Raw genomic sequence first — 144,179 nt, 5'->3', positions numbered from 1 at the left:
ATTATTTTTTGTTTGCAAATGTTTTTATTAACATTTTTAACATATTATACAAAATTACAAAGCATACAAACAAATGCCTTTAGCCAAACACCAACCCCATACAATCCCCACAACGTTCCATCCCATAAAACAACAAAATCCAACAAAAAACAGAAACAAAACCCCCGTAATCACTTATAATAAATAATTGTCTCTGCCTCCACCATTCCCTGTGGCAAAGCACTCCGGCCGGGATTCTCCGAACCTCCGAGCCGCAATCGCGCTCGGCGCGGGGGCGGAGAATGGGGCGTCAGACCCGCGATCAGGTCCGACACCTTCCCGCGCTTCTCCGGGTATTGCGCGGTCGACACGGCGCCGGTCAGGGGCCATTGAAAGAGGCCCCCGCGGTGATTCTCCGCCAACAACTGGCCGGGTTTCCGCCGACCTGGTTGACTCGTGGTTCCACCCGGCGGGAGCATGGAGTGGTGGCTGTGGTCTCAGTCCACAGCTGCCCTAGTGGGGGGCGGGGGGATCTGTTACCGGGGGGGGGGGGGGTCTCCAGGTCGGCCAGGCTCACAATCGGGGCCCACCGATCTGCGCATGCGCGGACCCGTGGACGGAAGTGTAGGGCCCCGTATCGGCAGCCGGAGCTGCAAGGACTACTCTGGAGCCCTGCCAGCCCCCTTCAAAATGGAGAATCACCCTGGACTTTCTCCAGCTATGTCCAGAGTGATTTGTGCCCGTTTTCCCACGCACGTGGGGATATGGCCCCATTATCAGAGAATTCCGCCCCTCATTCTCCAACTACCTTCTGCATATGGAAATTTCTCCTCACAGTCGGAATGATAGATTTGAATGATGGGATAACCTTTGCCATTCATACCCCAGCCTCATTTCAATAAACGTTTAAAACTTCCATTCTTTTTTAACTTAAAATTGCTTTCAAAAGGCACATGTTGTTGAAGCTTTTCATCTTGCACTCATCAGGATAATTAACCAGAACACCAAATTGTAAGGGGAACACCATTGTCAACTTTACAAATAGCATTCTTTTTTCCCTCCGCAGGCTGGAATTTAATTTGCAATTTAAATTTGCACGCAATTGCCACTGCTGCTTTTCCCCAATCTCAGAAAACAAAAAAAGAATCCATTTACATCCCCCAACAACCTGAAAGCAGTATTATTGGTATTACAGAGTGCGAACACTGGAATATCCATAGTAGTTCCCCCCCCCCCCTGCTGTCAAGATGATGTCAAAATGGATTTTGTAAAAGAATTTATAGTTTTCTGTAAATTCTAGAAATCTTTGTAGGTTTGCTGTATAGAGTACGGCTTACATCCAGCATCACCTTAGTTTCCATTGCAAAATTGCGTACTCCCTGATCCATACCTGATACCTCTAGACTTGACCATTCCAATGTGCTTCCTGTCTGGCCTCTGAGTACCCAGCTAATTCTGGAAAACTAGGTAATTTAAGCTTGAAACTTGGGTTTCTTGCCCAGGACTTAACACAGTATATGTGGGGCCTCTGCACAAGCTCAAATTTTAATGTGTGTCCTGGGTATTAAAACCGTGAATAATTCAAGAAATCTTACGCCTGGTGAGGAATTATATTGAGGAATAATTCAGTGCATATTTAGAGGAATATAAAGCATTTGTTGTGCTGATAGTAAGTTTTGGCAGTCGTTTCATAACCACGCAAGAGATACAGCTTATGAACATTAAGGCATACATTGGATGATGGTTCAATTGAAGGCGAAACATTCTTTGTGGCTCTTTATGAAACTTTAGTGGGTATGTGTGACCTGATACAGAAAGTGGCGTTGGCGACGTTGCACGCTGATGCCCCATATTGACATTGTTTTAGCAAGGTCATGACACAGCATTCTCCCTCGTCCCTATATGCTATGCAGGTGACATCAATTTCAAGCTTCTTGAACTTCTATGGTGCAATTTAAATCAGTGCTCGCCCTGAACCCGCGCAGGGCAAGTTCATTCAAATAGACCAGGTGTGGACACACAAGTGCTCTGTCCATGTGCTCACATTTGCCCACACTGATGCTTATGAGCTTTCCCCTTTCTCAACCGCGTACGGCAGGATTCCATCATATCCCATCCACATCCCCTCTTGTATGATTCCTATATTTTCAGCTTCAAAGACTCTCAACCCGACTTTAATATCCAGGATTATGGGAATCTCAAGCACCATCCCCAGTGCTGTCCCCAGAGTTCCTCTACAGCGAACAGACCTTGGTTAGTCTTTGCAATTGGCAATTAGTGATATTGTGGCGTCTATCCCGCAGGACAGATGCTCTATTTGTCCGTTGTTGATCCAGGTTGGAACCTCCCCCTTCTGACCTGGTTGAGGCTTTCCCTCAGTTTCTCGACAATCCACTCTCCGTACATACTACACAGGGTTCATGTCTGTCACCTCGAATCATCCTTCACCTTCCCTTGGATGATTTGGTTAAGGGTTTGGGCGTGCCCTTCTAAGACAGCAACCATAAGGCCGCTGGCCTTATTCCCAACCAAATCTCCCTTGGCGTCCTGCCGAGTGTCCTCATTTAAACTTTCCAAGGTCTATTTAACTTGTCGGGTTAAAACTCTGAGCTTGTTGTCCAGATCAGCCAAATCGAGTGTGTTAATTGTGGATACGCCCGCTCCGTACGTAGTTGGTAAGTCAGTCAGGGTTTCCCTCCTCTTGGGCTCCTTTAGTTTGGGTCTATCCTTGCCCTTGTCTCCTCCTCTTTCTGCCCAGTAGCCTATGGGTCAAGTGAAGATATCATTTCCTGAGTGGAGAGGGATACCAGTCTGGTAGCTGCGTCCCGGCTAGATCCACCACTACTGGCACCAATTCCCAGTGGGAATTGTTAAATACCACCTTCCCTGTCTGTTTTAATACCAACCCATTTTGGGGCCCTGGGGTGGTTACAGGACAAATGGGGAGGGGTGCACCGACAGTGGGCCCCAGCCTACTCCTGAATTTGTAAAATATATGTTCCTTTTGTATGATCTTCCCAGTAACCTCAGCCCCTTCTCCAGGCCAGAAGCTAAACATGCTAGCTCTATACACCCATGGTTTGTGAACCCCAACAATCACTTGTGAGGGTCACTCTCAGGGAGCAGTAATCAGAATTCCCATTCACCTTTCTGTATACCACCCGTTAGTATGTGCTGGTTTTATTGGGTTGCACATAGAGGTTGCCATCCTCGCAATCGTCAGTGTCCGGTGGGGTGAACCACATGATTCCAGGATATGTTAATTCAATCTTCCTGTTGCTGGTGCTTCCTTCTGTGGGTCTGTATCCTTGTGTCTGTCCAAGGCGGAGGGTCCGAGGTATCATACCACAAGTGCGTAATACATATCAATTGATTCCCATTTTAGGTTATGCCATGGATTTGTTACTTTATCCCAGATTCTGGGGTGGCCAGACATCTGTGTTTAATTTGGTTACTTTCTTTGAATGATGAGTTGTGGCTTTTTCCACAAGGCAGAACCACACAATGGAAGAGGGAAGAGTAGGTTTAGACTAAACCCAAACACAGGGGGCGCGATCCTCCACTCCCACGCCGAAGTGGCCGCGCCGTCGTGAACGCCGTCGAGGTTCACGACGGCGCGAAACGGCCCCGATCCCGACCGATTCAGGGCCCGAAAATGGGCTAGGATCAGGGCCGCGAGAGCCTCGGGGGGGGGGGGGGGTGCCGCGAAGGCCGCGTCGTCACCGCGCGACGCACGAATGACGCAGCGCTGCGTCATAAATTGCGCGATCCGCGCACAGAGGACCCGGAGGAGAACTGAAGAGATGGCTGAGCCCCGAAGAGCCGCACCGAGGTTTCGGGACAGGGCCCTGGACACCCTGGTGGATGAGGTGGAGCGGAGAAGGGTCACCCTCTGCCCAAGACGTGGGCATCGCCAGCCATCCAGCGCGGTGAGGCGTGGCTGGCGGGAGGTGGGCACCGCAGTCAGTGCTGTGGGGCAGACCCCCCACGGACGGGGAGCAGTGCCACAAGAAGCTGCATGAGGGTGCCATGAGGGTGCCCCCAGGCTCCCCCCCCCCCCCCCAGCACGGGGGGGGGGGGGGAAGTGGGGTGGGGGGGGGGGGTTGGGAGTGTTGGGGGGACTGGGGCATCAGGGGCGATGTTGGGGGGGTCAGGGAGGTTTTGGGGGGGGGTCACGGTGCCCAACTATCTACTCGACCCACATGAGCCCTGGGACCCCCCTGGAGCGAAGCCATGGCGTGCTGTCTCCTGGACCAGCAACAATATTGTCTATATCTGCATGCCCTGATGATACCCGCCTAATGGTGATGCTTTATCCAACCCCCCCCCCCCCCCCCAGGACAAGACAGCGCACAACCAGCGGGAGCGCATGAGAACCGGAGGGGGTTCTCCGGTCCTGCACCCCCTAACTGTTCACGAGCAGAGGGCCCTGGACCTCGCTGGGGGATCCGCCACCCGGGAGGTCTCGCCATGCCAGGTCGGAGGCGCAGAAGCAAGTGAGAGAACCCTGCATGTCCTCTCCACCCCCAACCCGTCATCGCCCCCCTCACACTCTGGCCACTGCACCCCCGATCCCATCCCCCCTCACACTCTGGCCACTGCACCCCCGATCCCCTCCCCCCTCACACTGTGCACCCACCACCACCATACACCCGGGCCACCGTGTCTAACGAACCCCGAATCTTTTATGTTCCCCAGGGCCATCCGCCGAACCTTCAGGGACGTCTCGCCCAGGAAGCAGCGCAACGCCGCCCACCGCAACTGCACCCAGGGACACACGCCAGTGGTTGGCAGTTGGTCGGACTGGAGGGCAGACCTCACAGTCTGGGACACAGGACCGGGATGCTGAGACCACCGGGACAGACATTAGTCAGGGGCACAGGGTGGACAGTAATGCCAAAACCCACATCACGGCCACACACCCGCTGGATCAAACTCAAGACGACATGGCCCGCATGGAGCTTGCGCCGGGCCATGAGGGGGACCAGTACACACCAGACCTCTGGACGGATGATGACCTCGAGCTTGCGGCACTGCTGTCTCCCACACCGTTCACCATCGCAGAGACACTCACCTCAGTTGGGCAGATAAGTGATGAGGCTCCCAGGTCACTGTCTGGTGCGCACTCCACAGCCGAGCCGGTACAGCAGGTGGAGTTTGGAGCAGCTGAGGGGCTGGACGGTCGGAGGGCAGCCCAGGCCGAGCAACCAGCTGCCACCCAGACGGTTCCCGGGTTCCTGGATGTAATTGACCCACCCGGACAACCAATGCATGTGGACACCCAGGGACTGAGTAACGGGATGAGGGCCGTCTTCCAGGACCTGCACACGCAGCTGGAGGAGTCTATCCGCGTCCAGGAGCAGGGAGTGGTGCCGCTCATCGCAGCCACCCAGGCCGACACCGCACGGGTGGCGTCCGCGGTGGAGGCAATGGGTGAAGGGGTTTCGGCCATGGGTCAGGTTCTGCAAGGCGTTGGGCTTAACGTGCACGCGTCATCCATGGCCCAGGAGCGGGCTGCCCTCTCACAGGTAGCCATGCGCCTGAGCCAACACGACATTGCCGCCGCTCTCCGGGCCCTGGCTGAGTCTCACCATGCCATGGCCCGGTCCCAGCAAGCGATGGCACTGTCCCAGCAGTCGGTCGCGGAGAGCATTGACCGCCTGGCGCACGTGGTGGATGGCGTCGCGCCCTCACAGGTCGAGATCGCACAGACCTTGGCAGGAATGTGGCACTCCCTGGGCCCCATCTCGGCGAACATTCGGACCGTGGTCGATACCGCTGCAGGCCTCCAGGACTGGCAGCGCCAGATGTCGGGGGTGCGACGGGGCATGACTCCGAGCGCATCTCCGTCCCACAGTGAGGCCCGGGGGCCACCGGGCTCCCCGAGGGAGGAGGAGGTTCTGGGGCCCGTCCCGGTAGCTCCACCAAGGGACATCCCGGTTCACTCGGCCTCCCCCCTTTCCGTCCCTGTAGAATTATGGCTGCAAGTGTGCTGTCCATGGCCACCACCTCGAGCGCAAAAGGGAGGTCTGGGTTAGGTACTTGCAGGGCTGGGTCCTGTGCTCGGACCTTTTCTAACGCTGAGACAGCCTGTGTTTGGCGCTCGATCCACTCCCACGGCGCATTTTTCTTTAAGAGGTCTGATCGGGGACAGCTTTGGTGACAAAACCATCAATGTGGTTTTGGCAGTACCCCACCAAGCCTAGAAAGAAGAATAATGAGCTCACGTTCTTTGGCAGGGGAAGGTGTATTACTGACTCGATTCTGTTCATTTCTCTTTTGTGCTTCCCCTCAATCACTACTGTCCACAAGTATGAGACCTGCAATCTCATAATGTGGGCTTTCTTGGGGTTGATTTGTATGCCAAGCGCAGTGAGGAGGTTCAGCAATTCCTGCAACAGTTTAAGATGTACCCCCTGGTTTCAGTCTAGAGGAGGAAATCATCCACATACTGCTCCAAATATTCGGGGGTATTAAAACCCTTCCAGGCTCTTTGCGACTCTCTGGTGAAGTATGGACGGTGAGTTGTGGAAGTCCTGTGGCAGGCATGTCCAAATATATTGCTGCCGCTGAAAGGTGAAGGCAAACTTAGACTGGCATTGCCGGCCTAGGGCAATTGACTAGAAACCATTGCTGATATCCAGCACCATGAAATACTTGGCGTGTGGGGCCTGCCACATCATGGCTTTGGGGCTCGTCATTGCCATGGGGGAATTCGGCATGTCCACATTAACCCTTACCAACTTTTACAGATGCACCATAGAAAGCATCCTATCGGGCTGCATCACAGCCTGGTATGGCAACTGCTCGGCCCAGGACCGCAAGAAGCTTCAGAGAGTCGTGATCACCTGCCTCCCATCCATTGACTCCATCTACACCTCCCGCTGCCTGGGGAAAGCGGGCAGTATAATCAAAGATTCCTCCCACCCGGCTTACTCACTCTTCCAACTTCTTCCATCGTGCAGGAGATACAGAAGTCTGAGAACACGCACGAACAGACTCAAAAACAGCTTCTTCCCCACTGTCACCAGACTCCTAAATGACCCTCTTATGGACTGACCTCATTAACACTGCACCCCTGTATGCTTCATCCAATGCCAGTGCTTATGTTGTTACATTGTATATGTTGTGTTGCCCTATTATGTATTTTCTTTTATTCCCTTTTCTTCCCATGTACTTAATGATCTGTTGAGCTGCTCGCAGAAAAATACTTTTCACTGTACCTCGGTACACGTGACAATAAACAAATCCAATCCAATCCAATCCAATCAGGGGAGTTCTGTTTAGTTTCTGGTAATCGATTGTCAGCCTCCAGGACTCATCCGGCTTTCTTACTGGCCAAATTGGGGAATTATTGGTGGAGGCAATAGGTCTCCCCACTGTAACAAACTGGTGCTTACTTTGGCCACTTCCCCCTCAGCTTGCTTGGGGAAGCCGTACTGTCTTCAGGGTTTTGAACCGGGGCCTTCTCTAATTACTCCCCCTGTCGTCCGGCTACAGTCATGTTTATGGTTTGCTTGTGGGTGCTTTGCCATGATTCCCTGTGCCCCCGGGTCATCCGTCATGTCCATGGGTTTTATTCATAATTCCCCGATGGTGGAACTCCTACCTAAATAGCTCCCCGTGGCTACTTCTGTTGGTGCCTCACTTGACTGGGCCATCAGCCATATACAACAATTCACCGTGTCAAAGGAGAGGTTACATTTTTGCATGAAATCGGAACCCAGGATACGTTCCGCTTTGGGGTGGAGGTCGACTCATGTGGCTGGGTGATAGCACACCACGTCTGAAATCTAATGGGTCTGTCTTGGACCCTTCCTGTAAAGCCACTTAATGTGATCTTCCTACGGATGCACCACGTGTTATCCAAGTCCTGTGATGTATTAAGGGTAATGTGGGATCCTCCTGTGTTCCTTAGGAACTCTATGGTGCGGCCTCCTACCTCGCCTTCTGCCAGGGGCCTCCCTATACTATCCCACTTGGCGCCACACACCCAAGTCAGTGAAAACTGGCACCACCATGCCCTCAGTTCTATGTCTAGCTGTGGGTACAGGCTGTATGGATTGTAGGTTTCTTCCACTGGGTTTACTGTGGCCTGTCGGGCAGGCCCCTCCCGTGGTTTGGGTTGGGGTATTTGGTTGGGGAATCATTGGTGTGTCTGTGGCTGTTGGCGGGGGTGCCCTACATCCTCTAACGTAGAGGCATATCTGGCCGCAATTGTAACATCGTCAGTGTGGAGGTGAATACCTGGGGTCCCCTTTGGACTGATCTCTGCTTTTAGGGGTAGGAGGAGCATATGGGGGCGGTATCCCTCTGCAGTTACCTCTCCTATTCCTGTCTCCCCCCTCGTTGTGCCACACCAGGCTGGCGTTCAGGTTCGTCTTTCCCGCTTGGTTTTGGGCTTATCCAAATCCTTTACCTCCTTCTCCCAGGCTCGGGTCATTCTCCGGATTGCTCATGCCTTGGTGTGTGCTATCGGCTGGGTCAAAATTCCCACATGCCTACTGACTCCGTTTGGTGACATGTGAGATTAGCGTTTGGATCCAATTGGATTGGTTTTGCTCGTGTAACTGAGCTCAGTGTTACCGTGCAAAAACCCCTGTAAATTGAATCCACAGATGACTGGCGTTTGCCGTTGAGTGTTCCCCTTTTGTCTGCACTTATTCAGACCGTCCACTAGGTCCCCTCTATCATATCTTATGGCATCGAAAATTACTGCCCTCATTTCCTCTGCTGTCCCCTTGCCTATATTTTTGGGGATTGGGCAAGGTGGAGTGTAACACTGGGCTCAAGCACATTAGTATTTTACTTCTTCTATATCACCTAACCCTCTGCTGGTTTGTATTCTTGAAGAATGCGTTTTGTTCTGTCTTGGGCGACGTTGGTCCATTCGGAGCGACGTATGTAATGATAGCATTCTGGCCGTCTCATTGGCTAGTGTTGAGCGGATTCGTAGGGGCGGGGGAGTTTTCTGGGGATGCCGACGGTTCTACCGTCTGGAATGGAGTCGGGGGACCGCACCCATTGTCAGAGTCGGCATATCCGCGGGCTTCCTCCTCTTTCTTTTCCCACTCTGCCTCGAGGTCACCATCCCCAGGTTCTGCTGTGATGGCTCACGCTACCCCTTTTGTATTAACAACTGGGCCTTTAATTTCTCAATCTCGCACAGGCACTTTGAATAGTCTGCCACATGGGCTCTATTCTCTTTCACTGCCTGGTGCAGGACCTTTACCGCTGCCTGCAGATTGCTGCATTTCTCTTTTAATTCCTCAGCACCAATTCTGGCCCCGGCGGGAATGAGAATTGTTCTAGATCTACTTGGGCAAAAAGATGGTCCATTCGCATGTCTTGAATTGCTCCCCAAATAGCACTCCCAATGGGAATCCAAACCACACGCAATTCAGTCCCGGCTTGGCTGCCAAATGGAGAATTCTGCCTTATGGCCATTAAGATTCTCTGTTTCCGCTGTTAGCACACCCCGTCCCCGGGTTTCCTGTCAGCGTGGAGTGGTTCCAATGGGAAATCCCATTGACAAGTGGAGGGAGTATAGATTCCCGCTGCCAGCGAACGGCACGATGCAAGGAAACAAGCAGCTGGGGGACCGGAGAAACCATCCCCATGTTCTCCCACTCGAGTAGAATCACTCCTGGACTGAGCTGGTGCTAGGAGCAGTGCCCAAGAGTAACTCACTCTCCCTTGCCATGCTAATTTATGCGTGGTAAGGTGCTCCCAGGATTCCGTTGCGAACCCCGCTGGCACTTTGAGCAGGCGGCCCGATACTAAGGTCCCCAGCTGGCCTCCCCCAGATGCCCCACAAATCCTGTCCCAATGCCCCCCCTGACAAGTAGGGCACCCTTCCACCCCCCCCCCCCCACCCCACCTACATACAAGTAAGCTGTGTAAACCTCCCCCACACAGCACGCCACAGACCCCCCAATCAAAGCCTGATTGGGGGTCTGATGGGGGTGTCTGTTGGGTGGTCTGATGGGGGATTTTGATGGGGATACTAGGGGTGAGGTGGGCAGAATTGTGTTGTGGGGGGTGTTGTGTTATGCTGCTTCGGATAACACAGGCTGCTACTTGATGCAGTCTTAACTAAAGGATGCTCCAGACTCTGAAATGAGTTCAACGTGTTTATTGAACTATTAACACAGTTCTCAAATGAGTTCGACTCTCTGCTAATCTAACTGTAGTAACTCAGTCTAACTGTACCAGCTTGCTCTAAGCCACGTGCTGGGGTGTGATGCTGCTGCTCAACCCTGTCTAACTCTCTAGAAGTCTGTCTGTGGAAAGAGGCAGGGTGTGAGGGCCTCATCCCTTTTATAGTGTTTATGTCATGCCCCCTTGTGGTGATGCCACCTCTGAGTGTCCTGACTGCCCATTGATTGTGTCCTATTCTGAGTGTTCATTGGTTGTATGTTTGCATATCATGACAGGGGGAGGGGACCCTCTGATGGACTTTGGGGGCACCTACATTAAATACTTACCCCCCCTTATATATGGTTTGGGACAGAGGGAAATGTTTAGGTATATGCAGGTCCAAGATTTCGCTAAGAAGGAGGTACAGAGCTTTTGGGTGGCGCCAGCCTCCACACTGTTGGAGGAGGTGCTGGCGACAGGAAGAATGGAGAAGAGGTTGGTGTCGGCGATTTATGGGGCGATTCTGGGAGAAGAGATGGCACCGCTGGATGGGATTAAGGCAAAGTGGGAGGAAGAGTTGGGAGAGAGCATGGAGGAGGGGTTGTGGTGTGAGGTGCGCCAGAGGGTAAATGCCTCAACTTCGTGCGCGAGGTTGGGGCTGATACAGCTGGAGGTGGTGCATAGGACACACCTCACAAAGGCGAGGATGAGCCAACTCTTTGAGGGGTAGAGGATGTTTGTGAACATTGCAGGGGGGGGCCCCGCAAAATGTTTATATGTTTTGGTCCTGTGCAAAGCTGGAGGGGTATTAGACGGAGGTTTTCAGGGTAATTTCAAAGGTAGTTCATATGATGCTTCTGCCGGGTCCTCTGGAGGCCATGTTCAGGGTATCCGATCGGCCAGGGTTGGAAGCAGGTGCGGAAGCAGATGTTTTAGCCATCGCCTCGCTGATCGCCCGAAGGCAGTTCCTGTTGGGGTGGAGGTCAGCTTCTCCACCCTGTACCTCGACGTGGAGGGGGGATCTGTTGGAGAAGGTGAAGTTTGAGTTGAGGGGAAGGATGGAAGTGTCCTACAATTCATGTGCCTTGTTTATTATGCACTTTCAAGAATTGGATGACATTGAACATTCGGGGAGTTATGGTGGTGGTGGGGGGATGGTTGGGGTGGGTGGGGGGGGTGGGGGGGGGGGGTTGGACTGTGTATGTTGTTGGTGATGTATGGGTGGATGGTGGATTCCTGAATCCTTTTCCTTGATGTTTGTATTAAAATGTTGAGGGTTGTTTGGTGGTTGGTGGGAGGGAGGAATTATTGGCCAAGTGATTGACATTGCATTTGTTACCGTTGATTGTTTGTTGGTGGGTGTAAATTTGGATGAAAATATGAAAAAGGAGGAGAATAAAAATACTTACCCCCTTGGCCCACCATGAGGTTCACCACATCAGGGCCATGCTGGAAGATACTCACACCAATCCACAGCCACTGTCGAGAGGGCTGAATCATCATGGAGGTATGGAGAATCTGGTGTCCAGCCTGTTAACTGGATGCAAGTGGGTTTAAACAATCCATTTGCATCCTACTGCCGGCTCAGGGTGTGTAGCTCGGTGCCGCTGTTGACGGGGGATCATCGGAACGGCGCCGATTCCATTCTTTGGTCGATGCGGGATTCTCCACCTCTTCAGAAACTCCACGACTGGCGACGAGGCGGCGGAGAATCCAACCCAATAGTCCACAAATAAGTTTCAACACCTGGGTAATATTGCATTCAGCATTATTATACAAAGAAAGAAGCACGTGAAATGTTTGGAATCTTATTCAAGTGATATATTTGAAGAATGGTCTGACAATGTTAATGTAGATAACTCAATATCATAAAGAGCAATGAAATCCCCCAAGGCAAAGGGCTGTGAAGCATCCGCTTATTATATGAGAAAAGGAGGAGAGAAGGAAAACAAATCAGCTGGAACATCAAGAATCCGATACATTGTTGGAACATTGTCAAAAGTGAGCTAATTCCAATATAGTCAATTCGTGAAAACAAATCTTAACTTGGAAACCAACTTTAATTTCTTACTTAAAAGAGGATGTGCTTTGACAATTCTGCAATTGTCCCACTATTTATGTCTCACGGTCATAGGGAGGTTTCTCAGTTGAACAAGGAATTGCACACTCAGGCAGGTTTCTCGGTTGAACAAGGAATAAGTTAAGTTTATTGAAACTATTCCTGAGTTTCAAAGAAATAAGAAAAATGCGACGCCATTTATACGGTCACACATTTGTCTGGGCCCACCCACACACAAGTACAGATGACAAAGTAAGAGGATAGGCTGATGAGGATTTTACTGTTCATGAAAGAATATATGGAGCACTCAGTTAGCTATTCCGTGATTGGTCTCAATGCAGTTGTTCAATATTGTGACTGTGTTGGTTAGTTGTGCTGCTGTTCACACAGAGCAGATTTCCACATTTTAAAAGATGTTGGTTAGCAATTGTTCTCTTTCCAAGGTGTTTACTTAAAAACCAGGCACAGTACTTCCAGATAAAGGGAGAGAAAGAGCGAGAGGGGGAGAGATGGCACATGGGATATATATATAGCGTTGTCTTTTTCACTACTTCCTCTCTCGTGCCTGAGAGGAGTTCTCTGGAAATACCTTGCTGGTTGTATATTCTGGAGGGGATTGATTGTTCATATCTGCTGCAGTTATTGTTTCAGGACAGGTAATTGAATTTTGATGTCTCATCTCAGAAATATCTTCAAGGTCTCAGTGAGCTGTGAATAATAATAACACTAATCCTTATTGTCCCAAGTAGGCTTGCATTAACATGGCAATTAAGTTTCTGTGAAAAGCCCCTAGTCGCCACATTCCGGCGCCTGTCCGGGTACAGGGAGGGAGAATTCAGAATGTCCACATTACCTAATGGCACGTCTTTCGGGACTTGTGGGAGGAAACCAGAGCACCCAGTGGAAACCCACGCAGACACAAAGAGAACATGCCGACTCCACACAGACAGTGATCCAAGCCGGAATCAAACCTGGGACCAGTGCTACTAACCTTGTGCAACTGTGCCGTGAATAATCAGGAGATGGGGCCTTTCAGGCTTCTGGTTCGGGTGGGAGGTTAATTATCTGTCTTCATTCCAACTTTGTGGAATGCAACTTGGATTTTGTGACAGCTCAGCTTTTCTTTTTAAACACAATTGTCTCTTTCGGGTTCTAGCTGCCTACTAACCTGGTAAAACTAAATGAGATTTGTGATCTAAGACACAGGGAAGAACTGCGTGGACTCATCAAACCTGACTCAGCTTGGACCAAAATTCAAAATGGAAAACTTTGCATTTAGAAAAGAGAAGAAAATGCGTGAAATTTGTCAAAGTCAAACTGCTTTGGACTCGCGCAAACAGAGTGATGGGCTTTTCTGTTTGAGTCACCACACAGTTCCTCAAAAACGTCTTGAATTTTAAACCAGAATAAAATATATTTTCCCATTTTGTCTGAAGATTTTATTAGCAAAGAGATATTCAATGCGTTCTACGATCGGTCCCGTGTTTAGCCTTTAGACTGAGCTGGGAAAGCAGGTAGCTACAATGGGGACTAGTACTGGCAGTGCAAAGTTACTCCCTATTTATGGGTACAACAACGTCACTTTTTTTTAACTTTAATCACTGACGGACTCTGTTTATAATCCAGGGAATTGGAAATTTCGCCTGAAATGGAGGTGAAGCCAAAAGGTTTCAATCATGCAGAAATAACGTAACATTTTATAATTTCTGAATTATCACAGCACATACATTGAATTAATTTTTCAAATACATGAGCCCTTGGTGGAAGACAGACATAGCAACCAATTTGCAGAGAGTGAGATGTCAGAAAGAGGGCTGAGATGAAAAATCCTTTAATCTGGTTTTGGGATATTGGTCGAGGGATGGGGTTTGGTGGAATAACACAAGAATTTTTTGATTGTGTCAAATTAAAACAGATGGAAATGTGAAAAAAGAATGATTTATTCATTCATGGGATATGCTGTCACCAGCAAGGCCAGCATTTATAATCTAGCCCGAAGAGCCCTTTAGCAAGTGGTGGTGAGCCACTTTCTTGGACCGCTGCTGTCCATGTGGTGTAGCTACACCCACAGCGCGGTTAGGGAGGGAGCCCAAAATTTTGACTCAATAACAGTGAAGAAATGTTAATCAAATTCCAACGGTGATGTGTGGGACAGAGGGAAATTTTCAGGCAGTGGTGCGTGTGTGCTGTCCTTGTCCTAGGCAATACAGCGGGCAGTTTTTGAATAAAAGCAAATTACTGCGGTTGCTGGAAACTGAAACAAAAACAGAAAATGCTTTCTTCCACCGATCCGTTTCCCCCTACCATTGTCTCCCCTCCCCCTGCCCCACCCCACTTGGGCCAATTGTTCCCTGTTCCATGTTGTCCTTTGACATACTGCTTATCCTTGTTCTGCCATTAACACATTCCCATCTCTTAACATGCCACTGTAATCACCCTTCTTAGTCGTTATTGCCACCATTTCCTTTGTCTTTTTGTCCACGACATCTTTCTCCATCTCCACCTATCACTGGCCCTCCAACCAGCCCCGCCACTCCACCCCCCCCCCCCCACCCCCCCCCCCCCCCCCACCCCCCCCCAAAGAACAGTATAAATCTCATCCTATTCCCAGTTCTCTCTATCTTTGACAAAAAGTCATCCAGACTCGAAACGTTAGCTCCGTTCTCTCTCCACAGATGCTGTCAGGCGTGCTGAGATTGTCCAGCATTTTCTGTTTTTGTATCAGTTTTTGAATGTGCTTGTGAAGAAGCCTTGGTGTGTTACTATATCTTTTCGATGGTACTCGTTGCAACACTGGTGGAGGGAGTGAATGTTTAAATTGGTGGGTGGGGTGCCAGTCAAGCGGGTTGCTTTTTCCTGGGTAGAATTGAGCTCGTGAAATGTTGTTGCAGCTGCACTTTTCCAGTCAAGTGGAGAGTATTCCATCACACTCCTGATTTGTGCCTTGTAGATGGTGGGAAGGCTTTGGTGAGTCAGGAGATGAATTACACATTGCAGGATTCCCAGCCTCTAACCTGCTCTTCTAGACACTGCGTTTATATGAATGGTCCAGTTAAGGTTCTGATCAATGGTGATGACCTGAGGATGTTGATGGTTGGAAATTCAGCAATGATAATGCTGTTGAATCACTAGGGAAGCTAGGGGTGAGATTCACTCTTGTTGAAGATGGTCATTACCTGGTGCTTGTGTAGCACAAATGTTACTTATCAGTCCAAGCCTGCATGTTGAGTAGGTTTTATTGCGTATGGACATTGACCCCTTCAGTATCTGAAGAGTTGCGAATGGTGCTGAACATTGTGCAATCACATGAAAACATCTCCACTTTTGACCTTATAGTGGAGAGAAAGATTTTGATGAAGTAGCTGAGGCTGATTGGGCCTAGGAGGAACCCTAAGTGGGAGTGTAATGGGATTATAATGGGTAGCCAGTTCCATTTTGCCCATTTTGCGGTACTGACCAGCGTGTATTTCTACACTGATGTGTGGTGCACCCACAATGTGCTGAGCTATGGGTCATTAAGATGCATGCTCATGTTTCTCTTTTGAGTTGGTGACCTGGTTAACATATTCACTTCAAATTCCTTCAGCAATGACATTATCAACTCATTAAAAATGATCAAGGTTGACTGCCTCAAAGACTAGCATTCAGAAATTGAACACAAGCACTCTGGTCAATGTGTCACCAGAGGACAGTGAATCCTATGGTAACTGCCCAGGTAAAACAACTTGTGTCACCACAAGCCACCTTCACAGATGTCCTGGTGACCGGTTACACCTCGGCATTGCCTAAGTTTTTGGTGCAAGTCATCTTGTGCTCCTCTGAAAAAAGGTTATTTTAGTGGGGGGGTTTTGAGTACCTACCTAGAAAAGAAAAAAATAAAGAGGCATGCATTTCCCTCACTTGTGAGTGCCTGGGACTGTGTAGCATTTAGTACAACAGCGCTACAGCAGATTAGTTGCAGCAGCCGTTATGGATGCTTTCTACAAAATCTGTAGTGTTCCTTTTCCTCTGGTGAAATAGATTGATCTCCTAGCAAAGGTTCCCATTGAAAATAAGCAATCCCATTAACAGAGTGAGTGGCATGGATTGTAGAGGAAACAATGAGGCCACTGGAAGCTGTCTGCAGCCACAGTTGAGGATTGTGTGATGGATTATTTGGCCTGATCTAAATGAGAGAGAGGATCAAACACAGGTGGTCCTGTGGGACACATCACACTGACAGTTAAAGCGGCAAGTCACGACCATAACTTCCACATGCTCAACCCCATTGTCGATTTTCATGTACGTTAGATCACTGACACAATCTCTTGACATTCACGATAGGGTTTTATTCTGCCAATATAGTTTCTTTAACAGATAGATAATTGGTTTATTGAAAAATAATCAAGGTGACAGAATTGTGATGACGATACAAATACAGCAAGGAATTATAATTCGGAGCATAGCTCTAAACAATCATAAAAATAACATATAAAATAATAAAAAGATTGCACCATTATAATCATTGCAACATAATTACAATACATTGCAGATCTCCTTAACTTACAGAATACAAATGAAAGGTCATTCTGCGTGTTGTATTAAAGTCCATTCATATGTCGAATTCCTTAAATTTTCAATCATAATATAAATAACTGAGCATTATTTTAGACTCTTTGAGCATGAAATTTGACTCAGTGGTGCCCCTTGTTTGGGTAATGTGGGTGCTGTTCAGTGACCAAAATGACACCTCACCAAGAACACTTCTACCATGAATTGCTCCAGATGCCATACTGATAAAAACATTAGCACTTACATAGCTAACAGCTTCCAGACTTATGCAGAGATGGTAGCAATCACACTAATCAGCGTGAAATACTAAATTGATGCCAACACTGCCATTTTGAAGCTGCATTCTCCAGTCAGCACCTGCTCTTAATCTCAAAGTTTAACAGAATTTAAACAACATGAAGGACCATGCCACCAGCACTACTTAAAGATATTAGCAACTAGTTACAGATAGGTTGCTGGTTGATGTTTTCTTTGTAGCTGTTGGCATAATTTTACAAGAGTTTGGTGCTTTCCAAAGTACTTACAAGTAGCAAAGATTTACAGGGAAATACCAACGGGCATTTTGTAGGTCTTCTGAACAATGTAGTTGCTTTCAGACATGATGGCCTGGTGGGGCTTGCTCTTGGCATTGAACATGACAAAGAGAAGGAACAGAGCAGGACAAGCTTCCAGAAGAGTGAAAAGGAATAAGAGGAGAAGGGCTCTCAGTAGGAGGCCTTATCTGCAGAGGGCCTTTAAGAAGTAGATCCATCAGGAACAGATTTTAGGAGTGCTGTGTTGCTCAGGGAAACCTTCGTAGCAGAACACATGTGTAATCTTGTCCTCCAGTGAACTGATCCAACCTCTACCTTTGCTTGCCCCCACACCCCCATTCTGGCATCAGTACACTTGTAGCTGATGTTTTATTACGTGCTGACCCCTCCTCTATGCAACTTCCTAAGGTACATGAAATGGCAGTATCAGAACTGGCGTCGTGAAGTGTGAAATTAAATGATGGTGTGTCTTTGTCACCGTCTTCTGGCCAGACTGAGGTCCTTGGGTTATCTAAAAGGTAAAAGACACAAGAGTAAAGTTGTGCTAAGGGGAGAGAGAAAGTAATAGGTGCAAACTTACACCATTTGCAGCTTGGAAATCAGAAGAGATTGTGCAATGAGGAGGAAGTGGGGTGTGAGAAAGAGGTTAGATCTGAGGATACTTGTCATCTTCAATGATTACGCCTCATCACTGGCAAGTCCTTGAAACTGGCTATTCTAATAATAACCAGCACCATCTCCTCCAGGGGTTTAGGACATTCAGTCATGTGCACCCTTCCCAGTTAGTTCATGCTGTCTTCAGTTGTGAGGCACCTTTCACTGCGAGGGAGTGGGAAATATGTTAGTGAGTGTCATGGAATCTGAGTAATGCGGTTGTTATATTTGAATAGTTTGCAGTGTTTGTAATCTGTGAGATGAGGTGGAACAATATGAATGTTACGCATGAGTCCTGATTGTTAGAGATTATTGGGGAATGATTAAAAAGGGTGCGGCGAATTAAGGAGTGGCTGAGGTTAGTGAGGAAATTGGTGAAATAGGGCATTTGAAGATGTATCCACTGTCCTTGATTACTCGAGTTATATCCTTGAACTTCTTGCGCCACCGTATCCAGGTTTTGTGGGGCCTGCGTTCCTGGCATTGACCTCCACGGCTATCTGCTCCCACTGCTCTTCTAGCATTTCTCTGGAGGGCCTCCTGGCCAGCAGTAGATACAGAACCTCTCCCCTCCTTTTCACATCCTCCACCAACACTATGCAGCGTCAGGAAATTTTGGAGCCCTCTCTCTTCTTGGTTGTGGCATTCCTCCACACTATTGCCCAGATCAGATTCACTTCCTACACAGCTCTGAGCACCTGCCAGGATTCAGCTCCCTTTTAGAGCGCAGGTTAGCTTTAAAAAGTGTTAGGATGTTATGATTTTGGAGCCCCTGCTGATGTGTGCAGCCAGTGAATAGCACAATTGCACATAGAGATCGTACAAATGAGCAGGCAGCATTAAGAGGGTGTGTTGCCTGCATTTCTTTAAAGCCACAGTTAATTGTGGTTCGCAATCCCAACGCCCATTGTTGTATCGCACGGAGGTGATAATTAAAAATTGAAATTTCATGTATGCAATGTCACATAATGATCAGTAAAACAAGGTGTTCTGCAATCCTTCCCAATTCTTGGTGTGACTCTATTTTAATGCCCCAGACTTTGTATGATCCCAGAGAGATAATTTAAGGGGTACAAGGGTTTTTGAGCTGGGGTTGGTGGGGAGGAACACCTTCAGCTGCTGAGCAGGGGTTTGGCACGTGGGGGGGAGACTGGCAACCTTCACTTGTAACAATGTATTATTTTTATTCTAACAGAGCAAGAATATGCTTCATATACCTGCTTTTTATGTTCTTAAAACAATAACAATGTTTACTTTTGGAATTAATGGGTATAACTATTCTTTTTCAGCTTGCAGTACACTTTCCTTTTATTTTTCCAATCAAGCGGCAATTTAGAGTGGCCAATCCACCTATCCTCCTGCACATCTTTGGGTTGTGGGAGTGAAACCCACTCAGACACGGGGAGAATGTGCAAACTCCACACGGACAGTGACCCGGGGCCGGGATCGAACCCGGGTCCTCGGCTCCGTGAGGCAGCAGTGCTAACCACTGTGCCACCGTGCCGCCCCTGTAGTGCACGTTTAGCTGCAGGTAAGCATGCAGGTGCAGCAGGCGGTAAAGAAGGCAAATTGTACGTTGGCCTTCATAGGGAGAGGATTCGCGTACAGGAGCAGGAGCTGTAATTATACAGGGCCTTGGTGAGACCACACCTGGAATATTGTGCACAGTTTTCGTCTCCTATTCTGAGGAAGGTTGTTCTTGCTGTAGTTAGTGGGGTGAAAGTTTACCAGACTGCGCTCCGGGTCTCCATTACACCTGACGGGGTGGAGGAGGGTAATTCCATATTAACTTTCTCTGGGGAATAGGATATACACTGGAAAAGGAAACATGGACGTGGCTGTGGGGAAGAGTAAGACTAACTGCGTAGCTCTATCAAAGAGTCACAACAGGCCAAATGACCTCCTTTGGTGCTGTAAGTTTCACAAATGTTTTTACAGAAGTATGTTTTTCTCAGTGGAAGATGACAAACCACCACTGACAATAAAACTGACAAGAAAACAGCTCGAGATGAAGCGTCAGTAAACAACGAACCAAGTAGCTGCCTTAGGGAGCACATTAGAGAGTTTTCATATACAGCCATTAGGGCAATATTTTGAACAAAAAAACATACTCCTTCCTTTTTCTTTAAACATACATCTATCTCATCATTGATTTATAGGAATTAAATTTATCCAAGCCCATTTTCCGACATTACCCATCAAGTGTGGTTATCTTCACTGGCTCATTTCACATAATTTATCATGTGAAATGAACACAACAGGAAATAGCTAGAATTGCACAAAATTAAGTCTAAAATTGCAGTGTCAAAGATCTGTGCACTGTGTGGAATGTAGTAAGCCCATTGATCTGGTGAGCTGTAGAAAATGAATGATAATTGTACAAAATGGCTAGAATTTCTAAAACAAAGATTCAGCCACCGTGTTGCACCCGGGGCAGTCAGGCGCAATGAGTGAATCCTGTGAGCACCCCAAATCAGTCTCCGTGCCGGGCGCCAGGCCAATCGCGAGTCACCCGACACGCTCTCCCTGGTGCAATCTGGATCTCGCCTTCGCTAGCTGACAAACAGATTAGCACATTTTAATGAGCCATTAAAATAAACTGGCCGCCGTTTAGCACTGGTTTCCACAAACATGGACCAGACATGATGGCACACCGGCGGGGGGGGAGGGGGGGTCTCGCAGGACCATTAGAGACATCCTGGTGGCTGAGAACAGGGAAGCGTGGTACCCTGGCACTCCCCTTGGCACCTGGGCACATTGGCACTTGTGGTACCCTGGCAGTGCCATAGAACTGCCATGGTGCCGGGGTGGCATTTCCAGGGTGCCATGGGGACTGCATGAGTTCCAGACTGGCAGTGCCAAGGTCCCCCTGATTGTCACTCATGGCCAGGTGTCAGGCCTGGAAGGGGGAGGCTGGCTAATTAGAGGTGAGGTTTCAGGGGCCATATGAAGGTTGCGGGGTGAAGTGGGTGTCCAAAAGATTGGGGGGGGGGGGGGGCATGAAAGGGGTGTTGTAGAGATCGGTGCTGCCATTCAAAATGGCACCCTGATATGCGAGGAGTTGGTCCTGCTGAATAAAATCACTAAAGTGTGACCTCAGCAGCAAAAACGGCCCAAGGCCCAAAAAACCAGGAAGGTGCCGGTGAATATTGGGGTGAATCACTGCACTACAGCCACCAAGAAACACCCTGCATAGATGCACGGAAACAGACTCCTTGTTATGTCCGTTGAATTGCGCTTCAAATCTACAAATTCAAGCTCGCAAGGAGCCGTGTGGCAGAAAATATAACTAATGAATAAGTTAATGATTTCTCTCTGAGTGAATAATTTACATTTTGATTATCCTTTTGTGGTAAACCACTGTGTTCCTATATTAAGGGTTGTACGGTAGAACCTGCACCACAGGTTCACCTGGGCCCCTGCATGCTAGCTCCGCCCAGGAGCCGGGTTATAAATATGCGTGGCCTTCAGCTCGCAGCCATTTCATCAGCTGCTGTAGGAGGCCACACTTCAGATACTAATAAAGCCTCAGTTTGAATTCACCTTCGTCTCCAGCCAAATTGATCATGCCTCACCTTTTTTCTTCTCCACCTTGTGTGTATCACTGAAGGGGTTTTCCACTGCACAACCTCATTTGCAGATAAGGGTGGGACAAATCATGTTTTTTGCAATGGAAACACTAAACAAATCACATGTGAACCTACAGACAGCACAATGACAAAAATGAACATAGATAATATTTTAAAGAAGCTCCCTGAATGCAGAGAAAATGGCAGGAATATTCCCATCACTTCTTTTGCCCTCTTATCCAGGTGCTTCCAATGATAATAGCTGGGGTGCTACATGGTCAGATAAGGGGAATAAATGAGCAGGAGTTCCTGCTCCTGTTCCATTACATGACCCGACTCAAAATCTTGAATTGAGATGAAGGCAGGTTGGGCTCAGTTATGATGTTATCAAAGGCTGAACAGCTCACAGTTCATAAGATCATTAGCAGCAGAAGTAGGCCATTCAGCCCTAAATCCAATAAGTCCTACTGGCCTGATTGTGGCCTCACCGTCACAATCTTGCCTGTCCGCCATAACTCTTGACTTGTCAATCAAAAATCTGTCTAACCCAGCCTTGAATATATTCATTGACACAGCACTCACTGCTACCTGTGGACGGGAATTCCAAAGGCCCCCTGACAGAAGAAATTCCTCCTCATTTCCGTCTTCACTGGGAGACCCCGTATCTTGAAACTGCGCCATCTAGTTCTAGATTTACCTCACGAGACGGTGACATCATCTCTCAGCGTCGCAGGGTCTTATTACCTACATCAATAAGAGGAGCCAACAGTTGAGCTTCACGCTCAGAAGAGCGAGTGGAGATGTGGCAAGTTCTGTTGCTGCATGTCATCACAAGAGGAAAAGCTATAGGCAGGTGAAATTGGAAGGAAAGCAACCAGGCTCCTGCCTGTAGAACACATTGAGTCACAGTTTATCCTCACAAATAATCGGTTGCCTTAGTGATGATTGTGGCAACTCCGTTTAAGAAAGCACAGGCAGCTGCCTTGTGCAGTTAGTCTAAGTGTGGTTAATAATAAGGTTGCATTAAATCAGTATTCTTGTGTAATTTTCTTGGTATAAATGATGGGGTTGTTACAGTAATCGCAACTATTAAAGTAATAACTCAAAAAAAAACACCAGCAGCTGTGTCAGCTGAACGTTTGATGGGAGAGACAGTGTGAACGCCTTGTACTGGGATGTTCAAGACCAGCTGCACTGGGTTTGATTGGAAAGTCAGAATCATAGCCAGCTATGCCAACTTGTCGCATTTAACTGAGCAAAACCTAGCAACCCAAATTGGTTCACTGTTTCTTTGAATTAACAATATTCTCACTTATGAGATTGAACAATATTCATGACCGCAAGCTATCCAAAAATGCTTCACAACCAACTGGAACACTTTTGAAATGTAGTCCTTGTAAGGGAGAGAAACACAGCAGTCAATTTGTTCCCAGCAAGTTCCCACAGCAATGGGATAAACAAGCTCAGCTAGGAGGGGATGGTGTGTAATGGCGCTATCACTGGACAAGTAGCCTAGAGGCCCAGGCTAACGCTCTGAGATCGGAGGTTCAAACTCCACTGCGGCTGGCGGAATTTAAATTAATTTAATAAAATCTGGAATTAAAAGCTTGTCTCAGTAATAGTGACCATGGGCGTCATTCTCCGACCCCCCGCCGGGTCGGAGAATCGCCGGGGGCTGCCGTGAATCCCGCCCCCGGCGGTTGCTGAAGTCTCCGGCACCGGAGATTCGGCGGGGGCGGGAAATGCGCCGCGCCGGTTGGCGGGCCCCCCCGCTCGATTCTCCGGCCCGGATGGGCCGAAGTCCCGCCAATAAATTGCCTGTCCCGCCGGCGTAAATTAAAGCACCTATTTACCGGCGGGACAAGGCGGCGCGGGCGGGCTCCAGGGTCCTGGGGGGGGGGGCGCGGGGCGATCTGGCCCCGGGGGGTGCCCCCACGGTGGCCTGACCCGCGATCGGGGCCCACCGATCCGCGGGTGGGCCTGTGCCGTGGGGGCACTCTTTCCCTTCCGCCTCCGCCACGGTCTCCACCATGGCAGAGGCGGAAGAGACTCCCTCCACTGCGCACGCGCGGGAAACTGTCAGCGGCCGCTGACGCTCCCGCGCATGCGCCGCCCCGACATGTCATTTCCGCGCCAGCTGGCGGGGCAACAAAGGCCGTTTCCGCCAGCTGGCGGGGTGGAAATTCCTCCGGCGTCGGCCTAGCCCCTCAATGTTGGGGCTCGGCCCCCAAAGATGCAGAGCATTCCACACCTTTGGGGCGGCACGATGCCCGTCTGATTGGCGCCGTTTTGGGTGCCAGTCGGCGGACATCGCGCCATTTCGGGAGAATTTCGCCCCATGAAACTATTGCCAATTGAAGTAAAAATTCATCTGGTTCGTTAATGTCCTCCAGGGAAGGAAATCCGCTATCCTTACCTGGTCTGGCCTACATGTGACTCCAGATCGACTGTAATGCGGTTGACTCTTAACTGTCCTCTGAAGTGGCCTAGCAAGCCACTCAGTTCAAGGGCAATTAGGAATGGGCAACAAATGCTTTCCTTTCCAACGACATCCATGCTCCTTGAATATTTAAAAAAAATTATATATCTTAATGATGTTGGTTCAAGGATAAATGTTAGTCAGAGTATTGGAGGAACTGTCCCACTCTTTTAAAATGTATGTTTTATGTCTACCTGAAAGGGTAGTCAGGGCCTTGGTTTAATGGGCGAAATTCTCTGGTTGTTGCGATTCACTTTTTCCTCTGGCAGCGCATCTCCGCCCATGGGTTTCTCGGTGGCGTGGGGCGGGTACAATGGTAAAATCCCATTGACAAGCGGTGAGGGATAGAATTCCGCTGCCTGCGAACTGCGCGCCACCGAGAAACATGCAGCCGAGGGACCGGAGAATCCAGCCATGTTTCATCGGAAAAATAGCATATTCAACAATGCAGTTATGGTAGCTGTCATAATATACACCAGTATACCATGGTGCAGACACACACTGATGGACACACAGTGGGATCAATCAACACACACATCGCAGCCAATCACCAGTGAGAGCACACGCAGTATAAAGAGAGGGGGCATCAGAGTTCCCGCTCATTCGAGTTGCAGCTAGCTAGGAGGACAGAGCTCACAGCCTGCAACACAGACATTCACCATGTGCTGAGTGCATTGACTGGTTAGGACAAGGCAAAGGTCTTTAGTTAAAGCTAGTATCGTATTCACCCACAGTCTGAGTATGTTTAAACAGTTAATGATTCAATTAAATAGTGTTGCACTATTTCAAGTGTTGGTGACCTGTATGTGATCCAGAACACTCAACACATCAGTAGCCTGGCCCCTTTAAGGTGGCGGGCCTGCGGCTCATGTGACTGGCTTGGGGTCAATCGCATGGGAGTGTACAAACCCCGGCCAATAGCGAGTAATTCGGGGCCCTGGGAGAAGGGGCTCAGGCAGTGTGGACCCTGGGGTCAGAGAGCTGAAGAAGGGGCTCGGGCAGTGTGGACCCCGGGGTCAGAGAGCTGAAGATTAGGGCTCGGGCAGTGTGGACCCCGGGTTCAGAGAGCTGAAGAAGGGGCTCGGGCAGTGTGGACCCCGGGGTCAGAGAGCTGAAGAAGGGGCTCGGGCAGTGTGGACCCCGGGGTCAGAGAGCTGAGACCCATTCCTTGGTGTTCTGTGCCTGTTTATTTGCCAGCCTTTGACTTTGGTTAATAAACCCCTTTTTTACTCTTGAAGTCTCGGTAATGTTGTCTTGGGCCACCACAGCAATGTTCCCTCAATACTACACTCAACTGGTATTCTAGATTAATGTGCTCGGAATTATAGTTCAGGATTTGAATCCTTAACCTTCAGATTCAGAAGCAAGACTGTTACCATTGTTCAGGGTTGTCACATATACCTAACAATACAGTGCTGCAATCTCATGACATTATCGTCCCAAACTGTACACATCTCCAAATCAGCGATCAGGCCTGGTGTACTGTGACAGTAAGATTTTCTCCTTTTAGTAGACTTGTGTGTATCCACATAAGCTTTCAAAACAGCTGTTTCAAAATGGATGACCAGCCTGTTATTGTTGAGTTGTCTCAGAAGATTTTGGGGGTCTCACTCTAGTAAGAGATTTGGCTAGAGGCAAAGAATGTTCCTTGAAAGTACTTTCATTTACATGATCAACTATATATAAGATCACAGAACATCAAGAGGGAGCGTACAGCCCCGCTCTTAGGTTCTTCCCACTCTTCTCTCTCTGAGCGAGATTAGTATGACAGAGGTCGTGATTTAATCAAATCGGAACAAAGTCCCATAGCGAGCACGTTTAGCGTCATGTTTCCCGGCGCTCACAGCACATAGACCCGTTTTCTGAACTGAGGAGCTCCACTCACTGGAACTCATCAGTGCAGGGAGAGATCGGGACGCAATTTAAAAATGGTGTCCTGATCTTTGGAGCCCTCAACGCAACCCCTGGCCCGCACCCCCCCATGCCCCAACTCACTATGAGGGGTCCCCAGGACCCCCTAGGCCCCTCAAACGCCCGCGCAGGGCACTCCCGGCCCAATCGCCGCCGTGCAAAAAATGCTAGCTTGGCACTGCCGACCTGCCACTCTGGCAGTGCCCCTGCCAGCTGGCAGTGCCACCTACGCACCTTGGGAGTGCCAGACTGACACTGCCAGACTGGCAGTGGCAGGGTGCTAGTCTGGCAGTGCCAAGGTGCCAACCTCCTCAGAGGGCAAGCATCTGGGGCCTTCCAAACCCCTGGGATACCCCCACGAATGCCGTTCCATCTGGGCCCCGTTTGTGGAGAACAGTACTAAATGGCACTCGCCCGAGGTCTCTGAGGCGAAGGAGATAGATCCCAATGCCTCGGGTACCTCGGGAAACTGTACATTAGAATAAGGCTAGAATAAGCCTAGTTGTCTTGTTTTAATATGGGCAGGATTTACATTGCAACAGCTCGCGATATCACGTTAGATCTCGTGAGGCATTGCGAGTGGGGTAGTTCCAGGAGCGGGGCCTCCTGGCTTGCTTCTGTCAGGCGCCATGTGGCCGTTCAATCATGACGATAGTTCCTTATGCACATGCTCAGTAGCTATCATTAGAGTTGCGTTAGAATTAACCCTTTACCATCAGCAATGCTCAGGTGTGAGAAAATGGCTTGTTGACTTCAATGTAAAATAAGTATGATTTGTGCCAAATATAAATTGGATTGATATATGTTCAGACTTACTGCAGTTGCTTGGATCCCAGATAATCTAAGATCAAAAATTCACTTCAATTGTGTCCTGTTGGTGATTTGCAATTTGTATGTTAGCAGGTGGATACCTGTGACAAAACTGATTTGGGTGCCCGCTCGGTGAGGTGGTGGAGGTGGTAAGCCTGGTAGTACGGAAGGAAAAAATGTTGGCGTTGATTTCTTTGATGTAAAGGTTAATTTAATAGTGGCTGTTATTGGCCACCATGCTGCACTATGGTTACAGAGACTGAACAAACGGCTTCACTATTAAATTCAGTAGGTCCAGTAGCCAAAAACATAATTGCCGGACAAGGAATAAGTGAATCTTCCGATAACTTCGAAGAGGTCATAAATTTAATGAAATGTTTCCGATCTGGAATGCCTCTGTGGGACCTACCTCTGTCAGTCCAGTGTACTAAATGCCAGTATCTTCCTGGTATAACTATGCTTGGAGCACAGGAGCAAGGAACATTGTGATTTCTGGTACATGACACAGCCCAGCAGCTGTGCCACCATTTGTTACATCTGATCGGGCTGAAAATGGTTAGACGCAAATCCATCCACTCCTGTCCTCAGGGAAAATCTCCACAGATGTCTCCCCAGGTTGGAGATGCAACATTACCATGATATGCCCAAATTCCTGCCAAGTTATTTCATTGGGTAACAAACGTAATTTTGACATTACTGGGTGATAGAAACCAGCTTTTCTGGTTAGCTGTAGATGAGATAGATAAAAGGTTTAATTGAGAAATCATTAAGAGTAATTGACGAAATCATATTCACCATGAGAGTGAGGAAAGCAGACTAGCTGGGAACTAATCAGATAAGACTCTAAATTTTCACATTTTGCAAGTTGTTCGAGACTTGCCAGAGACCAAGGCCAGTGACAAAAGACTTCATTGTATGCAGCTACCTTCCCAAGCCTGGACAGTTCTGTTTCCATGGTAATAGTCAGTCAGGGTCATAATGACTTTTCGAAAACTGTGTTAACCTAATTAATGAGACATAATTGGCAAGCCACGGTATGAAAAATTACACCAAGACATTTATCTCTTAAATTGACAGACAGTTTGGGCGAATTGAGTGAATTATAAATTAGTTGAAGCCAATCACAGCTGTAAAGAAGGCGAAACTTTAAGATAATGATCTGTTTAAAAATCACTTGTCGGGAGGGGAAAATCCATTCCGGAATCAATCTATCACTTTCTGAAACCTATGTCTTTGCTGCCGCCTTTGCTATCGCCATTTTTCTTTTGTTTAAATCAATCAGTAATTTTGTACTGTGTATTATGATTTGAAGAATTACCACGAGTTGTATTTTAAACTCAACAACTGGATTTGCTAAAGACAATCAATCTGACCTAAGTTTGTATTATAACCAGGAGTTTAGCAGTAGACACTAAAGCTGACAATAAAGTTCAACAAAACTTTGCCTAAAAACACAGCCTGAATTTCTGTTATTTGGGAACTAAGAAGGGGTAACGCATATCCAGGGTTCCGAATAAACACAGAGATCCAGCACTGGGTGATATCCAAGTTCCAATTGAGTTTATCAGCACAGGTGGACATCTTGGGAGTCTTCAGTACAGTGCAGTTGACTACAGTGATTATTTTGACATCTTCAGCTGTTTTGAGGAGGTTGGGGGAAATAAAGGCATCTTTGCTCAGGAAGAGAAAGGGGTTGATTACGGATGACATACAGAATTTTGATTGTTTGGTTGTTGCCATATCGGAGCAGCTCCTAAATCATGCCCAGAAACCAGTAGTTGGATTCCTCTGGGACCATACAGTGGTGTCTATTGCCTGTAGGCAGAGGGTCTTTTAGCCCCAGTTCCTGATCGGACAGGACTGTCACACTAGCTCCTGTGTCTAACTTGAAATTCGTCAGGTGACCATTTACAGATATGTCAGCATTCCGACTAGTGAATCAGGGATTCTTAATTTCTCCCAAGAAGCATTGTAGGACTTCTTCTTGTTATGGCTCATCGATATCATGGACTCGTTTAGGATCGTTTTCACATTTGAGGTTTCGGACTTACACATTTTTCCAAAGTGTCCCAGGCACTGGGAAAGCACTGCTTGTGCCTGTGAGGTACTTTAGCGCCATAGCGTGAACCTGGTCTGCCACCATTTGTACTTTGCCTGGGTATTGCTTTCCTTGCCCTGGAGTCTCCTTGCCCTTTTACTGTGTTCTGAGCTGGACTATTGAGGCTGCTCTGTACCATGGTTTAACTTTGCAACACAAAATGGATCAGTTTTGCCTACAGACCTCCAATTATCTGATGATCTGGATGGCTTTTTCTAATGTGAGATCTTCTTTGGATTGGAGTATATCTGAAAGAGCATCATCAGCCACTCCTTCTACTATTCCATCTCTTACGAGCTCTGAGATAAGATCAGCATATTGCAATCGTCATCCAATCTGCGTAACTCATTTATGAAAGAGCATTCAGGTACCCCAGGCTTTTAGACTCCATTGTTAAAATTTGGTTGCACCACAATTTTATTACTTCTTAGGTTAAAGTAGGTGTCAAAGAAATTTATGCCCTCTTCGAAGTTATTGGAAGATTCACTTATTCCTTGTCCGGCAATTATATGTTTGGCTACTGGACCTACTGAATATAATAGTGCAGCCGTTTGTTCAGCCTCTGTAATCATAGAGCAGCACGGTGGCACAGTGTTGTCCTTCTCAGCGCCAGGGACCCGGGTTCAATTCTGGCCTTGGGTGACTGTAGAATTTGTACCTTCTCCCCATGTCTGCGTGGGTTTCCTCCGGGTGCTCCGATTTCCTCCCATAGTCCAAAGATGTGCAGGTTAGGTGGATTGGTCATGCTAAATTGCCCCTCAGTGCCCAATGATGTGTAGGTTAGGTGTGATTATGGGGATAGGGTGGGGAGTGGGTCTACGTAGCGTATTCTTTCAGAGGGTTAGTGCAGACTTAATGGACTGAATGACTTCCTACTGCACTGTAGGGAATTTATGGGACATACCTTAAAAACCTTCTTTTCCATAACATCAGATTTTGCACCTCGTCTGGCCCTTCCATCTGTCTTTATGGGTCGGCAGTCTTGATTTACAATCCACAGCTGTTTTCAGCAGAGGAGGGTGAAACTCTGAATTGCTTCTCTTTCTTCCCATTGCTGTCTGCATTTGGCAGGCCCGCATTGATGTTATGAAACCATTGTAAACTTCAGCGACATTGCGGAAAACCTATTAAACAATTCATTTTGGCCAGCTAATTGCTTTCCTGAATTTGGAGAATTGAATGAAGCTTATTTTTTGCCCTGACTTTTAATTTTGTTTGTTATTGTTCTGGTGTCAACCCTGGATCCAGGAGGCAGCATTCTTCAAGCTGTGTTCATTAAACAATCGATATACCAGAGCTGGCTGACTATTGCAATGCGCGGCAGCGCGGTAGCATAGTGGTTAGCACTATGGCTTCACAGCGCTAGGGTCCCAGGTTCGATTCCCGGCTTGGGTCACTGTCTGTGCGGAGTCTGTATGTTCTCCCCGTGTCCGCGTGGGTTTCCTCCGGGTGCTCCGGTTTCCTCCCACAGTCCAAAGATGTGCAGGTTAGATGGATTGGCTGTGCTAAATTGCCCCATAGTGTCCAAAAGGTTAGGTGGGGTTATTGGGATAGCTTGGAAGTGTGAGTTTAAATGGGGTGCTCTTTCGAAGGGCCGGTCAGACTCAATGGGCTGAATGGCCTCCTTCTGCACTGTAAATTCTATGATGATTTAAAAGCTTGTTTCAACCTTTTTCCACACTTTGGCAATCTGGCTGGGTTCTTTGACTCTGCTTTCAATCGGGTCTCACAACAGACTTCGACATGCTCTGTTTGAATCCTTTTGCACTGGACAGTGGATCTTTTTTCTGCCCTTCAGCTTCTTAGGTGATCTCCAGCCGTGTACTCGAGATCTTCAAGTCAGGTACACTTTTCTCAGGTAAGGTTGCAGTTCCTTTCGGGATTTTTGGGGTCCTCCACCTGCTGCTACCATGTTGTAATAATAATAGTCTTTATTATCACAAGTAGGCTTACATTAACACTGCAACAAGGTTACTGTGAAAAGCCCCTATTCGCCACATTTCGGCACCTGTTCGGTTATAGAGGGAGAATTCAGAATGTTCAAATGACCTAACAGCACGTCTTTCGGGACTTGTGGGAGGAAACCGGAGCACCCGGAGGAAACCCACACAGACACGGGGAGAAGGTGTAGACTCCGCACAGATAGTGACCCAAGCCAGGAATTGAACCTGGGACCCTGACGCTGTGAAGCCATAGTGCTAACCACCATGCTACCAATAATCATCCACGATGTACACTATGATTGTATGTTGTCTTAAGAAGAGGAGCAGATGTATAATTGAACACAAACTGTTTGTTAATAACACTTAACAATGTCCATATGCACTGGATACAGTCCTGGCTAGGTGCCATCTTCATGCTGACCTCTACCAGACTCACCACAACATTCTACTACTCCCATGTAATTCTATATCATACTGTGAGTGGTATTGTTTTCCCAGTCCCACATTAACCCTTACAGTCCCAAACACCCTAATACTACATTACGGTGCAGTTTGTCTGACATATTTGGGATTTTTGTTTATTGTTGGCCTTGATCTTTCCTCATTTGGGTTCCTGAAGAAAACGTTGGACAAACTTTGCAGATTCCTGGTCACGAGCGTATATAATACCGACAGAAATCAAGTTGTGGAAGTTGATGCTGGCATTTGCCCAAATAATAACACAAAACAGACAGACTCTGAAATTAAATTGGATTACTCCAATCACTATTTTGGGCCTTCCATGGAGCTCCAAGTATTTCATTTCCTGTGCATTTTTCAGCATGGTCTGCTATTGTCTGATACTTTGTAGGGTGGGAGGGAGGTTGCAGGGTGAGGGGAGGGGGAGGGGTGGGGGGGGGCAGTTACCTGTCAGTGAAAACAAATCAGGAGTTAGCCAAATGTTTTGTTTTGTATTGGAACAAAGTTTATAGGATCATTTTTCCATGTAGCACCTCGGGCAGGTGTAATATTAGAATCCACCATGAATGAGATTGAATAATATTAACATGCAAAGCATTCTGTTTTCTTATTGTGCCCCAGAGAATTATGGAATGGCATTTTGCTGTACAGCCAGTATGTGGAGGAAGGGGCTATCTCCCATTACATAACCTGGGGGCGAGGGTTAGTAATATTGGAGGATTACGGGTAAATTCACAGATCGAGCACTCCACGACAGCATGTCTCGGAGAATTTCTGTTAAAGAGTTGTCACATCCCCACAACGCACTAGACAACCTGAGGGTTGAAATGCTTTTCATTTATTTACATCTCCATTTCCCTCCACACTGAAGTTGGTAAGGTTTCACCGATAGAGTCACTTGATGTATTTCAGGTGCCATCATACGAACCCTTTTCACCTCAAAACAATCTCACAACTTTGGACTGCTCACCCTGCCTGATGAGCTGTTTTATCCAGAAGAGTGAGAGGCTTCATGTCTGTTCGTGCTCTATTTCTCCACAGAATGTGCCCTGCTGGGTATCCAGCACTGTCACTTCCTCATCAATCTCAATTAACAGTTACTGAAAGTTGAAAACATTACTTAAGGTCAAATCTATTATGTACCAGAGTGAAATAAAACATTGAGAGATGTTCTTGTGACTTGATTATTTCTGCATGCTCGCTCATTTGTCCAATATAAACATAAGCAATTTTCAGGAAGTTCAATTAGATTTGGTCCGAAAACAGGAAGGTTAACAGGGCAGCATGCAAAACATCCATTAAGCTTCGATTATGCAACAAAATGAAATTTGTTTTGGAACATATTGGCGCACAGAAGCGAAGAATACTTTCGAGCTCACGAACATGATTAGCGAGTGTCCAACACCTTAAAATAACACGAAGAATGATCTCTGCAGCGTGAGCACATTAATATGGCTCTTGTATTAGCACACACTGGAATGTGGACAGACATTTGCTCAAAGAATAACACGGTGGATGAATACTTGAATTAACCTGAGCTCCCACAGCTCACAATAGATCTAGTTTTCAGATGTTGTTCATTCAGTCTGTTCACACATTAACACCAAGCTTTATGGGGGTGGGGGAGGGGGGGGTGACAGGAAAGGAATGATCAGGGTGGTGTCAACAGAATGAGACATCTGACAATGTTTCTGACACTTTTAACATTCCTTCAATTTTGACCTTTGCAGGCCCTTCCTGCTATGGTAAGTCGAATATAACAAACATTTCTTCATAGTCCGGCAGAACGCAGGGTAGGGTTGCTAATTGTGATGACGGTTACTGTCATAATATACACCAGTATATCATGGTGCAGACACACACTGATGGACACACAGTGGGTCCAATCAACACACACAACACCGCAGCCAATTACCAGTTAGAGCACACTCACTATAAAGACAGGGGGCATCAGAGTTCCCGCTCATTCGGGATGCAGCCTCCTACAAGGACAGAGCTTACAGCACAGATCCTCACCATGTGGTGAGTGCATAGACTGGTTCGGACAGGCATAGGTCTTTAGTTTAATCTAACATCGTGTTAACCCACAGTGAAAGTATGTTCAACAGTTTCTAACTTAATAAAATTGTGTTGCACTGTTTTAAGTGTTGGTGGCCTGTATGTGTTCCACGGATCCAGAGCACCCAACACATCATGATACCAGGAGTTGAGAGATATTAGAACTTCTTAGACCTACCTGCAAGTGATCTGCCTTCCACCAGCATACAGCCATCCTGCAAAATGGACAGCGTCCGCCCGCCGCCGCCGCTCCGCATTACCGGTAACCTAGGGGCCAACTGGAAGATATTCAAACAACGCTTCCAGCTCTACCTTGAAGCCACAGACCGGGAAGATGCCTCGGACACCAGGAAGATCGCTCTCTTCCTAGCCACGGCCGGGGAACATGCCATCCACATTTTCAATTCTCTCACCTTTGCTGATGATGAAGATAAATCAAAATTCAAGACGGTCCTCCTCAAGTTTGACACTCACTGCAACATAGAGGTGAATGAAAGTTTCGAGCGCTATGTATTCCAACAGCGTTTGCAGGGTAAGGATGAACCTTTCCAGTCCTTTCTCACCCACCTCCGCATCTTTGCGCAGTCCTGTAATTACGGGCCCACCTCCGACTCCATGATACGCGACCAGATCGTTTTCGGTGTTCAGTCAGACCACCTACGCCAGCAGCTCCTCAAGGTAAAGCAGCTCACCCTAGCAACCGCCATCGAGACCTGCGTGCTACACGAACACGCCACTAGTCGCTTTTCCCACATCCAAGCGGCTGAAACGGCGCGGCAAGGTCCCCACGAGGCAGAAAGCGTCCAATCAACCGAGCAACTCCAGGGCCTCAGCCTGGATGAGGGTGGCCATTTTGGCGCTTGTCACGGACTCCCGCGCTTGTGCGCACCGAACGAGGGGACGGCGACTGTACTGCGCAGGCGCGCACCACGTACGGCCGCACCGCGCATGCGCGGTGGCGCAGCGAACGTACTGACGCTACAACATGCGGCAACTGTGGCTCCGCCCATTTAAAGCATCAATGCCCTGTCAAATCCCGACAATGCCTGAGATGTGGCAAACCTGGCCACTATGCTGCTTTATGCAGTTCAGCTCGGCCTGCCAATTCGTATCGCTACGGCCAGCCTCACAGGAATGTCTGGGCCATTGAACCCACGGTCACCGAGTCCGATGCGGGCCCACTACCAGATATTGACACCGAGGACCTGAAGGCACCTTTTCGAATCGGTATCGTTACAGAAAACAGAGTATCCCCGAAGCAAAGAATCCAGCCTCTATCGGTAGACACATCGATCCAGATCATGAGTGGTGTCCCACCCTGACGGTCAACTGGTCCCAAATACAATTCCGCCTGGACACCGGTGCCTCCGCCAATCTCATTGTGCGGTCTGACCTCCAAAGCCTTCGTGTGAAACCAGCCATCCTCCCATCAGCCTGCCAGCTATTAGATTATAATGGCAATGCCATTGCTGCCAGCGGCTCGTGTCAGCTTGAAGTGACGCACAAGTCACGCAAATCCATCCTTCCCATTGAAATCATGGGCTCTTCAAAAGCCTCCCTGCTTAGCGCGCAGGCATGCAAGCTGTTGAACCTAGTTCAGAGAGTTCACTCTCTCTCTCCTGCTGACGCGTCTGCCTTTCAGGACACCGAATTCAGGGTGCAGCTCAACGCCATTATCAACCAGTACCACAAAGTCTTTGAGGGCATGGGCATGCTCCCGTACACCTACAAGATTTTATTAAAACCGAATGCCACGCCCGTGGTGCACGCACCTCGCATAGTCCCAGCACCGCTTAAGGACCGCCTCATGCAGCAGCTGCAGGACCTCCAGAACCAAGGAACGATTTCCAAATTCATGGAACCGACCGACTGGATCAGTTCCATGGTATGTGTAAAAAAGCCTTCCGGCAAATTGAGAATTTGCATTGATCCCAAGGATCTAAATCGAAATATTATGAGAGAGCATTATCCAATTCCCAAGCGCGAAGAGCTCACATGTGAGATGGCTCGCGCCAAGCTCTTAACCAAACTCAACGCCTCAAAAGGATTCTGGCAAATCCAGTTCGATAAATCCAGCAGGAAACTTTGCACATTTAACACCCCCTTTGGCAGATATTGTTACAACAAGATGCCATTCGGGTTCATATCTGCATCAGAAGTGTTCCATAGGATTATGGAACAAATGATGGAAGGCATTGAAGGTGTTCGCGTCTATGTCGATGACATAATCATTTGTCCACCATCCCACAGGAGCATGTTAGTCGCCTCCAGCGCGTATTCAGACGTATACATGAGCATGGCCTCCGCCTCAACAGGTCCAAATGCTCTTTTGGTCAGACGGAACTCAAGTTCCTCGGGGACAACATCTCCCAATTGGGTGTGCAGCCGGATGCGGACAAGGTAGCTGCCATCACAGCTATGAAAACACCAGAGGACAAGAAGGCGGTCCTCCAGATTTCTGGACATGGCCAATTTTTTAGGGAAATTTATCCCTACCTCGCCTCTCATACCACGGCTCTCAGGAACCTGGTCAGGAAGGTGACAGACTTCCAATGGCTCCCTGGCCACGAACGCGAATGGAGAGAACTCAAAGCAAAACTGACCACGGCCCCGGTCTTAGCTTTCTTTGATCCAGCAAAGGAGACCAAAATTTGGGGCAGTGCTCCTTGAACGTGATGAGGCCTCATCATGGGCCCCAGTTGCACATGCGTCACGTGCGATGACCCCCACGGAACAGCGTTACGCGCAGGTAGAAAAGGAGTGTCTGGGCCTTCTGACCGGTGTGGTCAAGTTTCCCGATTATGTCTACGGACTTCCTCAATTCACCGTCGAAACTGACCATCACCCGTTGGTCAATATAATACAGAAAGACTTGAATGATATGACGCCTCGCCTCCAGCGTATTCTTCTCAAGCTCCGGCGATATGACTTCCAGCTGGTATACACCCCAGGCAAGGACCTCATCATTGCTGATGCTCTCTCCAGGGCAGTCAACACTCCATGTGACCCAGCGGGATTTGTCTGCCAGGTTGACGCCCATGTGGCATTCGCGGCCTCCAGTCTACCTGCCTTGTCCAAATTCGCCGCGAGACGGCGGCTGACCCCTTGCTACAGCGTGTCATGCGCCACCTAATGGACGGGTGTCTCAAGGGCCAATGCCCTCAGTTCTATAATATCAGAGATGATCTGGCGGTAGTAGACGGGGTTCTTCTAAAACTGGACCGCATTGTCATCCCGCATAGCATGCGCCAACTTGTCCTGGAACAACTACACGAGGGCCACCGTGGCGTGGAAAAGTGCTGCCGATGGGCCCGAGAGGCAGTGCACTGGCCTGGCATTAATGAGGACATAGCCAACACAGTGCTCAACTGCCCCACTTGTCAGCGCTTCCAGCCGGCCCAACCACGTGAGACCCTGCAGCCCCATGAGTTGGTCACGTTACCATGGACCAAGGTGGGCATCGACCTGTTCCACGCGCTGGGTAGAGACTATGTCCTGATCGTGGAATACTTTTCGAATTACCTGGAGGTGATACGGTTGCACGACATCACCTCGTCTGCCGTCATTCGTGCATGTAAAGAAACATTTGCTCGACACGGCATCCCGCTCACGGTTATGTCGGACAATGGCCCCTGCTTCGCCAGCCAGGAATGGTCCAACTTTGCCAGTGGTACAATTTTGCCCATGTGACATCCAGTCCCCGTACCCCCAATCCAGCAGCAAAGCGGAGAAGGGAGTACATATAGTCAAACGGCTCCTCTGCAAGGCTGCCGATGCTTGCCCAATTTCCACCTTGCCTCGTTGGCCTATCGCTCCGCCCCGCTGTCCACTGGCCTGTCGCCAGCCCAGTTACTCATGGGTCGTACCCTAAGGACGACGGTGCCGTCCATCCATGTCCCAGACCTCAACCACGTTCCGGTCCTTCGACGGATGCAGCTGTCTCGTGCACAGCACAAGGCGGCTCATGACTCCCGTGCAGCTGATCTCCCTGCTCTGGTTCCAGATGACAACGTCTGTGTCCGTCTTCTGGAGGGGGGCTGGTCTGTAACCGCTGTTGTCCTTCGGCAGGTGGCCCCCCACTCGTTCCTGGTTCGTCTACCAGATGGCTCTATTCTGCGCCGCAATCGACGCGCCCTTCGTCTCGTTCCACGCTCGCCACATGACCCTCCAGTGTCTCCTCGCCCTCCTGCTGACCCTGCCACGGACAATGCAGAGCTCCCAGTCACTCTGCCTCCCCTTGACTCTGACACAGTCCAGCCCGCTCCTGAACCGGCGGCTCTCGACCCACCCTTGAGGCGGTCAACCAGAATTCGGCGCCCACCTCAGAGACTTAATTTATGAACTTTGTGGACTTACAGACTCTCTGAATTGTTTTGTTGCTTTGTTTGATCGTTTCCCTGGTTTGTATACAGTGTTAATTTCGTTATTCTTGTTGCATACTGCTTCTCTGCACCAGGCACCTTCCCATGTAAATAGCTTAGTTCTCATGTACATAGTCCTGTAAATATGTCTCTCGCACCCCACACGTAGTTAGGAACATTCTCACCATACACTATTTATTGCCACACACATACATTCTTTTATAAAAGGGGGGATGTCATAATATACACCAGTATATCATGGTGCAGATACACAAACACTAATGGACACACAGCGGGACCAATCAACACACACAACACCGCAGCCAATCACCAGTTACAGCACACGCACTATATAGGCAGGGGGCATCAGAGTTCCCGCTCATTCGAGCTGCAGCCTCCTAGTACGACAGAGCTTACAGCTTACAGCACAGATCTTCACCATGTGCTGAGTGTATAGACTGGTTAGGACAAGGCATTGGTCTTTAGTTCAATCTAACATTGTGTTAACCCACAGTGAAAGTATGTTCAACAGTTGCTAACTTATTAAAATAGTGTTGCACTATTTTAAGTGTTGGTGGCCTGTATGTGTTCCACGGATCCAGAACACCCAACACATCACCGATGATCTTCTCCAGGGGTTGTACACAGTAGAGTCCTGGGGATGGATCTCAATTCCTGGAAAATCCAGGCTAATCCTGGAGGTTTGACACCCTAAAGGTCTGTTTGCTCTTTGAATCCATTTCCGGAATGTGCTGGTCACTGTTCAAAATAGAGAATGCTGACATTAAAACTTCAAATTTTGGGCCATTGCACTTTTTTTCAAACGGGGCTCCCCAAAATCCAAGGAGTCCCCGAACATCCCTGAAGGGCTCCGCTCTATTTAAGATCATTTGAAAATTGTGCCAAAATGTTCAATTTTTCAAGATATATCATTTAATTAGAAGTCATAATTCATTAATTCAATAGTGTTTTACTTTGGTTTATAATATACACATAGATTAGAAGGGGGAGGGAGAGAGGGCTGGGATGCCACAGAATTTCACCATATATTATAGAGTGCCTTAACCAAAAAAGGGTTGCAAGGCTCTCTGTCTCTGTCTAATAAGTGGGTATTCTCAATTTATATTGGAATTTGCTTCACAGTGCCAATTGCCCTGTTACCTTTTCTGCATGGCAATTATTCATCTCTGAGTTTTAACATTGATTGAAGACTATCTGATCATGTTATTATATATGCTGCTGCATTGGATGAATTACCAGCTCCCTCACTTAGAAGTGGGAGAGCAAATCATCACTATCTGCAATACTTGCTCAATCTCACTTGGTTTGTCTTTAACATTGCTGCCTGATGCATAGGAGAGCATAGAATCCCTGCAGTGAAGAAGGAGGCCCATCAAATCTATATCCACCCTTCAAAAGACCAAACTAACTCGGCCCACTTCCCTGCCCTATCCTCATAACCTCACCTAACGTTTGGACACCAGGGAGCAATTTAGCATGGCCAATCACCTAATCTTTGGACTGTGGGAGGAAACGGAAGCTCCTGAGGAAATGGCATGGTGGCATAATGGTTAGCACCGCTGCCTCACAGATCCAGGGGTCCGGGTTCAAGTCCCGCCTTGGGTCACTGTCTGTGTGGAGTTTGTACTATTCCCTGTGTCTGCGTGGGTTTCTTCCGGGTGCCCTGGCTTCCTCCCAAGGTGCAAAGATGTGCCGGTTAGGTGGATTGTCCATGTTAAATTGCCCCTTAGTGTCCAAAAGGTTAGGTGGAGTTATTGAGTTACGGGGATAGGGTGGGTCATGGGCCTAGGTAGAGTGTTTTTTGAGAGAGTTGGTGCACTCGATGGGCCGAATGGACTTCTTCTGCACTGTAGTGATTCTATTCAATGATTCTTATGAAACCCACACAATCATAGGAGAATGTGCAAACGTCACACAATCAACGAAGGTTGGAATTGAACCCAGGCCCCTGGCGTTGTGAGGCAGCAGTGCTAGCCACTGTGCCACCCATATGAGTGTTGAAACGTCAGAAGAATTGAGCACGCAACATGGTTCAATTCTTTCTGTTCCTCTGAATGACCTTGTGAATTCCTTCTCAGCCTGGGTCCTCAAGACAAGAACAGCATGTCCTCTCACCCATGCCATGCTAACTGTGCCAGTACCACCTTCATAACACAGGCTGCTAAGATTTGTGTGGTGATGATTTTTTTTTTTGTTCAAGAGGTCAATTTATTGCATTCAGAAATTATAAAATGTTAAGATCCTGTTCAAACTGATAACAAAAACAATGTGACAATGTTAATAAACAGACAGAAGTAAATATTATTCACATCAAAAAACAATGTACGTCAGGTGGTAGAAGATCAAAAATATAATTATGACACAGTAAAGTGTGCATTTTCACTCATGTTGGTTAAAAAAAAATCAAAGATCTAATATGATCATTCTTAAATCACACAGAACACCGTTAATTTAATTTCTGTTGCATTCTATAAATACAATCGAATCAGTACCATGTAATAGATCAAGAGTGTTTAATTCTGCATCCAAACCTCAACATTTGAAATCTTAGGCTTTATCACGTAAAAATAACATGACACAGGACAACAAATACTCTTATTCTGATCAAAAACGGATTTCAATCATACGTTTAACACATTGAAGGAATCCAACTTGTGCATCTTTAACCGAGTGTTTTCACTATCAAACTACCCCTAAAAATATATATATCCAAATATGTACTTTGGCCACAACACAATGAGGACATTGAATCCATATTGGCTCATGAAATAATGATATCCGTTTGCCCCTTATTAAGACAATAATTTCCCTATAATGTGGGACAGCGAGATCATGTGAAATGCAGTGGAAATTAATTCCATTAAAATACACCTTTTCCAAATGCAATAAGTGTTTGTTTCAGGCAGTTTAAAAAAAAATTCCTTTCTCCTCCTGCAAATCTGCAAAAAGCAGCATCGTCTAATAACAAGCCATTTAATTTTAGTACAGGACTAGCTTGGTCACCGATATAAGTGATGCATTTGAAAAGCAAACATTTGATGCCAATTCTGAAATCATTTAAAATGTTGAACCTTGACTGAAGATATTCTGCAATGTTCCTGCCACTCCCTAACCAGTTCCATCCCCAATTCCCATTTACAACTGTATATGAGAACTACAAAATTCCCCTGTAATCTTTATGGTTAACAATGTGACCAGATAAATAAAATCTAGTCATAAGATTCAGATTAGGCATCTGCAATAAATTTGATTGATGGGTTGCATCCGGGAATAAGACTGTGCACTCAGAGTCTGTCTTCTTTGCAACTCCCAGAAAACTTGCAGTCAACACAGCAGTTCCATCAAAAGACCTCTGTCCTGGAAACTCTTTTACCATTTCTGTTTATTCATTATCTCATCTCTTGTAGTGAAAGTTGGTGCATCTTCAACATTAACTCCATCTGCCATTTCCAAAACCTTCTCCATAAGTTGCTCACTATAACAGCAGCTCATGAAGATATGGTTGGCCCAGACCATGGAAAGAGCGACCAAGTAATCCATGCGCTCCCGCGGGTAGTGGGAGAGGTTCCACGCCAGGAAACTCCGGCGCGCCGTCCAGTGTTTGTCGCTCTCGGACAGGCCCCGGAGCTCCTCCAGGCTCAGATCGGCCATCTCCCGGTTCCGCTTGAGGAAATCATCCAGGCTGGTACCCGCCATCTTCCCGGCAACCTTGTGCGGTGATGATTATGCTGGCCACAACTATGTCAGGATTGATAAATATCTTTCAAGCCAAAGCAAAACTTCTTGAGCATCGGTTGGTTTCCCGAAAGATGATTTCAATTTAATATTTAAGGAAAGGAGGGTGGTAGTTGTCATGATATTCAAACATACATCATAACACATACATAATGATAGACAGACCAACAGATCAATTAGCACACATAACACGACAGCCAATCACAGACAAGAGCAGACACAGTATAAGACAAGAAACTCAACACTTCCTGGTACCATGAGGTGTTGAGTGCTCTGAGGTACAGACGAACCAACACGGTTGCGATTGATACAACGCAGTTTTATTCCAACTAACTATTTACACATCTGACTTGGTACTCAGCACGTTGTGACTGTGTGAGTGTCTTGCTAATGAGGTCCTGGCCCTGTGCTGTCTCCAGATGGACTGGCCAGGAGGTGTCGTGTTTCTTGTCTTATGCTGTGTCTGCTCTTGTCTGTGATTGGCTGTCGTGTTATGTGTGCTAATTGGTCTGTTGGTCTGTCTATCATTATGTATGTGTTATGATGTATGTTTGAATATCATGACAGTAGTCAGTTAAAATTTTGATCGCTTATGCCTTTGAAGAAAGTACAACTGTAACAGGTTTTTGTTATTCATTCACGGGATGTTCCGATTGCTAATATTCCTGATTTGTGTCTTGTAGACGTTAAAAAGGCTTTTGGAAATCAAAGGGCAAGTCACTCACAGACTTAATACTCAACTACTGTCCTATTCTTGTAGCCAGAGTATTTATGTGAATGGTCCAATAGCTTTTATTTCAATAGTATTAATGCACAAATATAGGAATATAATACATAAACCAGACTTACAATATCCATCTTTACATGTGTGTCTTCCATGCATATATTCATCCAGTCCATTCCTGCCAATTTTCCAGCTATTTTAATAATCTGCCAGTCTGCTTATGTGTCTGGAACACATACCTTCAAACTGGCAACAATCCCAGGGCAGAGGAGTTGCTGTCTAATTTCACATATATGACAGTCCGAGGTTTATATCCAGTAAATTTTCGACAATTTTGTTTCTGGGACTCTTGTTTTCTTCTGACTTGTTCTCTCAGTAGTTTGCTGAGAGAACACTCTGGGGACTAGCCCTCAGCCTATCTCAGTTCTACTTTGTAGCTAGGTGTGCAAATGGAACCGAGGGTGACTCTTGCTGTATTGTGTCATAGAATTTACAGTGCAGAAGGAGGCCATTCGGCCCATCGAGTCTGCACCGGTTCTTGGAAAGAGCACCCTACCCAAGGTCAACACCTCCACCCTATCCCCATAACCCAGTAACCCCACCCAATACTAAGGGGAATTTTTGGACACTAAGGGCAATTTATCATGGCCAATCCACCTAACCCGCACATCTTTGGACTGTGGGAGGAAACCGGAGCACCCGGAGGAAACCCACGCACACACGGGGAGAACGTGCAGACTCCGCACAGACAGTGACCCAAGCCAGAATTGAACCGGGACCCTGGAGCTGTGAAGCAATAGTGCTATCCACAAGGCTACCGTGCTGCCCCTGTGGGGAATGACTAAGTCCTTTCTCGATAGTTGTAAGTCGTCCATGATTCACAGCCATACAGGAAGGTGCTGAGGACATAGGCCTTGTAAACCATCATCTTGGTTCTAAGGGTCAGCTTGATGTTATTCATGTTGAAGTTGGAATGAAATGATAAGTGAAGAATTGGATAAAAAAGAAACTGGAATGGATTTAGCTGCACTGATGAGTTATGAGATGCATATTAGCCTAGTAGCAGGGTGAAACAGATGTTTTGTTGAGCAAAGTGGAGACTAGCAGTCGAGGGACCTAAGTCATAGCCATGCCCAGATGCAAAGCAGAGCTCTCAGAGGATCAAGGTGTTGTGCCGAAAAGAAAACAGCAGACGTCTGTCCATGTCAGACCCATAAGCACTGCTCTAAACTCGAAGAAAGGTTTCCAAAAGAAAGCTGTAGGCACTGTGTCATAATTATTGCTGGATTTGACTCATAGTGTTAAAACCTATGGGATGTTGTTTTGGGGAAGGTGTATTCACGGAATTTAGGAAAGTAGATTGGGGGTAATTTAAGCATACTGTCTGGGTAACCATTATTGTACTTAATTGTAAATCTTCTGTACTGTTGCCTTTCTCTTGTGTGTTTTATATTTTAATATACATTTTGTGATTTGAATAATTCACAACAAGACTGACTCTTTTCCTCACCGGGTTTCATCGCTTTTCTCACATTTCTCTCCAAAATTTCAAAAATAAATAGTTAATAATCAATGTTCTAACCTTCTGGGATTTGGAATGTCCTCACATTGAACATCAGCGGGGTTCATAACATTCCATGTGTGATTTGTGAGTTGGCCAAAGGTGATAGTTACTTTCCTTCTGCATGAATCAAGTTCTGCTTCAAAGGTCAGAGTGTCTGTCAACAAGAACCTGAGGAAGCAGATTTTACTAACCACTTCAAGTGGGGCGTTATTCAATGTGATCCTGGCGGAGAAGCGACACCTTGTCCCATGACCATGGTGTTCTTGATATTCATCATCAGAGAGAATAAGTTACAGGTATGGGAGAGATATTTTATGAGTCTATGTAGCTGTGCTTCTGTGTAGGTGATTAACGTAGCATCACCAGCACAGAGGACCTCTATAATCAGGACACAACATGTTTTCTGTATGGTGAGGTAGTCGGAACCAGGTGACCAGTAGGACACCCAAACTTCCTCTTCAACAATGCCTGCGAGTGTGACAGGAAGGTCCTAGGTATTGATTATCACATCTGGGAGACACTGTCTGATGGTGACCCCTTCTTTGGGATGGCATCTGCCACCATAATGTCCAGTGGCTACAGTGGCTTGGCAAAAGATGTGAGTGCTGAAAACCGCAACCCGCAAAGACACCCAGAACCTACCTCCTGAGGATTGGCCTCTTCTGCCATCACATACGTCACCTGAAATGGATTAGTTTGCTGGATGTCCAGCATCTTTCATAGATGGAAGGAGACAGGAACTTGCTTGTTTGCATACTTGAGGTTGGATATTGTCAGAATCCAGAACTACTTTTCTTTACCCCCATTACCCTGTCACTTTATGGTAATACACTGGTGAAGGGGAGATCTTAAATTACTTACTGATCCTTGTTATCAGTTGATGGAGAGGTAACTATCTAACTGGTTTGTCAGCTTGTCACGCATTCCGACTCTCTGGCCCTTCATTAACAAACACATTAGTAAATCATGATGCAGCTGAGAACAGAGTTCTCCTGGGAATGTTAATTCATTGTTTGGTCCTAGTGTTGCTGTTTGTAAGTTGCTAGGTTTATGTTGGCCTTGCTTTTATTTTTTCCTGCATGACCCTTTCACTGAACTTTTCAAAAATGTGGTGATTTTCTAAACTTTTAGAAGGAACATTTACCATCAAGCTCATCAGCGGCCAACATTCCACCCAGAATGCAGAGCCATTGGACAAAGTGGTGTCACAGCATGAACCTCAATGGCTCAGATTGTGTGGTGGTGATTATATCAGTGAAACAGTCATTCTTCCACTGAAACTGACAACAACATTGGGAGCTTGGACATTCATAGAATGTCACAGAGATGCAGAAGTTGTTGTCAGTGATTCCACGCTACTTCAGAGGGTGCCTGACTGTGACCTCCCAGACTGCAATCTCTAAGCAATCACTGAATTGAGGAAATAATTTATATATATTGTTTTTCTTGTAAAAACACTTGAAAAGTTACATCTTGTTGAAAGCAATTGGGCTTTTAATGGCATCCTAATATCATAATTATTGTTAAACACTCTTACTGACACTGTAAAGTTAACTTCATATTTGTGGAATGTCAAATATCTGTTCTAATTTTAAAAAACTTTCAAACATTTTTTAAAAGTTTGGTTGCATTTGGTCAATCCAATCATTATCATTTATTTCAAGGTGCCACAGTGGGTGGCACTGCTGCCGCAAAGAACCAGGGACTTGGGTTCAATTCTGGCCTTGGGTGACTGTCTGCGTGGAGTTTGTACGTTCTCCCAATGTCTGCGTGGGTTTCGTCCAGGTGCTCCGGTTTCCTCCCACAGTCCAAAGCTGTGCAGACTAGGTGGATTGACCATGCTAAAACTCCCTTTAGATGGGTTACGGGGATACGGTGGGGGTGTGGGCCTGGGTGGAGGTGTGGGCCTGGGTGGGGTGTTCCTTCGTAGGGGCAGTGCATACCCGATGTGCCGAATGGCTTCCTTCTGCACTGGAGGGATTCTATGATTAACAGTTTTTTAAAGTTTGTTTACATTTGTTTTAGCTTCTGTCAATCCAATGAGAATCATTAATTTTACTATCTGAATATTTAAGTGAAAAATGAAAGGTCTCAATGTTGTTGCACACCTGGCGATCACCTTGACTTGGTGCCAGATTTTAAACTGCCATCGAGAAAGGAAACATTTGTGCCACAGAGATAGATCTTTGTGGGCACTTTTCTTCAATGTCAGGTATACACCGCTGCTTTACTGCTGCCTACAAAATCTATCTCAATGTTGAATAAAGAACCTAACAATAACGGAATAAAAATAGAGGCCAATAAAAATTGGATGTATCATGGATGGCTGAGCTGTAATCACCAATTTCCATGTATTTTTGTAAATACCTCAAACATTGACTGGTGCCTTTAATAAATAGTACTGTGCGTCTTTGTGCTTCAATTTACAGCTGGGACTCATTTGGTAAAATAATCCATAAATTAATGTCTTCCAGAGAAATATAACTGCTGTTCATCAGCAAAAAACGACTTTGGAGATAAAATGAGAGAACATTGCTTCAATGATAGCCCACACCTTTGAGTCGTAGGAACTTGCGCTCTCAAGTTGAGTACACAGAGATAGGAATCCCCATGCCCCATCCATGCCAACTTATGCCACCTCATGGCTCAAACTACCCCCATATGTTTCATGCCAACATATGCTCCTCTACCAAACTCCATGGACCTCCTCTACCCAACTCCATTGACCCTTATTGCTTCTATGCCACCTTAGGACCAAGTTATGTCAATGACACCCCACTCATCCTCATAGTCCTTTAAAACTACTATTCCAACTTAATGCCAACCATTCCCCCTCCCATCCTTTGCCCTTGCACCCTCTCTGTGAAAACACCCAGTATCCAGCACAGGCAGACATCAGGAGTCATGTTGAGCTGAAATAAAATAAAGTTCTCAGTACCTATTATAGACTTCACTATTTAAAAAAAATAAAAAATTGATAAAAGCCCTTTCAATACATTTAAATCCTTTCAGGTACTTAATCCCTTATTAAGCCTGTTTATCCCTGTTTGTCAAGCAAGAATCTACAGGCTATACAGAGTTGTTTTTTTCTCAAATGCCTTTGAATTGGCCAGGGACAGTGCTTCGAATCGCTACTGTGTTTTTGTGAGAAAGATATAATGCCCATGTTATTGAATCATGTTCAGTGACAAACGCTTTGTTTCTGGTGACCATAAAAGGAGATGGTTGCATAGTGGTAACATCACTGGACTAATAACACAGAGGCTGAGGTTAATAGTGGATGTGGGGACAAATCCCAACACGGCAGCTGGTGGAATTTAAATTTAGTCAATCACAAATTTGAAATGCAAAGCCAATCCAGCAATGGCAACTGTGGAACCTGATTGCTGTAAAAACCCACTTGGTTCAAGAGAGAGCATTTAAACACGTGGCTACAGGGATGGTGCAGGCGGGAGGGTTTCAGATTTTTGGATAACTGGGGCTCTTTCTGGGGAAGGTGGGACCTCTACAGACAGGATGGTCTACATCTGAACCTGAGGGGCACAAATATCCTGGGGGGGGAGATTTGTTAGTGCTCTTTGGGGGGGTTTAAACTAATGCAGCAGGGGCATGGGAACCTGGATTGTAGTTTTAGGGTAAGGGAGAATGAGAGTATAGAGGTCAGGAGCACAGATTTGACGTCGCAGGAGGGGGCCAGCGTTCAGGTAGGTGGTTTGAAGTGTGTCTACTTCAATGCCAGGAGTATACGAAACAAGGTAGGGGAACTGGCAGCGTGGGTTGGTACCTGGGACTTCGATGTTGTGGCCATTTCGGAGACATGGATAGAGCAGGGACAGGAATGGATGTTGCAGGTTCCGGGGTTTAGGTGTTTTAGTAAGCTCAGAGAAGGAGGCAAAAGAGGGGGAGGTGTGGCGCTGCTAGTCAAGAGCAGTATTACGGTGGCGGAGAGGATGCTAGATGGGGACTCTTCTTCCGAGGTAGTATTGGCTGAAGTTAGAAACAGGAAAGGAGAGGTCACCCTGTTGGGAGTTTTTTATAGGCCTCCTAATAGTTCTAGGGATGTAGAGGAAAGGATGGCGAAGATGATTCTGGATATGAGCGAAAGTAACAGGGTAGTTATTATGGGAGACTTTAACTTTCCAAATATTGACTGGAAAAGATATAGTTCGAGTACAATAGATGGGTCGTTTTTTGTACAGTGTGTGCAGGAGGGTTTCCTGAAACAATATGTTGACAGGCCAACAAGAGGCGAGGCCACGTTGGATTTGGTTTTGGGTAATGAACCAGGCCAGGTGTTGGATTTGGAGGTAGGAGAGCACTTTGGGGACAGTGACCACAATTCGGTGACGTTTACGTTAATGATGGAAAGGGATAAGTATACACCGCAGGGCAAGAGTTATAGCTGGGGGAAGGGCAATTATGATGCCATTAGACGTGACTTGGGGGGGATAAGGTGGAGAAGTAGGCTGCAAGTGTTGGGCACACTGGATAAGTGGGGCTTGTTCAAGGATCAGCTACTGCGTGTTCTTGATAAGTATGTACCGGTCAGACAGGGAGGAAGGCGTCGAGCGAGGGAACCGTGGTTTACCAGGGAAGTGGAATCTCTTGTTAAGAGGAAGAAGGAGGCCTATGTGAAGATGAAGTGTGAAGTTTCGGTTGGGGCGATGGATAGTTACAAGGTAGCGAGGAAGGATCTAAAGAGAGAGCTAAGACGAGCAAGGAGGGGACATGAGAAGTATTTGGCAGGAAGGATCAAGGAAAACCCAAAAGCTTTCTATAGGTATGTCAGGAATAAGCGAATGACTAGGGAAAGAGTAGGACCAGTCAAGGACAGGGATGGGAAATTGTGTGTGGAGTCTGAAGAGATAGGCGAGATACTAAATGAATATTTTTCGTCAGTATTCACTCAGGAAAAAGATAATGTTGTGGAGGAGAATGCTGAGCCCCAGGCTAATAGAATAGATGGCATTGAGGTACGTAGGGAAGAGGTGTTGGCAATTCTGGACAGGCTGAAAATAGATAAGTCCCCGGGACCTGATGGGATTTATCCTAGGATTCTATGGGAGGCCAGGGAAGAGATTGCTGGACCTTTGGCTTTGATTTTTATATCATCATTGGCTACAGGAATAGTGCCAGAGGACTGGAGGACAGCAAATGTGGTCCCTTTGTTCAAAAAGGGGAGCAGAGACAACCCCGGCAACTATAGACCGGTGAGCCTCACGTCTGTAGTGGGTAAAGTCTTGGAGGGGATTATAAGGGACAAGATTTATAATCATCTAGATAGGAATGATATGATCAGGGATAGTCAGCATGGCTTTGTGAAGGGTAGGTCATGCCTCACAAACCTTATTGAGTTCTTTGAGAAGGTGACTGAACAGGTAGACGAGGGTAGAGCAGTTGATGTGGTGTATATGGATTTCAGCAAAGCGTTTGATAAGGTTCCCCACGGTAGGCTATTGCAAAAAATACGGAGGCTGGGGATTAAGGGTGATTTAGAGATGTGGATCAGAAATTGGCTAGCTGAAAGAAGACAGAGGGTGGTGGTTGATGGGAAATGTTCAGAATGGAGTACAGTCACAAGTGGAGTACCACAAGGATCTGTTCTGGGGCCGTTGCTGTTTGTCATTTTTATCAATGACCTAGAGGAAGGCACAGAAGGGTGGGTGAGTAAATTTGCAGATGATACTAAAGTCGGTGGTGTTGTCGATAGTGTGGAAGGATGTAGCAGGTTACAGAGGGATATAGATAAGCTGCAGAGCTGGGCTGAGAGGTGGCAAATGGAGTTTAATGTAGAGAAGTGTGAGGTGATTCACTTTGGAAGGAATAACAGGAATGCGGAATATTTGGCTAATGGTAAAGTTCTTGAAAGTGTGGCTGAGCAGAGGGATCTAGGTGTCCATGTACATAGATCCCTGAAAGTTGCCACCCAGGTTGATAGGGTTGTGAAGAAGGCCTATGGAGTATTGGCCTTTATTGGTAGAGGGATTGAGTTCCGGAGTCGGGAGGTCATGTTGCAGCTGTACAGAACTCTGGTCCGGCCGCATTTGGAGTATTGCGTACAGTTCTGGTCACTGCATTATAGGAAGGACGTGGAGGCTTTGGAGCGGGTGCAGAGGAGATTTACCAGGATGTTGCCTGGTATGGAGGGAAAATCTTATGAGGAAAGGCTGACGGACTTGAGGTTGTTTTCGTTGGAGAGAAGAAGGTTAAGAGGAGACTTAATAGAGGCATACAAAATGATCAGGGGGTTGGATAGGGTGGACAGTGAGAGCCTTCTCCCGCGGATGGATATGGCTGGCACGAGGGGACATAACTTTAAACTGAGGGGTAATAGATATAGGACAGAGGTCAGAGGTAGGTTCTTTACGCAAAGAGTAGTGAGGCCGTGGAATGCCCTACCTGCTACAGTAGTGAACTCGCCAACATTGAGGGCATTTAAAAGTTTATTGGATAAACATATGGATGATAATGGCATAGTGTAGGTTAGATGGCTTTTGTTTCGGTGCAACATCGTGGGCCGAAGGGCCTGTACTGCGCTGTATTGCTCTATGTTCTATGTTCTATGTTCAGTAATGCCCTTGAGAAGGAAATCTGCCATCCTTACCTGCTCTGGCCTACATGTGACTCCAGATCCAAAGCAATGCGGTTGGCTCTTAACTGCCCTCTGAAATGGCCCAGCAAGTCACTCAGCTCAAGGGCAATTAGCAATTGGCAAGGACTGGCCCTGCAGTGACACCCAATCCCACTAAGGAAAAATAAATTCTATAAAATGCCTGAATTACATCGGAATTCAGAAAACAAACTCTAATGGCACGGTGGCACAGCGGCTAGCATGGCAGCCTCACAGCTCCAGGGACCTGCGTTCAAATCCAGCTTTGGGTGGCTGCATGTGTGGAGTTTGCACGTTCGCCCAGTGTCTGCGTGGGTTTCCCGTGTGTGTTCCGGTTTGCTCCCAAAGCACAAATATTTGAAGGTTAGGTGGATTGACCACGATCAATGCATGGGGTTATGGAGATAGGGTGGGGGAGTGATTCTGGGTACAGTGCTCTTTTAGGTCGAATGGCCTCCTTCTGCACTATATGGATTCGCTGCATCTCTTCCATGCACCCAATATCTTTCTTCTAATGGGTTGGTCATAACTGAACATAACATTCCAAACATGGCGGAACTGATTCAAATTTACTTTCTTACCTTTAATATTCAAAATCTTAGAATTTCATTTGTCTCATATCCTTTCCTACCCACAGTCCTGACCACTATTTGCCACCCCATCCACCCCCCAGCCAATTCTTGTTTTTTGAACTGGAGATATACAAACTGCTGGACATCTTGGCCTTGCCAGGGCCACGATTAGAGATAGGGATGGTGAAAATTAGCCCTGCCAGCGGGTATGCTGGAAAGAGGTGGTACAATAAGCAGGTTATTGAGACCCTCAAGCCTCTTCTGCCATTCATTTAGATCATGGCCAGAATTCTCCAGCCATTGGGATTCTCTGTTCCCACCGGCAGCGCACCCCCTCCAACGGAGCTCCCGGCGGCGTGGGGTGGCTTCAATGGAATCCCGCCGCCAGCGAATAACGCACCGCCTGCCGCCGCTGAGAAACACGTGGCTGGGAGGCCGGAGAATCCCTCCTCGGTCTGATCTTCTGGTTTCACTCCAGGGGCGTCATTCTCTGACCCCCCGCCGGGTCGGAGAATGGCCGTTGGCCGCCGTGAATCCCGCCCCCGCCCCCGCCGAAGTCTCCGGTACCGGAGATTGGGCGGGGGCGGGAATCGGGCTGCGCTGGTTGGCGGGACCCCCCGCTGGATTCTCCGGCCCGGATGGGCCGAAGTCCCGCCCAGAAATTGCCTGTCCCGCCGGCGTAAATCAAACCTGGTATTTACCGGCGGGACCAGGTGGCGTGGGCGGGCTCCGGGGTCCTGGGGGGGGGGGCGCAGGGCGATCTGACCCCGGGGGGTGCCCCCACGGTGGCCTGGCCCGCGATCGGGGCCCACCAATCCGCGGGCGGGCCTGTGCCGTAGGGGCACTCTTTCCCTTCCGCCACAGCCTCCACCATGGCGGAGGCGGAAGAGACTCTCCCCACTGCGCATGCGCGGGAAACTGACAGCGGCCGCTGACTCTCCCGCGCATGCGCCGGGAAACTGAAAGTGGCCGCTGACGCTCCCGCGCATGCGCCGCATTTCCGCGCCAGCTGGCGGGGCAACAAACGCCATTTCCGCCAGCTGGCGCGGCGGAAATCCCTCCGGCGTCAGCCTAGCCCCTCAATGTTGGGGCTAGGCCGACAAAGATGCGGAGCATTCCGCACCTTTGGGCCGGCGCGATGCCCGTCTGATTGGCGCCGTCTTTGGCGCCAGTCGGCGGACATCGCGCCGTTGGGGGAGAATTTAGCCCCAGATACTCATCTTGGTTTTATAACCCTAACAAACTCATCAACCTCCGCTTTGGCATCTTCAAATAGAAAGCTTTGTAGAGGTATTCCAGACTTCCACTACCCTTCCAACATCACCCTAAATGTCCTCGCTCTAATTTTAAGGTAAAGCTCCCTAAATTCTGGCAATTTAGCATGTTCAATCCACCTACCCTGCACATCTTGGGATTGTGAAGGCGAAACCCACGCAAACACGGGGAGAATGTGCAAACTCCATACGGACAGTGACCCAGAGCCGGGATCGAACCTGGGACCTTGGCGCCGTGAGACTACAGTGCTAACCACTGCACCACCGTGCTGCCCTAATTTCTCCCAACAAGAGGAAATAATTTGGCTCCATCGATCCTATCAAATCCTTTGCACTTTTTAAAAACACCTCATATTGGTCACCTCTTAATCTCCTAGCTTCCAGGGAAACCAAGGTAGTCTATGGAACCCATTCTAATAATTTCACTCTTTCAGCCCCAGTCTCTTTCCAAATGGTTGGATAACATTTGATTTTCAATTAACGAACGGAAGCTGTTGAATTAAATAATGTTTTATTGTTGTAAAAAAAAGAAACAGCATATTACAAGGACAATGTTAAACAGTACCTTTGTCATCAGTTTGGCTGTCAAGAATATTGCAAAGAATTTGTACATTATGTTCTTGTTCGTGGAGGTGCCGATTAAAGCAGCATTTTAAAGGAAAAATAATTACTACAACATTTCAAAAATTTGTTGCAACGAGCATGCCCTATTTTAAGGATTTATCATCAGACATACATACACATCCAGTGGAATTACAATAGTTAATGATGAAGTTTGAATATTTATCCACCCGATTCCCAATATATTGATTATGTTCGGTGTAAAGCCTGTGCTCATGTCATTGTTTTGTACTCCAAGATGTGACACTTTTACATTACTATTGAAGCATGTTTCTTGTGTGATGTGAAAGGCATATTTTCTGCTAATTCCAAACCATTCAAACAAAGGGTGGAAAACTCAGTTTCCTCCCGCATGTACCATTTGGTCTTTGGGCTCAAACCTTCTCCTGCATGTATTGGTGTGAGAAAGTATATATGTACGGCTTGTTCATTCTAAGATATTGTTCTCCTTTCATTTATCATTCTGCAACATATGTCCCCATCTGTAATTAGCACCGTCTATTCTCCCAACCTTCAGGCGTGCTCCTTTTGAAAGACCACTGGTAGAATGATCTCCTTTCGGGATCGCAAGTGTCGAAACGCAGATTTATTTTCTTATTTGAAGGTTAAGCATGTTCGAATTCCCAGATGGGTTAACGTCGGCAGAAAAACGGAGCAGAGAGCAATTTGTCTGGGTTAAATGTCCATATCAGAACATCACTTGTTCCGAAACCCACCGGGAAAGGAAGACAGGAATATAAGCTGCTTTAACATTCAGCCCACCTTTGGCTATTATTTAATCATTAGTCCATTTAACATAAACTGGTTAATGATTACTGGAATAGTGAGTGGTTGTCCCCAACGTACACAAAACAAGTGGCATCACTAAACAACAAACGTTTTACCTTGACTATGTCAGTTTTCTTTTTGAAAATTAAGAAACATGGGTCTCTCCCTCAAGTTAGCCTGACAGTCACTTCTGGTCACAAGGCAGATTTAACATTTATCAATAATAAAGAAAAATAATCACATTTTCACCAGACCACTATTGAGCAATTCTATTCCTATCTCTGACATTCTGGCATTATGGTCTTTGCTTCTCTCCCTCATTGCCACACAAATACATTAAAGTAACTCTGTATGGTTTGGAACCTAATTCTGTGCTCTGTAAAATTTAGCACCTTACTGAACAAGATGTGACCTGTTGGAAAATGCCTCCCATCAGTACTGACCTACAGCACTGGTACCGAATAACCCCAACGCTACTTTATGCAGGAGGTGCCCATTGAAACATAAAACAAACTCTCCCCTTGTAGATTAAGCATCGTCTTTACATTTGGCCAACATACTCTGCATGAAGAACATGTCTGAATAACTCTTTCATACCGTGGAGAAGAAAATACCACACAAAATTCCACATCTCAAAAGGCATTGAACTCTTTTTAAAAATAAATTTAGAGTACCCAATTCATTTTTTCCAATTAAGGGGCAATTTAGCGTGGTCAATCCACCTAACCTGCACATCTTTGGGTTGTGGGGGTGAAACCCACGCAAACACGGGGAGAATGTGCAAACTCCACACGGACAGTGACCCAGAGGCAATGAGCTCTTTGACGTACAACAGGAAACGTCGCGAGAAACAACTTTTCACTTAAGTTGAGCGATAGACTTCCTGAAGGTCACGGAGCAAAGATTGCTGTGTGGATAGATTCAGTTTTGCAATCTCAATACATCTTGCAGTCCACAGTTTTCTTTCTGGTCTAAATTAGTCAGGATTTTAAGGGAAGGGAACAGAAGGAGGGCAGATTGTACATTCTTGTACCAATAACACTGGCTGTCGTAATTTTTTTGGAAAGAAAATGTTTGTTTTATTATGCAGAGCTACTCTATCTATTCATCCCTCCTCTAATTAAGTTCATGTTGAACGTGCAAACACAAAAAGGTCAGGATTAGACCATACCCGGAAGCAGAGGCAGTGGCTTTTGCTAATGAGACCTCATACATCAGGCCTCAAAAGTGAAATACAGCACATTGCTAGCACAATGCTACATTCCTGACTTGTTCAATTCTTGGTTTGAACATTCACAGTTTATAGTAGAGACTAGCCTATACCGACTTGCTTCTGGGATTTCCTTACATTATTACATCAGTGATAAAAAAAATAAAGTGACAGTTTGTGTGCTGGCTACATGTGCCACAAAGGTGCTCTTTACCCCCACCCACCCCCTTCGCCCCACCCTGCGAGGGATTCCTTTGCTCCTCATGTCTGGTGATACTGAATGAACTCAAAATTCACGCATCCATTCAGATTCCAAACATCTGAATGTGCCTGGTCCCACAACGCCCAGCTGAGTATCAAGGCAATGTCAAATTTTAAAAATAAAAATGTGTCTTGAGACTGTGTGTCTTGCAGTCTCAAGAGCTTTGCAATGTGTGCGCACACGATTGGGGGAAGGGAGTCATGAGTGGATAATCACGATGAATGTCAAATTGCTTTAATAACAATGCTGATATGTTTCTGGACTATTCTTCAGGAAATGATTACATTCTAGTCCCTGACAAAAACCTTTCAAAAATACAATAAATAAGGAAAAACATTTTTTTTTTCCCCTAAACCCAAAGACAACAAATTTGAGCGCTAATGCTCTACGTGCTATTATTTCACTGCTGCGCAAAACATTCAAATGTACAGATTTACCAGGGGATTTGCATAAGGTGTCCTGTAGCCCACAGAACGTTACTGATCTTCATTGCTTGAATTTTAGTCTCCACCGGCCCTTAATATTGGCATTTTCCTCCAATTCAATCAAGAGTCGCAAGCTCAGCATTGTACAATTACAAGCTGAAAAAAAGTCAGACTCTTTAATTGAACTATAATGATGAGAACCAAAGGGGAACTGTCTACTGTACAAAACATGGAACACTATTATTGTATACCTTCAAAGGAAATGAAGAAAGCGTACCTATTAACAATTTGGCAAGTTTACTGGCAATTTTGCACATTGATTTCCCCCCCCCCCATGGAAATAATTAATTAATTAATTTTTAAAAAACTGCTGTTAAAGGCAGCATTTAATTTCCATTTCCGACGAGAAAAAAGCCCAAGTATAAAATGTTCTTCTAAAGGGTTGTGGTGGAGTCAAGATAGTTGGAGACATGCTGGAACAAAATAATTTTCTCCAGTTGCACTGTCAGAGAGGCTCCTTTCACTAAATAGCTGAGTTAGACTCAAGTAATGCAAGCTTTTTATTTACTTAAAGGAGCAGTGCCGAAGAAAAGTTTTTTTTAAACCACTGAGGAACGATTCCTAGCTGCCAACAAACCCGAGAAAACCCAACAGTATTGGTTGAATGCAAGATTGTCGCTTCAAAAGCAGAAAAACAGTCTACAGCTTGCTTTCAGATACAAATCTTTCCATGTTGCCCAGATCAACCATCACAAAACTTACCTTTCATTAGTAAATAATGAGATGCAGAATTCAGAGGTTTGATTAGCAAAACTGCAGTGGTTTTAACCAGGTCTTTTCATACCAATCTCTGAGCTCTATCACCAAGCTTAAGAGGGCACTATTTCCCCAGAAAAGTACTGGACTTTTCTCCTTAGACCATGTGCTCTATTCCAGGCCACCCACTCTATTTTACACCAGGCTGATGCCCCCCAAAAAGTTAATTGCCCTAAGTAATGAAAGCCTGCAGAGCATTCAGCCATGTGGCACTCTGAGCAGCGAACAAATGCAGTGCTCGGTGTAGCTAGTTGAAGCCAGTGTACTTGCAGTCCCGTATACGTTAAGCACTCAGAAAATCCCGCAACGTTGTGAAAGGCTCCTCAAATTTGAACTGTTTGTGCACTGTCGCTCGCTCAATTTCAATCTTCTTGTCCAACTGTCGACACAGTGTGTAGGAGGCCATTAGCACCAGCTCCTCGGAATCGGGGCTGTTCTGTTCGGACTGCTCCTCCTCTGACTCGGTTATGGGTTTTGGTACCTCTAGCTTGGAAGAAAGCCACGGGTGGTGTAGGCACTGTTCTGCTTTTGCCCGTTTCCTTCAATAACAAAGCAGAGAATTATTACCAATACTGGTACACTCCGAATATTTAATTATTTACAACTATGCTCTTTAATCTGTAGCCATGATGTTCACCAGAAATATAAACGTTTTGCAAAATGAATTTGGAGCTAGATAGATTTTTAATTGGTAAAGGAATCAAGGGTTATGGGGATAAGGTGAAAAGTGGAGTTGAGGATTATAATTTCAGATCAGACATGATGTCACTGAATGGTGGCGCAGACTCGATGGGCCGAATGGCCTACTTCTGCTCCTACGTCTCATGGTGTTAACCCATACATGGCAGACACTTTGCAAATGTAAATCCCAAAAAGTTGATGCAAGTTGATTACATGGTGGCACAGTGGTTATCACTGCTGCCTCACAGCTCCAGGTTCCCAGGTTCAATTCCGGCCTTGGGTGACTGCCTGTGTGGAGTTTGCACTTTCTCGCCGTGTCTGCATGGGTTTCTTCCGGGTGCTCCAGTTTTCTCCCACTGTCCAAAGATGTGCAGGTCAGGTGGATTGGCCACGCTAAATTGCCCCCTACCCTAAGTGTCTAAAAGGTTAGTTGGGGTTACGGTATTACAGGGATAGGGTGGAGGCGTGGGCTTAAGTAGGGTGCTCTTTCCAAGGGCCAGTTCAGACTCGATGGGCCGAATTGCCTCCTTCTGCACTGTAAAATCTATGACACAACATGAATACCTCATGTGTATGACTTCTCTTTGTGTGCTATTTGAAAGGAGGCATTCCTCTGAATAAGAAGTGATGAAGGAATTTTAACACTGACAGCATAGTGTTTATTTGAAAGAGTTATTTCCTTTTTTAACTAAGTTAAGTAGACTCCTGTTAAAATGTGAAGCAGATTTTTATTGCATTGTTTTGATCTTTGCCTGGAGAAATAGCAGTGGAAGAAATTTCTTCCAATGAGACACCAAAAAGTAATAACACCCCCAAATTGCTTACGTTCCCAAATCAGGACGGTGTGCGTGTTGGAGGGAAATTTGCAGGTGGCGGTGTTCCCATCCATCCGTTACCTGCAGCCGCCTAGGTGGTGAAGGTCAGGGATTTGGGAAGTGCTGTCTAAGAAATTGTACATGTTGTTTCCAACAGTAGTGGGTGCAAAGTCTCTATCCAGACATGTTGCCTGGTGACACTAAAGTAAATTCTCAGTTTGTTAATAATGATGAAAGGAGGAATGTATCTTTCATATGTATTTCTTTTTTTGTTTCACTACAGGTCCTACTTTCTTCCCTTCTTTGGTCTCGGTATCTAAAAAGTGTGATTTGTAACAAATCCCAAGCACTGATAGTGATAGAATCCCCAGAGAATCTGATACTTTGCTGATTGGGATCTTTTGCTTCTGTGTCTTTTTCACCAATAATAGCAGTTAGTAATTCAAATGGTTAGTCACGGGTGTACTAAAATCATACCTGGGGTCTTTAATAAGCAGAGTCTGAATGAAATCTATAGCCAAATTAGAGATGTCTTCAAAGATGTCTTCTGAGTAGTCAATGTCCACTTTGGAAATATTGAGATACGTGGTTTGCTTATCATCCCCAAGGAAAGGCGAAATTCCCGTCAACATGACGTAAACCAATACCCCGATACTCCTGAATAAAAAATCAAAAGAAAACAGCATTGTGGCATTGTTATTCTTCATTTGAATGTGAGCCAAGCCTCAATGATAATGCCAAGAACCACATTAATCCACTTGTTTCCAATCCAGGAACAGGGTGAATAAATAAATCAGCATAATTGTTGACAGTTCTAAAGGATGCATTCACACTACAGGTTTTGGTTTGAAGTGATTTCCAATTGACTCCAATGTTAAATAAGTTAAGAGCCCATGGTATTAAGGGTAAGATCCTGGCATGGATAGAGGATTGGCTGACTGGCAGAGAGTGGGAATAAAGGGGTCTTTTTCAGGATGGCAGCCGGTGACTAGTGGTGTGCCTCAGGGGTCGGTGCTGGGACCACAACTTTTCACAATATACATTAATGATCTGGAAGAAGGAACTGAAGGCACTGTTGCTAAGTTTGCAGATGATACAAAGATCTTAGGGGGACAGGCAGTACTGAGGAAGCAGGCAGGCTGCAGAAGGATTTGGAAAGGTTAGGAGAGTGGGCAAAGAAGTGGCAGATGGAATACAATGTGGGAAAGGGTGGGGGGCGAGTTTAGCACAAAGGGCTAAACAGCTGGCTTGTAATGCAGAACAAGGCCAGCAGGGCAGGTTCAATTCCCATACCGGCCTCCCTGAACAGGCGCTGGAATATGGCGACTAGGGGCTTTTCACAGTAACTTCATTGAAGCCTACTTGTGACAATAAGCGATTATTATTATTATTATGCACTTTGGAAGGAGAAATGGAGGCATAGACTATTTTCTAAATGGGGAAATGCTTAGGAAACCAGAAACACAAAGGGACTTGGGAGTCCTTGTTCACGATTCTCTTAAGTTTAACATGCAGATTCAGTCGGCAGTTAGGAAGGCAAATGCAATGTTAGCATTCATGTCGAGAGGGCTAGAATACAAGACCAGGTAGTACTTCTGAGGCTATATAAGGCTCTAGGCAGACCCCATTTGGAGTATTGTGAGCAGTTTTGGGCACCGTATCTAAGGAAGAATGTGCTGGCCTTGGAAAGGGTTGCATTCAAGGCGGCAGCTCACCACCACTTTTGAGGGGCAATTAGAGATAAGCAAAGATTACCATTGACACCAAGTCCAGGGAATATTTAAATAAAAACGTTATAACTTTGCATTTTTCGGGAGAAGTCGCATCCATTAGTAATTCATATCAGGGACTAGGTTCAATATGCATGTTGATCAGAAAATTAGTCCTAAAACCTACACTCACCGATACTCCAAAAATGCGCACTTACCACATATCTGTCGCTGTTGTGATTGCCTCATAATTTAATATTTCAGGAGCTAAGGGAATTTAAAAAATATATAATTAGATACCTTGACATTTGAGTATTGTTGCTTGTGCACAGACTACTAACTAATTGACAACACTACGTGGCTTCACTCTCTGCACAACATGATTTTGCTAGAAGCAATTTCATTCTCATATTTTAGCATTTAAGTCACCGTGAGTTCAGGTTTATCACACTTTTTAGCAGTCATGTGTCATTGTAATATTGGTTCCTAACTGGAACAGTCTTAGGAAGATGATGCTGATGAAAGCTGACACTTACCTACGTACTCTGGAGTGCCCATAATTTCCCTGATCTCTTCGATGCTGTCCACTCTTCTCGACAGCCCGAAGTCAACAATCCGGATATTGCCCAATGGATTGCAGCTGGTCAGCAAAATGTTCTGTGGCTGAGAGAAGGGAACGTAAATAGAGTTTAAGTACATGTTCACTGTTTTTCAGGCTCAGAGCCCAAATACTGTCAAGAACACAGAATGCAGGCTTCCTAAATGCCCTAATGTTTTGCCAGAATATTGCACCGTGTAAAACACAGTGCAAGCTGATATGGAATACCATAATCAATGTGGTAGTCACCACTGTTGTATTATATTGTATATATGGGTATTACGGTAAGGCCCCTGTACTACAGGTACGGGGGTAGATCCCTGCCTGCTGGCTCCGCCCAGGAGGTGGAGTATAAATGTGTGCGCTCTCCGAACAGCAGCCATTTCGTAAGCTGCTGTAGGAGGCCACACATCTGTGTAATAAAGCCTCGATTACATTCTACTCTTGTCTCGTCATAACTGATAGTGCATCAATCCAGACTTTACATTTTGAGTTTAAAAAGATAGCTTGCAAGTAATTAAAAATCTGCATAACTTATATACCAGACTGCATTTATTAGAAATACACCTGACTGCATTTATGAAAAATCAGTCTCTTCTGTATTTGCTCTCAGGACGTAGGTAACATGAGTAAAGTCGCATTTATTGCCCATCCCTAGTTACTCTGGAGTTGTTGAAGCAACTACATAACTTTTCAGACAATTTCAGAGGGCATCCAGAGTCAATCAGAAACTATGGGCTGGAGTTGCATGTAGATCTCGGTTGTTGGTCCAGTATTATAACCCTTACAGCATCAAGGGCATCTTAACAAAAGAGCTTCAGTTCAAAGTGATTTTATCACTGCAAATAGGACAATGAAAGAAGTTAGACGCTGACTGAACTGGATTGCATGAGAGCAATTATGACAAGGGCATTGTGGACTAGAAACTTGATGTGCACGGACAATTTATTATGTTTAAAAGGGGCACGTTCTTCACAAACAAAACGTTTGAAAATTATTTTTTGTTAACAATATGATGCAAGCTTTGCCGCAAATGAAAGATTGTGCCAATTATGTTACGCTTATTCATAGAAACCCTACAGTGCAGAAGGAGGCCTTTTGGCCTGTCGAGTTTGCACCGACCCTCTGAAAAGCACCCCACTCACATCCACTTCCCCCACCCTAATCCCATAACCCCAGCGAACCTGCACATCCTTGGACTGTGGGAGGAAACCGGAGCACCCGGAGGAAACCCACGGAGACACGGGGTGAACGTACAAACTCCACACAGACATTCACCCAAGGCCTGAATTGAACCCAGATGTTTGGAGCTGTGAAGCAGAAGTGCTAAGCACAGCGCCACTCCAATCACACCCTCACACTTCTGGATTTTTTTCCCTCCTGTAATAAACAAACTCAATATTTGGGGCAAATTTAATTCAATAGGCTGTGATGAGAATAAATCGCTCGAATACCCAGCAAGGTAGCTTCACAAATGGAGGAATGCACGCAAGTTATGAGATCAGCTCCCCAAAGTCACTGACAACTTCTTGCATCTTCCTGCTCTGCACACGTGCAGTTCTACCAGAGGCAAATGTTTGTCTCATCTGTGTTGATTGGATTCTCTCTTCTCATCTGAGGCAATGGTGCTGCAGACAAAATATGTGGTACTAGTTCAAAGTGGATTAATCAGAACCAGTCAGAGCTGACAGTTACTGTCATTTGCCTATTAATTTTGTAAATGTCCAATAAATTAACTGTGTAGTTTTATTTCCACAGGGACCATTGCCTGCTTCACTGTAGCGAGCTTCTGAACATCGAGATCATAAAACAGAGAATCCATAGAACATTAGATAGGATTGCATTTGGCTTTCTTACTAAATTGCGAACTTCTTTTTTATTTTGGCACTTCCATATCTATTTTTATGTCAAAAACAATGGGCGTTGTTTTGTTATGCTCTTGACATAGCATAAGCTGCTTCCTTGGTGTACACTCTGACAAAGGAAGGTTCAGGCTTGGAGATAGCTTTAACACGTTTATTAAACTATTAACAATTCTCCTGGATTCGACTCTACTGTTAATCCTGCTATAGCTACTCAGACTGACGAACCAGTCTGCTACAATCCACATGGTGGATGTGATGTTCAATCAACCCTGTGTCTGTACTCACTGAGTGTCTCCACTGGAAAGAGATGTGTGATGTGTCCTTTTATATGGGTTGGTGTAATGCCCTCCTGTGGTAGTGTCACCTCTATGTGTATCGTGAATGCCCATTGGTCGTGTCCTATCTTACTGACCTATTGGTTGACTGTCTGTGTGTCATGTCTCTGGTGCTACCTCTAGTGTCTAGCTAGGTGTAGTGTATGTACATTAACCCTTTCTGTACTTAGTGATGTATATCGCCACAGGCATTACACCAGTTGTATCCTCCAAATACAATTCTCACATGTCACGCAGTGGTATCTCCATAATAACTTATGTTATTATGCAATACTCAGCATACATCAATATTAGGACGCATCAAAAATGCTCCGAGACCATCTTGAGTTTAACGGGTTAAAATAATTCATTATTTCAATTAAGATTTAATTAATGTTTCACAATACGTATAAGAGTGGCACAGTGGTTAACACTGCTGCATCACAGTGCCAGTTTCCTCCCACAGTCCAAAGATGTGCAGGTTATGTGGATTGGCCATGCTAAATTGTCCCTCAATGTCCAAAGGTTAGGTGGTGGTTTTACGGATTGGGGGGGGGGGGGGGGGGGGGAGATTGGGACTAGGTAGGGTCCTCTTTCAGAGGGTCTGTGCAGACTCGATGGGCCAAATGGCCTCCTTCTGCGATGTACGGATGTTATAATTAGATCACTTGGATGTAACTGCTGCCTTTTATAATTTCCCTCTTTGATATGGTGAGGACGTAACATCTGCGATGAATGCAGGATTTTAGATATATTGGACTGTAAATATTTGGAAATTTAAGGGGTTAAACGCCTTGAGTCCACAAGTAAAGCCATTTGCTCTCACAGTAGGATAGTTAAAAACTTTAATAGTATTTAAAGCAGTGTAGACTTGTCAGAGGACAAGGGGAAAGCTGAAACAAACTAATTGAAACAGCTTTTTGAAGACATCCAGGAAGAGTCTGCAGGGTTCCAACAGGATAAGTATTATTCTGTGCCATTGATATGTAGGATGGATTGAGAGCTGTATGTTTTCTTTCTTATTTAATTGGGAATGGAGTAGTATTGTTTCAGGGATAATTGTAAGCTATTTTCAGGTGTGAGGTTTAAGATTTTAATACTGTATACTATGAATTCTTGATTAAGACACATGGTGTGAAGTTTTAAGCTGACATCCAAATGATAAAGTTTTCTTTTACAATACCAAATCCCTATCTCCTTGTGCAATCATTCCTGGAGTGAAGCATTCTTTCCACACAGTCTTACAAAATGAAATAAAATATTGGGGTTTTGGTCCAGTATAATAGCCACTGTTGGTGTCTGATCTGGCATTGTAATATTTCCCAAACAATTTTCCAATGGCCCAAGCATAGTTATCCAATGAGTAACTGGGCCAGACAGCCAGGAAAGTCTCATGTTTGATCTCTAATCTATGCTAAGTTAAGGTGATTGAAGGTAGAGCAGTGATTGATCTTAGCGCCTCTGGGCTACATTCACTTCCAAGCATTTAAATGCCATTACAACATGCCTGTCCATTTACATCAGGCACGCTGCTTGTTAGCTGTCACGGTCAGCAGCAAGCGAGACGTTTGGTTTGTTTTTTCAACAACAAAAAAAGATGTGCTCCTTCTAGTTCATTTTCAGGAAACAGTCCATTTCTGAACATGGAGCTGAATTTGACCCTCGTTCCTTCAACACAAGTGAAGCAGAGACATACAGGCTTGAACTTTCACCCATTCTAGTCCTCTACTATTTGTTCTAAAGATAAATTTATTTCTGTTCTCATCACATTATTGGTTAGATCAGCATTATAAAAATTACTCTCGCATAGTGAGTTTCTTAATTTAAATTAAGGCATAGTCATTTTTCCCCCCAAATTAATAAAAAGCAATTATTAATTGCAGTGTTACAAATAGCATGGAATTTCTGTAGTGAACTGTGAGACAAAAAAAGACAATGGTCTATTATTGACTCCTACAAGTGTTGCTTCCATACTCTTTACCAGTCAAGACTTGCACCTTTCCCATCCGTTGCTAAACAATTACCACCAAAAACCAAGGAATCAGCAGATAATTAATATCTGGCAAGTGTACCGAGGAAACTCCGCGAAAACCACCATCCACTTAGCCACAGACGTAATGATACAAGTCGACAGCAATCCTGTCAAATCAGAGCTGATGTTGTATCGGTTCCACAGATCTTTCATACTGTATCACTGGGTAGTTTAAGTCTATTAAGAACATGTGCAAACAAGTATACTTTGACTTGTCAATTAAGACACAGAAGGAATCCAACACATGGTGTGAAGTTCAAAGCTGACATCCAAATGGTGATATTAGGAATATAAGGAAAAGCCACCAATGTCACCTTGTGACAGATCTACTCATTTTGAGTGTAAAGTATCATTCCCACTAGTGGAGAGTGTGGTGATATGAATCACTGTAAATAGACAAGGGGTTAATGTAAATAAACGTAGACTAGATAGATAATAGAGGGAGCACCAGAGACATGACACACAGACATTCAACCTATAGGTCAGCAAGATAGGACACAACCAATGGGCATTCAAGACACACACAGAGGTGACACTACCACAGGAGGGCATTACATCAACCCATATAAAAGGACACATCACACATGCTCAGTCTCTTCCCAGTGGAGACATTTAGTGAGTACATAGGGTTGATTCAACACATCACACCCACCACGTGGATTGTAGCAGACTGGTTAGTTTGTCTGAGTAGCTATAGCAGGATTAACAGGAGAGTCGAATCCAAATAGGAGAATCGGTAACAGTAATAAATGTGTTAAAGCTATCTCCAAGTCTGAACCTTCCTTTGTCAAAGTGCACATCAAGGAAGCAGCTTATGCTACGTCAAGCGCATAACAAAACAGAGAGTATATAGGAAAATCCAGTGGGAAAGATTATGCACATGTACACCTTTAGTTTGAAAAACAAGGCTATTGCAATGTGGCTTAATGTATATCAAACCCTCTACTCCTTCTGTGTGAAGATGAAGCTTCCTGCTGGGGCATTTTGGTGCCTTTGTCACCCAATGACAAGTATCGCACTGGAGTTTAAACCCTTGACTAACTGGATGAGAGCAAGTTGTCTTCCTGTTTGATGAATTCATCAGTATGCAGTATCACCATGTCCAGAGAGCAATACAAGCCCTCAAACCAAGTTTTGGGTGCACATCAATAAGCCAGTAAGAGACTTCCTCAACACTGCCTTAATCCGAGCAATCCATGATGCAGGGGCAATACTTTTATTCAAACCACAGACTTTGTGCTTGTGTTTTCTGGTTATGCAGGATTGGCAGGAACGAACCCAAAACATCAAACTATTCCGAGTTTAATGTGCTAAAGAATAACCTTACCTTTAGGTCTAGATGCACTATATTCTTCCCATGCAAATAGGAAACTCCATCCAGGATCTGACACATAAGGCGGATGACATCTTTCTCTTTGAAGGCCTCGTCCTTGTCAGCAACACACTGGTTAAAGATTTCGCCACCTGCAGCACTATGTGTGAAAAAGTAATGAACATCAAACTTACTGGATGAACAAAGCAAGATCGAAAGTTTTGAAAATGTCAGGAATATTTTTGTAACCGTTTCCTCCACCTCATAAGGGATTCAAAATTCCCATGTAACAGATACTGAAATGCTTTGATGTCAACTTATGTTTATCATTTGTCTGGATACTTGCTTAATGAGCAAAACGTCATGGTAAACTTGGCAAAGGAGTGTTTTTAACTCCTCCTCGGTTTGGGCAGGAACTTGACCTTTGGGCTGACTTGCACAATCAGTTGTAACTTAAATAAAAGACAGACTGTGAGATGAGCATTGAAGCAGTAGTGACATGCCAACACACTAAAATGACTGGAAGCTAGTGTTACAAACTGCAAATGCTGGGGTTAGATGCTTCAGTGCATGAAACAGTCAGGTGGGTCATCAAGGTGAGTGACACTTCACCAATGGAAAACAAGCCACACCCTGCATTTTTAAACAACTGTTGATATGGAAAAAAACTACTGTCACAGATTGCATTCTCCATGGTGGTTAGCCCTTCCATTTAAGGAAAAGATGCGTCATTCATCAACCACCCGATGATACCGGATCAGGCAAAATTAGATTTATAAAATATTGAAAGTTGTTTCTCCATTAGGGCCATTGCATAAAAGTGCCTTGGCGTAGAATTACTTTCTATCAAAGTATTAAACAGGTGGAATGGTGAAATATACTTTTCCAGTCCACGATTGTAGCTAGTACCCCTCCCGAAGAACAATTGACCAACTTTGGAAAAAAACTGAAGTACTTTATTTTCTGAAAGCCAGGATCTGATTGACTCACTGGTAAGAATGTACAAACAATATGGCTGAAGAGCAAGTTTCATTCACTACTATTAGTAACTGATATTCAGTTTATTGGTGCTGTCCTGTAGTAGTGTCTTGAGCTGCTGTCCAATATGCTGCTTTGCTTAACTTACCAACTATTGTGAAAAAAATATTTGTAGATTTGTTGCTTTCTCTTACGAGCTCCCTTTGCTTTCGCTCGACAGAACCTGCCCCTAACACAATGAACGAAGGAGATTTTAAGGGATTTTGATCACTCCTTGGCCAACAGGTTAAGATGAAAACTATGTTGCCGAAGGCCAAATGGACAGCAGCTAAGCATTAAAAAATATTTCCAGAAAACTTAAGAAGAAATTTTCATGGAAACATCAAATAGGAAAAAGAAAAGAGTTGTTTTTGTTTTGATTACAGTGTCGATTACGACCTAAAGGAATTGCTTGGCAAACACCAGAGAAATTTAAAAAGTTCTCCAAGATTAGTGTAATAATCGGTAATTATATGCATGCCATGGTCAAAAAAGGCAATGTTCCACTTTATTAGTAAAGTATAACCCATTATATTTTTCTAGTGGGGAAATATAGTTTCCATCTTTAAACCGTCCTCTCAGATACAAGTCCAACAGCAGGACCTGGGAGTCTTACAGCAGTTTAGACATGCTGAAGGTTAATAACAGTGATAGACAGCTGAACAATACACTGTGTTGGTGGTGGGGCACATTTCAAATTTCAGTCAGTTCTTTGGATATTCAATAGCTTGCAAGCTAAGCGAATACAGAATATCAGATCACCTCACAGGTGAAAGTGCAGAACTTCTCCTCCCCCCTCACCCCCAATAATGAAGGTTTATTTGTTATGTTGTGCATTAAACAGGATCAGTCCAATCCTGCAAAAATAGACAAGCTTATTTAACTGGTGCTTATATATTGTCTATCCAATTGAGTTTTAACAATTTCTTTGAGATTGACCGCAGTCAATGAAGTCAACCCAATTAGCTGGAAAAGCTCATTTAGACATCAACAGGAAGTGTACTGGGTGGGTTCGGATTTGATCAGATAAGCCCCAACAAGAGACAGACACCTTCCACAGAAATGCGGTCTGGCATCTTCACCTTGCAAACAGGTATACACACCCAAACAGGATTCAGACCACATCCATTGTGTCAGCCTTTTCTCTGTCAGTACCACTCTCACTTTGGAGTCAGAAGCTTCTGGGTTACGTCTCCACGCTACAACATAAGAACAAAAAGCAAGTGCAGTACTGAGAGAGAGAGCTGCACCATTGGAGTTGCCTTCTTTAGGATTCGAGGCTATGTTTGTCCCTTCTTCCCCCGGTAAAAGGACCCTTGGCACTATATTCAATGAGGATCAGGGGAGTTATCCCTGGTATCCAGGCCAATTTCTATCCTGCAATCAACAGCACAAAAACATATTATATGGCCATTATTACATTACTGTTTATGGGAGCTTGCTGACATGTGCAAACTGCCAACATTACAAAAGCACTTAATTGGCTTTAAAGTGCTTTGGGACATTCTGTGTTCATAAAAGGCACCAAATAAATGGAAGCCTATCCTTCGTTCAACTCACAACATTCAAGTGGCTCAGGCTGGCCAATTGGCATCCCAGGAACTGGGCACTCACGCCTTATCCAGTGTGAATTGCCAACTAACGTGACTCAGCTGTTCTGACCTTGGTGGTTGATTATTTTCTTGACAATTAGTGAAAAATGGTAAACTTGATGTAGCTGCCCATGGGTCAGTACACGAGAAAAGTAGCAGCAGGGGGAAGGGGGAAAAGAGTATTGAAGCAACAAATGCTGCTGCAAATCGAAGGTACGTCAACGGTTTGAAAGAGTAATTAGAAAACTTTACAGCAAAAAACAAAAAGAAGTGTTTGATGTCGGTCGCGCTTGCATTTTAACAATGTCCCCATTTATTTGCTCTGATTTGCCCTCTGTGCATTGTAGCGATTTACTTATCTCATTTCGGTCTACAAAATAAACTACCACAAACAGGATGCAAGAAAAGCCCACGGTCAGGCAGGCAAACCTGCATTCATATAGCACCCTTTCACGACCACAGGGCTAAAGAAGAAGTACTTTTAAAATGTAACCTCTGTTGCAGTGCAAGAAAAGCAGCAGCCAATTTATGCACAGAAATCTCCCTTGAATAGCAGTGACCAATTTGTTTTTGTGGAATTGATAGAGGGATAAATAATGGTGGATTCCTTGTTGTTCACAAGGTCACATTTCATACAGCTAAACTTTTGATGAGGCATTTAATTATGAAGGGTGCCTCCTGCTGCCGCTGCTCTCTCGACTGCTTTTCATGATCCCAGTGACAAGTTGGACCCAAGACATCAGGATATTATGGCCGCTGCATTGGATAGCCAGCACAAGGTGCTTCTTTGCGTTTGCCCTTTACCACAGTTCAGGGTTGCGAAGGGTGGCTTCTGCTATGATATCACTATGAAGCAAGGGGAGTAGGTATAAGCTCCAATAACTACTTAGCCAGTACAGGAATTGAACCCGTGCTGCTGGCGTATTCAACTTTCTTAGCCAGTTCACATAACTGGCCCACCAAGGGGTAAGTATTGGCCAGGAAGCCAAAGGTAACTTATTTTCTTCAAAATGGTGCCAAGGGATTTTTTTTACATTCACCTAAGAGGTAAAATGGCACTTCCAACAGCACAGCACTCTCTCAGTGCTGTACTAGAGTGTCAGCTCTGATTTTTGAGCTCAGATCCTTGAACTCACAACTCTGACTCAGAGGTGAGTGTGCTACCTATTGAATCACAGCTGGCATAACTCAACTCAACGTTCCTCTGAAAGTTCCTCTAGTTCCATACTCAAAATGCACCCCCCCCCCTTTCTCCTACAATATTGAGTTCTTTCGAACTTAAACCCAACATTCACTGATCACTACTGTCTAATTTACCTCGACTTTGACTATTTCTAGTTTGGTGATGCCCTTACTCTATGATCCTTGCCATTTGAACTTGGTTGCCTAATGTGTAAAAACATTGATTTGTTATCGGTCCATTCCCTTGAAGGCAGGAGAGGTATCTCTTTGTCTGATGTGGAGATGCCGGCGTTGGACTGGGGTGGGCACAGTAAGTGGTCTTACAACTCTAGGTTATAAAGTCCAACCGGTTTATTTGGAAACGTGAGCTTTCGGAGCACAGCTCCTTCCTCAGGTGAGTGAAAAGGTAGCTTACACAAACACAGCATATTTCGACAAAGCCAATGATGCAAGATATTACTTTGAATGAGAGTCTTTGCAGGTAATTAAGTCTTTACAGATCCAAATGGTGCGACTGAAGAGGGGTAACCACCTATTAAAGAGGGGTGAATTGTCTCAAGCCAGAACAGTTGGTAGGATTTTGCAAGCCCAGGTCAGGGGGGTTAAATGTAGTGAGACATTTCCTGACCATTGGCTAAGAGCTGTATCTTAGCATTGCATGGTGCAGTGCACGTAACCCAACTTGGAATTCGACCAGACCAACTCCCATCTACTTTTCAGTTCCAAATTCTTCAGGTAAAAGGGAGCTACTCCCTTGGGAAAATGTCTAAATTGAAGAAAAATACCACAAAGTGGTTGTATTGAGGAACGCTAACAAACATAAAGGGGGAAAAAAAAAAGTGTTGACTATAGTTCAAGAAAACAACTTGCATAAAATATTTTAGCAGGATAAAGTTGCAAGCAATCTAAAACTAGATTGCCTGCCACTGAAAAATCTAAAGCACCGCACTTCTTTAGTTCTTATTGTTCTTGGTTGTGCTTTCTGCTCAGATATAGCTTATCCTGAAATACAGGCTCTTGTCTACACAGGGTATTAAAGATTATTACTCTGCCATCAAGCTGATTTAAGTACAATGTTTACCCAAGGCAGAATTCCTTGAACATTTCGTTGGTTGACATGTTGCCATATTTGCTGATTCAGGAATGTGTCTTCTGTGGCATCACAGGCATCCATTCTCGGCTTTTAACTTCAGTTTTCAACCACTTTTGTGTTCAGAAGGCCTCTCGATGTCTTGGCGGCCACTGACAAAGGTTTCACGGGGGCCTGTAACTCTACTGCAACTTTGCTTTTCCAGAAGTCTTTCTCCTAGGGAGAGACACACTGGTGCAACTTTCAAAAGGCTGCAAGGAAGCTGTGAGCTGTTGGAATGCAGTTCGTGTCAAGAGAAAACAGACTGGAGATTTCTCTTTTACCTACTCCGCAGGAAACAAATCTTGGTTCCAAAAGGCAACAGAAATCATACTGTGCGATTACCAATAATGGGCATTAATGCAAAGTTCTTCTTTCTGCTCTTTAGTGGAGGCACTCAGTCATTCATTTTAAATAGATTAACACCTTCACCAAATGGCAGAGGGAGACTTGATCTTCCGGCGAACATGTTATGCAATTTGTACATGGAGCAAATTCAAGGCCAATAAAGGCATGAGCAAAACAGCTTCGAAGACTAGAATGTCGCAAAGATAAATGCAGGCCTTTCGGCCCATGTTAGCCTATCCATCCAGAAAATTGATTAATTAATTGGCCTCTTCCCTCTCATTGGATTATTTAATCAAATTGGAAAGAAGGTTTTTGTCTTTGTTACCCAATCTGGAGGAAGTTTCTGAATCTCGATTGCTCTTTGCAGAAAGTGGTTTCCCTTGGCATCTGCCCTATATGCTACTCAACACAGGTTTACTCTGCAAGTAGTAAAGCCAGTGACAACCAGTCAACATTTCAGGAAAAGGTTAGCCACTAGAAGTACAATGCTTTCAGTGACTGGTAACTATAAAAAGTAAGGACTCCGCATTGAAGGAGCTCCAAACGGTCTGATAATACAGGTACTGCAATGCACTGTGGCTTCTGTAGGCAAAGATTTATAAATACAAGTCTGAAACAAAAAAAAGGAGACATCATGAGGCCCTTATCACCCAGGTTCTCCATCAAGACACAATCTGACAATTTTTTTTAACCTTCATGCCAAAATATCAATGTTTGGGGAACTTTCACCGAATCCACTACCTGAACTCCATTCTGACCAAGCAAGTTTTCTGAAGAGGCTCCCTTTGCCAAAATTTACAATCGGACCCCAGTCAGTCTTGTAATTCCATCATGGAACAACTATCCAAGCACAAGGCTACAAAAGAACAGGGGTTAGAAAATAAAACCTATGCAATCGTTGAAAGTCAAAACAGATGCCTTCTGGGCCAAATTGCGGTCGTTTTTAACCATGTTGTAGACAATGGGAAATGTCACATAGGTCTGGCAAATGCTACCTGTTCAATTAAAAATCATTAGCCCCAAGTGCTCTCCCTCTCTCGGAATTGCATTTCTTGGGACAATGTTAATGATTGAGATATCACTACACTAAAGACTTCTGAACATGGACATATTCACTGTTTTCCCTTAAGTGAATGCTGACTGAGTTTGCAAAACAAATGATCTTAACACGTGATCACTTCGAGTAATTACCAAGATAAGACCAGTGAGGGAGAATCTGCAAATAGAAATCAAATAGTCACATGCTACAGCCTGCTGAATTTAGTCTAGTTCACTTCCTCATATACACTAATGTATCTCTAATTACAGACACTTCTTCCTTTGTAATCAAAGGGGAAACAAAGTTTCTCAGTAATGGTCCTTTGAAAGGCAAGCTATCTATTTAAGAAGTTTTATTTTATTGAAACGCTCCCACTAGTAGAAAAGGAGGTTGTGATCTTTATACCCCAAGCAAGTAAAATTGGACTCTTGGTTCAGTAGTATCAATTTTATCACTCATTCAGAAAGGTAAGTCTTCAAGCTCCACTCCAAGATGCAGTGCATAAACTGGGCTGATACTATGCAGTGCTATGGATGTGCTGCATTGTCAGAGGAGCCGTTTTTCAGGTGACACGTTAACCCAAGGTCTCACCTGCTTGCTCAGGTGAAGGTAATAAAAGTTGCATGACTAAAGTAGAGCAAAGGAGTTGGCCCAATGTCTTGACCAACATTTATCCCTCAACCAACACCAAGAGAGCGCTTAATTTTGTAATTTAACTCATTGCTATTTGAGACCCTGTTATGTGAAAATTGGCTGTCACTCTTCCAACATTAATAATGATTATGCTTCAAAGTGATTTTCCTATTACTTAAAAATTCAATTTTGAGATGTGCCCATTGTTGACAAATTTATTTCCATCCCTAATTGCCCTTCAGAAGATTGTGGTGAGCAGGCAGCCTCCTTGAACCAGTGTTAAGTCCATGTAGTGTACACCCGCAGTGCTACCAGGAAGGGACTTCCAAGATTTTGAACCAGCAGCAGTGAAGGAACGGCAACATAATTGTAAGTCAGGATGGTGAGTAACTCAAAGAACGGAATTTGTAGGTGGTGGTGTTGCCAGTCATCTGATGTTCTTGCCTTGCAAGATGGTACAGGTTGCTGGTTTGGGAGCTGGCGTTGAAAGAACTTTGATGAGTTGCTGCAGTGTGTCTTGCATATGGCACAAACTGATGGCACTTTGTGCCAGTGGCAAGGGCAGTGAATGTTAATCAAGCAGGCTGCATTGTCTTGGTTAGTGTTGAGCTTCTTCGGTGTTATAGGTCCCATACTCATCAAGCAAAGCATATTTCATCAGATTACATGACTTCATCTAATTACCGAGAAAGCACACAAAGCACTAAATAATCAGAGGGCGACTCTCCTGCCCACTTGAGATTTTAATACCAGGAAATCAGGGTACAGCATAATGCGAACGTAATGCTCCACTAAATGCTAAATCAAGGAGATCCACTGTCCCATGGTAGTTGGCATTGCACCTTATCTGCCGTTATTGAATGGTGGAGCAGGCTGCATGTTCGCAAGATGCAGTCAGCATACAAACCTCATTACTACAGGCCACTGGAGTTTAGGTGTTTAATAATGGGCCCATTTTGATCAATCACACGTCAGGTCTAAACAAAATGCCTTTTATATGGTGAGAAACCGTCATGACATTTTGTTCTGTGTTAAAAACAGTCAACATTATCTTTCAAGTGCTTTGTAATTATACCTGTTCTTGCAGGATACCTGACACGTTTAGTTGCAGGCTCAACAATCCGGTTTTAGAAGTTTTCATTGTGTTTTGTTTTAAATGGCAGCTATTGTATTTTGTCAGATATTGTAAAACCTGTTCTGGGATATCTGATACCTCTTTTTTGGAAGTATAAATGTTGCCAAACATTGTAGAGATCCTTCAATTGTGGAGCTGCATTAATGCAGTGAGCATGTCCTTGAGTTTGTAGCAATGGTTCAGTATAGCAAGTACACTTAGATTAGTGTGAATTAACTCTAGACATGCCACCGGCTTAATATTTGGTGCGCGATTCAACTAAATGAGAACAGACCCATAGCGAGCGCATTTAGCCAGTTCTCGCAGCGCCGAGAAACACATGGCTATACAACGCCACTCGCATTAAGTAAGGGGCCTCAGCAGAGAACGCACAGTCGAGGCTGCATAAAGCCCCGTTTTCTACACCGAGAAGCTCCGTTCACCAGAACTCCTCAATGTAGCGAGAGATCGGGACACCATTTTTAAATGGCGTCTCGATCACCAAAGCTCTGGACGCAACTCACGACTCCCCCCAGACCCCAACACACTATGGGAGGGTCCCCGTTTCTCTCCGCTCCCCCCCACCCCACCCCGCCATCTGTGCAGGGCACCCCGAACACGATTGCCAGCATACAAAAAATGCCTGCTTGGCACCTTGGCAGTGCCAACCTGGTACCCTGTCAGTGCCTGCAAGCTGGCAGTGTGGTCCCCGTTAGTGGACCAGTGCTGAACAGCACTTCCCCAAGGCCTCCCGAGGCGAAGGGGATAGGTCCCATGCCTCGGGTATCTGCACATTAAAATGAGACTAACTGTCTTGCTCTAATGTGCAGATTTGGTAAAAAGTGATCCCGGCCATAATTGGTGTAATTTACATCGCAACGTCTCGCGAGATCGCGTTGGACCTCACAAAGCGTTGCGAGCCGGGTAGATCCTGGGAGCGGGGTTTCCTGGCTTTTATCATAGAAATTATCATAGAATTTACAGTGCAGAAGGAGGCCATTCGGCCCATCAAGTCTGCACCGGCTCTTGGAAAGAGCACCCTACCCAAGGTCAACACCTCCACCCTATCCCCATAACCCAGTAACCCCACCCAACACTAAGGGCAATTTTGGACACTAAGGGCAATTTATCATGGCCAATCCACCTAACCGGCACATCTTTGGACTGTGGGAGGAAACCGGAGCACCCGGAGGAAACCCACGCACACACGGGGAGGATGTGCAGACTCCGCACAGACAGTGACCCAAGCCGGAAACGAACCTGGGACCCTGGAGTTGTGAAGCAATTGTGCTAACCACCATGCTACCGTGCTGCCATGCTGTGTCGCGGTAAGCTGCTTTTTGGGCGCAGCGTGGCCGTTGGATTGCGGCCTTATGCTAAAGGCAGGGTAAAACCATTAACCAAAAGGGCCATACCTCCAACCTCCTGGACTTTGCGAGGTAAAACACCAGCAGGAGCAGCACTCACTGTTGATAGCCTGCGGATATTCAGGTGGCCCATAGCAATTTTAGCCAATTAAGTACTTTTGAAGCAAAAACAGAAATGCTCAACAGTTCAGTCAATATCACTCGAGAGAGAAACAAGTATTCATGATTCAGGTTGTTTACCTTCGATCAGAACTGGGGCAAAAAATTAAACAGCCAGACTTTTCTGTACCTTTTTCCAACTCTGAGGCAAAGGCAAAAATCAGGATAGATAGTAACAATTGGTATAAATATCCTTAAATGGAGCTTTAGAAGAAAGGTACACCTTTTATAAAATAGTCAGACTAACAATACTACACTTCTTCTCCATTCCTACATTGCAGCTGTGGCTACAATTCAAAAAGTACTTAATTGGCTATAAAGAGTTTTGAGAAATCCAGGGCGAGATTCTCCAATCCTGCAGCAGAGTGTCCACGCCATTGTAAACGTCCCTGCAGGGGGCCAACACGGCGCTGGAGCGGTTCGCGCCGCTCCAGCTGCAGATCCTGGCGCGAACTGTGCGCCGCGGGATCCGCGCATGCGCAGTGGCACCGGCGCCAATGCACACATGCGCAGTGGCCTCCTTCAACGCGCCGGCCCTGACACAACATGGCGCAGGGCTACAGGGGCCGGCGCGTAGGAAAGGAGGCCCCCAGCCACAGAGGCCGGCCCGCCGATTGGTGGGTCCCGATCGCAGGCCAGGCCACATCGGAGCCCCCCCCCCCCCCCCCCCCCCCCCCCCCCCCCCACAGGCCGCCACCCGACCCTTACAGACCGAGGTCCCGCCGGCCCAGAGCAGGTTAGAACGGCGCCGGCGGGACTCGGCTCTTTTCTTACGGCCGCTCGGCCCATCCGGGGCGGAGAATCAGCGGGCCGGCCGCGTAGAGCAGCCCGCGACCGGCGCCGCGCCAACGACGCCGGCGCCAATTCTCCACAAGGCCCGTTCACGGGGATTCTCCGGCACGGCGCCGGGCTGGGAAAATCCCGTGCTTGTGAAAAATGTAATATAAATGCAAATATTTTCTTTCTTTTTTTACTTGCGACAACAGGCCAAAAAAAAAACTAGAGATTTTAACTCAACGTTTGAAGCCGTAGAGACAATTACCAGTCGCCCAAGTGAAATGCGTTTCCTGAATCTTGCAGGTGTTAGCTTTCACCCTTCAATCAAAAAGGCTATTTTCAGTCCGTCACAGGCAATCAGTTCCTTCATGGTTATCAGCCAGCAAGAGTGTATCAGGTATCACTGTGAATGTAGCAACTTGTGTGCTCTTGACACTTGGCTAACAGGTAATTACTGTGCTGAAATGGCAGTGAAAGAAATGGTATCTACCTGCTGCCAAAGACGTTTTCCCTGATCAGCGGATAATGCACAGACTGGGGTGTGCTACCCTTGGTTTATGGACTTCAAGGGTGAATTAAGCAATTTGCTGATGAGAATAGGTTTATGCATGATATGGTGGCGGTGGTGGTATGCGAGCTGAACCACAGTCATTTCTGGATGTAATTTTTTATTCTTCATCTTCTTCTTTGAATAAAGAAGACGTGGGCAGCACTGACAGGATCAGGGTTTGATGTTCTTTCTTGATGGTCCTTGAAGTGATTTGCGGGATTTGAACCCATATTCCCATATGGGTCGAATGGCCTCCTTCTGCACTGTAGGGATTCTATGATTCCCATAGCATTAGCCTGGGCACCTGGGTTACTAGTCCAGTGAAATTCGCAGTGGATCACCATCTCCCAGTCATGTGGATACGCTCCAATAGGCAGGACAGTAAAAATACAGGATTATTCATGAATGGACAAAAAAGCCTCAAATGGTAAAATATATATCATTTATGTATGACGGACTTTTTTCTTTTTAAAAGAAACTCTTAAGAATTAGCAACCTTTGCATGAAAGTAAAAGATTGCGGATGCTGGAGATATGAAATAAAAACAAAGGTGTGGAGAGAGAAACTGAGTTAACGTTTCAGAACCAAAGAGTCAGATCGGACTCGAAACATTAACTCTGTTTCTCTCTCCACATATGCTGCCAGGCTGACTTGAGTTTGTTTAACAGCACTTTAGTAGCGATCTTAACATCCTATCTGACCCTTAACCGCTTCCAACCCCAAATCCTCTCCATTACCATGACTGCCAGATGATATCTCCGTTCTCCTGGACATCTCCACTTCTGCCTCACTTCAGCTGCTGTTGGAAATCCTCAATCATGCCTTTTTTACCTCTAGACTTAAATATTCCAATGCTCTCCCATTGACCTCCTACTTGGCAGAAGGGCAGCACGGTAGCATTGTGGATAGCACAATTGCTTCACAGCTCCAGGGTCCCAGGTTCGATTCCTGGCTTGGCTCGCTGTTTGTGCGGAGTTTGCACATCCTCCCCGTGTCTGCGTGGGTTTCCTCCGGGTGCTCCGGTTTCCTCCCACAGTCCAAAGATGTGCGGGTTAGGTGGATTGGCCATGATAAATTGCCCTTAGTGTCCAAAATTGCCCTTAGTGGGGTTACTGGGTTATGGGGATAAGATGGAGGTGTTGACCTTGGGTATGGTGCTCTTTTCAAGAGCCGGTGCAGAATCGATGGGCCGAATGGCCTCCTTCTGCACTGTAAATTCTATGATAACCCTCCGCAAACATGCATTCACCCAAATTTCTGTAGCCATTATGCTAATCTGCGACCAAGTCCTGTTCATCCTTATTTATATTACCCCCACTCGCTGATTTACATTGACCTCTGGGTCTGGCAACACAATTTTAAAAATTCTCATCCTCCCATTTTCAAATTCCTCCAGGACCTCGCCTCTCCTGATCCCTGTCATGGCCTCCAGCCCTACCATCCTTGGAGACATCTGTGCTTCTCCAATTTTCACCTTCTGCACATTCCGGACTTTGATCCCTCCACCATTGGTGGCTGAGCCTTTACCTAATCATGTAAACTCTGGAATCTCCCCCCCCCCCCCGCCTTAACATCTCTGCCCGTCTAACTCTCTAACCTCCTTGATGACACTCCTTGTATAATAAGTGTGAGGCCTCGATTGAAGGCAAAGCTGACAATAGTTAGGGGACGGAAGGAGGCTGGAGCATGAAGGTTTATTGGCAGAGAGTGGGCGACTGCCTGGTTATTAAAAGAGGCAGAGATAGGATAGTGAGGTTTGGATCAGGTGAATCTGGAATCCTACATTCGCCCATTTTAGTACAATTCCTCCAAGAATACAAAGAAAAACAGTCCACAATGGCTCTTACAAAAACTTGTTTTGTTAAAGGGGTCTGCTCATAACCTTTTAATTTCTTTTCCATTTAAATTCAGATCACTTCACTGTTTGGCAGGCAACTGAACTTTTGTAAAATTGAGAACATTTTAGCGGAAATGTTGCATTCTGAGGAAGTGGTGAAGGATGTATGTCAATTCTCATTATTGGAGCACATTTTCTAGAATGATACTTGCTGTGGTAGCAAGTGAAACCACCAGCCGATAAGTTACGTGTGAAGGTAGAACTTGTGTTCGATCAGAATGAATGTCTGGCAGACCACATCACCGGTCACCTCCTCGTCCACTGCTTGCGTCTCTCTTTTATACAAGGCATCGTGACAAGTGCTAACTTAAGTTATTCTCAAATTCTTAGTTAACATTCTCAAATCTTAAAAGCAAAGTTGAAAGATGCAATTTTAATTTTAATGTTCTACCTACCAATGCAAAAGATAAGTGATGGATCACTAGGACAATATCAACATTTTCAATGGGAGATGTAAGCCTTTAATTTATTTCTCAAGCTAATAAGAGGAAATCACCTTCGGAAGGCAATCCTAATCAAGTGTAACACTTCCAATTGAAGCACATCAGTCTAGTTAGATCACACCAACCTATTCTTTCTAGCTTTGGCTCAGCTTGGTTTGTACAGCACAGGTAGACAGAAGGGTTTAACAATATTACATCGGAGACACACAATGTTGAGGGGCCTCACTTCATGTGGTTAGGTTGTGGGGTTACGGGGATAGGGCAGGGGCGTGGACATGCGTGGGGTGCCCTCTCGAGAGGTCGGTGTGGACTCGATGGGTTCGAGTGGCCTCCTTCTGCGGGAACTCTATGTGGGGAGTGTGCAATCTGGATGCTGCAGCTACGAACTGTAGAATAAATCCTACACAACAGAAAAGTTTCAGTAATTTGGAGAATATAAAACTTAAAATAAGGCTAGAAGCCATGTTAACAAACGATCCTGAAAAGGAAAATCCTTCAACTCCCCTGAGGCATCAGTTCACAAGTGTGCTTCCTAATGTGGGCAAAGCAGTATAAACCAGGAATGTTCTGGGGTGAATTCTTGATCTGCATAGTATCAAAATAACTTCAGGTAGTAAGGGTCCTATAGTGGGCCAATGTGCCAATCTTGGGCAGCTATCATGGGATTCCTGTAGGAAGCTGTGTATATGCTTAGACTGGGAGAGGGTAGGGTTAGGTTTAGCTATAATCTCTCAAGCCCAGTCAAATTGTCTATCACTCTCCCACTAAGATCATGCACTTGACTGAGGAAGTGCAAAGAAGTCAGTATCTAGCACGGTAGCATTGTGGATAGCACAATTGCTTCACAGCTCCAGGGTCCCAGGTTCGATTCCGGCTTGGGTCACTGTCTGTGCGGAGTCTGCACGTCCTCCCAGTGTGTGTGTGGGTTTCCTCCGGGTGCTCCAGTTTCCTCCCACAGTCCAAAGATGTGCAGGTTAGGTGGATTGGCCGTGATAAATTGCCCTTAGTGTCCAAAATTGCCCTTAGTGTTGGGTGGGGTTGCTGGGTTGTGGGGATAGGGTGGAGGTGTTTGACCTTGGATAGGGTGCTCTTTCCAAGAGCCGGTGCAGACTCGATGGGCCAAATGGCCTCCTTCTGCACTGTAAATTCTATGATAATCTATGATTAATCTGGGACAAAGGTTCGGCACAACATCATGGGCCGAAGGGTCTGTTCTGTGCTGTATTTTTCTATGTTCTATGAATGTGCCTTCAGGGGAGATGGGTGACAATTAAGAGCATAAATGAAAAAAAATACTTCAATACAGCAACTGAACATGAGAAAACCACACCTAATTTTTACATAAACAGCTATAGGATTATAATAAAGCAGCCATTTTCATTCCTATATTTAAATTATACTGAACTCTATATTGAGAGAGATGCTGTGGATACTGGGATAGTTAGTAAATTTAAGGAGAAGTTAGGCACGTTTTTAATTGGTAATGGGTTGAAGGGTTATGGCGAACAGGCAGGATGGTGGAGCTAAGGCTAGGATGAGATTAGACATGATCGAATGGTGGAGCAGACTCAATGTGCCAAATGGCCTAATTCTGCTCCTATATCTTATGAACTTATCGGTAAATCTACCTCATACATTTCAGGATGAAATACATTCAGTTCCAGATTACTGTGTGATTAGAGTTATTTCACATACAGAATTTCACTTTCCCATCCGCACCTGTATTGCCCTGGCTCTGTGTCCCAGAGGACCAACTTCAAATCGTCACCCTGGTCTCATACCATCTAACTCTGGCCCACACCTTCTGCTCCTCTCCGAATTGCTGCTCAACCTCCACCCATCCTCATTCTGCTATCAGGCACCAATATTACCTCCATCGTGCCCTCCAAAGGATCACTACAGTGCAGGAGGAAGCCATTTGGCCCATCAAGTCTGCACCAACCCTCCGAAAGAGCACTACTTAGCCTCACTCCTTTGCCCTATCCCGTGACCCCACGCATTGATCTTGGCCAATCCATCTAACCTGCACATCATTGGACTGTGGGTGGAAACTGGAGCACCCAGAGGAAATCCACACAGACACAGGGAGACCGTGCAAACTCCACACAGTCACCCAAGGCCAAAATTCAGGTCCCTGGTGCTGAATATACGTTTGAAAACTCCCTCACTTTGCCAACTTTCTCTATTGTTATGTGTTGCATGTTTTGTCTGGCTTGCTTTATGTTGCAAGCAAATGCATGGTGTGAACACAGGGTGCAAGTTTTCATATTAGTTCAACTGCAACAGCAATAAAGGTGTTCTGATTGATCTCGAAAAGTTCCAGGATCATAAACATAACATCCATCACTTTTTTAAAAATCTCTTTGACACAGCCTTTCTGAAGCTTGCTTTCGTCTTCACCCATTGCTTTATTTCCCCTTGATGTCCCTGCCTTTCCCTTGTAACAGGAAAGATGTTGCGATGAAAATATTCCTCAAGACATAAAGTGCTCACTAAGTCTTGTGAGTGGCATAAAGTCTCAACCAGACATTGGTGTGTTCATGTTTCAGGGCTGCCAATCTTCAACATTGGCACGACGACATAGGGATGATTGAGCTTCCTTCCTAATTCGGTGGCAAATAGTACACGTTCCATTTACACTGTCAAACTGCCGGTGAAGAGTGGTGCTTGATTTCCACGTGGTTTGGTTTCACGTTTTAATCTATGCACAATGGTGAAGTGGGCTTCCCAAATATCAGCTGGTTGCTTTTAACATTGCCCAGCTCAGTCGTAGCCCACAAATGCGTAGAATTGTTCTTTCAGACATACTGGAGGAACCTAAAGTGTAAAGTCCTGGTTTATGGACCAACATAGAATTATGATTTATGATCACTTTACATAACCATATATGGACAACATTCTATATCATTTGCAGCCTATCTTCTGACAGTTACGGGAGATAGTCTGAATTTGGTTGTGTTGAGGATGTGGCTTTACAAGTTTGTCTGCTTTTGTAACAGGAAGTGCGTGCGAGTTGCAGATGTTTCACATAATTAATATGCAAGTTCTCATAAGTCTCAATTGTACATTTCAGTATTTAACAAATTCAAGTCTCGGTGACGTAGAAAAATGTACCTCTTCGAACCATAGAATCCCTAAAGTGTAGAAAGAGGCCATTCGGCCCATCACGCCTGCACCCACCCTCGGAAAGGGCACCCTATCCAGGACTAATCCCCCATCTTATCCCCGTAGCCCTACCTATCCTACACATCCCTGGACACTAAGGGGCAAGTTTATCATAGCCAATCCACCTAAAGGTGCACATCTTTGGACCGTGGGAGGAAACTGGAGCACCTAGAGGAAACCCACGCAGACACGGGGAGAATGTGCAAACTCCACTCAGACAGTCAGCCAAGGCAGGAATTGAATCCGGGTCCCTGGCGCTGTGAGGCATCAGTGCTAACCACTTTTCTAATCTCTTACTACACTGGAATTACTTAGGCTGGGATTTAACTAAATGGGAACAAAGTCCCAAGCGAGCGCAGTTTTGTACACCGAGGAGCTCCGCTCGCCGGGACGCCTCAGTGTAGCGGGAGATTGGGAAGCCATTTTTAACTGGCGTCCCGATCTCTTGAGCCCCAAAGCACTCCCTGAACCCCCTCACCCCCGCCAAGACCCCAAGCATTATGGGTGAGTCCCCAGCAGCCCCCCCCCCCCCGACCCCCCCCAAACACATTGGGAGTGCCAGGGTGCCCAACTGGCACCAGCAGTGCCAGGGTACCATCCTGCCCAAAGAGTATGCACCTGGGAGACCCCTAAGAGTGCCGTTCCATCTGGTCCCAGTCTGTGGAGACCAGTACTGAACGGCGCTCGTCCGAGGTCTCCGAGGCGAAGGGGATAGATCCGAATGCCTCAGGTGACTGCACATTAAAGTGAGACTGGCTGTCTCGCATTAATATGCAGATTTGCCTCAAAGGGATCCCGCCCACACCGGGCAGGATTTACACCGTAATGTCTCGCGAGATCAATTAGATCTCATGAGGCATTGTGAGCGGGGCAGATCTCGGGAGCAGGGGCTCCCAGCTTCTATTGGCCACGCTGCGCCGTGGCGAGCTGCTTTTTGGGTGCAGTGTGGCCGTTCGATTGCACCTAAAGGGGGCGATTCTCCGAGCCCCGCGCCTGGCCGGAGAATCGCCGCAACCGTGCCACGACGCCCCGGCACCGCGCGTGATTCTCCGAGGTGCGGAGATTCGGTGCCATCTGCGCCGGCGCGTTTGACGCGGCATGGGGCCGCCAATTCTCCGGCCCGAATGGGCCGAGCGGTCGCGTGGCTACGACAGAGTCCCGCCAGCGCTGTTCACCCCTGGTCACTGCCGGCGGGAACTCTGCGCGAAGGGTAGGGGGGGGGGCGGCCTGTGGGGCGGGGAAAAGCGCTCTTTTCCCCACCCAGGGGGCCCTCCGATGGGGGCTGGCCCGCGTCGGGGCCCACCGATTGGCAGGCCGGCCTCTCGCTCTCTCCCTCTTCCCCCCCCCCCCCCCCCACGGGCCTACTTTGTTGCACGGCCGACCCCTGAATCCCCACACCATGTTGCGTCGTGACCGGCCCGCTGAAGAAGTCCCCCACGCATGCGCGGGTTGGCGCGGCGCCCATTTGGCGTCGGGAAGGGAGGCTGAAATGGCAAGAACCGCTCCAGCGCCATGCTGGCCCCCTGTGGGGGACAGACTCGGTCGTCCCCGTGCCCGATTCGCGCCATCGTGAAACGCGATGGCGTTCACGACGGCGCGAACACTCTGTCTCCATTTTGGAGAATCGCCCCCAAAGTCTTTCAAAATTGTTTCCAAACAAACTGCGGATTTTTGTTAATACCAACTTAACCTAAACCTAACACAGGGAACGAGTGATCTTTTTTCTGTCTCTCTACAAAATGCAGCACCTTAATCCCACTGGAGTCGATGTTAGTCTTCACTTAAATCACCTGTCCTTGTCAGATTCTCATTCCATTGGTTTTGATGATGGATTCTATAAAATGCTGGTGATTTTGCTCGTTATATTACAGTACTCCCCAGGAGGCAAAGACAAAAATCTATGCCACATACTAGATACGGCCATTTGCCGTTGAGGAGACGTAGCTTTGCTATCCAATTTACCAATCCAGAACGTCTCTGTGGTGTGTCCCAGGCTATTCCCTTGCAGCTCCTGATTGGTACAAAGCAATTGGGCTGGATTAACCTGGGTTGGTGGGAAGCACCAATTGCAAATACAACAAAATAGGCAATAGGAATTCAAATGTTGCCCACGCCACTGTTAACGTCACTATTTTTCTCAAAACCTTTTGCAATGTCATTTATTTTGAATTAATGTAAAATAATTTAGTGGCGATGGTGCCTGCCAATGTAAAATGTCTCTAAACCTGTTGTATAGTCTTTGGTTTAGAAGGCGAATTGGTGTGCAGTTCTGGAATCCACATTATAGGAGGGACATGATAGCACTGAAAAGGATGCAGAGGAGATGTTACCTAGGCTGGAGAGTTTTGGTTATGAAGAGAGATTGGGGTTGTTTTCCTTGGAGCAGAGGAGACGGAGGAGGGAAATGACTGAGATGTATAAAATTCTGAGGGGCACAGATAGATTAGACAATAGAAACCTTTCCCATTTTTCGAGGGATCAATGATCAGGGGGTGTAGATTTAAAGTAAGGGGCAGGAGGCTTAGAGGGGATGCGAGGAAAAACCTTTTTACCCAGAGGGTGGTGGGAGTCTTGAACTCGCTCCCTGAAAGAGTGGTGGAAGCAGAGACCCTCATAACATTTAAAAAGTATTTAGATAGGCTATGGGTCAAGTGTTGGAAAATAGGATTAGAATCAGGTGGTTGATTAGAATCAGGTGGTTGATTATGACCGGTGCAGATGTGATGGCCCAAAGGCCTTTCCTGTGCTATAGACCTCTGTGACTATAACATGCACTGACAAAGTAGCCATTCCTTAAATACTGTCAAACATGTCGCTAGGAGATGTCATACTGGCCACCAGACTTTCGATATGTTATTCTTCCTCCACCTCAAACAACTTGTTCAGTCCGGAATATGATCGATTTGCATAGATTTCGCTGTTCATGTGAAAAACTCTAGCGTATAAGCAAATTAGGCGAGAATCATTTTATAGTTAAAGAATTAAAGAGCTCATCTATACATCCTCATGCTATCTCAAAGTGTTTTTCTTTCTTCTTTCATGGCGAATGGGTGTCGCTTGTTTTACAGGTGGATATCCATTAACCAAATTCGGCAAAAAAGGACATCCCGAAAATACACAATTGTTCTATTGTGATCCTATAGTTCAGTACAAACACTGGTTTCCGCTCTTCCGTTCTGGTTCCTGTCCCTGAGGTCCTTTTCCTGCCTCCGTTTCTTAGCAGGTAGGAACGGTGGAGGGGCTGGAGTATCGAGCCGGAGCCCCAAAACTGCAATTCCGCCAGCAGGATTGCCCTGCTCGATTGTCCCCATCCCCTGCCAGTCACATAATGGACCATGCAATGACGGGAACCCCATTTTAATACATTTAAATAGAATTACTGGGTCTCCCCGCTGTAACATCCCCCCCTCCCCTCGCCCGCCCCTCCCCGATGGAAAGTCTCTTCCCCAATCCCCGGCAGCGTGATGTCACGCCAACCTAGTTCAGGACAGGTTTTGGAAAACGGAGAACCAGCAAACAGAACCTGCCGGGGGCGCAGAGGCAAGCAAAGCCCCTGGGGGGGGGGGGGGGTCAGACCTGGGTAGTACCCTGGCACTGTCCAAGTTGCTGGCTCATTCAGGCCTCACCCTGCTAGCATAATGTCGTGGAACCCACCTCCTGCATTTTGTTCCCTCCCAAAGTGTTTAAACATCGGCAGGAAAAGCAGGCAGCGCAGTCCGTGAGCTGCACACCGCTTTTTCCGCCCAAGTTGACACTTTGAAAAGAAATTGGAAAATTCAACCCCGGTCTAGAAGCCTTACCCCAACTAGGACAAAAACCCAACGTTCAAGTACAAGCTTCAATGAGCACCACTTGCTCTCAATGCACTCAGAAGGAAGACCTGGTCTACTCTTAGAGGGAGCTGCATTTCTAACAGTCCCCATTGCTGGCATAGCCAGCATTTGTCACCCATCCCCAATTGCCCTTCAGACGTTGTTGGTGATCCATTTTCTTGAACCACTGCAGTCCATGTGGTGTAGGTACACCCACAGTGCTGTCAGGAAGGGAGTTCCAGGTTTCCGACCCAGCAACAGCACCAGATTTCCAAGTCAAGATGATGCGTGACTTGGAGGGGAACTTTCAAGGTGGTGATGTTCCCAAGTGTCCGATTCCCTGGTCCTTCAACTGGTAGCATTTGTGGAACTGGAAGGTGCTGTCAAAGGGGGTTTGGCACATTTAGCATCTAATGAATTACTTTTGAAGTTCAGGCACTGTTGTTACATTGGTAACAGTGGCAAATAATGAGGTAAATGATCAGCTAATTTGTTTAGGGTGAAGAATCAATATGATCTGGACAATGGGAGAATTCCTTGCTGCTATTTAATAGGGGGAATGGGCCTTGGTTTAACAGCTCATCCAAATGGCAGCACTCCTGACAATGTTTCATTACCGTTATCACTCAACTGAACTCTCAGCTTCGATTAAGTGGTCAAGCCCTGGAGTAAGAACATAAACCCACAACCCATATGATTCTCAAGAGGATATGGAGTTTCCAATGTGTATGCAAGACGGCTGATTAACAACTCGTGTGGTTCTGGTTGCTTTGTCACTTCAAGCCACCCATCAGATTTTGCTACCCTCAGCATTGTGGAATTGCTGAGCTAATAGATTCTTCGAAGAAAAGTGCAAAGGGTATTTCCCTCCCATATTCATCAACTGATCACCTTTTTCAGAAATGTGCGTCATGTATTCACTGACAAAATGTCCCCAAGTTACTGGTGACACTGAAATGGGTCAGTCAGCTACTCACTGCCCTGACAAAAAGATTTTACATTTGTGTTCTTGTGGAGACTGCCTTATACGGTTATCAACAAAACCTTGAATACTTACCATAAGACACAGGAGCAAAAGTAGGCCATTCAGCCCATCAGGTCTGCTCTGTCATTCAATGAGATCATGACCGATCAGATACGATAATCGTCAACTCTAATTCCCTGCCTTATCCCCATAACCCTCGATTCCCTTACTGATTAAAAAATTGTCTATCTCAGCCTTGAACATACTTAATGACCCAGCCCCAACCGCCCTCTGATATAATAACCACAGATACACTACCCTTGGAGAAGGTAGCATAGTTCCTCCTCAACTACATCTTAAATGGGCGACCCTATACTCTGAGATTATGCCCTTTGGTCGGTCCAAGGATTTCCATTCAAACAGGAGTTCCACACAACACATCAAATGTCAAGATTTAACTTCTTCTGCGTTCAGGTTGAGCATATCATTGAAAAGACTCAAACATTCTATACTGGCAGACAAGGAGAATATATCAACATCCTACTTACTATTCCAGCACTAGGATGATTTCTGAAGTCGTCTCGTACACTTCGTGCAAGTCCACCACATGAGAGTTGCTTTTTGCTATCTCAAGGATTGCAATCTCATTAATAATATCCATGCGGCAATCCTGTCCCTTCCTTCGTTTCCGTAAGAACTTGGCAGCATACTCCTTTCCAGAGGCATTTTCCATGCATTTCTTGACAACAGCAAACTTTCCCCTGTCAGCAAAAGAAAATATCCACATCATTAGATGGTGCTTTTAGGTAAAGAATAGTGTTCAACATAGGAAGAAGACATTCAGACTTAGAACGATAGGTCTTCACTCTCAAGTTGGATAATGTTTTCTGAACATTCAGCTGCTCCAGCCGATATCAACACTATGCAACTGGGCAGGAAGGCTGCAGACTTAAAGATCATACTTATTCAATGTGTATTGTGGGAAATAGTCAGTCTTGTATTGCTCCAGGTTTTACAATTACCAAGCTAGTCTAAAATCTCAACTGCTCGTTCTAACTTACTCTAACTTGGGATTAATGGTAGTATGAATGGCTGAACATCATTCCAAAGTGCCAGCCTTCATGATCACAGTAGTGAACACTACCTGTACCAGCAGAGGTTATTCATGGAGGCCCCGCCTTGCCAATCTTGCCCCTCACCTGAGGTGCGGTGATCCTCAGGTTAAATCACCACCAGTTAGTTAGCTCTTCCCTCAAAGGGGAAAACAGCCTATGGTCATCTGGGACTATGGCGACTTTACTTTTTAAACTTACTAGTGAATACTGAAGTTCTAAAGTGAAAGCATATGACATTGTCTCTGACACTGCCATGCCAAGGATATGAATCATGATTGCAGAACTATTGTATGTCTACACCATATAAATCGGGACAGCTCACGTCCCCCATGTTGAAGATTGGGTGAATGAGATCCAATCTGGCCACAAAGTCAGGACAGCACACAATTTGGCTGGAGATTGAATCAAAATAGAGGCAAAAGATATATCCAACCACTGGGAAAGGTAAAGAATTGCTCCTGTTCCTCTTTTTAAATATAGCCCATGATTTGTGGCTCCTAATTGTGGACTTTCCTTGCGTGCATCCAACCCAAGTCAGCGGCTCTGCCTTCAGACCAAAACCTCAGGAATGGAGAGCAGAGAAGCAGATTTGTTTTCATTTTGTAAAGAGGTCAGAAATCACTGAACAGTTAGACAGAATCTTTTCACATTTACATTAATGGCTATTTTAACGACCTGGAAACTCCCAACAACCATGCATGGAGACCTCAATCTTGGTCATAACCAAGAAGTTTGGGATGCTTGTGGTTATTTGATGGTCATTAGTTTCTGATTTTATATGTTGCTTTAAATTTGAAAACAAAAAAGCAAACGGCACTTTAAGGATGTACACAGAACGTGAACGGTGTAATTCACCGCAGCAATAATATTGCAATGAATGCAATAGTTTTCACAATTAAAGTATTTCCACCTCAAATACTTGGTCCTGTTTTTCACGTCTCTTTTGCATATGAGCTACAGTGGAATGCAAGAAACTCCCTGGAGTCCCCACATCTTTTCCCTCGAATCATTTAGAATTTTTTTTATTTTTTAAAAGTCAATAAAATGTGGTGGTTTGGAACCTTTCCAAATATCTTGGATCTTGCAGCACGGAAGGAGAGGGAGTAACAAAACATTGCTATTCTGAAGACAGAGGCGATTATGTTGCATACAGTTCAGACATCAGATTTAATGTTTACTGATATCTCCCACCCCTCACTCCCAAATTTTCTCCCAAACCGTTCCAACCATCCATCATGTTTCAATCCGCTGGGGCCTGGGAGGGAGGCTTTTTTCCCTCGAGATTTACAACTTTGGAAACATTTTGGTAGCCAAATGATATAATTGGCTAGCAGAAGGTTATTGGGCTTTGCTAAGTGTTGAAGGAGTGTATTTCTCCACTGAGATCCAGCATAACCTTTTCCATTCTAATGGTGTAAATGCTGCTGCATTTTCGAACAGGCAATGTCAACCACAAGGCTAAAAGTACAGCCAGGAGTTCAACCTTTCACGTAACCAGTCTTCAATCTAACGGTTCAATATGAGTCAGTCAAGTGTGGCCAGCTGATCAGACAAGATGGAACACGCAAAGCTAGTGCCAGATAGTAATCACTTCCTCCATTTGGTACTCCACATAGACACCAACCAAAGAAAGTATCTAGCAGGCAATAACAACTCTAGAAATGAGAAGTGGCAGCACTGACCATGGTGGCAAGAATGCCCAATGTACTTAATACTTTTACTGAAGATAAATGGTTGCTAAGTCAATATCTTCAGCAATGAACTATTTTGACTCAGTTAAAATGTTATAATTAATTACTTGCCACTCAGCGCATACCAAACAGTCTAATCCTTCATCCCATGGGTTTAATTATTTCACTTTGTTAAAAATTTTAAATCTTCCAGTTTTATACAGTCATTCTAACCTGTAGAGATATGCGGGTTTCAACACTTATCAGGGCTAAAGAGCTTAGTTTGAATCAAGGTATATATTGGTCTCGAAGGTTGCTGCCTTGAAGTGAATGCTAGCCGCATAAAATATCAGACTAGACAAGCAACAGGATGTGGGGATCCACTTATAGTCAGGGTTGCTGCTGCTGAGAGTTTGAATTTCATACTTTGGTTTCCTTCATTTTAAATGGATGGTTTTTGACACAAGTGGTGTGCCCAGCTTAGCTAATGGCTGTTGTTGACAGGATGAACCAAAAGAGTTGGTTAATAATAATAGCTTATTGTCACAAGTAGGCTTCAATGATGTTACTGTGAAAAGCCCCTAGTCGCCACATTACGGCGCCTGAACCCGCGCTGCTGGCCTTGTTCTGCATTACAAGCCAGCTGTTTAACCCACTGTGCTAAACCAGCCCCAGTATCTTGAATGGAACAGAAAGGAATATGCTTGACAATAGAGAAGGAAAAGAGAAAAGAGTCAAAGGATGGGCAGAGGTGATGAGAAAGTGAAACACAGGATTACAAAAGTGCTCCCAAGTAGACATACAGGAGACATGGACAAAATGAGAGCTATTCACAGTGCTGTGCAATCAGAAACCTATTTGCGTGTCTGCCTGTAGTAATCCTACTTAAAATGGTACAAAAGGACTGGATATATTCACACATTCTATATTGGTCACTGCCTGTAATGATCAAGCATTTAAGACAATTAAAATCTCCTTGCCAAAACTAGAACCCATCTTTCATAGTCAGAAGTGCAATTTGGACGTTCTGAACACCTCAATGGCAGGTTTTCAAAGGAACTTCCCAGTTGTGACATTGCGAATCTGCACCTGAAGTATTATTAATGTACAGCTAAATTTTCCTTGGTGAGATTTAACAGGTTTACTCGCACTTTGTAAAGCACAGCAGTGCTGGGCAGTTTTTAGTCGACGGAAATAAATGTCATGAAATGTCAACAAGTCCCGAAAAAAGCATTACCATTCTTTTGCGAGCACATTATGTTCTGATCAGGTGAGAAGCGTGTGCACCAATTTATTCAGCTACAGGGGAGCAATCCTCAGCAATGCGGTGTGCATTGTGTGACCAGAACTACACACAACAAATTACTCCTCATTTGGGCAATTTGATTCCACTAAATTCAAAACGCTTGGTTCCATACAAGATGCCGCATGGTTAAAGAAAACGGAGTCTTCACTGCATCAAACAATGTATTCACTTCATAAACTGGATGCAACGATAATTATTCAAATATAATAAATTAATACACATGGATAGAATCTCTGAGGGGCACATAGGTACAGGGATTTTTGTTTTTAAAAAGGTTGCTTGAATAATTAGATATATATTACAATAGACAGATGCAGATATTCCATTCTTGAATCAGTTTTAGCTGTCACAACCTGTTTTTACCTGGGCGTAATGCCCACTCTGTAGAAATACGGCTACATTTCCACGTGATTAAGAAAACACCCACAGTGCATCCAATTTTATAGTTTTGTCTGCAGAATAACCTTCCTAAAAATGTAAACATTGATCTTTAAATACTGTGCATTCTGAATTACGTTTTGTATCTACAATCATATTAAAACACCTGATTGTATTATAAATGGATTGAGTCAGCTCATTATAGTTCCTTTCTTTCCCAGAAAGATTGATCAAAAGACTCTCAGTGCTGGTTGATATGCTGAGCGCTTGTAGCTAGGTCCAAGCTAAGGAGCACTATTTGGTTACGGAGCTCTTGGCAAACTCGGGCTTAGCTCCAGGATGATTTGGTCCACAGACTAGACCCCATGAAACATCAGTTCCACGTTGCTCGTTATAAATAATCTATTCTTTTGTGGCGACTAGGGGATTTTCACAGTAACTTCATTGCAGTGTTAATGTAAGCCTACTTTTTTAATTTTAATCATAGAATTTAGAATTTACAGTGCATAAGGAGGCCATTCGGCCCATCGTGTCTGCACCGGCTCTTAGAAAAGAGCACCCTACTTAAGCCTACACTTCCACCTCATCCCCGTAATCCAGTAACCCCACCTAAACTTTTGGACACCAAGGGGTAAGTTAGCATAGCCAGTCACTTACTGGAATTCCTCAGTGCAGCGAAAGATCTGGACGCGATTTATAAATGGCATCCCAATCTGTGGCGCTCCCGAAGCAGCCCCAATCCCCTCCCCCCCCCCCCCAAAGCCCCAACATACTATGGAAGGGTCCACCAGCCTTCCCAACCCTCCCCCCCAATACAATCAAGCAGGGCACCCCTGGCCGGATCGCCACCAGCAAAAAATACCAGCTTGGCACCATGGCAATGTCCCTTCAGCTGGCAGTGGCATGCTGGCACCCAGGTGGCAGTGCCAGGGTGTCAGTCTGGCACCAGCCATGCCAGGGTATCACCCTGTCCAAAGGGCATGCACCTGGGGGCCTCCACTCCCCTGGAGATCCCCACGAATGCTGTTGCATCTGGTCAGAGTTTGTGGAAACCAGCACTGAACAGTGCTTGCCTGAGTTCTCCCAGGCAAAGGAGATTGATCCCACCCCTCAGGTACCCAAGGAATCTGCACATTAGAGTGAGACTAGCTGTCTCGCAAGGTGTTGCGGGCCGGGTAAATTTCCACTATGGGAAAATGTTGGCCCTCATGTGCTCTCTCTGTTTCCTTTTTGCATTAACCTCACGCTCTGATGTAGATTTTCCTGCAAGCAGCTGCTCCCAGTCAACTCTTGCCAGATCCTGTATCATCCTATTAAAAATGGCACTTCCACAATTCAGAAGCTTTATTTCCTGCCCATCTTTGGCCCTTTCCATAACTTCATTAAATCCTACTGAGTTATGGCCACTATCACCAAAATGCTCCCTCACTGAAACTTCTACAACTTGCCTGGCTTCATTCCCCAAGACTACATTCAGCACCGCCCTCTCTCTCATAGGACTTTCTACGTGCTGGCATAAAAGGTTCACCTGGATACATTTTAAGAATTCTGACCTGCTCTAAGCCTTTTACACTTTGACTATCCCTGCTAGTGCTGGGGAAGTTGAAATCCCCTATATTGTTACTGTATTATTCTTACATTTCTCAGAGATTTGTCTACATATCATAGAATTCATAGAATTTACAGTGCAGAAGGAGGCCATTCGGCCCATCGAGTCTGCACCAGTTCTTGGAAAGTGCACCCTACCCAAGGTCAACACCTCCACCCTATCCCCATAACCCAGTAACCCCACCCAACACTAAAGGCAATTTTGGACACTAAGGGCAATTTATCATGGCCAATCCACCTAACCTGCACATCTTTGGACTGTGGGAGGAAACTGGAGCACCCGGAGGAAACCCACGCACACACGGGGAGGATGTGCAGACTCCGCACAGACAGTGACCCAAGCCGGAATCGAACCCGGGACCCTGGAGCTGTGAAGCAATTGTGCTAACCACAATGCTACCGTGCTGCCCTACAATGCTACTGTGTCCATCTGTCCCTGAGGTTATGTATACATGAACCATTTTATTTTACAAGGCTGATAAAATGGAGGCGAGCTGTTGCGTGTAAGCTGCGTTGGATGTCTTTGAATTTCTGATGATTGGTTTCTCTGAACATGAAAGGACCTGGAACCTGAATCATTGATTTGATGTTATCTGGATTTTTGGAAACCTCACCGCTTGAGCTAAAAGTGCCCAAGGGAAGAAGGGCCCACGGCCAACTCGAGTTCTATATTTAAACTATTTGTTCAAAACCCATTGAAAGTTTGTTTATTGTCAACTTCGCGGCTAACCATAAAAAGTTAAAGGAAAATGAGTGAAAATTGGACCAACAGCTAATTGACAGTACTCTTGGTCTGTGTCACATCTGCCTGTTGCCGCTTCTACACCAGAATTGTCAGCATGGGTGACAGATTCCTTTCAAATTAAGCATTTGACAAATCCAACAATTTTCATTTACTTAGGACCTATAACATAGGGAAAACATCCCCAGACACTTCACAGCAGCTCACAGAAAAACGAGCCAAAGGGAGAGGTGAACAAGACCTGAATTATTGCACTGATAGGAAGGATCCCCAGCTTAGCCAAAATGCCCAAGACCTAAATCTCAAAGTCCCTCCTCTAAACTAGGCACCTACCATTTCCTTGGGGGGGGGGGGGGGGGGGGCTGTCCAGGTGAATGAGGACAGGTTGCACTTTACACATCTATGGTTCACGAAGGCAATTGCACACATAAAAGTGCAACAGTCTTCAGTTAAATTTAATTTTCGTTAGTGGCAGCTGAATAGATGGTCTTCAAATTAGTGACAAAGAATCAATGAGCTCTTATACTTTTGAGTTAATCCAGCCAAACCTAGTAGTTGATGGTTAAACCAGCAATATGGGAATACAAATTAGCAATAGTTACTTTGGAGACTTCCTGTTAACGTCCCGGAAACTAAGGATGAGCAATTAACTCAAGTGGACACACCCTTTAAATTGATACTCTAACCATACAAGTGATTTGGCAGTACTCAAGGTTTGTAAACAGGAGGAAGACATGACGATGCACAATAATGGGACAATTATGTGGTGGTGCCATCCTTTGCTAACTTCAAATTTCAAAAAATATTCTAAAACAATTATATTTCATATCTAGCAGTGGAGCAGGTGTCGAGTTGCACAAGTACGTTATTCACGGACACTCCGTGTAGGTAGCCTTGCTGACACCACTCGAGTGCCCATCTAAGGACAAGTGGCAGACACTGCCATTATCCAACACCTTTATTCCCAATTTCCAGAAGGATAATCTGTGCTGTTCTTACCCAAAATAGATTAAATGAATCAAAAAGTGTTAATAAATAAGGGCAGTATGAAATTGTAGACTGTTACAGGGGAAGAACCAGGTGGAGCTGCTTTTTGCCTTACGAAACGTGCAGTGCACTCGCAATGTGTGCCCCAGGCCTGTTTGTAATGGAGTCTCAGGCCTCATCTGCACAAAGGTGCCAACTGTAGATGTCAGGTGGATGTTCCAATGTAGCTCGCTGGGCAGGGTCCTGGGAATTTTGATTGTGTCAGATGCCAAGCCAGCCCCTCAAGCACGTCCTGGAAGGCCAGGTAGCGGAAGAAAAAAATCCAAAAGTGTCAGGCCTAGAGGATGACCTCCCTGCTCCACAAAAATGAAACAAAGGCCATTCTTGTCTTTTTCTTGACGGTTTCCAGCTGTTCCTTTAAAGAACAAATGGACCGACCGTATGGATCACCAGCTCTGCCTAGCTGATGACCAATTCCGGATGGGGCCCTATCAGCGAGGCTCCGACTCTAAATTTGCATATGCTGGGCATCTAACATCCAATTTGGGAGCTGACACACCCCGAGGGGAAATTGGGCCCAGTGAGATCACACCCCGAAACAATCCCTCCCGACCTCAATTTCTTTTGTCTAAAGTGACCGAGAGACAGGATTGAATTTCGCTACCAAAACGGTCAGGTCTATCCCAAGGTTATTCCAAGGGGCCTTTTGACAGCACCAGCCCCCTGTCTGATATCCCTTTAGTTGCACCTTAATGGCATTTCTAGTTAAACTCCATGTCTGTCGGCTCAACGCAAGCACTATATTTCATCTGACAGTATTACTTATTCTGAAGCGCTGACAAAATGAATAAAGCTTTGCACACAGCAGAATTCATGTGGGATTCCTGGCGGCAAGCCAAAATTTCTCCACCTTTTGGCAGTAAAATTCCACTGATGACCAATGATGACATTTGTTTGTTGCGACTGCCACCTAGAACCTGCACTCTCCCTCTATTCATGAACACAGGCTTGGGCAGGCACTCGCTGTCACTGTTTGTTTCACACACACAATCACACTGTGTTATGAGAAATACAAAATATTAAAGCAAACTCTGCATGATAGGGCAGGACTGGAGTACAAAGAGAAATTCAGCAAGTCTTGTAACATTTCTTTAAAGTTAGTTATAGATGTCATAATATACACCAGTATATCATGGTGCAGACACACACTGATGGACACACAGTGGGACCAATCAACATACACAATACCACAGCCAATCACCAGTGAGAGCACACACACTATAAAGACAGGGGACATCAGAGTTCCCGCTCATTCGAGTAGCAGCTAGCTAGGAGGACAGAGCTCACAGCCTGCAACACAGACATTCACCATGTGCTGGGTGCATCAACTGGTTAGGACAAGGCAAAGGTCTTTAGTTAAAGCTGGTATTGTATTAACCCACAGTTCAAGTATGTTTAAATAGTTAAACTTTTAATAAAATAGTGTTGCACTACTTCAAGTGTTGGTGACCTGTACGTGATCCAGAACACCCAACACATCAATAGAAAGGAAGAAGGTTCCACTGAGGAAGGACAGTTCTCACACAATCAAGGAAAATCGCAATTCAGATCACAATGGGGACCGCAGTACTTGCGAACTGGCCGAATATAATGTTTCCTTAATTTAGATGTATTTTACTGAAAAATAAACCAACCTCCTACGCCCTCAATAGTGTAAACCATGCACAAGATCTGGTCCAGATCCTTGAATAGGATGCCACCTGTATCTCTGATGGACAGGAATACACCAGGGGCTGTGCAGGGTAATATGTCAAATCCCTCCCTCCTCACTTCATAGAAGGAAAAGACAGACAGTTGTAAAGCAGGTTTTAATAGCTGACCATGACCGATTCGATACTTTGACCCAAAACAGGTTTTTGGGTGCTCACTCCCAGAAGTGTTGTACCCTTCTTAGCAATTCCAATGAAGCCCAACAGAAACAGGACGAGCCACAGCCTAGCTCTAGCTTCACGCAATAAAAGACTAAAGTACATCTAGTGCTTTATGGGCCCCCATAAGATGGCATATGAAGGACATGGGGAATATTAATTTGCAGCAAACACATGCTGGGATTACTTTATAACAGGTCATTGCCTTGCTAACATTATTCCCAGCAAGCATTTAGATTCATTCTCAGTTAACCCTCTTTAACAGAAACTCAGGTTTGCTGCTGTGGTTAATGTTTGATATTTGCTGAATGTTTGCAGAGCTCAGTTAGCGTGTGTTTAAGGCTCACATGGCGTTTACCTATTTAAAATGCAGCAAGGTGGAGAAGTGTTTCCTACTGAACAAAACTAAAACGTGTCCTGAAGGTCTAAAGGAGAATTAATATGATCCACAAGGTACTTGGTTCAGACCTCAATGGGTAAGGTGGTCTATGTTAGGCCCTTCCAATCTCAGTATTATCTCTTCAAACATACCTTGTTGCATTCAACCTTCTGAAATAAGTGGAGTTGCTTACTAATATTGAAATCATCTATGTGGCACGCCTCTTGACATAATTCATTTTTTGAGTGGATTGTAACATCAAAATTAAGTTCTTTAGGAGTCGATTAAGTTCCTTAGGAATCGATCATCCTGAATCATATAACTGTTGCATGGTGAAGGGCTCGTGTCCTCATGGATTTCGGGTTACTGTGAAGTCGCTGTATGAGTCAACTGTCTCTCAATAGATGTTTCATGTAGTTTTACATGGCTCAGCACATGCTAACAACATCAGAGCTATGGACAGATGAAAACGAAAAACAGAAACATTTCAATTGGCTCACCATACCCATCACCTCATGAATAATGCTATTCATGCGGAGAATGTTATTGTTTTGTTCAGTCTGAACTAGAGGAACTGCTTTGCACATTTGACACAAAAACAGAAAACTCTGGAAAATCTCAGCAGGTCTGGCAGCGTTTGAGGAGAGAGAAGAGAGCGAAGGTTTCAAGTCTGGATGACGCTTTATCAAAGCTGACAAAGAGTTATCCAGACTCGAAACGTTAGCTTGCTTCTCTCTGCACAGGTGCTGTCAGACCTGCTGAGATTTTCCAGTATTTTCTGGTTTCGTTTCAGATTCAAGCATCCGCAGTAATTAGCTTTTATCTTAAGTGGTGTACGTTGAAACTGGTTTCATGTTCCTCCCGCCTCTTCCCAAGCTTTCCCGTTACAGTTTGTATATTTTATTATCATTGAGAAATAGCGGCATTTTCAGTGCCTTTGGAACTCCATTCTGCTGCTCAAACTGCAAATGGTGCTCAATGAGAAAAATGCTGATATGTGTGGCTTTTTTTGCACTGAATTACATTTCTTGCCCCAGATGCTACTCAAATGTCTTCAGTTATCAGTTCAGCTGCAATCAACAAACCTTCTACTGGAGCTGCCACTCAATCAGAAGAAAACGATTTGTATTTATAATGGTGCCTTTCATGAATACAGAAATGTCCCAAAGCACTTTACTGCCAATTAACAACTTTTGAAGGGCCATCCCTGTGGCATTGCGGGAATTGCTACAGTTTGCCCACAGCAAGCTCCCACTAATAGCAATGTGACAATGGCCCGGATCTTCAACGAAGAGCAGTCATCGTCAGATTGCCGCGCGGTCAAATTTTTCAACACCTGGATGGGGCTCAGAACTCCTTGCTGGCTTTTCCAGAAATGTGGAGCACAGCATTCATCCGAGAGCTCTGACGCGGCACTCTTGGTAAGAAGGCAAGACACTTTCCTCCTGACACGCATGCTACCAGCTGAACCACAGGTAACATGAAAAGGATAAGATATATCTACAAGATCCAGGTGGTAGACTAAAGGGACACCCACTAAATGTTTTTTTTCATTTGACAGAAGCTCAGGTTACTGAGTCACAGAATATTCTATTTTGTGGGACCATAATATTCCTTTAGGTGACACTTTACTTTCTGAAGTGGCCTTTGGAGCCATTTAAGGAATGTTCCATCCATCAGGTTGCTGGCTCATCATTCTCCATCCCAGCCAATTTAGCTGAAAAATCCTATGTGTATGGTGGGATATCGCTTAAATCTAATCGAATACAAAATACTTTCTGGCAATGGCATGACAAAACAGCATCCTTTATAATAATGTGTGTAGTGAGTGGTGTAAAAACAAAAAGCACTGGAAGTACTCAGTAGGTCTGGCAGCATCTGTGGAGAAAGAAACAGTGTTGTTTTGAGTCCCCAATATGACTTTTCTTCAAAACCATACTTAGTTTCGCTCATGACAGCTGAGGCGAGACCGGAGTATTTCCAGATTTTTCTGTTTTTATTTTAGACTTCCAACATCCACAGAATTTTGCTTTTATATTTGTGTACTGAATTGACCAATCAATGAAAGCCAACTTTGAATTAAGCTACACCTACCCAAGTTGCAACTGTGCGTTAAACCAGTCTAAAGAGTGCGATACTAATGTCATCCTGAATTCTCTAGAACCCATCATTAGATGACACTGTTGAAGGTAAAGTTGGTCTGCACCACCTGGGACCCTATGACCAATAGCGACACACCTCCACTCAAGAGGAGGTTTAAGAGGAAGATTCCGTAAACAATTTGTTTCCCTCTACGTCGGTGCCGCAGGTCCAATCTTTGGGAGTTCTTTAAAAGTCTGAAAATGGGAATTTACCTTCAACAGATTACTGGCCAGTTCATGTTAAAACATTCTTATAGCATTACACTGTTGTAACAATCAAAGGTTAATGTTATGTTATCTAAATGTAAAACGATAACAGACAATGGAAAATTAAGCCCAGTATTCAAATGGCACTTTGGAAATTGGTTGATCTTTGGCCTCATTGTGAACCTGAACCCTTTGATGAGCTAACATATCACAAATGTAGGAACAGGAGCAGGCCATTCTGTCCATCAAACCAGTTCTATTAGATTGTGGATGATCTGGTGCCTCAACTCCATCTACCTACCTTTTCCAATTCTACTATATGGAATCATCCCCTTCATCCATACTCTCTCATTTGCATCGTGTTTCCACATTTGAGGAAAGATTTAGAGGCTGAAATTTGCCAGAAGCGAAGTGGCCCAGTTGAAAATCAGGAACTGATTTTTCCTCTCACCAATTACTAACTAAAAGTAACCAGGTAATGAGCCACTCAAGAAAGTATGAACTATCATTTAGAACATAGAACAGTACAGCAAGGTGAACTTTAATGGAAAGAAGATTAGGTGCATGCGATGTGGTTTTGCTCAGGTGGTGTAGACCAATTTTACCTCCTTAAAATATAAAAAAAGCATGGACATTTTGGGGGGATTTAACAATAGACCAAGAGGTCAGGTTTTTCTGTGCCAGCAGGTACTATGCATATTTAATCACCTGTGAACAAAACAATGAGGAAAGTCAGCCACAAAGAATTGCCAGTTCATCAGAATGTCTGCCTGGTTAGCCATCCAAAGGACAGCATCTCTGATGATACAACACTTGGGGCGAAAAGGGTGATGATCATGACTTCTCAGAAATCCGACTTAGTCCTTACAAACTTGTGAAATTGTTTTCTTTCCCCAAGCAAAATGTTTTAGATAATTAACTTTAATGCATATTGAAGTTTGGAATTATAACTGGACTATTCATGCAGTGCTTCATTGAAAAGAGAATCGATGTCTCCTGTACATCTGCTTAATAAATTAAGCATATCATCAGTCTTCATTGCAGTAGCAGTGCCATTAAATATCTTACAGTATTTAAATTAATGACATAGAGATGGCTGGTCAGAATGGAAATGCTGACATGGAATGAAGAGAGGCCTCGATGGAAACACAGGGAAACAGCCACAAACAATGTTTTTATAAACATTAGCGTCAACACTGCGCCGGCCTGGTAAAATTACCTTCATGGAAAAACCGAGGAGGTTGAAGGAGTGAGCAGGTTTTTTTAAGCGCCCTTGTATGGAGTTGGCTGAGGAAATCAAACTCCCCTTATTGTCCCTGCGTGATAAAATGAGGGCAAAGGGAGAAAAAATGTATTCCTCAGCCTGTCTGTAATTTTAGTGATCCCTATTGAAAAGTGCATGTGCGAACATCAGGTGAGAACAGGAAAAAGGATAGAGTGCGCATGCCTTGGCTCGGACAGCTGGTACTTACCGTCCCAACATATATACCTGAAGACTTGATGACATAATGAAGAGTTCCACTGTAGAACTATGACAAAATTCAGGGAATAAAACAGAAAATAAAAGGAAATACACAGCCTGAGGTATTTTAGAGTTTTAGAGCATTTCAAGGATCATTGCTCAATTCAGCCTCTTGTAACGTTTGAGCAATGACTGTGCAATTTACTGTCACATGCACATGTGTTGGCAGATAAGAGTGCCAATGAGATTTTTTTGTTACTTTTTAATTTTGACGGCAACACCAACCTCTGGACCATCTACATGCAGAAATGAGTGTTTTCCTGATGGCAGTGTGTCTTTACCTTGTTTGGGAAATAATGATTCATCGCATGTTTGCACAAATGGTGGAATAGCAGATGGAGCTTGATCATAGAACCATTCGAAAGGTTAACAGGCTGAAAATTAGAAATTAAAATAATGTCCAATACCACGGATTTGATGTGCGTAGTCCATAATAGTTTAAAAGATAATCTTTGCCTGCAGCATGTACACAACGTCCTCAAATGAGGCGAAGACCCCAATGCTACACTCACAAGCAGGGTTTGGAGCATCTTTGTCACATTCTCTATAATCAGAGAGCAGGGCCTCAGGATCCTCTTCTCCAGCCAGGGCTGTTGGGATTATCAGCGCTCGATTTGGCTTTCCACTCTGAAGGTGACAATGGGAAAATAGGATTTGGATTCCTTTTTGCCATATCTAGCAATGCTAAAAGCACAAGAGAGAATGAGGCGCGGCAGCCACATTGGCACAGGGAATTTGTACAGCTCGTGTTGGCCATATCATTCCATTTCCCTTGACGTCCATTCAGAATGAACAGCTATTTAAGATGACGTGATTGTACAAGTTCCCCTTTGACCAACACCTTTGGATAACAGGTTTGCATTAGCTTTTGAAAGTTAGTCACTCATGCGCTAAGAAAAATGATTTAATATTTCCATTTTATCTAAAGTGTGTACCCTATGTCAACATTAGCTGGAATGATGTAATGTACAGTAAAATACTTTGTTTCTGATTAATCCAGACATTCCTCGTTTGTAAATGGACTTCTGCGGCTGAAATTAAAGTAATTTCACTTAACCCTGCTTTTTTTAGTTTTAAATTTTTTAGTACCTTGTGTCATTTATATCACAGATATAAACAGGATTTATGCAATATATGCAACAGCCATTGGAAGTAGGGAGGGAGATGCGGTTGACAATCAGGAACAAGGATAGAGACACTTACTTAAACGAAGATCAGACCTCAACATAAGACATGCTTGTGTCTAGAAGCCAATCCCACATGGCACAGGTCAAACAGAAGCCCATGATCTCAAGGTCTTGCTTTTATGCATTTACATGTATTCTGATGCAAAGCTTATCAGAGGCCAAAGACATGCAATTGGGAAAAGGAAATGGAAATTAGCTGTGTATTTAACAGAACAGCCAAAGTAGGATCCATCGAAATATGCACCTCAGGGCCACCAGGACTCCCAAGGTCTTGGACTCTACAATAAGGAGTACCACCAGGTAGTGTGGCACATTCATTGATTGTGGGAACAACAGACTGCCATCAAAAGCACCACCATGTAAAAGTAATTATAGTGAGCGTATTCATCCCAAAAGGAAAAGGCTTGCGTTATTTATCAGATCATCACATTTTGTACAGCAAGCTTTGAGAGGAAGCCCATACAACATGTATAAAGTTACTCAATGTATCCACATTTCTTAATATTTCTTTGAAAAACGATTGGTAGAAACCGGTTACCCAACAGTAAACAATTATTGATGCTTTGTGATCGTCAGTTGTATCGAGAAAATGGAGAACAGAGCCTAGCTTTAGGCCTTTCAGCATTAAAATACTTTTTAATGACCAAAATAGTTAAGATAATTTTACAGGGACAGGAATCCTTGATCCCACGTTCACACACATACACAGCAACCAATAAAACATAAAAATACTGCTGAGAGATATGGTGAGCTACTCAACTCTTCCCCCAGCAGTATTTTGACAGCCTGCACACTGCAACTACTCAACTAATTGACAAGTGGTTCCTCAACGCTTCTTGTGTAGGCGGCTCTTAGACACAGATCAAAAATCTTTACTAACGAGAACAAGAAAGATTGAACCTTTCCACATTTGCAGTGCGGAATTGCTTCTTTTCTGATTACATTGCAGTTCCTCACGTGAACAGTTGTTTCAAGGCGCTGCCTTTGACTATTTCTCCAGGAGGCCACTACCTTCCCCAATGAACGGAGATGGGCCTTACACTTGTTATATAGCTAGTCGCCAGTCAGGATTCAACTGGTGTGAAATTTGGGAAACATTGCACCACTGGGACAAGTTAAAATACAATCATCAAGAATTGATATAATACGGGGCCACTGACTGAAGGAGGCTCTCTACCTCACTCAATGCCAATAATGAGACCATATAACTTCCATCCGGAAGCATGGTTAGAATCATGGCAGCACAAAAGAAGGCCATTCGCCCATCATACCTGCGCAAGCTCTTCGAAAGACCCATCTAAACCACACCTATTCTCCTGCCTTTTCCTTGTGGTGCTGCAAAGGTTAATGGATTTTGTCTTTGGAACCTATAAAAAAATATTTTTACTGATAGGTATTGTAAAAGTTTCCGCTGAAGTACAAGAAACGACTGCATCAAATGGTGGACTTTGAACTGAGGTCATGAGGTTGGCTTGTTCAAGGTTGTACCATGGACTTAATCCATTGGAAAATATCCCAGTCTAGTGAAAACATAACTTGCATTTTCAGACTGACAAACTGTTTTACTGAACCTACTAAATTAAGTACCATTCCAAGTTACACATTATAAGGAGATGATTGCTGTTAAAATGACTGCAACTCTCTCTTCCACAACTGATCCGTGGTGATTGCTTGGAACTAAGTATGCAAGGCAAGTACGAGCCAGAAAGCTGGATGGGGAAAGCACAAGGTCCAGTTCATCTTGCACTTGCTGAAGGAAGGTCAGGAGGTTAATGAGGGAAACTGGTCGGCGGTACTTAGTGTAACTTTAGCTGCTTTCATATTGTCCTTTAGCCGCTGGCTCAGATAGCCTAAGCCTCGGACAGCAGGTGGCCAAGAATATCCACTTAAAAAAAAACGCTGGGGTCCTAGTGCCTGCCAGCACCCTGATGTGCCTTATAAAATCACTGCACTGGTGATATTATTAGACACATTGAGTGCCTAACGTTACACCACTCATCGATGTGCCCCAGTTCCATATTTGACTTGTGCACGGTGATGCCACTGGCTGACAATGTTATGTTGAACAGGCACAGCAATCAATTGGTCGCGGCCATGCTGCACACGTGCTTCTCCTCTGCTGCTGGCACACTGGGGCACTGACAATGCATTTGAAAAGGGAAGACTCAGAACAGCTGCATTCTTCGGCCACTTTCCCTTTGATGTACCGTCAGGATAAAAGGCCCTTTTGAGAGCTGTAGGCAGCAAGTCTGACAATCGCTTGGATGTGGACTGATCTAAACAATAAAGGAATTGAACCATGTGTAATAAATAGTAAATAAGACAGTCAACTTTCCATAACTCCAGAATATTATGCCCTTTTGATAGAATTTCAATTCTCACTTAAATTGAGCTCCATTATGTTTTCTACAGACAGGCTTTCCACAGGGATTCTCCTGATCTTCATCTATAATTCTAACAGGAATTATCGCTGGAAACCTTGAGGGAATGGTGCAAACAAAGGGGGATTAATCCTGATGAAGAGCGGTGTCATTCGTAATGTGTGCACTATTTAACATTGTCATCATCAACCGGCCCATAGAAATTAGAATTGAGCTAAAACAATGGGAATGCCATGCTATGTAGATCTAAAAGGACTAAAATTGAAATCTTTCAATGGCAACCAATCTGTGGCCATATCTGTCAACTGATTAACCACAGAACCATGGCATTATCATTGACACATTCTGCAAATAATTTATTTTGAGTGAAGGATTAATTATTGGTTCTGGGCCTCAGATGGTTTCAGGTCAGTTTAGCTCAGTTGGCTGGACAGCTGGTTTGTGATGCAGAGCGAGGCCAGCAGCGCGGGTTCAATTCCCGTACTGGCTGAGGTTATTCATGAAAGCCCCGCCTTCTCAACCTTGCCCTTCACCTGAGGTGTGGTGTCCCTCAGGCTAAATCAGCTCTCTCGCTCTCTCAAAGGTGAAAGCAGCCTATGGTCATCTGGGACTTTACTTTATGGGCCTCAGAAAAGAAATAAGACACCAAAAACAATTAATGTAACAGTCTAATCCTTTTCTTCAGGTCACGTACTCTCCCCAGGCTAGCCTGAGCATCGGGTGAGACTTAATTCAGGGTAAGCATTTCCTCAAATGCTCTGCACACCTCCACAGCAAACCAGGAAAGCAAACAAACACTGACCGTCGAGTGCCTTCAAGATATTCTCAATGCAGGTGGCTGGGAGAGGGACAATGAGCAGGGGCGGTAATGCTTTAAAGACTCGAATGTGCAGATTAGCCTGGAACAGGCTGTTTACAGTTTAATTTCCCTGAACAGGAAACTGGCTAAGTGACTGACTCAATTATGTGTGCAAGGCTCAGCAACTGCAGTTTTGCAATGAGTATGAGCTATGCATTGCTAAAGCACTTGGTATTTCATTTTCAACCTGAAATGTGCCAGGGGCAGACCTCACGCTATCAGAGTGAATGAGCAAATGATGCTGCATGTGGCACAAAGGAGTATGCGGAAGGAAATCAGTTTTACAATCCATATAACCTGAATTGTAAAAAAAGTGAAGACTTGTAAAATTCTATGCAGGTTTGATCATATCAAGTGCATGATGGTAACACTCAATGCACAGTGTCTTTGGTAATCACATGGTATTGCCATTAGAATTAAATACAGCAATAAAAATGCAGGTGCACTAGACAATTCACTAGCTTCCCCACAGCCTACCGGGCTGCTCAAGATGTGATTGAATCCTGAAGTTTAATTTTACTCCCTTTGTCTCCGATGGGTTAACTAGCCAGGTTAGCAGAGGAGCTCCCCCATCAGTCTCGGTGGCACCCTACAGGGGAAGTGAGAAATGGTCAGGCTTCCAGTTCCTAACCATTATTCAATTGTGTGTGAGTGGATATCAAATGATTGGTGATGTGCCTCATGCAGCAGCCTGCCATCATTCATTCTCTACAGTGACACGTGAAGAATGAATGCTTTGGAAGAGATGTCGAGAGTTGATACGCTGAAATGCAATTCAAAGGAGCTGTTAGCATCTGAGGAGTGAAAAGGTGGGGTTTAAATGAAAGCACGTTGGGAAAGTACTGATATGACAGTAGACAGAAGTTATCAGAGGCCAGGCACACTGCTTCCTACCATCAGTTAGAATCAGAAAATTTGCAGTGCAGAAGTTCTGGGACACGAGCTGCCCCAGGAAGTAAGCCTATCTGCAAAAGGCCCAGCCGAACTACAATGCTCTTTAAGTTCCAACATCTCTCAAACCACTTCTCTGGGGCGTTTTGTTAATGTCCCTATAAGTTTGTGCTGCATAGCTCTGAAGAATGTTTTTGACAGAAGATTTCAATCGTCTTGCCCAAGGTAAATATTCAGCTAACCTGACCCAACTCCCACATTAGCTGCAGCTCCAGTGAAGAGTGCACTCAATTCGAAACGTCAACATGCTACAATGAATGAGATCTCCCAGGGTACAGACATAGATCTCCTCGGATTCTGTTTGTGCAACAAGGAAGTGTTGAATGATCTGCCTGCTAGTGTGTTGAGCAGAGCAGAACTTAGCTGACGATTTGTATCTGGCCTGTGCATCGGTCTGGTGTCAGCATATCAATTTCTCCCTTCAAAGCCCGCAGACGGTGGTTAATAAATTCTAGTCTGAACTCACACACTAAAGTGAACACCATTTATAGAAGAAACTTTAACCTGACTAATTGTGCATCTTGGGCACATCTCTTTGCACCAACTCTCCCTAAATCCATCTCAATTGGAATTTTGCAATAAATCCTGCGTTTTTAAGATCTTAATTAAATTTCTGTTCATTGAGTCATAAAACGGCTAACAGGTTTCCTGTTGAATTTGCCGTCCTTGTACCTGGTTGTTGCAAGCCCCTATTCTACTGTGGGTGGTTTTGAGACTTTGCAGGTGTATTTGATGTTGGCATGACTTCCTCCTTCCATTCCATTGAGCCTATGCAGAGTTTGCTGTTATTTTCCAATTTTTCCCCCCCAACAGTGGCTGAGGCCTGCACAGGAATCTGCTCAAGACATTAGCTTTAGGTAGGGGATGGAGTGGGGGGGGGGGGGGGGCATTTGAAAGTTTTTTTTCACAAGGTCATTGTGCATGAGTGATGCAATGCATTATGCACAATGTTTTTGTTTTACTTTAAAGTGCCTTTTCAAACCTTTAAGTGGTTTCCTCGGCCAAGTCAGAGAGGAAATTTGACTCACTAGCGTAGACGGGCGGATGTAAAAATAAAATGGACAGCCTATGCAGACGGCATCTGCATTTTTTGATGCATGGGATTCACTAATGGCTTCATGCGCCTTTGCACCCTGCTCCTTCCCATCATTACATCTCGGCGAGCGTGATCCTTCGGATCTTGAGCCATTCAGGGTTCAAAGCTGTGCTGCATCATTCAGCATTCCAAAAAGGATGGTGGATTTCCCAAGCAATCCTACGTCCTTTTACAATACCAAGCACGGCACTAGACTTCAATGCAAATTAGTCTCTACTGCACGTCCCTATATGAAGCGACAATGGGGCAGAACATTCAGAATCAGTTTCTGTCTAACATTTGGGTGTGTGGCAGCAGCAGCAAAGTTCAAGACTGATGCAAATTTGCAACAGTGGGAGCCCTTTCAATTTTTCCCCCCCCCCCCTGCAAACTTCCAGGGGCCGACCTCCTGTTATGCCCCAAACAGGACTAGCCAGAGTGTGGCAGGGAGCCCGATTAAAACATTATTGTTTGAATAAAAGGCAAGAGACTGTGCATATTCAGTACAATCCAATCCAGTTCACATTTTCTTGAAAGCATTCCTTAGTTCCTAGACAGAGGCCAAGTTTAAAAAAAACACAAACGTCAAGTTCTTTGGAAAATTAATCAACTAATAGCAGCAGAAAATCAAATTTCCTGCTATAGAGAGCTAATAAAAATGCATGTTGGAGCAAGCAATCATCAACCACTGGATGGGTGATAATATTACAGCTTTCTACTTAACTTTATAAGCTACTTGTTTTAATCTCTACAAAGTTGGAATAAAGGGCTACCAATTCTATTTTAATTAGATTAATTAGATTTACATCTTCACCCGCAGGGATCTGCCTTTGCACTCAGAGGAAGGAAGATACAGGAGCTGTTCTGGCATAGTGCCCAGGTCAGACTAGGAAATCTGTGGCTGATCTTAAGCCGACAGCTGGCAGTGTCACCACAGATTCCAGTCTGGGGAATGCTCCAACAGAGAGAACTTGTGTACAGGATAATACAGATCATGGGATGGGAAGGAATCTTGGAGTTATACAATGTTAGATTGCTCAAGGCCTGCTACCATGAAGAGGCTATGCTCCCAGAAATAGAACTGGCTTTCCCTCTTCAGCAGATTAATCATCCTCACCAGACATTTGGTCCGAATTTTGCAAATAACTGGCGCTTTCCGCTCGTGGGGTTAGGCGCAAAGCTCGAGTTAGTTTTGTGGAAGATTGTCCATAACAATTTGAATTACAATAAAGGTGTTCTGAAAGATTCTCTTGGGTTTATTCAGCGAGCTAATGAAAACCAGTAAAAAAAAGTGTATTGATTATAATCCCGATTTACACTTTAGATGTAGACAACCTCCGCAGATGTTCTATCAAATCAGTCGGATCACAAGTAAAGTGGATCGCCAGTGAACTGGAGATGGATTTTTTTTTGAAAGTTTGGACAGGTAATGGGGAGGAGTGGGGGCGGGGCTTTTAGCCTTTTCATATGCCCATCGTTTTAAAGGATGCAAAAGTGAACAATAATGTCAGCATTTCTGAAACTTCCCAAAAACATTATTACTGATGCTTCTGAAACGTGGCATGCTGGATAACCCCAGCTATGCAATTCCATTCCTGTGAGAGTCCTTTGTAAGATAATACAATCCCCTTTTAAAAATTCAGAATCCATACATTGCCTTTGCTACCTCCAAAGCACTGTAGCTCAGGAAGTTACCATTGTCACACTTTTGCTGAAGATACTTCTAAATTGGTGAATCCTACTAGACAACAACATTGGTAAGATATTACAATTTTTGAGAGATGTGCAGACAGACCATCTCTTGTTGTGGCAATTATTGTTCTTGTCAACTGTAGAGATATTTCCACTGGGTTCATCACAAGGCAGTCCAAGACGGGTCCAGGGTATTTATAAAAATTTCTGATACTCAACTAAACTGATTGGGAGTTATGAGATGAGAACACACCAGTGTGGATATTTGGTGACAGTGAGGACGGGAATGATCTCATCGGCTATTGCCTTTCACAGTAAACTAGTTCACCAACATTCACTGCTTAGGCTAAGAGGTGAAGAACAGCCATGTTATTGAGGTACTGGGTAGCTGCTTGAGCATCATACATGGAACCATCTCCCAGCAAGATTCGGGACCTTCAGGGAATGTGAAGAGAAAACAGAGATGGAGGCGGCGGTGGCGGGGGGGGGGGGGGGGGAAGAGAGAGAAGAAGAGTGTATAGCCGGGAGGAAGGGAACATAAGCTCCAGTAGAGAGTAGATATGTTTAGTTCGGAGCAGCATGAATAATATATTGTGATAGGTTCAGATACAAATAGCTCATAGAATCCTTACAGTGCTTAAGGAGGCCATTCAGCCCATTGAGCCTATATCGACCCTCTGAAAGAACATGCCACCCAAGCTCACTACCCCGCTCTATCCCAGTAGTCCCTTGCCCTAACCTATACAATCTTTGGACACTAAAAGACAATTTAATTTGTTCAACCCATCTTATCTGCACATCTTTGGACTGTGGGAGGAAACCCACGCAGACACCACTCAAAAGAGAAAGTGCAAACTCTATACAGTCACCCAAGCCCGGGTCCTTAGCGCTGTGAGACAGTAGTGCTACCGTGCTGCCATAGAACCAGAGTCTCTACAGTGCAGGAGGAGGCCATTCAGCCCATCGAATCTGCACTGGCATCCAAGTTTCAGGTGTATAAATGGGCAACTGACACTAATCCTCAGAATAGGGCTGCACAATAACACATCATTTACCTTATCTAATTTACACAATTCCTGGTGTGATCAATAAATCATAGAGTGTCTACAGTATGGGGGGGGGGGGGCTTTTAGTCCATTGAGTGAGCACCGACCCTCTGGTTCAGCCCTCTGCCTAGGCCCAAACCCCACCCAACCTGCACATCTTTGGACTGTGGGAGAAAACCGGAGCACCCGGAGGAAACCCACGCAGACATGGGGAGAACATGTAAACTCCATGCAGTCACCCAAAGCCAGAATTGAACCCGGGACCCAGGCACAGAGGCAGAGGTGCTAACCATTGTGCCACCGTGCTGCCCTATAGAAATAACGTATTATAGAAATAACGTATCCAGTTGAATCTTCAGAACGTGTTGGTTATTTCTTATTGAACTGCATCCCCACAATGTATACACATAATAATGGGCGGCACAGTTGCACAGTGGTTAACACTGCTGCCTCACAGTGGCAAGGATCCGGGCTCGATTCCAACCTTGGGTGCTGGAGTTTGCCCGTTCTCCCCTGGTCTGCGTGGGTTTCCTCCGGATGCTCCAGTTTCCTCCCACGGTCCAAAGATGTGCAGGTTAGTTGGATTAGCCATGCTAAATTGCCCCTTAGGTGACCAAAAGGTTGGGGGGGGGGGGTTACAGGGACAGGATGGGGCCTAGGTTGGGTGCTCTTTCGAAGGTTTGGTGCAGACTTGATGGGCTGAATGGCCTCCTTCTGCACTATAGTGATTTTATGAAAAAAGTCAAAATCATTGCTAATTCATTAACAAATTGTTGAGAGAAAGAGAAATCTATACACCATCTTCCCAACCACCCTGACTCTTAACAGAGTTAACCACAAGACACTTCTTAATCTATATATAATCCCCTTTATCGATAACTATAAAAGTTAGGAAACTTCCACAAAGGCAATTGATTGATGGTACACACTGGTTAACGTTGCTTTGTTAATTTACAGGGACCTGGGGACTGGCAAGGGAGACCCATTGGACAGAAAGAGGTTCTCTCAGGCCACAGTGCTTCTTCAAGAAAGGCTCCCAATTATTTATGATACTCTGCAATAAAGCCATGTTTTGGAGTCACATCCAAATATGGGATCCACAAATGCCTATATTTTCAAATTATCCTTTGACGTTCCGAAATCATGCCTCAGGTTGCCTGATCTACTGGGGGGGGAAACCTAGCAATCAATCAAGGCACTTGAAGCCGCCTCAGACTGTCTGCAAATAAATCTATCTGTGCTGAGTGAATTCAGAAATATCCCACAGAGAACTTCAATCAGTTGGAACTCAGGAATGACTTTGGCAGTCACCTAGTGCAATTAGATGTGCACAAAACAACACCTGAGCAAATATCTGCAGGAAACAGGAATTGCGTCTGAATCCATAAGGTTCATTCCCTCAAAATGTCTGAGGAAAATTTACTCCAGTGAGTCAAAAGACCATCAATTTCCCCCGTACATGAGCTCTTAAATAAGCAAACCTAATGAAAAGAATATTGTACTGACAAACAGCGCCAGTTTTAAATTGTCACTGGCATCCTTCTGAATATGTGTCCTTTCCTGGCTGGAATGGCCAGTGCAAAGGGCAAAATATGTTACACTTTCAATAAAAAAACCTGAAGCCTAACGATTCCAGGGACTGTTATATAAAAAGTTATCTGCAAATAGTGAATTAATAAATAATTAATTCTGGCATAAAGTGACCAGTCTCTCTCTTTCTTCTGAAGCACCAGTCAGGTAATGTCAAACTATGATGAAATGTATCTGTAGCACTTTACTTTTTTTTTAAAAAAGTGTTCATTACCTACGGCTGTGCTAAACGTTAAACAGCAATTAAGACACTGAACTGGTAATTATATATGCTATACATTGAACAAAAGCAAACCCGTGCAAACGTCTCCAGACTCGGCATAAGGCAATCCCTTTAACCCTTTGAACACCAAAACAAAAACTCCAATTTGCCCTAGTCACATCTTTAATTGAGAAACTTTCTGCCTCTCCTCCATGCCCTCGTTAAATATTGAATGACATTGATGCACCAAACTCCTAGATACAAACTTTCTGCATTCGCCCCCTCCCCAATATGATTATCAATGCACCATGTAATCCCCGATGAAGCTGTTTATTGACATCCCCGATCGATGAGGCGGAATTCCCGACCCCATGGGAATATTACTTAAATGGGCTGGTTGGACTAAGTGCCAGTGCGTCCCGCTGGACGGATCCCTGTTAACAGACACTTACCTTCCTAACTCCTTTCCCAGGAGAGAGTAATTGCTGCTGAAGGAGTCGCTCCGTATTCGGGACAAAATCTTGGCCACCATCCCTTTGCGATTCATGCCTGCAGTTTCGGGCATTCGCGCCAGTCGCGGGCACTCGGAGAGAGACACAAAGAAACTCTGGCTGATCACACGGGCAGAGCAGTAACAAGAGAGTCCAGCTTGTTGCACACTTTAGTGTCTCGGGGAAGCAAGGTGGGAAGTTCAGCTTTCCGCTGTGTGTGTAGCAGTAGATTCCAGCAATCTTCCAACTTGTGCAGTAAGTGGTGCTGACAATTCTCTCTCGTCTGTCTTCTGCTTAATGATGAGCTGATTTTTTGTTGTTGTTGTAAAGTTCAGGCGATGGGGAAAGGCTGCAAAGGGATAGGGGAGCCTGCGAGCAGGCAGGAGCTGGGATCTCTAAGAGCGCACAAGTCGTGGGCAGACATCAAAACACTCCGAGGAGCTGAGGTCCAAACGACATCATCATGTGCGGCAGAGCCAATCGCAGCCAATACGGAAGCAGCTTAAAAACTGGGTGAAATGAAGCGACACCTTCAGCTCTTGTGTCTCAATTTCAAACTGCATCACGCAAGCTCCACTCCTGCACAAACCTGGCATCTCAAAGCTCCAACAATGAAGTTACCCTGTTTTAAACATTGCCAAACACACAGTGGGATCGAGGCTTGAAGGACTTCTCTTTCCATCAGCTAAAAGTGAATTGAAAACATACAGTGCAGAAGGAGACCATTTTGGGTGTCCCGGGTGATTCTCCGGCCTGCGCCGCGCAGAACTCGACGGGGCCATTTTCGCCGCTTGGGTGAATCGCGGGAGGGTGTCAGACCGGCGTCGCGGGGAAAAATGGCGCGCCAGGCGATTCTCCCAACCGGCGCGGGAGCGGAGAATCGCGCCCCATGTCTTTGGACTGTGGGAGGAAACCGGAGCACCCGGGGGAAAACCCACGCAGACACGGAGAATGTGCAGACAGTGCCCCAGCAGGGAATTGAACCTGGGACCCTGGTGCTGTGAAGCCACAGTGCTATCCACTTGTGCTACCATGCTGCCGAAAACTTTGTGGGGTGGCGGGAGGGAGCAGAATGATACATTAGCTGCATTTTTAATCAGGTGTCTGGAGCCTGAAGCAGGGCTGAAACCTGGATTATAAAGCTGGGAATGTCGGCGGAGGAACCCTTGGTGGGATTTTCCAGGGTGCCATTTCTGGAAGCCTGTCCAATTGAGGCTGGCAGGAGGGTACCCGGGCCTGGATGGCCATTCTGAGACACCCCTCAGCCTCCCCCCACCCCATCCTGCATCCCCACCCACCATCAGAGGGGCTGGCTGCTTTCTTCAATCACCATCATCAGCAACAAATATGGAGAAATGAGAGCCAAAGGGATGAGGGTTTTCAGTCAGGAGAGGCTCCATTGAATGGAGCCCCTGGTTCTGAAGGTGACCCAGTCTGAGGCTGTGACCGTTTTGACGGAAGTGCCCTGACTCCATGGTGGCCCTCAAGGGGCCTATTCAGCAGCCCGCTGTGCCAGGGCTGGTTACCGACATCCTTCACCACCCTAAGAATACTGTGGAGGCAGGAAGATGTTGTGCAGCTGGCGTGGCAGGATTTCCTTCCTGCTTCCGGAACTACCCCTCCGGGCAATGGTAACTGAATGTTATGAGGATCAATTTTAACATGAGCTGCTGAGATGGAAAAGTCCAACTTGGCTAATCCCACCCCACCCCCAATCCCCACTGCACAATTTCTTTTTCCATTGGAATCAATAAGGGGTGGAATTTTCCATTCTGGGACTATGTCCCATGGTGGGGGGTGGGAACAGGAAGAGTTAAACACCGCAGAGACCAGTGGGCATTTGCACCATAGAGAATGACACTGGCTTAATTAATTATGCAGTTGGGTGTTTCACAACGTTGTGTGTGGCGGGGACGGTTGGATGGCTCGCTCGGGCCTTGCCATCCGATCATAGAATCCCCACAGTGCAGAAGGTTGGGCCATCACCTGCATCCCATTAACAGTTTGCAAAATTGTTTTCATGCCAGCCTCTTGCGGGAATTGTAACTGACCGTGACAGGCAGAAGCGCGCATTCTAGCCATCATTTTACACCAGCGAGAAAGCAACCTTTTGGCTCCCACCGCATTGTCCCACCCCCACCCATCATTAAACCTGCCGTGAGGGGTCTGGAAAATCCCACCCTAGGAGTTAGATCAGTCAGTGTGTAAAACAGTTGTTTCACCCAATCAAGCCAGACCCCCAGGCGGGATTGGTTAAAATTAGGCCTGTGCTGTGCTGACAGAGAGGTACCTGATCCACTACCAGCATCAAATGATAAATCCACTATCCATGATTTTCCTCTGCACGTCTGTGGTGAATGAGACTCCTCACGCTAGTGACACAACTAGTAAACTACAAATAACAGGCAGTGTAATCTAATGTAGGGTTAAAAAAAACAGCTTAGACTTCATTCTTGGAGTTTGTCACACAGATATTTCTCAGGTGTCCACTGTTTATTTAATAGGGTAGTTTGACTTGGATCTTTAGAGTCCTAGTGCAGGTCAATTCCAATTTCCTCCCACACCATACAAATTAGCACAAATCCCATTGCCTTTTGAACCTTCCTATAGAATGAAATGAAATGAAGGTAAATTGCTTATTGTCACAAGTAGGCTTCAAATGAAGTTACTGTGAAAAGCCACATTCCGGCACCTGTTTGGGGAGGCTGGTACAGGAATTGAACCATGCTGCTGGCCTGCTTGCAAAGCCAGCGATTTAGCATTGTGCTAAACCAGCCCCTGAATCTAATTCCACCATTTTCATGTATTGTCTGCGTTCTAGTTCTCAACCACAGTGTATGTGAAGGAATTTCCCCACATTTTCCCTTGAGTTAATTTGTCTCTTATGTTAAATCTGTGACATGCGATTATTGACCTCCTTACCCTGTCAAAACACTTCCTAATTTTCAATACGCTTATTAGGTTACCCCTTATTCTTTGCTTTAAGGACAACAATCTCAGCTTGTCCAATCTCTCCACATAACAGGGTCCCTTCATTCTTGGCATCATCTTCAGAATCCTCCTCTGTACCATCTCCAAAACTATTCTTCCGAAAGCACAGAAAGTAGAATTGCACACAATACTCCAACTGAGGTCTGACAAGGTAGCACAGTGTCTAGCATTGTTGCTTCACAGCGTCTAGAACCCGAGTTCGATTCCCAGTTTGGGTCACTGTCTGTGCGGAGTCTGCACGTTCTCCCCGTGTCTGCATTGGTTCCCTCCCGGTGCTCCGGTTTCCTCCCACAAGTCTCGAAAGACGTGCTGTTAGGTGAATTGGACATTCTTCCTCTGTATACGCGAACAAGCGCTGGAATGAAGCGACTGGGGGATTTTCACAGTAACTTCATTGCAGTGTTAATGTAAGCCTGCTTGTGACACTAATAAAGATTATTATTACCAGTGACTTGCGAAGGTGTAACACAACGTCCTTGTTTTTGAAGTCAGTGCCCTTACCAAACAGACAAATATCTTGCACCCTTTCTTAATTGTCACGTCAGCATTTTCTGCCTCATTCAAGGATTTGTGAATTTGCACTCTTAAGGTCCCTCTGCCCTTTCACGCACTGAAAGTAGGACCATTTATATTCCTTCAATATATCTCTTTGACCATCTGTCTGAATGTCCTTTTCTTAGTTCTGTGCCTTTTTTTGTCCTGTGAAGCACCGTGGGTACTTTTACACTGTTAAAGGTGCTATATAAATGCAAGTTGTTTTAGACATTAAAAACTGGCAGCCAGCAAAACTAATTGCCTTTGATGAACTTGGGATACTGTATATTATATAATATTTGATTATAGCACAGCCAATGCTCAGATCATTTGGTATTTCAACACTGGTAAACTCAAAAGAGCCTTTTCAAGGGCAATTAAAAATGAATTCGCTACGTGGCAGCTGACTTCAGTCAAAATGATGTCCTTAACGGGGCTTGTCACATATTCAGTGACGTGAGAGCACAGCTCCCCAGTGTCGAGCTTTATCCAGAGACGATTGTTCAGTTCTTATTTCTCCTAGACTTGCTGCAACCCAAGTGGATCAGAGGTTGTCCACCGATTGAGGAGAGGGTTTAACACTGCACAAATGTTTTTGGAGGGTGAGGAAATGGCCTGAGCCATGTAATTTTCTGGAGCTAACCGTGGGTTGTGCCTAACGGTTGCACACATCAAGAATTCATCTACTGGGCAGCACGGTGGCACAGTGGTTAGCATTGCTGCCTCACGGCGCTGAGGTCCCAGGTTCGATCCTGGCTCTGGGTCACTGTCCATGTGGAGTTTGCACATTCTCCCCGTGTTTACGTGGGTTTTGCCCCCACAATCCAAAAAGATGTGCAGGGTAGGTGGATTGGTCACGCTAAATTGCCCCTTAATTGGAAAAAATTAATTGGGTACACTAAATTTATTTTAAAAAAAGACTATATCTGCTAAAACCATAAACTTTCATTGCTGGCCAAGTTGTATTGTGCAATGTATGGGCTGGCCCAATTGATTACTCTTCTGATCAACTGGATATCTCCGTAAGAACAGTTATTTTGTCGTTAACAATTTTTGCTTTTGGTTACACTACTGGTGATTAATATAGTTAACCAATTTCCAGGATGTTGCTGCACAATGTACCTTTTTACAGTGCTTTTGTCTTGACTCCCAGACAACTCACATCCCTTTGTGATACCATCTTGTAGCAAGGGCACAGGTGGACATGGTTTTGTTGATGTTGGAGATTTCAAAATGTTGCAAAGAAAATCTACATATTATTAAGGCTTTTTCCTGGAGAATACATTTCACGTCTACAAACCTCACTTCCTCTTGTCACCATCTTTGGTCAGGTTTTTTTGCCAACATTCAGCATTGTAATTTGTTACGTTCACCATTTAATTATATCATGTTAACTGTCACAATGTAGTTGCAAGGTCTAGCCACCCTGAAACAAGACCCTACAGTGTTATCCAACATCATTGTTGTTACCAAAAACTTAGATTCATCAACTGACTGGGGGCAAATGCCACAAGCAATTTACCAGTAAGCCACAAATAGCAGGCAGATTAATCTTCATTCTTGGAGTTTGTCATACAGATATTTCGTAGGTATCCACTGTTTATTTAATAGGGTAGTTTGACTTAGATCTTTAGAGTCCTAGATCAGGTACTTACGAAGCACTTAACTTCATGATTTTCTTTTTCCTGATGCCAGAACCAATTAATTTCCCAATAATGAGATTTTCTGCTATTTCCTTTCTTTATATCTTTAAAAAAAAAAAATTTAGTGTACCCAATTCATTTTTTTCCAATTAAGGGGCAATTTAGCGTGTTCAATCCACCTAGCTTGCTCGTCTTTGGGTTGTGGGGGCGAAACCCACGCAAACACGGGAGAATGTGCAAACTCCACACGGACAATGACCCAGAGCTGGGATTGAACCTGGGACCTCAGCACCATGAGACACCAGGGCTAACCCACTGCACCACCGTGCTGCCCCTGATTTTCTGCAATTTAAGGAATACCTAAATGTTACTGTTTGAGAATACTGGTAGGCTTTGCCAATAATTTATTCAGTTGAAAATGAGGGTCACTTTTTAAACAATATGGTTTTCTACCCTTCCCTTTTCTCTCGGCTTTCCTGTTTCATACACTACCTGTGGTTCGATAGAGGACAGAGAAGTTAGTTGTTCTGAGGTTTCTGCCAGCGTAACTGAGAAACCAACTTACTAGGGAAGTGCTTTCGCATGGTGCTGAGTGACTCACTCATTGATTGAGCAATTGATTAAATCTACTGATCATCTCCTCACGATGGCATCGCTGGAGAGAGTCAATCATCAGGCAGGTTGATCTCTCAGAAGTCCGATCATGCTTCTCTCTGCGTTTGTGTAAGTGTTTATTTCTGTGGGTTTCATTTTTTTTATTGGGACGTTTCAACAAAGTTTTTTGGCCTCTTGCCCTTTGGTGTTGGAAATTCTTTGGTGGTTGTTTGTTCTCCTTGAAGGGACTTCACTGAGAACTTAACGAGGTGATGGCTGCAACCAGTCGAGTCCCAAACCAGGGGGTATCTAACACTGTTAAGGTGGCGGTGACCGACAGCGAAGGAGATACACCCACTGGCCGTGCCTTCTTCATAGAGAATCCTTCTCAATTCCTGTGGATTTGGAGCTGCTGATGTTTACTGCCTGCAGGACTTTCCTAGCGCTGGATACTTTGATGTGACTTTGAAGAATGCTGCTGGCTGCATCAAATTCCTGAAAGTGTTCGAGGAGAAGAGAGATTTGCCACATCTGAGAATCCACAAAGCGGAGCCCCTCTTTACTCTGCCCGCTCAACAGGATGGGGGTGGTGACTGTGCACCTCTACAACCCCCATGTTCCGGTGGCAAATCTGCTCACCTTCCTCGCCTGGTATGTCGACAAGGTTGGCAACTGCTCTGTGGTGAAGGACGTCTTCGCAATCTGGACAAGCAGACACCAGGTCAAGCTGACACTCAAGACTGATGGTAAAGGAGTAATCCTCCACCCTCCCTCGAGCTTCATGATCGGGGGAAGCCGTGGCCATCTCATAATTGCTCGCCAAACCAAACATTGTCGCTCCTGCAGAAAACCTGACCATGTGGCGGCCAACTGCAATGGCCTCATCTGCAAGAATTGCAAGCAGGATAGACATTAGACAAAGGACTGCAAGCAGACAAATTGCTTCAACCTGTGTGGTGGAGCAAATCATCTCTACACGACCTGCCCTAAATGGGACCCTACTTGCGGACAGGCAGCAAAAGCCAAGGAGGGCGACAGAACAGCCAGCCTGACTACCGACAAGGAGAAGTGCAAACCTCCAGCCAGCAGAATGGGACAAAGGAGGACAAAGCGGAAGACCTGGAAAGAGGGAGGCAGCAGATGGCCAAACAACATCATCGCTCCCGGCACCCTCCACCTCTCAGCGAACCAATGGAGGAGAAACTATCAGAGGACCAGTCAGTGGGGGCTTGGCAGCTGGTGAGGAAGGGCAGGAAGAAGAGGGAATAGGACAAAGCCAACCCCCACCCCAAAGTCAGTAGCAAGGGACCATTCTCATCCGATACAGACGATGGGGGCGGCTGCACTTCAGACTAGAATGAAAATGGGCATCTACAGAAGAAGCAGCGAAACTCTAGGGAGATGGAGGAGCGGATAAGTGCTTTCATTTCCACTTTTTCTCAGCAGAAAGCACTTAATTGCTTTTGATGTGGTGACAACCTGTAAATCATAGCTAGATGTTTATAAACATTGTGGTTAGGGTCACAGCAGAGTACTTCAGATGCATTCAAGCGTGAAGGGAAATGATAATACACAATCCAAACATCTAACTGTCTGGAAGCTATTACTCTATCAATTACAGCCCACTAAAAGCGATTTCTCTTTGAAAGTGAATAGAAGCTTCGCAGATCAAAGGACCCGAGGGGATTTAAAGCCTTGTGACATGCTTTAGCTTTCTACGAAGTAACCGTTGCTGCTTCCGACACTTCTGTCTGAAGCAAATGGAAGCTGTAAGGACAGATTAGTGAAAAAGCCGTGATTTTTCACTGTTTCCGCCTGGACTGCTCTTTAGCTTCCAGCCTGAGTGACTGATGGCAGGGGGAGGGGGAGCAGGGGATCTGATTTTGAGTCTGATATGGGGCTGGTGGGGGTTGTGGTGCAGCCGGACCACCCTCCTGCGTGTGTATGTGTGGAGGGGGGTCGGGGGGGGGGGGTGACCCAGTAGTTGCTGTGGTAATCGGGGGTGGAGAATGTCCCTACTTATCAGTGGGGGTGGGTAGAGGCAGGGTTTGTATTGCGGGGGACCTTGCTGCTCGCTCAAAATGGCAGCTTGATAGTGGGATTCAGAACGGGATTCCGGGAGCTCCTCGCTATGCATAAATTAGGCTGGCAAGGGAAAGTGAATCCCTCCTGGGTGCCACTCCTGGCACCAGCGCAAACCAGGACCGATTCTACTCCCATGGGAGAACAAATCTCTCAAACAAAGAATCCTGCCCTTACTCATTTTTTGGGAAAATTCCACCCCAGATCTTGTAGTTTCTTTAACCAATCCTGTTGGTTGTGGATCACTACTAATTTGCAGAATCTATGGGTTACAGTTTTGACTTGTGTAAGAGGCTGATGTGGGACGCTCCGTCGGCCGACGCTGCAATCGCGAAACACGATTGTGCAGAGAATTGGTTCTAATGCCAAAATCGTGGAGGGTGCAGATTTCATGCCAAATCGCAATTTTCTGTTGCCTCGACAGCAGCGTCAATGCATTCCAGAAGGCCTGACCCCCTTGGCATATCATTAGCGGGCCCAACCAGGCATTCACCGGGGCCTCCGCAATTCTCTGCCTCCAATGGGCCGAATTCCCAGTAGCAAGGTTCACTTGTGCTTTTAACAATCATAAAACAGACACCCTGGCTGACGAGGGAGGGAGAGGGGGTAAGGAAAGTGTCCAACATCGCCATAACTTGCTGACAGTTGTGCCGATGGGCAAGGGCGTCTGCCAGGGCCTGGGGGTGTAGCAGTTGTCATAATATACACCAGTATATCATGGTGCAGACACACACTGATGGACACACAGTGGGACCAATCAACACACACAACACCGCAGCCAATCACCAGTTCACACAAAGACCCTGCCCACGAGCGCGAATGGAGAGAACTCAAAACCAAACTGACCACGGCCCTGGTCTTAGCTTTCTTTGATCCAGCAAAAGAGACCAAAATTTCGACCGATGCCAGCCAATTCGGCATTGGGGCAGTGATCCTGCAACGCGAAGAGGCCTCATCATGGGCCCCCGTTGCATATGCGTCACGCGCCATGACCTCCACGGAACAGCGCTACGCGCAGATAGAAAAGGAGTGCCTGCGCCTTCTGACCGGTGTGGTTAAGTTTCACGATTATGTGTGCAGACTTCCTCAATTCACCGTCGAGACCGACCATCGCCCACTGGTCAATATAATACAGAATGACTTGAACGACATGACGCCTCGCCTCGCCTCCAGCGTATTCTTCTCAAGCTCCGGCGATACGAATTCCAGCTGGAATACACCCCAGGCAAAGACCTCATCGTTGCCGACGCTCTCTCCAGGGCAGTCAACACTCCGTGTGATCTAGCGGGATTCATCTGCCAGGTTGCCGCCCATGTGGCCTTCGTGGCCTCCAATCTACCTGCCACGGATGAACGCCTCGTCCAAATTCGCCACGAGACGGCGGCTGACCCTTTGGTACAGCGTGTCATGCGCGACCTAACAGACGGTTGGCTCAAGGGTCAATGCCCTCAGTTCTATAACGTCAGAGATGATCTGGCGGTAGTAGACTGGGTTCTTCTGAAACTGGACAGCATTGTCATCCCGCATAGCATGCGCCAGCTCGTCCTGGAACAGCTACACAAGGGCCATCTTGGTGTGGAAAGGTGCCGCCGACGGGCCAGAGAGGCAGTGTACTGGCCCGGTATTAATGACGACATAGCCAACACAGTGCTCAACTGCCCCACTTGCCAGTGCATCCAGCTGGCCCAACCACGTGAGACCCTGCAGCCCCATGAGTTGGTCACGTCACCTTGGACCAAGGTGGGCATCGACCTGTTCCACCCGCTGGGTAGAGACTATGTCCTGATTGTGGACTACTTTTCAAATTACCCAGAGGTGATACGGTTGCACGACATCACATCGTCTGCAGTCATCCGTGCCAGGAATGGTCCAACTTTGCCAGGTGGTACAATTTTGCCCATGTGACATCCTGTACCCCCAATCCAATGGCAAAGCGGAGAAGGGCGTCCACATAGTCAAACGGCTCCTCTGCAAGGCTGCCGATGCTGGGTCCGATTTTTACCTCGCTTTGCTGGCCTATCGCTCCGCCCCACTGTCCACTGGCCTGTCACCAGCCCAGTTGCTCATGGATTACACCCTGAGGACGAAGGTGCCATCCATTCATGTCCCAGACCTCGACCACGTTCCAATCCTTCGACAGATGCAGCTGTCTCGTGCACAGCACAAGGCGGCTCATGACTCCCGTGCAGCTGATCTCCCTGCTCTGGCTCCAGATGACAATGTCCGCATCCACCTTGTGGCTGGTCTGCAACCGCTGTGGTTCTTCGGCAGGTGGCCCCCCCGCTATTTCCTGGTTCGTCTACTGAATGGCTCCATTCTACGCCGCAATCGGCGCGCCCTTCGTCTCGTTCTGCGCTCGCTACGTGATCCTCCACTGTCGCCTCGCCCTCCTGCTGACCCTGCCATGGACTATGCAGAGATCCCGGTCACTCTGCATCCTCCTCACTCTGATGCAGTCCAGCCCGCTCTTCAGCCAGCGGCTCCCGACCCACCCTTGAGGCGGTCAACCAGAATTCATCGCCCACCTCAGAGACTTAATTTGTGAACTTTGTGGACTTATGGACTTTCTGATTTGTTCTGTTCTTCCGTTTGATCGTTTACGTGGTTTGTATATAGTGTTCATCTTATTATTCTTGTGACATACTGTTTTTCTGCACCAGGCACCTTCCCATGTAAATAGCTTAGTTCTCATGTACATAGTCCTGTAAATATTTCACACACACGTAGTCAGGGACATTCTCACCATACACTATTTATTGCCACACAGGTACGTTCTTTATAAAAGGGGGGATGTCATAATATGCACCAGTATATCATGGTGCAGACACACACTGATGGACACACAGTGGGACCAATCAACACACACAACACCGCAGCCAATCACCAGTTAGAGCACACGCACTATAAAGACAGGGAGCATCAGAGTTCCCGCTCATTCGAGCTGCAGCTAGCTAGGAGGACAGAGCTCACAGCCTGCAGCACAGACATTCACCATGTGCCGAGTGCATCGACTGGTTAGGACAAGGCAACGGTCTTTAGTTAAAGCTAGTATCGTGTTAACCCACAGTCAGAGTATGTTACAACAGTTAATGATTCAATAAAATAGTGTTGCACTATTTCAAGTGTTGGTGACCTGTATGTGTTCCACGGATCCAGAGCACCCAACACAACAGCAGTGGGCTTCTCACAGGAGGTGGGCTGTGGGGGTGGGGTGAATGGGCACGAAACACCATTGCCGCTGCCTGCAAGGCAGCCAATCCGCTGCGCACGCCACTGACTGCCCACTGTGAACTTAGGGCCATGGGCCATATGGTCATCCCCCCTAGGGCACCCCCCGAGTTGCCATCTGGCCTCAGCTGACCCATCAGCGGGATGGGCACACACCACCACAAGCAGTGCCGTTTTGTTGGCTGTGATGATTATAATGTGTATATGCAGCTGCAGCTTGTCAGCCTCCCGCGAGTCAATCACGGACCCGGCGTATCCCGCATCGTTTCTCATTAGAATGGAATGTGTTCCTCGTGGCGCTGGTTCTAGCCCCTCCACAGTTGCTGAATTGCTCCAGGCTCGGCGCCAGTTTTTCAGTCGTGGAACTCCACGAATCCTGCACCAGCGTCAACAACTAGTCTCAGGAACAGAGAATCCCTCCCCAGATCTGGATGCTAAACTTGAAAAATTCTTTCAGTGCAGCTTAGCATGTAATATTCAAACCTGAACTGATTACTTTTTCCTTTGTTGGGAAAGGTCATAATGAACTGATTTGTAACAATACTACAAAAGCAGTCAATGCATTAGTTTATCATCAGATCTCAAGTGATAATGAAGTATGCATCAGTTTGAAACTTAACTGATTCAAACAGTACCCTGTGTGGGAGTATGAGAAATGCTGACAATGGATGTTAGAAAACTGTCCCAAAGATTATTGTTGCACTTTGGACAGGTTTTATAGGGACATTACAGTGCATAGCAGTTGTTAGAATTTGTTAACAATACTTAAGATGATTCCAATGTTCTCTCACCTATCATCTTTTGTAATTTCCTAAATTTCTACTGTCCATAACCTAACTTTCACTAAGTCTCACTCACCATCACCCTGTGATCACTGATCTACGTCACACCCTGATCAGGCAATGCCCTGGTGTTAAAATTCCCTCTCTTGTGTTCTAATCCCTCCATGGCCTTGTCAGTCCCTACCTCTTTAACCTCCTCCAACCCACAGTCCTCTGAGATCTCTGCACGCCTCCAATTCTGACATTTTCCACATTCCCATGTTCTTCACTGATGGTTGGTCTTCAGCTGTGCAGGCTCCGAGTTCGGGAAATCCCTCCCTAAATCTTCCTGCCGCTACTTAAACCTCCCTGTCCAAATAACTTTTTATGTGTCTCGATGTCACATTTTGTTCGATAACATTTTTGTGATGTGCTTTGGCATATTTTTACTACAGTAAAGGTGCTACACAAATGCAAGTCGTTTTTGTTGGTGGAACATTTATACGAAGGTCAATTAAGGGCAGCACGGTAGCATAGTGGATAGCACAATTGCTTCACAGCTCCAGGGTCCCAGGTTCGATTCCGGCTTGGGTCACTGTCTGTGCGGAGTCTGCACGTCCTCTCCGTGTGTGCGTGGGTTTCCTCCGGGTGCTCCGGCTTCCTCCCACAGTCCAAAGATGTGCAGGTTAGGTGGATTGGCCATGATAAATTGCCCTTAGTGTCCAAAATCGCCCTTAGTGTTGGATGGGGTTACTGGGTTATGGGGATAGGGTGGAGGTGTGGGCTTGGGTAGGGTGCTCTTTCCAAGAGCCGGTGCAGACTCGATGGGCCGAATGGCCTCCTTCTGCACTGTAAATGCTATGATATTAAGTTTCTGAATTATAGAGACAAAGCTTTCTGCTTATGAGCACGATTCTCAGTTCATCCACATTCATGGGCATGGCTAGGAGTTAACCCAAATTCAATTTGTACAGCTGAAGCTCGTCTGGAAACTATGGCACCTCTGAAACAGAAGACCACATGAAGAGGCTGACACTGAGAGTCTTGGACATTTGCTGTCTTCACCGCATTGTATCTGCCTCTATTTTCTTTCTGTATCACTCAAATTCCCCAGAGGACTCGTAAAATAGTCCTCCACTTTAAATTCGGGTTATCAATTGTGATATATCATTCACCACCATACACCCAAATCCTGAAACAGTTGCAGATTGCTCCATGAGATCCATTACGAAAATGGAGGAAAGAAGAGAATTTGATTTGATTTATTATTGTCACATGTATTGGTAGACAGTGAAAAGTATTATTTATTGCATGCTGTACAAACAATGCATATCGTACATAGGGAAGGAAGGAGAGACTGCAGAATATAATGTTACAGTTACAGCAAGGTGGAGAGAAAAGATCAACTTAATACCAGGTAGATCCATTCAAAAGTCTGATGGCAGTAGGGAAGAAGCTATTCTTGAGTCGTTTGGTACGTGACCTCAAACTTTGGTATCCTTTTCCTGATGGAAGAAGGTGGAAGAGAGTATGTCCGGGGTGCGTGGGGTCCTTAATTATGCTGGCTGCCTTTCTGAGGCAGCGGGAGTTGTAGACAGAGTCAATGGATGGGAGGCTGGTTTGCGTAATGGATTGGGCTACATTTACGACCTTTTGTAATTTCCTGCGGTCTTGGGCAGAGCAGGCTCCATACCAAGCTGTGATACAACCAGAAAGAATGCTTTCTATGGTGCATCTGTAGAAGTTGGTGAGAGTCGTAGCTGACATGCCAAATTTCCTTAATCTTCTGAGAAAGTAGAGTCGTTGGTGGGCTTTCTTAACTATAGTGTCGGCATGGGGGGACCAGGGACAGGTTGTTGGTGATCTGGACACCTAAACTTGAAGCTCTCGACCCTTTCTACTTCGTTCCCATTGATGTAGACAGGGGAATGTTCTCCATTACGCTTCCTGAAGTCGATGACAATCTCCTTCGTTTTGTTAACATTGAGGGAGAGATTATTGTCGTTGCACCAGTTCACCAGATTCTCTATCTCATTCCTGTACTCTGTCTCGTCATTGTTTGAAATCCGACCCACTACTGTGGTGTCATCAGCAAATTTGAAAATCGAGTTGGAGGGGAATTTGGCCACACAGTCATAGGTGTACAAGGAGTATAGTAGGGGGCTGAGGACACAGCCTTGTAGGGCACCGGTGTTGAGGATGATCGTGGAGGAGGTGTTGTTGCCTATCCTTACTGGTTGTGGTCTGTGGGTTAGAAAGTTCAGGATCCAGTCGCAGAGGGAAGAGCACAGGCCAAGGCCATGGAGTTTGGAGATGAGTTTCGTAGGAATGATGGTGTTGAAGGCTCAGCTGTAGTCGATAAATAGAGTCTGACATAGGTGTCTTTGTTATCTCGGTGTTCCAGGGTAGAGTGCAGGGCCATGGAGATGGTGTCTGCTGTGGACCTGTTGCAGCGGTAGGCGAACTGTCGTGGATCAAGGCAATCCGGGAGGCTGGAGTTGGTTCGTGCCATGGCTAACCTTTCGAAGCACTTCATGATGATGGATGTCAGAGCCACTGGACGATAAAGAAAGAAAAACAACCAAAGAAAGTAGATGAACAACCAAGGGAGGAATAGACAGAAAGATAATTTAAAAAAGGAGGCAAGTAAGAATGAACAGCAGCACAAATGTTAGTCAGCGCAAGAACAATGCAGCTTCAAGGTAATGGGCACTCCAATATAGAGGGAATTGATGTACAAGGGAATAGGATTTCCAGAAGGATAGAATCCAGCAACCTAGCAGGCACTTCCAATCGGAATGTCCATTTCCTCTCACAATGCTGCTTTGTGATCTCAAGAGGGTCGAGCAGGTTTTAAACAAAGTACTTCTCTGAGTGGGGGAGGGAAATGAAGGCCATGTGATCCCAAAGTACAATTTTGCAATTCCTTCAAGTTGGATTCAGTGGAGCATTAGATCAGCCATTGGTCCTTGCAGTTCCGAAATGGTGCACGGTTCAGGAAGATCTAAGTAGAGCAAGAAAAATAAATATTCTTTGACATTTAAAAAAAACTTTTAAAACTTGCTGACTAATGGCGGTGCGCATAAGAAAAACAAAAAGCACAATGTGAACAAGTGTTTCAGTTCCAAGGAAATGCCTGGCCAACGGGATATCACAATTTTGCCCAGAAAGTGTGGCCAATTTTGTGGGCGTGGCTTTATCTGGCAAATTGAATCTTAAACCAGAGTGAAGAATCAGGAAAAGCGCCGAAAACCTCAGTGGGGTTGGATTCAATTCGCTTTTAAAATTCCCCGATCTATTGCAAAGAAAGGCTTGGCCCGTACCGACCAGATCGCTCTGCAGTTGCGGGAGTAAACAAGCGGATACTCTGCCCCATGATAGTTCGCTTTGAACAACATCACCGCTGATGCCCTGCTGAGACTATTGGTTGGACTTAACTGTACTTCAAAGCTACCAAACAATTTCTTTTCAAATACCACAATCTCCTTCGGACACTCACATGGTATTTACAAGCAACTGCTTCAGCTCGCCTTTTTTACAAAGACACTGAAATCAACAGCATTTTTAAGGTTACAGATACTCCATGTTTTACGGAACAATGTCCTTTGAAAATGCTTCAACAATATATTCAATAGAGGTTTTATTTTTCATGTTTTTTTCAGAGGTGCTTTAAACATTTAAACATTTGATACAAGAACTGATTGAAAGGTAAAACAATACGCGAGGATGAATAGCAATAAGTATGATTGACGAGATTCTCCTGCAACTGACAAATGAATTGGTTCAGTGGTCAGTATGGGGATCTTGTGGTGCTGTGGTAGTATATGTGCCTCTGGGCTAGACGATCTGGTTTCAAGTCCCACTTCAGGGTTTGATGGTACTGAAGGCGCATTCGTAACATGGGCAAACATGTTGATTTAAAGCCTGTAAATTCTTCCAATATGACCGGTGGTAAGGGTGGGAGTGTTTCTTGTGCAGCCACATGACAAAGGCTAGCCACTGAAGTACTTTGCCAAGCATACTTGTGGACCAATCCAATGGAAACCCATGGTTATCAATGTCCTCTTAGGAGCATAGTACCTGCAGGAGGAGGAGTCTGTGTAAAAAGCTTTGTTTGCAAAGTCATGACAATTATGCCCAGGGCAGCACGATAGCACATGGGGCAGCACGGTAGCACAAGTGGATACCACTCTGGTTTTACAGTGCCAGGGTCGCAGGTGATGTGTTGGGTGTTCTGGATCCGTGGAACACATACAGGTCACCAACACTTGAAATAGTGCAACACTATTTTATTGAATCATTAACTGTTTAACATACTCAGACTGTGGGTTAACACGATACTAGCTTTAACTAAAGACCTTTGCCTTGTCCTAACCAGTCGATGCACTCAGCACATGGTGAATGTCTGTGTTACAGGCTGTGAGCTCTGTCCTCCTAGCTAGCTGCAACTCGAATGAGCGGGAATTCTGATGCCCCCTGTCTTTATAGTGCGTTTGCTCTAACTGGTGATTGGCTGCGGTGTTGTGTGTGTTGATTGGTCCCACTGTGTGTCCATCAGTGTGTGTCTGCACCATGATATACTGGTGTATATTATGACAGCAGGTTCGATTCTCCGCTGGGTCACTGTCCGTGCGGAGGTCTGCACGTTCTCCCCGTGTCTGCGTGGGTTTCCTCCGGGTGCTCTGGTTTCCTCCCACAGTCCAAAGATGTGCAGGTTAGGTGGATTGGCCATGATAAATTGCCCTTAGTGATCAAAAGGTTAGGAGGGGTTATTGGGTTACGGAGATAGGGTAGAAGTGAGGGCTTAAGTGGGTTGGTGCAGACTCGATGGGCCATCAAGGTGAGCTGATCATTGTGTTGTGACAAGGCCTCTTCCACTCTTCAATTTCTCCCCCTGCTGCCGCACCTCGGCATGTCCTCAAAACCGGGGCAACCGCCTCTTCCACCACCACATTCAATGCCGCCATCATCTCCTTCCTCATCACCTCCATGTGCTTTGCAAACTGTTTTTCAAGTTCCACAACCATCAACTCGGTCATCTTTTCTGCCGTGAACAATGCGGCCCCACCCAGCGACCCAGCCTCCACCATCTTTCCCAGTTGCCGAGCCGACACTTCCACTCGATGGCGAACATTCACTCGCCCCCTTCTTCACGGCGGCATTCCTTTGGGTTTTGGACAACCTTCTTCCGTCTGTCTTCCTGCACTTATTTAACCAAATATTGTCCCTGGGACCGGGCTTTGAATTGTAACAAATCAAGCCTCGAGGCAGGAGCCCTCCAATGTGCAACTTCCTCCGACATGCCGCCACCAGAAGTCCTACTGGAAACAATGTTAAATAAGCTTTTAACAGCACAATAAATTATTCAGTTTACAACTGAAGTTTTCCCATTCCACTTTTCCCTCTGTATCGCTGTAGACATTGACAATGGATCTCGTCTAATTTTACCAAGAAAGCAGAGCTTTTGACGTCTACATGTAAAAGAATCACTTGTCTACACAGCATAAGCGCGAGAGGTGGTCCAGAATTTACACTGATTTTACAACACTTGATTATACCGCTAATCACAGAGGGTGCAACATTCAGTGAAGGTCACGACCTGACTAGCACTATGGGCTTTCCTGTCACAAGCAAACAGCTTCATATCACAGTGCACGTCACTGGCCTGGGTTGATTGGGAGGTAGTGGTGGGTTGGGGGAGATAGTTAAACAATGAACAACTTCATCGGAAATCGCTTGAAAAATCTTTACTTGTTCAAATGATCAGCCCTCCGATCATATAATTGTGCCTCTGTGAAACAATAACACACTTTCTCATAATTCATTTTATTTGTAATGGCAACATTACACAACAACAAATTGTGCACCAAAATGATCAGGAAAACATTTTTAAAAATTTGGGTAATGTTGATACCTACTTCAAAACACCACAGAGGACAAGCACAATTTGGTGCTCAGTTAAGTCCAAGTCAACGACCACCAATTCTGAGCAGGCAAACACGTTTAATAAAGGATTATTTTACAAGTTATAACCCCTTTTAACGTTTTCTTACTTCCTCCAGATGGGTGGGTTGGAAGGACATGGGTGTGCACTTCTGCATAGTTGTTCTCGATATGGCTTGCAATTGGTTGACTTGAAATATAGTTCTGTGGGAACTGGACTTGCCAAAACTTCCTCCGTGAAGTGGCAAACCGCAAGAGTTTGGTGAGAATTAGCAAGCTATTGTGTTCTAATGACACTGTAGGTTGTGATTGGAAGTCGGATGCTGAACATGGGAGTCCACTGCCCAAACTGCTGGTGTTCCAGGCTCTGTTCGAGGGGATCCTTGGTTTCTCTTTACACTGATTGCTAGGAGAACCTCATTTTACACAGAAATCAGAAATGAGCTCAGGACAGGCCAACATGTGCCAGAATTCGCTGATGAAAATATTGGTCAAGAATTTTCTTTGAACTGCCCCTGCTCTGATCCTCACATGTGCCAGAGGTGTGGTGGAAATCCCATTTATGTTGTCGATGTGATGTCTGCCCTACTTCCAGCTCAGCTATGGTGATGGGACAGGTGCAGATGTTAGAAAATCGCCGGTCATTGAGTAAGTTAGAAACGAGGCTCATTGAGGCCCCAAAACAGGTGTAAGAATTTGCTATGTGTGTTGTCTGGTCTGTGCTGAATCCAGGCAACATGGCTACAAGAACGTTACTGTTGGCCTTCGCAGCCCTGGGTTCAGAAGGTTAAATGATCCAGCGCTCTCCTTTGGAATCCTGGCCGAGTTCCTGACGGCGTGGGTCTCTCATGGTCCCACCCGTCGTGAACTCGGTGTGGCGTTGCTGGTCCGTGGTGTGGATCCGCCATGACGCGCGGGGCAGCCGACGCAGGCCGTCGCCGTGCACATGTGCGGCCCCCCCGACCGGAGGTGCAGGGCCCCGCATCGGCAGCCGGAGCTCCGAGGACAGAGTGATTCGCCCGTGTTTTGACGCTGAGTGGGGCCATAGCCCCATTGGAGAATCCCGCCCCCTAATAAAGTTGCTAATTCCTTTGTTCCACCATTGCACCTTGAGTTAACACTATTATTGCAGAATCATAGAAGTGACACAGAAGGGGGTCATCCAGCCTCGTGTGGTGAGCTCTTTTTCGTGCTGTAATGTATCTATGATTATAGTAATGCCATTGTTGATTTAGGATTAAAGGGAGACAACGGAATTATCAACATGTTGAAGATTTAGAGAAATGTCTTTTTAATCAACTATTCCCCACCCCACTTCCCCCGCCATATCCGATCACTGTGTGGAAATCTAGGGCAGTGCCGAATGCTCCTCGCTGGAAGAAGCAAAATCCCAATGGAAATGAGGGAAAACAGAGCACAAATCCATCTGGGTTGTTACTCTGCATTTCCTTATGTTGGTTATAAAGCAGGAGAAGGCCTTGGTGAAATTGATGTGTGACATAGCTGAACAAACAGGAGAAAAATGCAATTTAAAGCTGTGCCTGCAAACAGCCTATAGCTAAGTGTGTGTATGCATGTGTTCATCTGTACAGGAGACTGGAAATCTACCCCCAAATTTTAGATTTGTCCATCTAAAAGATACAAGATTGAATATTTTAATGAGCATTGTGGCACAGTGGTTAGCACTGCTGCCCCACAGTTCCAGGGTCGCGGGTTCAAATCCGGCCTCGGGTGACAGTCTGTGTGGAATTTGCACTTTCTCCCCGTGTCTGCGTGGGTTTCCTCCAGGTGCTCCGATTTCCTCCAGGTGCTCAGACATTTTTGGGGGTGAAGACGGTCACAAGCAGTACCTTACGGACAGAGACTAAAAGCAGACTGTTAGAGTTGGCAAAAATATTGCAGTTAACATTACCTGTCAAAACGCGAAAAGATGAGGTAATTATGGCGGTGGCTGAGCATTTAAAGTTGCCTGAGATACAGTTTGACTCATTGGAAATGGCAAAAATTCAGTTACAACTTAAACAAATGGAACATGAGAAGAATTAAAGCAGCTTAAATACAAAAGAGAGAGAGAGGAAAAAGAAAGAAAGAAGGAAAGAAAGAATAGCCCTAGCTGAACAAAAAGAAAGAAAAAGGGAGATATAGATCAGGGAAAAAGATAAAGAGAGAGAGTTTGAACTTCAGAAAATGGCCATGAAACATGACAGTCAGTTAAAATTGGCAGACGAAAAGGGAAACGTACAGCTGGATGATAGTGATGAGGATAGTGAGAAAGAGCATCATAGTCGAAGGCTTGGTGGGGAACTATTTAAATATGTCCAAGCATTGCCAAGGTTTGTTGAATTATCATAGAATTTACAGTGCAGAAGGAGGCCATTCTGCCCATTGAGTCTGCACCGGCTCTTGGAAAGAGCACTCTACTGAAGGTCCACACCTCCACCCTATCCCCATAACCCAGTAACCCCACCCAACATTAAGAGCAATTTTGGACACTAAGGGCAATTTAGCATGGCCAATCCACCTAACCTGCACATCTTTGGACTGTGGGAGGAAACTGGAGCACCCGGAGGAAACCCACGCAGACACGGGGAGAATGTGCAGACTCCGCACAGACAGTGACCCAAGCCGGGAATTGAATCTGGGACCCTGGAGCTGTGAAGCAATTGTGCTATCCACAATGCTACCATGAGAAGGAGGTGGAAGCCTTTTTCGTTTCATTTGAGAAGGTAGCTAAACAAATGAAATGGCCACAGGATATGTGGGTTTAACTGATTCAAACAAAGCTGGTAGGTAGGGCGAGTGATGTGTTTGCATCACTACCGGAGGAGGTATCTGGGTCGTATGAAGAGGTGAAAAAAATCCATCATAGGTGAACTAGTGCCTGAAGCCTACAGACAAAGGTTTAGAAATGTAAGGAAAGAATTTGATCAAACATACATGGAGTTTGAAAGGCTCAAACAGAGTAATTTTGATAGGACGATAAGAGCTTTGAAAATAGACCAAGCGTATGAAGCTCTCAGGGAAATTATACTTTTGGAGGATTTTAAAAATTCAATTCCTGATGTCGTGAGAACTCGCGTGGAAGAACAGAGGGTTAAAACTGTGAGATTGGCAGCAGGAATGGCAGATGATTATGAATTAGTTCATAAATCAAAGCTTGTTTTCTGACATCCGTTTCAGCCTGTGAAGGATAGAAACTGGGGACATGAGAAATACTCGAGTGGTAGAGGCAAAGATGATCTGATGGGAGATAATAAGGAGAGTGTACCTCAGACTAAAAAAGAAATCCAGGAGGGTGGAAAAGAAATGAGAAGTTTCAAATGTTTTCACTGTAATAAACTAGGCCATGTAAAGTCATAGTGTTGGTGGTTGAAAAAAAGCACTGGGAAGGCTGATGTGGTAAAACAGGATATGACAGTGGGGTTTGTTAAAGTGGCAAAGGAAAGCCCAAGTGAAGCGAAGGAGGGGAAAAAGATTGTACAGCTTGATCAAGAGGGGCAGCACGGTAGCATTGTGGATAGCACAATTGCTTCACAGCTCCAGGATCCCAGGTTCGATTCCGGCTTGGGTCACTGTCTGTGCGGAGTCTGCACATCCTCCCCGTGTGTGCGTGGGTTTCCTCCAGGTGCTCCGGTTTCCTCCCACAGTCCAAAGATGTGCAGGTTAGGTGGATTGGCCATGATAAATTGCCCTTAGTGTCCAAAATTGCCCTTAGTGTTGGGTGGGGTTACTGGGTTATGGGGATAGGGTGTAAGTGTTGTCCTTGGGTAGGGTGCTCTTTCCAAGAGCCGGTGCAGACTCGATGGGCCGAATGGCCTCCTTCTGCACTGTAAATTCTATGATCTAAGAGGTGATTGATAAGAAGGTGCCAGATCTCTTTAAAGAATTTACTTGTGTGGGTAAAGTTTACTCATGTGTATCAGGAGGAGCAGGTAAAGAAGTCACAATTTTAAGAGATACGGGAGCTAGCCCATCTTTAATGGTAAGAGATGAGGAGTTATGTAGTTTGGGAACAATATTGCCAGAAAAGGTGGTAATATGTGGAATTCAGGGTGAGAGGAGTAGTGTTCCATTATATAAGGTAAGAGTGGAAAGTCCAGTGAAGTGGTAGTAGGAGTAATAGAGAAATTATCTTGTCCAGGAATACAGTTTATCTTGGGTAATGATATAGCTGGATCACAGGTAGGAGTGATGCCTACTGTGGCTGATAAGCCAGTGGAAAATCAGACAACTGAAGTGTTGAAGGACGAATATCCTGGGATTTTTCCGGATTGTGTCGAAACAAGGTCGCAAAGTCACAGGTTAAGACAAGAGAAGAAATCAAAGAGTGAAGTTGAAGTGCAATTATCAGAAAAGATTTTTGATCAGATGGTTGGAAAAGAACAGATGGAGGATGAGGCGGATATTTTTAGTTCAGGCAAATTGGCGGAGTTACAACAGAAAGATGTAGAAATATAACAGGTGTATCAGAAAGCATACACGGAAGAGGAATCTGAGTGTACACCAGAGTGTTATTACCGTAAAAGTAATGTCTTGATGAGAAAATGGAGACCTTTACATATGCAGACGGATGTAAAGTGGGCGGAAGTTCATCAAGTAGTATTGCCGGTAGGGTATAGAAAGGAGGTGTTGCGAGTTGCACATGAGGTACCAGTGGGAGATCATTCGGGAATAAGGAAAACTCAAGCTAAAATCCAGAAACACCTTTATTGGCCTGGACTACATAAACATGTAGTTAAATTTTGTCAATCATGTCACACATGTCAAGTGATAGGGAAACATCAAGCAGTGATAAAACCAGTGCCCTTAATACCCATTCCAGCATTTGAGGAACCTTTTACAAGGGTCCTAATTGATTGCTTAGGACCGCTTCCTAAAAAGAAAAGTGGGAATCATTATCTTTTGACGATAACGGATGTGTCTACTGGATTTCCAGAGGCCATTCCAGTACGTAATATTACAGCTAAAAAGATTGTGGAGGAGTTACTTAAATTCTTTACAAGATATGGATTACCCAAGAAATACAAATCGGATCAAGGATCAAATTTTACCTCAAGGTTATTCAAAGAAGTTATGGATAGCTTAGGAATAAAACAATTTAAATCAACTGCGTACCATCCAGAATCGCAGGGAGTGTTAGAAAGGTGACATCAGACATTGTGTTGAGGGCTTATTGTCAAGATTATACAGAGGATTGGGATAAAAGAACTCCATTTGTACTGTTTGCAATTAGTGATACACTTTAATGAGTCAACCAAATTCAATCCTTAAATTGATTAAGGAAAAATTGGTGACTGAGAAATTGGAAATTACATTATTGGATTACGTGTCAAATTTTAGGGAACGATTAAATAGAACAGGTGAATTGGCTAGACAACATTTAAAAGTTGCACAAAATGTGATGAAACGGGTAGCGGACAAGAAATTCAGAGTTCATAGTTTTGCCAGTGGAGATAGAGTTTTAGTGTTGTTACCAATGGTAGGTGAAGCTTTAAAAGCAACGTTTTGTGCACCTTATCAGATTGAAAGGAAATTAAGTGAGGTGAATTATGTGGTAAAAACAACAGATAGAAGGAAGACTCACTGAGTGTGTCATGTGAATATGCTTAAAAGGTACTTTGAAAGGGAAGGAGAGAAAAACGAGGCGGTTTTAATGATTCTAAGTCAAAGTGACGAATCAAATCCAGATGACTTGGAATTTGACATTACCTCAAATTAAATTGGAAAACAAGGATGGTCTTAAAAATTGGGATAAATTGTTGAGTTACCTTCCAGAGGAAATACGGACTGACCTGAAAGAGTTATTGTTATCATGTGGGCAAATTTGTAGAGATAAATTGGGAAGTACTAAAATGGCTATACATGATGTAGATGTGGGAAACGCTGTTCCAATCAAACAACATCCATACAGACTTAACCCTTTAAAATTGGCACAGGTTAACAAAGAGATTGAGAGTATGCTTAAAAATGGCATAATTGAAGTGGGTTGCAGCCAATGGAGCTCACCCATAGTGATGGTATCTAAACCAGACGGTACCCAACGGATGGGTGTGGACTATAGAAAGGTTAATGCAGTTACAAGAACGGTCTCTTATCCTATCCCACGTTTGGAGGATTGCATTGAGAAAGTGGGACAATTGGCTTTTATTTCCAAACTGGATTTACTTAAAGGTTACTCTTTTTCCGAAAGGGGGAAGGAGATTTCAGCTTTTGTAACTCCAGATGGTATATACCAATTCAAAGTTATGCCATTTGGCATGAAAAACGCCCCAGCCACATTTCCACGGTTAACTAACAAAGTCGTTTCAGGATTTCCCAATTGTGCGGTATACATCGACGATCTGGTGATTTTCAGCCAGACATGGAAAGAACATTTAAAACATGGAGTTATTCGATCAACTTCAGGAGGCGGGTTTGGTGGTAAACCTATCCAAAAGTGAATTTGGAAAAGCCCAAGTCACTTTCCTTGAGGAGTTCCCGATATCCTCAAGACGAAGGGAAATAATGCGATTTCTTAGCATGAGTGGATTTGATGAAACGTTTGTTCAAAAGCTTTGTAGTGTGGTTGCACCACTGATGGACTTGCTGAAGAAACGTCGAAAATTTCAGTGGACAGCGGAGTTTCAACATGCATTTGACTGCCAGAAAGCTGTGATAACCAATGCTCCTGTGTTGGATATTTACAAGGGTCTCTGTGATCAGATTGAACTAAAGTATCTGACTTTAAATAGACATACCAAGATGTAGAGAAATGGATGGATTGTGCAGAGACTTTCTTTTTCAAAGAGACTGTCAATCGCGAAGGATTTCAGTTGGGGGAAGAAGGACAACAACAAAAAAATGGACTATATTATTATACCTGTTTGCGTGTGTTGTTTTTTGAAACAAAAAACTATATTTACTGTGTGCATTTCTTAAAGAATAGTGAAAAGGTGAAAAATGAAACCATCTTGAAGTTGATGGGGTTTTGTTTCTTGGGGGGAGGTGTCATGTGAGAGTACCTTTAAGAAATGGGTGTTTAAGAAATGTACCTTTTAGAAATGAGTGTTTATCAATGATGTCAGAGTGTGGGCGGAGCTGGGCTGTCTGTCAGCTTTTTACTTTCGTTTTAGGCTGTTTGCTGCAGGGTGTGTTTTAGTTTCGTTTTCAGTGTTGGAGCTGAAGCCAGACAAAGGAGGTGTACTGTTGTTCTCCCTGCCATGCAAAGACTATCTCTTGATCACTTAATGAATTCAGAATTATGAATGTTCTCAGTAGTGAATGTAAACCTGATGTGCTTCTGTTAAAAGGCGTTTCTTTTGTCTTCTGGATGTTGTTTGGGAAGTTATTAAGGATTACTTAGTGTTGTGTTTGAATTGATGGTTGCTAAGATGTTCACTGTATGTTTTAAAAAGGTTAACTTGAGTTCATAGAATAAACATTGTTTGGCTTTAAAAATACTTTTCCATTTCTGCTGTACCACACCTGTAGAGTGGGCCGTGTGCTCCCCATACCACAATCTAGTCAAAGTTGTGGGTCAGGTGAACTCCACGTTACACTTTGGGGTTCTCTAAACCCTGGCCCTTAACAGAAGGAAGGAATCTGATCTAAATATGCTAAGTATTTATATAGTTACGTTGCTCACAGTAACTTCTGAACCTTAGTATTCCAAATGTGGCATCTGATCTGAGACCCAAACCTCTTGTTGCGCTGAAGCCTTAATACAATGATCCTGATCGGTGCCTGGTATTGCTTTGGGTCCTTCCACTTCATTGTACCTAGGCCAGCACTCAATCACTTGCAAACAAATTTTGAGAAATATGACTTCAAATCAGATGGGTCCTAGACAGAAAACCCGATTCTTTGATCCCTTCCTGGTTAGTTATTCTCAAAGAGGGATTGTCCGAAGGATTAAACTGGGGGAAAAATAAGAGGCTTGGACAGATTGAAAAAACTGATAATGACAATGTTAATGTGACTCAAGAAAATGACCTGACCTGACCCGACGGTTGGCAGTGGCTCTCATCTCTTGAGAAAAAGGTTAAAGGTCTAAGCGTTGACCCCTGATGAGCGCCTTGAGTTCACTCCCTAGTACATTTCTCTGAGGTTTAGGACTGGGCTTCTGTGCAGACTTGCTCAGGTTAAGTATATGCCACACATAACGTAGCAACAATTCTTCCCCAAAAATTCAGAATAAAGCTTGTTTCTTATTGATATGTAAGAGGAACAGCAACTGAGCTTAATCGGACCAAAAGATAATATTGCGATATTTTTAAAACACATTTCTTAAAATCCAGTCTTGTGCCCATGCTGTTGCTATTCTTCCTGGGGTCACCACTTCCTGCTGTGCCCCTTTTATTCAAATGTAATCAGTATAAAAATCTCAAACCCCCCCCTGCTGAGACAAGAGCTCTCACTACATCCCCAACAGCTAGAAAATGTTAGGTATTTACATCTCAACTTAAACATTTGAGAGCAGAAATTCAGTCGAGAAGGATTCTTGAGGCCGTCCTACCTGACAGAAGGCAATAATTAGGACATGCAAGGTCTTTGGCAAGATGTCAACTGCTGGAGTATAATAATATTTTACATTTATCCATGTATATTTTTTCTAATTTATTACTCTCTGAGATGGTATGAAAGGATGCATCCGCTTGGAAACATAGAATTGCAGCAATGCAGAAGGAGGCCATTCAGCCCATCGAGTCTGCGCCAACCCTCGGAAAGAGCTCGCTAAATAGGCCCACTTCCCCACCCTATCCCCTTAATGCCACCTCACCTTTGGACATTAGGGGGCAATTTATCATGGCTGACCCACCTAACCTGCACATCTTTGGACTGCGGGAGGAAACCAGAGCACCCGGAGGAAACCCACGCTGACACGGGAGAAGTGAAAACTCCACACAGTCATCCAAGGTCGGAATTGAACCTGGGTTCCTGGTGCTGTGAGGCAGCAGTGCTAACCACTGTGCCGCCATGCTTGGAAAAAATAAATCCACAGAGCAATGGGGAAGGAGCAGGGGAGCAGAACTAATTGAAGAGCTCTATCAAAGAGCTGGCATTGACACAATGGGTTGAATGGCTTGCTTCTATGATGTGTTATTCTTGAATTTCCTGAGTATTCTTTGTGTGTATCAACTGGATACTATTGCTAGCTGGATCTAATGTTTGGGATTGTGATGTTGCTATATTACTGTTCTATACACTTAAGGTGTGAAAGGTTGAGGGCTGGATTTTCATACAGTAAGACTCTGGAGGCATTTAAAATTGGGGGATGGGACCCTATTTTTGAGGCATCAGGCTCATTTCTATCAGATTCCATTTTCTGTTACAGGAGAAGGAGGAGGGTGTGAATCACACCGACGGGAAATCTAAACTCAACAGGCCATTTAAAATTATTGCTGAGTTCACACAGACTCTATTTCACTATTCCAGGGGTCCTTTACAGCTGCAGGTTGTGTTTGCTACTTGCTCCTGCTGGTGGCTGCAAATGCCTGGAGGCTGCTATTGCTGCTTTGCTGTTCCCTTCCTTTTTCTGTAGCCAGAATTGAGGACAATTTTTTCTAAGGTACCCGGGTCCTGGAACATGGGACTCAGGGGGCTGTATGAGTTCAGCAGACAAACTGATTTGAAGCAAGAAGACACTGCAGGACCTGGTATGCAACATTGATCCAAATGGACCACCTGATGACGCCGTTGAAGAAATGCTTTTGCAGTTTGCTGATGCTTTTGTTGTTGGTGTGGTGAGTGCTGCATGTAACTGGCATGTCACCACGGGTTAAACAAGCTGGAAGTCAAGGATGTTCAACTGCACCTTGAGTGCAAGGGGAATGTGTGAATACCAGGATTTGGTGCCGGTGAGATTGGGCCATGTGGGAGGGTCTGCACAGCTGTGGCTCCTGGATGGAGATTGGCACTGATACGTGGAACAAGTCACACATTGATGGACAAGTCATCCCTACGACAAAGCTCTGGACATGATAACACATTCTCAGGCGTATCCTCCATTTCTGTTGAGGAACTTTGCGGGATGATATTGTGTGTTTGTTTTTTCTTTGCGAAATTGAGCTGATCTGGCTTTGTCTTGGTACCAAAATGGAATGGTGACATTTCCATGTTGTTTAATGATTAGTGTGATATGTGCAATGTTACATTGTTGATTTTCAAATCTTTGATACTGTTGACTGTTCAATAAACAAAATATTCTCAAGTGGATTCTCGTGGGTACAAATGCCATGACTCAGATAATGACTGCACCGAAGCCGAACAGTATCTCTGGCAGCAGCGCACCCCTCCCCGATGAACTCAATGTATCCTATGCTCGGTTCGAGCAGGTAACTAACAATCCGCTGGCGAGTGCCCCAGCAGCCCATAATTCACCCATACCCACCATCACAGCTTCCAAAGTCAGATTGGCCTTCCTGAAAGTGAACCCTCGGAAGGCGACGGGCCCAGACCGGTCCCTGGTCGTGCACTCCGAGCCTGCGCGGACCAGCTGGCAGAGGTATTCACGGACATCTTTAACCTGTCCCTACTCCACTCCGAGGTCCCCACCTGCTTCAAGAAGACCACCATCATACCGGTACCAAAGAAGAACCAGGCAACGTGCCTCAATGACTACCGACCAGTGGCTGCAACCGGTTCACATCAGACACCATTTCCCTGGCCCTACACTCATCCCTAGAGCATCTCGAAAATAAGGACTCCTACATTAGACTCCTATTTCTTGACTACAGCTCTGCCTTCAACACCATAATCCCAGCCAAGCTCATATCAAAGCTCCAAAACCTAGGACTTGGCTCCCCACTCTGCAACTGGATCCTTGATTTTCTGACCAACAGACCACAATCAGTAAGAATGAACAACAACACCTCATTCACAATAGTCCTCAACACCGGCGCCCTGCAAGGCTGCGTACTTAGCCCCCTACTCTACTCCCTGTACACACACGACTGCAGGGCAAAATTTGGTTCCAACTCCATCTACAAGTTTGCTGACGATACGGCCATAGTGGGCCGGACCTCGAATAACGATGAGTCCGAATGCAGGAGGGAGATAGAGAACCTAGTGGAGTGGTGTAGCGACAACACTCTCTCCCTCAATGCCAGCAAAACTCGCTGCAACGTTGTCTCCACATCAAAAATATTTACTTGGCTGTGGTGATGTACTTTGGGACATGCTGTGGCCAGGAAAGGCACTTTATAAATGGGAGTCTCTTCTTTCCCTCCTTATGACACAGGATTGCTGGCCTGAGGATTTGCTGGAATTACATCTCCTGCTCTTCACTTCAACACCACGTCCTGTCAGGTGATGTGTTAACCTCATCCAAAGCACAGACAGACTGGAGGGAAATACAATCTACACTGCATTTAGAATTTTAATTCATATAGTACATATATATGTATAAAATGCAGATAAACAATACATGTGTCTGGATGTGTGCTGGACCAGTGTTGTCGTGCCCACAATCTCTGCATATTTAGATCCTGACTACCCAATGAATGGAGACATTGTAGCTTTGTGAATGGAGGAATCAGAAAAGTATCAGATGAGCTGTCATGCGGTATGCTATACAGTTGAAATATTCATCCTGATCTGAAAATCCCTCCACAGCCATGACTGATACATCGGCATTTAACTATGGCCAGCCCTACGTCCCCTCCTCCATCCTCAAGTCCTCCTGTGCTTCACCCCCTCCCTCCATCCCACTTTCATTCACAGACTAGCTGACTCAGTCTTTCACTGTGGAGCTCCTTGCCAGATCACAAGCCTCCTGACCCCATACCTGTACGTTTAAAAAACCTTCTCTGAAGGCATCTCTTTGACCAAACAATCTCTCTCCGAAACCACCCAGAAAGACTGACTGCCTCGTCCTTTACTCCTCCATGAAGCCACTTGGAAGGTTTTCTGCTTTGAAGGCTTATAGTGGCAAGCTGAAAACATTCTAATCATGGCATGGGAGCACTGAGTTTGGTCAAAGGGGACAGTAGCACAGTATACCGGTGTACAGACTGGGTGATTATTATGATCGGGCAGGTCGCAAACGTCATGCAATCAAAACCCCACAAACAGAAATTTGATAAGAAATCACAACTATTTTCTATTTGTATTTTACCACAAGAAAAAACATGTACGGAAGTCAGGAGCCACAAATTCCAGTACCACTTTTGGATATTTTGAACATTAATTCAAAACATTTATCAACAAAAGAAACCTTAAACACATGAGATTACACTTTCACGGTTAACAGTAGCCCTACAGGACATTTCCCCCAAAAAGTCTCCTACTTGGTTAGACTCACAAATAAATACCCCTTTGGTCAGCAGTCCTTATAGCTATTTAATCTATAAAATACCCAATAATATTATCACAAGAAAGTATTTCACAGAACTTCTCGCTCTCTCTCCTACTTGGTTCAAGACTTTAAGCCAAAACCCTACTTTCTCTAAAAACTAGAAACTTCTAGGGTGGCTGAAGGCTGCTCACTTCACTTCTTCACAATTCTGTCCCAACACAGTGCACTCTCTTCAGGAAATCTTACGTGGCCACACCCAGCGCAGGTCCCGACCTCTCTTTAAATATGTTTGTGCCTTTGGTCTTTTCCCATTGTCCTTATCCTTCTTTGAAATTTACCTTTCCCAGAATACAAAATCTTTTTATGTTCTGAGGCATGATCAATTTGGCTGGAGACGAAGTTGAATTCAAACTGAGGCTTTATTAGTATCTGAAGTGTGGCCTCCCACAGCAGCTGACGAAATGGCTGTGAGCTGAAGGCCACGCATATTTATAACCCGGCTCCTGGGCGGAGCTAGCATGCAGGGGCCCAGGTGAACCTGTAGCGCGGGTTCTACCGTACAACCCTTAATATAGGAACACAGTGGTTTACCACATGTTCTACTTATGGCCACCACTTACGGGTAAAATAAAATTGAATAACTAAGCCTTATTAATTGATGACCATGTTCCAGCTGTAATTGTTTTACTACCCTTTGAAACTTAACAACTGAACGCTTACAAACCATCATGGTACAAACTTTTACCTATGTCTTATTTACCTGTGGAACATCCAACTCGGCCCTATTCACTTCAAATGCCCGTCTTTCACACCTCGCCCCTTTGATGTCCTCAACTTTGTAGACACTCAGTCCCCAGGTTAATTAAATTAGTCATAAGCACACATCTTGTACAACCTTGTTTTACAAAGTACCACAGTGGACGCCAGAAATATGTTTTAAAAATAAAATTTCCTTCACAGTGATCAAGTTTCAGCTTTGGCTGATATACACTCGGGTGTGTCTCCTCAACAAGGCAAGATCTTAACAACAGAATTGGCAGAGTCAAGATGGCAGCCAATAATAATGAGTGGGAGTATCAAACCACGTCTACATGGGCATTCTCTACCAACTCACTGTGGAACGTGACAGGGGGAAATCGTTCTATCCTCTCCACTGGACTCCAGGGCATGTGACTCAAGAGGTTGTAACGGGTGTAGGAATAAGGGGAAGAATGGATTACACCCAACAGGGAGCCTCTCACCTTATTTTCCAGAATGGATATGTTCACTTCTAAGAATTGCGCTGTAATCTTCAGAAAATGTCAAAACTCTACCTTGTAAAGGCTTCTCTGGTTTTTGCAGTTTGGAACATTCTCTCATGAACAAGTCATTTTTTGTGCATTTTTCCAAGGATTAGTAGAATAAAGTGACAACCCGAGACAGGAAGTAATAAATCTCTGACTATCAAATTAAAATGCAAAGCATTATGTTACATCTGTAAATGGCCAGTGAAAGCTCTGTCGATGCATCACACAGCGAGAACGTAGAAAACAATGTGTCATTTGGAATGGTCAATTTGATTAATATGGCGGATGAAAATAGATCACTTATTGTATCCACTTTATCTTTGAGAAATGCAGTGTTCAAATTGAAAACACCTGGATGTGGGACAAGTGCTGAAATGTAGACAGTAGCCAAAACAGGAGGAGAAACATGAATTGAGCGGTTATTTTCCTTTTGGCATTTTCCCTTTCGCCCTCTCTGAAATACACATGAAACGTTAGCAATGAACTGACTTAGCATTTGGCTTTGAGGCCATTTTGTATTCAATTAACAGCCCGCTAGAAATAAGACAAATTGATTTGTAAAGTTGAAATGAGAACCACGATGCGTGTTTACATTTAGGCTGAGACAGTTATTTCATTGGCAGACAAGCGTTTCATTAATCGCAGTTAATGATGGGAATTATTTCA

The 144,179-nt window shown here is 45.3% G+C and overlaps 1 protein-coding gene, 1 long non-coding RNA gene and 1 pseudogene across 2 annotated transcripts; 1 reads left to right on the top strand and 2 right to left on the bottom strand.

Annotated features, from left to right (window-relative positions):
* Window positions 1-40,994: 40,994 nt before the first annotated feature.
* Window positions 40,995-41,321, bottom strand: LOC140398070 (CDKN2AIP N-terminal-like protein pseudogene; annotated as a pseudogene).
* An 11,277-nt stretch (window positions 41,322-52,598) lies between these two features.
* On the bottom strand, window positions 52,599-112,652 carry LOC140398529 (serine/threonine-protein kinase 17A-like). Its single transcript, XM_072487302.1, has 7 exons — window positions 112,139-112,652; window positions 87,269-87,481; window positions 65,548-65,692; window positions 59,948-60,074; window positions 59,630-59,678; window positions 58,180-58,359; window positions 52,599-56,745 (listed from the first exon to the last, which is right to left on the bottom strand). The coding sequence occupies exons 1-7, from the start codon at window positions 112,249-112,251 to the stop codon at window positions 56,490-56,492; spliced, it is 1,083 nt and encodes a 360-aa protein (XP_072343403.1). The 5' UTR covers window positions 112,252-112,652; the 3' UTR covers window positions 52,599-56,489.
* On the top strand, window positions 108,479-111,593 carry LOC140398031 (uncharacterized). Its single transcript, XR_011937393.1, has 2 exons — window positions 108,479-108,582; window positions 110,852-111,593. It is a non-coding gene; the product is annotated as an uncharacterized lncRNA (long non-coding RNA).
* Window positions 112,653-144,179: the final 31,527 nt, after the last annotated feature.

The sequence above is a fragment of the Scyliorhinus torazame genome, chromosome 21 (assembly GCF_047496885.1).
Source record: "Scyliorhinus torazame isolate Kashiwa2021f chromosome 21, sScyTor2.1, whole genome shotgun sequence".
Classification (NCBI taxonomy): Eukaryota; Metazoa; Chordata; class Chondrichthyes; order Carcharhiniformes; family Scyliorhinidae; genus Scyliorhinus; species Scyliorhinus torazame.
This window is presented reverse-complemented; position numbering and strand designations above follow the sequence as displayed.

Bases quoted from the DNA above. Each gene is read 5' to 3' on its own strand.
- LOC140398529 (XM_072487302.1), bottom strand. From the start codon at position 112,251: ATGCCCGAAACTGCAGGCATGAATCGCAAAGGGATGGTGGCCAAGATT. The intron at 58,360-59,629 runs GTAAGTGCGCAT...TTTTTTATTCAG, and splicing joins ACAACAGCGACAGATATGTG to GAGTATCGGGGTATTGGTTT. The intron at 56,746-58,179 runs GTATGATTTTAG...TTGTTATTGAAG, and splicing joins CTGCTTATTAAAGACCCCAG to GAAACGGGCAAAAGCAGAAC.